At 49.0% G+C, this 139,164-nt stretch overlaps 8 protein-coding genes, 1 long non-coding RNA gene and 1 pseudogene across 12 annotated transcripts in view; 4 read left to right on the top strand and 6 right to left on the bottom strand.

Moving 5' to 3' along the window:
• Positions 1–27,057: 27,057 nt before the first annotated feature.
• On the top strand, positions 27,058–70,957 carry LOC142888920 (A-type voltage-gated potassium channel KCND2-like). Of its 2 annotated transcripts, XM_076027424.1 has the most exons (7): positions 27,058–27,497; positions 27,843–29,029; positions 63,975–64,137; positions 64,671–64,769; positions 66,212–66,310; positions 68,086–68,303; positions 70,455–70,957. In XM_076027424.1, exons 2-7 carry the CDS (start codon positions 27,918–27,920, stop codon positions 70,660–70,662), a joined length of 1,899 nt encoding a protein of 632 aa, XP_075883539.1. In that variant the 5' UTR covers positions 27,058–27,497; positions 27,843–27,917; the 3' UTR covers positions 70,663–70,957. The 2 variants fall into 2 exon arrangements, with proteins under 2 accessions (XP_075883539.1, XP_075883540.1); XM_076027425.1 differs by lacking the exon at positions 64,671–64,769 and having other exon boundaries at positions 27,059–27,497.
• A 2,046-nt stretch (positions 70,958–73,003) lies between these two features.
• LOC142888756 (uncharacterized) lies at positions 73,004–76,863 on the bottom strand. Its single transcript, XM_076027141.1, has 2 exons — positions 75,418–76,863; positions 73,004–73,835 (listed from the first exon to the last, which is right to left on the bottom strand). The coding sequence occupies exons 1-2, from the start codon at positions 76,861–76,863 to the stop codon at positions 73,680–73,682; spliced, it is 1,602 nt and encodes a 533-aa protein (XP_075883256.1). The 3' UTR covers positions 73,004–73,679.
• Positions 76,864–79,847: 2,984 nt separating this feature from the next.
• Positions 79,848–82,852, bottom strand: parietopsin. Its single transcript, XM_076027423.1, has 4 exons — positions 82,448–82,852; positions 81,009–81,337; positions 80,183–80,428; positions 79,848–80,096 (listed from the first exon to the last, which is right to left on the bottom strand). Exons 1-4 carry the CDS (start codon positions 82,821–82,823, stop codon positions 79,908–79,910), a joined length of 1,140 nt encoding a protein of 379 aa, XP_075883538.1. The 5' UTR covers positions 82,824–82,852; the 3' UTR covers positions 79,848–79,907.
• A 1,232-nt stretch (positions 82,853–84,084) lies between these two features.
• Positions 84,085–95,375, bottom strand: nt5dc3 (5'-nucleotidase domain containing 3). Its single transcript, XM_076027422.1, has 14 exons — positions 95,037–95,375; positions 93,717–93,901; positions 93,421–93,495; positions 92,701–92,756; positions 92,531–92,621; positions 92,306–92,443; positions 90,566–90,626; positions 90,187–90,289; positions 87,924–88,025; positions 87,750–87,831; positions 87,265–87,351; positions 86,238–86,378; positions 85,687–85,751; positions 84,085–85,579 (listed from the first exon to the last, which is right to left on the bottom strand). The coding sequence occupies exons 1-14, from the start codon at positions 95,290–95,292 to the stop codon at positions 85,333–85,335; spliced, it is 1,689 nt and encodes a 562-aa protein (XP_075883537.1). The 5' UTR covers positions 95,293–95,375; the 3' UTR covers positions 84,085–85,332.
• A 1,944-nt stretch (positions 95,376–97,319) lies between these two features.
• Positions 97,320–110,814, top strand: hsp90b1 (heat shock protein 90, beta (grp94), member 1). Its single transcript, XM_076027421.1, has 18 exons — positions 97,320–97,479; positions 97,996–98,098; positions 98,362–98,503; positions 106,259–106,375; positions 106,473–106,804; positions 106,903–107,014; positions 107,154–107,288; positions 107,509–107,625; positions 108,066–108,203; positions 108,313–108,390; positions 108,483–108,548; positions 108,996–109,265; positions 109,353–109,598; positions 109,691–109,827; positions 109,912–109,990; positions 110,075–110,230; positions 110,350–110,451; positions 110,553–110,814. The coding sequence occupies exons 1-18, from the start codon at positions 97,431–97,433 to the stop codon at positions 110,577–110,579; spliced, it is 2,406 nt and encodes an 801-aa protein (XP_075883536.1). The 5' UTR covers positions 97,320–97,430; the 3' UTR covers positions 110,580–110,814.
• On the bottom strand, positions 98,933–102,242 carry LOC142888751 (leucine-rich repeat and coiled-coil domain-containing protein 1 pseudogene; annotated as a pseudogene).
• On the bottom strand, positions 103,250–104,817 carry LOC142888922 (uncharacterized). The gene is made up of 2 exons (XM_076027431.1): positions 103,656–104,817; positions 103,250–103,264 (listed from the first exon to the last, which is right to left on the bottom strand). Exons 1-2 carry the CDS (start codon positions 104,790–104,792, stop codon positions 103,250–103,252), a joined length of 1,152 nt encoding a protein of 383 aa, XP_075883546.1. The 5' UTR covers positions 104,793–104,817.
• Positions 110,815–113,442: 2,628 nt separating the features above from the next.
• prkar2b (protein kinase cAMP-dependent type II regulatory subunit beta) lies at positions 113,443–120,069 on the top strand. The gene is made up of 11 exons (XM_076027420.1): positions 113,443–114,051; positions 115,222–115,257; positions 116,146–116,198; positions 116,331–116,414; positions 116,670–116,776; positions 116,867–117,020; positions 118,413–118,514; positions 118,624–118,698; positions 118,795–118,863; positions 118,963–119,098; positions 119,226–120,069. The coding sequence occupies exons 1-11, from the start codon at positions 113,766–113,768 to the stop codon at positions 119,357–119,359; spliced, it is 1,236 nt and encodes a 411-aa protein (XP_075883535.1). The 5' UTR covers positions 113,443–113,765; the 3' UTR covers positions 119,360–120,069.
• A 1,048-nt stretch (positions 120,070–121,117) lies between these two features.
• On the top strand, positions 121,118–128,077 carry hbp1 (HMG-box transcription factor 1). 3 transcript variants are annotated; one of them, XM_076027417.1, is made up of 11 exons: positions 121,118–121,206; positions 123,218–123,375; positions 123,459–123,639; positions 123,903–124,023; positions 124,171–124,285; positions 124,571–124,689; positions 125,065–125,221; positions 125,315–125,459; positions 125,761–126,048; positions 126,617–126,758; positions 126,846–128,077. In XM_076027417.1, exons 2-11 carry the CDS (start codon positions 123,303–123,305, stop codon positions 126,861–126,863), a joined length of 1,359 nt encoding a protein of 452 aa, XP_075883532.1. In that variant the 5' UTR covers positions 121,118–121,206; positions 123,218–123,302; the 3' UTR covers positions 126,864–128,077. The 3 variants fall into 3 exon arrangements, with proteins under 3 accessions (XP_075883532.1, XP_075883533.1, XP_075883534.1); XM_076027418.1 differs by having other exon boundaries at positions 126,617–126,770; positions 126,877–128,077; XM_076027419.1 differs by lacking the exon at positions 121,118–121,206 and adding an exon at positions 121,788–121,903.
• Positions 128,078–136,760: 8,683 nt separating this feature from the next.
• LOC142888766 (uncharacterized) overlaps positions 136,761–139,164 on the bottom strand; it is a 40,754-nt gene continuing 38,350 nt past the window's right edge. The window contains exon 3 of the long non-coding RNA XR_012926736.1: positions 136,761–136,871. This is a non-coding gene — a long non-coding RNA (uncharacterized LOC142888766). The remainder of the gene's footprint in view (positions 136,872–139,164) is intronic.

The following is a 139,164-nucleotide window of genomic DNA, read 5'->3' as shown; positions in this document are numbered from 1 at the left end:
GCGGGAGCTGGGACTCATGATGAAGGACATGCTAACAGTCACTTTGGAAGGGCTGTCATACGTCTGTGACAGTCACTACGGATTCACTCCCGCTTGTCAAGTGGCTGCACCTTTGCACCGCACAGGCTTGCCGGTGCAGCTCGGCCAACGATCTCCCGTCTCGGGAGTTGTAGCCTTCTTAAGACGTAAGATTCTGGATTTTCCGAGCAAGCCGAGACATTTGCCTGCGGAGCGGCCCTGTTTAATATGGGCGCTACGGAATGAGGCGGGACACTTCTTTCCACCTTTCCAATTTTTTTTTCACTCCTTGGGCTTTTGCGCCGCGAACCTGCTTAAATTCGCAAGCATCGCACACACACACACACACACACACACAGAAAGAGGCAGCATGCTGCAAAACGGTTTGGCTCCACGAGGTGAATGAGCAGCAACAGCCCCGAGGCGTGATGAATGATAGGGAGGTAAAAAGAAAAATCCACCTTTTATAGAAGAACGCGGCGCCTCCTTTTTGTGGAGCAGCAGGGACGTGTCAGGGGCAAAGTCCCCCCCCCACGTGTCCGTCTCTAATTGGAGCACATGCCTCAGCCCTTGCGCCGCCATGACGTTGTGCTCCGACCGTGGCGCTAATGGACCCCCTGCCATCACCCCACCCCTCTACCCCACCCCTCCACCCCACCCCCGACTCCTCCACCGGAGGGGGAGTGTCCTTGAAGTGGCGGTTGGAACGGAGGCCTACGCTGGGGCCAGACTGCAGATTAGAGGCAAATCACAAGATGTTTTTGTTTGTCCTCGCCGAGGCGGGGGCGGGACATCCAAGGAGAGCGAGAGAGAGCGAGCGGACGGGTGTGGCCCGCAATGATGGAGTGGGTTTGCGGGCAGCGACAGATGTGCGTTAGCGTGACGGATGCGTTCCGGGTGAGCGGAGCGCGACGGGTCGCCGACACCTGGAGGAGCGACATAAGCCCATCCAGGAGATGCAGCGGCACGTATTTTGTCTCAATCAACGTCCGGTCGACGACGCCACGTGCTGGGGAGGAAATAAAAAGGGGGAGGAAAAGAAAAGACGAGCAGAGGAGATAACAAAGTCGTGAGCTCGAGTGCGAGCGTTGCACGCTCGATGAGTCGTGAAGCAGGTTAGCGCCGCTACCCTTGGGGTAATTGTTGCCAGAGCCCCACAACAGGCCTGTACATACAGCCCTGGTGAAATTGCAGGGTAGTGGGGTGAGGGGGGGTGGAGGGGGGTAGCAAGGTTTGGGGGGCCTTGCTATCCTGTAATTTCTCGGCCCATCGAAGCGTGAGGGCTGGAGCTCGGGCAGATTTGATATGGAAGCATAACTTTTTGTCCCCTCCTCCAGCGGCAGCCAAAGTCATCGCTCTCAATCAGCTTTTTATCCCGCAGACGATGGAGGCCGTCGTCGGGGCTGGACGGGGGAGGCAGGGGGAGGGTTGGGTTAGGGAGGGGTCAGCGGGCACCCGCCTGCGCCGCTTTTACATTCGGCCGAGCGTGCCGAATTCCCCATGATGGAACATTTCTCGAGTCACAGGCGCGGCACCTGCGTGGAAGGAAGAGAAAGAGAGAAGGGGGAAAAAAAAAAATCCCCCGTCGCATCGGAGGAGCCTCGTGCGCAGGTGGTGAAGCGACTTCCGCGGGATGCAAACAATCAGCCGATCGCGGAGGGGGGAAAAAATGGAGGAGGAGAAAAAACAGAAAGTCGAAAAAAAAAATGCAAGCCATTCTGCAGCTCCTCGCAGATGGGCCGCCTGTCTTCCTGCATTACCATAATGGAATTCAGAGCACACTGGCAGAAATTCACTAATTCATCGCAGCATCCGGCCAGGATAAATAATGTCGAGGCCCTCGAGTGGCGACTGGCAAGACGTGTTTCCAAATATCAGAGCAGGTCGGCTGTTTGCAGCACCAAACAACGACGCCCTTTAATTGTGGAATCGTGGAAGAAGTTTGGCGGCCAAACAGCCACAACGGTGCTGGTGCTGGTGCTGGTGGTGGTGGTGTTTGGTGGGCGGAGGTGGGGAGGTGGGGCTGCTGGCTCTGATCTGGCCGGCCAACATCACACCAGGCGGCGTTGACATCACCGCGGCCGCTGCGACTCCCCCTCTGATTCTCTTTTGAGTCTGACAAGAAGTCGCTCGCTCGCCGTGGCGCCAGTTAGTTGAACCCAACTTTGATTATTACACAGTCACCCGCCGGGCGGCGCCGCCGCAGCCGCCCTCCCTAATTCCCTCCACCGTTACAGCGGGGCGAGCCGCTGCTGTCTCGACGGCGAGATGAGAGGAGTCAGAATTAAAAAAAAAAAAGGCCGCTGTCATCTCAGACTCGCCGCATATGGAAATATCCCAGAATGCATCAGTGCCTTGCGCAAAAGTCACAAGGTGTGCATAGGATTAAAAAGAAATACGCCCACGCTGATGCATGCATGCGGGCGTGCGGGCGCGCATGCACGCGCACGCTTGCCCACTCATCATCAGGCAGCGGCTGGAAATGCGTGCGTTGCAGGCACTTTGTCTTCCTGACGCGCCAGCGGCCATGATTGATAATGTGTTGCTTACATTACTTTTGAATCTTTAAAGGAGACGGCGCTTTATTGAGATGCATATTACATTATCATGTAGGTTCAGGCCACATTAGTGTCATGTAGGCCCACCCCCTACCCTGCCCCCCCCCCCCCCCCCCCCCCCCCCCCGGCATGTGAATTTAATTAAGCTCGCTTTATCTTCAGCGTGTGTCCTCCCCCCCCCGCCCCCTTTCTCCTTTCTCCCTTTTTTCCTTCTTTATTGATGCAGGCTGCTCACGTGCACGCACGCCCAGGAACCCAGAGCACCGTCATTAACATTTCTGGTACGTCGGATGTCTCCGCGCGTCAGCCGTCCGATACAAATAGTCCCGTCATTACTCAAGATAAAGGCGAAGAGATGGCAAGTTTGACTGGTCCAAACGGCTGGAGGACGAATCCGGCGACAGAAATCACCGCCGCTTGTCACCATCCCAGGGAATAAATCACACAATCGTCCCTGCAAAAGCAAACAAAGTTTTTTTTTTGTTTTTTTTTTAAAGCATTAAGCCGGTGCTGAAATGAGTTCCCTGTGTTGAAAGCAACCCAATCGGTGTCCATCAGATTTTGCAGAATCTGACGACTTTTTAAAAATGTTTATTCTTGTAATTAGAATCTTGCTCATCCATCTTGATAACCTCCAGGAGAAGACGTTTACAGCCAGAATGATTTGAATCAGGAGGAATGAGGCCAGTTTGAAGGACAAAATAGACAATTTCCCTTTAAAAAAAAAAAAAAGAAAGAAAATATCACATGAAAATGAGGTAGTGGGTGGAGTTTGAGGTCATGTGGATGGATCCACCATCGGCTCTCAGTGAAGGACATCAGGTGGAGAAGTCAACCAACATGTAGTGAACACAAATAATGCGCCACTTCATTCATTTGAATGTAATAGGTAAATTAATCCTTATGCTCATTTTACGGGTTGGGAGTGATTTCCCCGGAAATATGAGTGAGAATGCACATTTTGTTTCTTATATACTTTATGGGGACAAAAAAAGGGAAAAGAGTGAGTGGAACCTTTGAGGCCGGAACTGTTGCCATCCGGGTGGTCTAAGGTGTGGACTTCCGCCCACCTTTCGGACTCGACTTGGACAGTCTGTCACTTTGTCTGTTTCCACAGGTCAGTACCCGACAAAACTCGATTTATTTTTTGGTTGTTTGTTATTTTCTTTATGTGTACATATGCTCAGAGCAAATGTTGTGAATTCCATGCGTCCGTTGATGGTTAGGTGAAAAGTTACGTACCACGCCGTTGGCGGGATATATCGGTGCGCTTGGTGCCCCCGCTGTTGTCTGGCAGGCAGGTGAGTGAGCGCTGCCTTGCCCATAACCACGACTCTCACGGTGCACATGGTTTGGTTTGATTTGATTGATTTAATTGTATGAAAGTTGAAAGATGTTCCGGGTCATGTGTGCTGATGAAAAATGTTAAAGGTCACGTATTATACAAATTTTTGGGCTTTTGTATTTGATGTCTGGCCCCTCCAGAGCAGCAAGGCACGATTTTCCGCGCTGAAAGCTTTCTAGATTTGCGTATGTCGCGGCTCGCTTCCTCGTATTTACTGCATCCCGCGAAAACACTCTGTTTGACTTCACTCCACCCCCAGCCTTGCCGGTGTACGCCCCCGCCCGGCCCACTCCGCTGTGATTGGTCACACTCTTCGTCGCTGCTGAGCCTCATTTCCTCAGTTTGCCGGTGCGGGAGTGAAGAGGAAACGGCAAACGAAAAGCAAAAGGCGGACCCGAAGGTCCCTGGACGGTTTTTGTGCCTTCCGTGTCCCCGGAAATATATTTTACTTTGTGTACTGACAGTGTTTTTGTTTTGTATTTTAATATAAGAGACATTTTAATAGGGCTTAGAATGATTTGGTTTCATACTGTTGACTTGTATCAAAACACTGTCCGATCAGAGAAAATATGTACGCTGAAACGATCACTTCAGCCATAGAGTCGTTTATTATTAGACAAGAATATCTGCACAACTTACGTCCACACCAAGCACAAAGCAGGAAGAGCTCTATACAACCCATGTTACCATGCTGGCAGCGTGAACATCGCTATAAGGAGTGAAACTTGCGAGTCAAAATCGCTGCCTCTTCAGTTTGGCTGCCAGTGAACACAACACAAAGAACAAGCAGAGCACGGAGTTAGCGGTGGTGGCTAACACTTCATCAACACGATTCAGCGGTTGTACGTTGCAAGTAGTCTTAAAACTAATGTTGCTTGAGGTCACAATACACTCACAGTCCTCATACATGTTCTCAAATATTGCCGTGGCTGACTATTCTCTCGTCGTCCACCAGGGGGCCGAGTCGAGCCCGTCTCACTCCCGTTGCCCACCAGACCGGTGTTCCAAGGCATCCGCATTAGGCTGAACAAACCTCCAACATTTTAATTTTAATTTCCCTGACACCGAAAAAACATTTTCTTGGAGCAGCGCACTGCGACATCACTTCCGGGGCAGAGCGGGGTAGGGCGGAACTATGGGCGGAGCCAGTCCGAGAGGGTGCCAGAGCTTGGCCAAGAAAGGAGCTCCGGCACACAACTACGTAATTGCGTGCCCAGTGTTGAAAAGATCTCTGTGAACTGAGCGTCTAGAACCATGCCCAACAATTTGCAGGGCTCACGTCCAAACGCATGAGCCTCATTATTCGAGATCGTTTGACGATAGGGTTCAACATTGTAACAGTTTTTAAAGCTCAGAAAAGTGGAAAAGCATCATAGGTGCCCTTTAATGTTCCTCCGTTGGCCCTCTGGTGGCTTAAGTGTGTATTGCACCCATTAACAGCAGACACAAGCTGCATTGCAGACAATAAAGTTACCTGGTATTTGTGCTATTGCTTAATAGTATGTAATGTGATACTGTACAGTCAGATGGTAGATGATGTATTTTGTGAATTGATTTGTGATTGAATGAGTGTAATTGATAGACATGTATGCCACTGATTTGAAACGGATGAGAATGTTACATTTGAAGGTTATTGATATATTTTGAATATGTGAGAATTAAACAGACTCGACTTGGACAGCGTGTGCACCACTCCGTGTTCTCATTAGTCTGTCACTTTGTCTGACTTCCACAGACGCAATTGTACTTGTCGCGTGGTACCATATCCGGGACCCGTAACAAACACACACACTGGTAGTGAAATCCAGGAAGAGGAAGTTGTGCGGGAGGGAACTCACCGAGACTCAATGTCTGGGATTCTGAGTCTGTTTAAATCTTCTTCTTTTTTTTTTAGTTTACCTAAAGCAAATCTTTGAAATCTTTCTCACGGCTTCCTCTGCTCCTGTAAGCCACCTACAGGACAGAAGGGTTACAACAGGTAACTTCTGAATTGAACGAGATGCAGCTACTTGTTGTCAGTGAACTGATGATGCAGCCACTGCTAGTGTTTTTCAGAGAACTTAGCCTTAGCTTCTAGAAATGACAATAACTGGAAGGTTGTAGTGATCGTGAATGACGGGAACTCGCATGCAGGGAATGAACCACAACAAAATAAATTAAAAAATAATATTAATTGACCTGGGATGAGGTGCAGATGATTTTCATTGTACTTTCCAATCCAGCGGAAAAGACAAATTAATGGGGTTGCTGTTGAATTGGTGGGGGGGGGGGTAAAGTCTGTGTAACAGGCGAGTGAGTGATGGCTTGACTCTCGGCCTCCAGTCGTGCGTGTGTTTATTTGTGTGAGTGGTTTTTTTTTTGTTTTTTTTTTGGAGGGAGAAAAAAAAGGGGGAGAGCGGCTCGTGTGAGCCAGCGCTGACGCCGAGGCCCATGTGCTCCTGCGTTCGTCTGTTCATGTATTTATGGATTTGCCTCTCTGACGGGGGATGCGTGGCAGCGGCGGTGGCGGTGGGGTTGGTGGGGGGGGGGGGGGTGAGTGAGTGAGTGAGTGAGTGAGTAGATGAGGGGGAGGGGGGGTGTTGTTGGTGTGCGTTACAGTTCTGCCTGTTGTGATCCAGTCCCAGCTGTGTCTCATTAACCGCTGTCATTTTAATCCTCTTAGTCAAATCCCATAATTTTTGTCCATCAACAACAAACACGAGCAACAGGCCGGCGGCGGCGGCGGCGGGGGGTGAAGGGGAGGGGAGGGGTGAGGGGGGCGGGGGAGGGTGAAGTCCGTCGACCGGAGTCGCCCCTGCTGCTGGCAAGTAAAACAATCGCAGGGCCTCATTTCGCTCTCTTTCTTAAAAAAAAAAAAAAAAAAAAAAAAATATGAGAGAAAAAAACCCACGAGCAGCTCGGTGTGGAAGTGTGAGGAAGTTAATCTGGTTTTGGGCCAAGGCAGAATTCCGAGGAGTTGATTTGAGGATTTGCTGCTGCTGCTGCTGCTGCTGCTGCTGCTGCTGCTGCTGCCGCCGCCGCCGCCGTCGTTCGCTGCCGTAGATTCTCGTCGCCGCGTTCAATTTTATTTTCTTTCCCTCCCCGCGTGGATTTTTTTATTTATTTTTTTTTTGCTGAAAAAACACGACAGATTCAGTTTCTGTTTCCTGCCCCTGCTCCTCCCCGTTCCCCTCCCCTCCACCCCCTCCCCACCACCCCTCCACTGATGAAAGCTATTTTCTCCTCCTCTCCCCACACTGACAGCTGGTCTGCGCTCGTCTCTCCAACCAGCATCACTTCAGCTGCGACCGGCTCTATGTATAGATCGCCGTCACGAGGAAGTCTGTTTCTGTGGCCGCCCGGAATTTATGCGCAACGCCGGCCGCCGCCCGGCCCTTTATTTCCAGCCGCAATTACCTCTTCTTTTTTTTTCTTCTTCTTCTGTTTTTTTCCCCTTCCTTCTTCCCCGAGCACAAATGAATCCGATAATGCTGCAGTGCGCAATGCTCTTCGGGGTACATAAATTCCAACATCTCCTCCGTGATGAGAAACTCAACGCCACTGTCCAAATGTCAAGTTGTCCCCCGAGAGACATTGCAATGTACACACAGCTTGTGGTTGCTTTTAATTGTGACATTTATGGGATGCGGGGGAGAGCAGCGTTTGTGCTGCAGCTTTCCAGAGGATTCTTTCTTCTCCTACCCTTTCTTCCCCGCCCCGCCCCACCCCCTCCTCTTCCTCACACACACACACACACACACACACACACACACACACACACACACACAGACACACAGCCAATCGTCCATTAATTGTGACTACAACTGGTGAATCGATCTGTCAGGTAGTATTTTCCCCACGCCGCAAATTAGTTTCCCTGGCAGAGGCGTAAGGTAATACCACAGTGTGTTGCCACGGCTTCCCAAGACGCCCATAAAGTTCAAATCCACACGTTGCAATTACCATCCATCCCTGAGTGAGTGTGTGTGGCCGCCGCCGCTGCCGCTGCCGCCGCCGCCAGGAGAGTGAGGACGGGCTCCGGCGCTTTATTCTCCCCGCATGTCATCCCGGGTCTGAAAAACAAGATTAAATTGGGTTCTGCTCAACCATTTGCTGTCAGCTAAGAAGAAAAAAAAAGTCGACTGCTTGAGAGTACAGGAGGAGGAAGAGGAGGCGGAGGAGGAAGAGGAGGAGGCGGAGGAGGAAGAGGAGGAGGAGGAGGAATCGGCGGGAGGAGACTCGGACGCAGATGGGCAGGACGATGGAGGTGAAACAAACAAACTGAGGGGGAATTGAAATTCGGACTGAGAGGAGGAGGAGGAGGAGGAGGAGGAGGAGGAGGAGGAGGTACACGCCCTGTCCATGCTCGTGCACGCCCCGTTCACGCTCGTGCACGCCCGTGCACGGCCCTGTGCACACCTGTGCAGTGGCCGATCATTGGTATCGTTTCTTGTTTGCGGAGGTCAAACGTTTGACCTTTTGTTGCCTGACTGCCAGCTGCATTTTTTCCCTCTTTGGGCAGGAAGATGATTAATTTCTGTTATTTACATCGCCGCCCACCGCCCCCCTCCCTCGCCCGGAGGCTCCTCAACAGACCTCACACATTTGTCATTTCCACTGCGCTGTTTTTTTTTTTTTTTTCCAAATGGAAATGGAATGGAATGTACAGCCTCCTGGGTTCCACCAGCGCTCAAGACTCTTTAAAGCAGGGATGAAAAAAAAAGCAAAGCAAAAAAAAAAAAGAAACTCCACAGTATTTGCTCATAATAAAACAGGCGTGTCAACACGGCACAGCAGCAGCAGCAGCAGCAGCAGGCGGTGGCGGTGAGGGCGACGGCGACGCAGTCTTCTGGCTCTGGTAAACAGCCGAGTAATCTTAGGGGCGCCACTCCCCAAACTGCTCCTGCTTAATTAGAGCGCTGATTGGATGGCACAGTCCATAAAGCAGCCCTAACACCGGTTCTGTCCAGCTGCAAGTCTGCGCTGCGTTTCTCAGCGCTGCTTTACAGCCGGCAGTAAAGACTCCGTGACGTCCACAGATGTCACGGCGGAGCCGAGGCTCACACACGACCCCCCCCATCCCCTCCCCCACCCCCACCTCCACCCCTCCCCTCCCCGACCACCACCACCACCACCACCACCACCACCACCACTCCTTCCTTCTTTTTAGCGCTTTCACTTCCTCTCCATCGACAGTTCAGGGCCTGTTTTATTTGCCTCTTGGGAGCAGAGAGAGAGAAAAAGAGAGAGAGAGAGAGAGAGAGCGGAACAAACGGGGAGTTTGAAGGGGAAGCGAGACAAAGACCTGAAGGTGTCCTGAGAGCAATTTTTGGCTTTGAGGGAAAAAAATGCAGCTGCTAATCCCCTGTGTGTGTGTGTGTGTGTGTGTGTGTGTGTGTGTGTGTGTGTGTGTGTGTGTGTGTGTGTGTGTGTGTGTGTGTGTGTGTGTGTGTGTGTGTGTGTGTGTGTGTGTGTGTGTGTACTCGGCGCATCCTTATTTAGACTCTGTTTTTTTTTCTGTTTTTCATATTGGCAGAGAATTTCTAGTGCAGCGGGAGAATCAGCATCGCCATCGTAAAGCTTCCGGGTGCAGTTCACTCGGAGGACGCTCGCTTCCGAGTGCAGTGCGGAGTGGCAGGAGGTCTGTGGAGCTGTTTCACATTTCACCCACCCATCTATCCACCCATCCATCCACCCAACCACCCCCCCATCCATCCATCCACCAATCCACTCACCCATCCATCCATCCACTCACCCATCCATCCATCCACCAATCCACTCACCCATCCATCCATCCACCCATCCACCCATCCACCCATCCACCCACCCACCCATCCATCCACCCATCCATCCATCTACCCATCCATCCATCCACCCATCCATCCATCCATCCACTCACCCATCCACTCACCCATCCATCCATCCACCCATCCACCCACCCATCCACCCATCTATCATCCATCCACCCATCCATCCATCCACCCATCTATCATCTATCCATCCATCCATCCATCCATCCACCCATCTATCCATCCATCCACCCATCCACCCATCCATCCACCCATCCATCCATCCACCCATCCATCCACCCATCTATCCATCCACCCATCCACCCATCCATCCACCCATCTATCCATCCATCCACCCATCCAGCCATCCATCCATCCACTCACCCATCCTTCCATCCACCCATCCACCCATCTATCCATCCATCCACCCATCCATCCATCCATCCACTCACCCATCCACCCATCTATCCATCCATCCATCCATCCATCCATCCACTCACCCATCCACTCACCCATCCATCCATCCATCCATCCACTCACCCATCCATCCATCCACCCATCCAGCCATCTATCCATCCATCCACCCATCCACCCATCCAGCCATCCATCCATCCACTCACCCATCCACTCACCCATCCATCCATCCATCCACTCACCCATCCATCCATCCACTCATCCATCCATCCATCCACTCACCCATCCATCCATCCACCCATCCATCCATCCATCCACTCACCCATCCACCCATCCATCCATCTACCCATCCATCCATCCATCCATCTATCCATCCATACACTCACCCATCCACTCACCCATCCATCCATCCACCCACCCATCACTCTTCATCCGGTGCTCAGGATGGCAGGTGGTGTGGGATCCTCTCCCTGCTGTCCCGGGTTGAGGGCAGAGCTACACTCTGGACAAGATGCCATATCAAAGCAGGAAGATCAGACAAAGATCAGACAACAACCATCCACACTGGGGACAATTCTGACTTTCCAAATTGGCCTAATGTGCCTAACTGTTTAGCTTTGATTTAAAAGATGAAATTGAACACTATTTGAAACTGCTTTCCGTATAAGAAGAAAATACATTAGAATATATATTTCTTTGAGCTATGTCACATGTATTATAGCCTATAAATAGTGCAGGTGAAGCTAAGGTTAACGCTTCATTGACGTAAATCTCAACCAGTAGCTCTATTTTATTGTGGAACCCTTTTGACACTTTATGAATAATCTCAGTTTCACTCAATCAAACATAGGTTAAGTTTGCTTTTGGTTGGTGTTGGATGCAGGACCCTTTTAAATAGTTACAAATGTTACAATATGAAAGTCAGGAAGCCTTCAAAGTGTATCATATTAGGATGCCCTGGATTCAGTGAAAAAAAAATCCAAGCTTATTTTGAGATTAGAACACCAAACCCATCTGTGCTCTTCCCTCACCCTGAGTACTGTTAAAAGAATTGATCATGGAATCACAATCGCTAAGTTCTTATCAATTCCCCCCCCACCCCCCCAGGTGTACCAGGGGGCAGAAACATGAGTAGAATTTAGTTCCAAAGAGCTGAATTAATGTAGGTAAACTAAATAATTCAGCTCCAAAGAGTCTTGCTCGTCTCTCCCGTGATGGACTAATGAGGGGTGAACAGGCTCCGCTGTTCAACTCACTTTGAAATCGGTTAGTGGAGACATTTCAAACACGGCCGCATGAGCTCTTCCCCGTGATGACCGCCATTAGCCTCCCCTCCACCCCCAACACAATTAGCCCTTTTTATGTCACTGGATAAAAGGCCAACGTGCACCACGGCTGCTTCCATCATTAGGACCTACTGGATCCCACTGAAAGTGGGGAACAGCAGCGGCCGCCGACGCTGACGAGCCGTAAATGAGTTACGGCCATTTGCCGTAATCGAAGCTAGTGTAGCGCTTGCTCCGCTAAAACAAACACTTCATTACTATTATTTTTTTTTTCTCTCTCTCGCTCACTCTCACCAATGGGAAGGCTGCCTTACTCCCCGGGGTTGTATTACTATGCAGCTGGCTTACAGCTGCGATCATAACTTAACGTCTCCGTAATGGGCCCGGCCCTCCGCGCTGGCTGACCTGTTAGCCGGGGACGGCTTGACAGCGGTAATTACACATGTGAGCCATTTAAATAGGCATGATTAGCCGGTGAAAAGGCAAACGGGTGAAAGGAGGCGATTAGACAACTGTGTGCCGATGCGACAGCCAGCAACGCTAGCCGACGGTGGGGAGGGGGGAAAAAAAAACAGAAAACAAAACAAACAAAAAAACCCCCCTGATAACTGCGGGGGGGAATATTTTTGTGCTGCTTCATGCAGTAATAGTCGCTCTCACTGTTTATCCTGCCGTCGGTAAAGCCCCCTCCCTCGCTGTAATGAGAGCTTTGTGATGAAATGAGATGTTGCTGTCGTTGTTGTTGTTGGGGTTTTTTTTTTTTCTTTGTTTTTGGAATTTAGCCCAGGCACATATCACCGCGTATTGCATGGCTGCAGAGACAATTTGCAAAGCGAAACATTCCCCCCCCCCACCCCCAACCAAATACCGGCAGTTGGTTTTTCGGGTCACTCACCTCTTGTCTCCTTCCGTCTCTAGTATAATTTAACAAGCCGCTCGCGTTGTTAGCGCTGCCCCCTCAGCCAGATTCGGAAGCCCCGGCAGTGGCCCGCCGGCCTTTTTTTTTTTTCCTCCCCACGCAGAGAAAAAGAAAACCTCTGGCTACAGCGTGTCAAGATCCTGCGCTGGGAGACGGTGGGTTTATTTATAGACGCAGAGGATTTATAATCATTTCTGCATCAGAGAAACAGGCCAGATTGTACCATTTGAAAATCCTGTGCGTGCAATGGTAGACAAGCAGCTCGAGGAGGAGGGCGTTGCACTGTTTCAGCCTTCATTTGGATTTTTTAGTTGTTTTTTTTTGTTGGTCCAAATTACTGGAGAATCGAGCCAAATTTCCTTTTTTTTTTTTTTTTTTTTTGGCCGATCGTTATCTGTGTAGCGAACCGGGGGGAACGGAGGGCCGGTTTTCTGCTCTCAGCCGGCCAATCAGATGGTTAGAGGAATTGCTGACACGTCTGAAATGTTGGTCGTCAAGGCCAAGAGCAGCTTCGCCGACTTAACAGGGTCTCCTCATTGTGTTTCCCTTTTTTGCGCACTGCACCAGGTGACAAAGGCGGCGCTGACAACTGATGGATAGGGCACAGCAGGGAACCTTTGAAATCGGTAATGATCGCTAGCTATCATCGGCTAACGGTAAAGGTGGCTAGCATAGCATAGACTCCCTTCTCTCTGCAAAACCAGACCGGTCGGAGTGGTCTGTCGATGAAGACTTTGGCACCCAACTCACAACAACAGTTGGTGTTGAAATTAAACCAACACTTCTCCAAAACTGCACAACCCGCGTGCAACTGTGGCATTTCAATATTTTCCCCCGTCCAAACTTTATTTCCTCCGTTTAGGTATTTATGAGTTGGAACATACACCTTCACTGCAGCGGCAGCAGCAGAAGCAGAGGAGGCAGCAGCAGCAGCAGCAGCAGCAGCAGCAGCCACTCCTGCGGCCGCGCACACAAATCTTTAATCACACCATGAAACATACATTAAAAGTTTGGATGCATCAAGGTTTTAGCAGCGCTCCTCAGATCATTTTGTGATAAAGGGGGAGTGGCGGAGCGCATCCCGGCAGCAGAACAAAAGGGAAGAAAAAGAAGAAAAGAGGGATGATGGAGACAAAAACATCTTGAGCGCCTTGGGGTGAGGGAGCTGCCGAGCCGCCGCTCCGCCGCCACCGTGACTCTGCTGGATTTCTTTTTTTTTTGGGGGGGGAGGAGGAGGCTTTAATTTTTGAGCAAAGCAACACAACTAAACACGGCGTTAAGTAGAACATGACATCAGATTAGACTCGGCCGCCTCAGTGGCTTCAGGACAGGTCAGTGATAGAGCGAGATGCCCCGCCCACTTCTCCCCACCGCCCTCCCTCACCCCTCCCACTCCCTTTCCTCCGTCCCGCAAAGTGCTCAAAAATGCAAATATCCGTGGCCAAACACAAAGTTCGATAATGATCCTTCACTCAAGTTGAAAAACCTATAGAGGAGAGGGGCGCCGGCTGCGGCCCCCCCGCCCCCATGCCATTAATAACATATTAACCATGTGCGCCTGCTTTGAGAATTATAATATTTTTGCAGAGGCTCAATTTGAAATCCATCAAGGGTGTGAGGGGCTCATTACTGCTGTGTAGCTGAGGAATTATGGGAACAAGGGCCTCGGCAGCCTGCCTGTCCGTCATTACAACACTGTCAGATGTGCTTTGACTAGAGGGAGGCGTGGGGCGGGGGGGTGGGGGGGAGGGGCGGCGGTTAAAGGGAGCACGGGGACTTATCTGCTCAGCTGTAAAATGATTTTCTGTCTCTTCAAGAGATACCACAGGAGCGTGTGTGTGTGTGCGTGTGCATGTGTGTGTGTGTGTGTGTGTGTTGGGTATCAGTGATCTGAGAGTAATTAAGATATGGGCTCACATCACACAGGGGGCTTCTCTGCACGTGGGAGACGTGCAGATAAAAATTGAACGTGAAATAGTTGGGTTTGAGGGGAGGGGGGCTGTGGGGGAGGGGGGAGGGGCAAGACTTTGATTAATTACAAAACTCTCAGAGGACGGTGGGGGCCTCGCTCTCAAATTGAACTGCCATCCAATAGAGGCAGCCAAGGGGGCCCTGAGAACCCCCCCCACCCCCGGGTCTCTAATAGGCAGGTTATCTCGTTACTCGGTGCGGCTCGCTTGCTCCTTCGCCGTGCTGCCACTTCCTGCCGAAGATGGGAATACATCGTTATCTCGGCATCAAGCGCCGCCATGTAAAGATTTTCCTCTGAAGGGCGAAACAATCAGCCGCTCAACCACATATCAATTGAGTTGATGACGCACGCACACGCACGCACATTCACACGGTGGACACACACACACACACACACACACACACACACACACACACACACACACACACACGCACGCACGCCGCTTTCTATGGTGAAATGTTCCATTGCTTGTTAACGCGCACACACACGCAGACGCACGCAGACACACACACACACGCACATGCGTGCACACGGGGCTAAGCAGCCAATCACACGGCAGCGGCTCGACGCAGTCACATGTGTGGTGGACGTGGCGGAGACGACAGGCTGAAGTTGAGACTGAGCGTCAGAACGGGGGAGAACAGGGGCATTTAAAGCGACGCTGGCCGTTGGTCGCTGGTGGGAGACGGGCTGCTCTTGTTATCAGGGGTCAAAGGTCAGCGATGAGGAGGACAGAGTGGTTTGACGCTGTAGGAAGGCGAGTGGGGAAAAAAAAATCGGCTGGATGGAGGCACAGGGTCTGGGAAACAGTACATATATATATATATATATATATATATATATATATATATATATATATATATATATATATATATATATATATATATATATATATATATATATATATATACATATGTACTGTTTTTGTATACTGAGCAGCTACTGCACTGCTGCAGAAAGTGTCTGGCGAGTGTTTACTCCACTCTCCCGGTGCCGGAAATGTTCCCCCACCTCTTAATTATCGGGAGGCTGGCTGCTGATCTCCCTCTGAGAAATTTGAAAAATAAGTAAGAAAATGCGGTGACATTTTGACAAACACGCCGCAGTCCGAGATGAAAAGATTGATAGCGCCGCTATCAGCTGACTCGCTGCCTGCGAAGGGAAGAAGTTTATTTGCCAAAATGTCAAAAACAGGGACAAATAAATTTCTCTGCACCCAGCTCGGGTGGAAAGACCACACACACACACCACACACACACAGACACACACATATTCCTAAAGTGATACCGTGTGCATTCATTTGGTCAAATTCAGGATTTATTGGCCTCAAATCCCCACAGAAACATAATTGTTCATTTATAGTCTGCTGGGTTACACAACCAGAGCGGCTGTGGGAAGTGAATGTGAAAATAATGCAATATGCTTCTCCTCGCTCCGGCTTCTTTCTCTCCCCCCCCCCCCCCCCCCTCCTTCTTCTTTTTTTTTCTCCAATGGATTGATCACCGCGTGCCTTCTCTCCGTCCATACGCGACAGCGTGCGCCGTAATTACTTTTTTATTCTCGCGCGGGAAATTATTAGATAATGTTTTTTTTCCCCCCTCTGCGCGCAGGCGAAGGGAGTCGCTTTTGAAAGTGCAGACAGATTCCGGCCGCAGTTTACCGACACGGCGCCTTTTGGAGAAAGCCCTCCTTCATTTGCTCTTCCTCTGAAGCAACGCTTATGATTGATAAATCTTTCAGAGGAAGTAAATTGATTCTCCTTCCTCCGGGGGGGAGTTAATAGGCCCCATTCGTACACACACACAAACACGCAGCCAGCCGCACACAATCACACACACGGTGTCTGGCTCCCTTTCCAACCCTTTTCTATTGCTTTCTTTTCTTTTCTGTTCTTTTTTTTTTTTTTTTTTTTTTCTCCTATCCTCCCAGGTCCGCTTGATGACATCACAACATATCTGGGTCAATGAGGAACTCTGCGTTCGCTGCCTGCGCCCGTGATTGTACCGCCGCTGTTCACACACGACTGACAATCGGTTCAGATGGGACTGTGAGGCGTGCACGGAGGGGGGGGGGGGGACGAGGAGGGGAGGATGGGAGGAGGGGGAAGTAGAGAAAAATGAGACGTGAGATGAAGGGAAACAAATTTCCTCGTCCGGATCAAGAGTTTGGAGGGTGGGTTGGGGAGGTGTGGTGGGTGGGGGGGTGGTGCTGAGCTGTGCGCCGAGGCTCGATGATGATATTTCAGCCTGAACAAACAGGCCGAGGCTCACAGAGGAGGCCGGCGCATCGATCTGCCCAGCTCCAATCATAATACATCCACTTTTCCCTTAGTTTACTCTCTGGCATTCTATCAGGATTTTATAAATTACTTTGGGTGACAAATTGATCTGTTGCTCCGCTGTGTGTGTGTGTGTGTGTGTGTGTGTGTGTGTGTGTGTGTGTGTGTGCGCAGCACCGCCGGGAATCTTTCCGTGTGTATGTGTGTCCGTGCTCGCACTGCAGCGTGTGTGTGTGTGTGTGTGTGTGTGCGTGAGAGAGAGCTTAGGTTAATGCGTCTGCATGAAGAGATGTCGCTTCGCACGACTGTTTGTGTGTCGTCTGCTCTGAGAGGCATCATCCGCCATCTGTCCTGGGAGTGCAGGGGCCACATGGTGGGAAGGCAAATGTCACTGGTCAGGCCAGCCGATGCCAAGTGCCGCCCAGGTGACGTCAGGCCAAGAGTTCCCACCACCCCCGCCCCCGCAGCCGCAGCACAACCAAGTCCCGCCCCCGACCCCCCGACCCCTTTGAACCTTTCGGCCGCGGCGTCGCCCGGCGTCATTAAAAGCCGGTGTTCTAGGAATTAAGGCTTAGCGCTGCACTCAGTGACTGGCCCTCCGCAAAAGTGCTGAATGCCTAAAAAAACAAGTACAATTTATCTTCCCGGGATTAGCGGTAAGTTTTAAGGAAACAGCGGAGAAAGACGGCAGGGTGGCAGATTGAGATAAAAAAAAAATAAATAAATAAATAAATAAATAAATTTTTTTAGAGATTTGAGAGAAAATAAGTAAAAGATTTGTAGTGGTGATGTGGTTTTAGTTTGGTTTGGTTGTGATTTTGCCCTCTGAGCTTTTTTTTTTTTTTTTAAGTGTGGACGAAGCAGCTGCCAATTATAAAGAGCCTCAAACTGCCCCAGAAAAAATGCCCAGGAGCCGCAGGACTCTTTCAACTCCACAACACAAAACCTGACAAGTACCTTTTCAGTAGTTTGGTAGTTTGCATTTTAATCGGGAGTCGGGATGGACGGATGGAAGGATGGATGGACGGATGGAAGGATGGATGGAAGGATGGATGGATGGATGGATGGATGGATAGATGGATGGGGGGATGGATGGATGGAAGGAAAGATGGAAGGATGGATGGATGGTCTACGTGGCTTCCAGTCTCTATTAAGTCTGCTTGCGTTTTGTCTTGCGACAAGCAGAGATTGGAGAGATAAATTCTCAGGACAACCTCCCCCCAATCATGACCTCCGATCTGCAAAGCAGCGAGGAGGATGGATTCAATTCCACTTTTATTCCCCCTCTCCTCTCTTCTCCTCTCTCCTCCTCTCAGACACGATCCTGCCTTCGCTCTCTGAAATCACTCGACTCTATGCGCTGCAGCGGCGGGGGCAGTGGAGCGGCGCCGCTGTTTGATCTGGTCTAATTCTGAGCTGCGCCGCTAATTTCTGTCGGCTGAAGGCTTCGGCGCTCCGCCTCGGTCTGGGACCGCAGCCTCCGCTCGCGGCTCCGTGCCTCCACTCTGGTTGGTCGACCATCATCCCGCTCACAACCTTTCCTTTCTTTTTCTTTCTTTCTTTTTTTTTTTTTCGCAGGGAGGGGATCGCGTTCAAATTGGCCTTGAAACAGAATTACTGTTTGAGGGGTGTTTTTCTTTTTCCTTTTATTTGTGAGGGTGTCTGCTTTCTAATTGCGCACCATGAGAGTGAGGCGGGGAAAAAAAATAATAAAAAAAACACAAATCCGTATCACTCTGCACCGCTGCAAGGCCAGAGGGAACTCGGCAAGGTTGAACCGACAGGAGCAGCCGAGGAGTGGAAGTATGAGCCCTTTTATTTTCATGGCCGTGCTCTTTTTTTTCTTTTTTTTTTCTTTTTTCCTGCCACCCGATCCCTGTGTGCGCCGCCGCCGTTAAGGGGCCGATCTGGGCCGTGATGTAGTGCGCTGGAGGACGTCTCCAGGCTCCACTTGTGCAGCCCGGCCGGCCGCTTTGTGTGCTTTGGCTGCGCGGTGGCGGCACTCTGGCTGACAGACACCTCCGCCCCGCTAATCCCTCGCACACCTCTCCGCCGGATGACAAGAGCTGCTTCCTCCCCTTCTGTAGACGCTAGGGAGGGGGAGTCGGGGCTGAGAGTGTGGGGCGGAGGGGGAGAAAAACAATTAAAGAAGAAGCTGGTGGGTGGAAACACTTATCCCCATCTCATTGTTTTCTCTCATCCCGAGTGCAACGAGCGCGGGGAAGTGATCGAACGGTTTAACGGGGCAAAGCCGTTTGGAAAACGACAATTTCTCCGTGCCGTCCGCGGGGGTTTTAACATATCCTCTTATCTGCAGCGCTAACCTGGCACGCCTGAAGGGAAGGCTCCCTTAATCCTGCTGAGTTATCTGGCACATCCATCTGGTTAAGAGCCCGGAGAGAACATTTGTAAAGAGAATGCGCAAAAAAAAAAAAAAAAAAAACCCCAACGTTTGGATGAACCCTTCCTGAAGGTTACCGCTACAGACTGAGGCTTCCTGCTGCAGTGGAAACAGCCGATACTTCTGTCCGACTCTGGGAGGGGGGTCACCGAGGCCCCGGCTCGCATCCCAGCAATCACTGTTGTTTTGCTCTGTGCGACGCTAGGAGCCCAGCGTACCCAGGCATGGGGGCCCATTCATTACCGTGGAGTTGCTCAACTCACCCCCAGTTCACGCCAGAGGCATCTGCACGCAGAGCGTTCGCGAACACGTGTGGAAAAACGTTCCGTACCCTCTCACGCAGGGCGCGTTTCCGAGCGGCGGCGTCTTGCACAGCGGCTCGATTGTTTCACGTCAGGATTGCAAGATTGCGCGACGACCCAGGTGGCTTTGCACGGATTTAAAGAAAACGAGAGTGAGCCCGTCAGGCCGTCCTGTGTCGCGAAGTATTGCTGTGTGTGAAAAAGAAAAGTAACAATAAACTGAAATGCCGGTATCATACAAAATGCAGGTATTTGAAGTATACATGCATTTTGTTCATCATAGCTTCAGATTTAAAGTGAAATCTGCTGGATCGCTTGACAGCCGAACTGAACAACGTTGAAGCCGATAAAATACAGCACATAGAAAAACAAAATCCAGCACGTTGTATATTATTTTGAAAATCAACCGGATCAACTTCCTGCACAAAACGATCCTACTTGCTGCGATTGACGCAGTACGCTTCTAGGACGCTTCTGGACCTGGTGTGAACCTGCACACTGACTCTAATGGCTGCGCTCTGCTGCGGAGCCGCTAACGCTCTGCTAGCGCACGTCAGAAGCTTCTGGTGTGAATTGGGGGTAACGCATACGGTGAAAACCATTTTCAAATGGTTTCCAGGCTACAATCGTGCAGCCGCCGTAGAGAAGTAGTGCAGCACATGCAATGCTGTGATGTCACGCTGGGTATCAACCAGTTTCTGGGGATTATCTGGAATTTATGCGTTGATTTATTTTTTTTTAGGAAGATCAAAAGTCCAGGACTTGAAAAATATACAGCCACTTTATGGGTGTTTATTTATGTGTTGCCGTCGACTGGGAAAACGCTTTTCCACTGGGAAAAACATGGCCACACTGCCAAATTGGAAGCATGGTATCCAATTCTTATCAAACATCCATGGCCCAAACGTGCAAAATGTCCAACACCCCTTTTATCAGGATGGATGTTGGAGTTTTAAAGCCGTCCAGATGGTTGTTGCGGCTGCTGCTGCTGCTGCTGCTGCTGCTGCTGCTGCTGCTGCTGCTGCTGCTGCTGCTGGTTGCATACATGACAGAGAAGAGAATTCCGTGGTGCAATAACGCGGTGCTGAGAGCCACCCGACCTGTTTATGGAAATAGGTGATGCAACTGGCGTCTTCTTCTCCTTCCTCTTGATTAGTGGTTTGGAAACCAAGTCGTTGCGTGTCACTGTGTGGCATTACCAGTGTGAGCGCTGACCAGTGGGGGCGGGGCGACATCGTGCCTGTGAAAACCGTGACGCCCGGTGTGAAAGCAGCCTGGGTCCGCGTCTGGCAATTGTTGTTACTATGGTTACATCATGTTTACCGCACTTGCAAGTGCGTTCAGAGGCATTTATTGGCAACAGTCAAAAGGCATTTTTCACTTCATACAGTGGAGGCTGGACCTCAATTCACATTGACTCACTATCAATCTGGCCGCCAGAAATTGCAAGAATCAGCTGATGTTTTATTTAGGGGAGTTACTCAGCGGCCAATAGCAACCATTTGTAGCATTTTATTGGTTTGAAAAAAAAAAAAAAAAAAACAAAGGTCCTGGCAGTTGCGTTCAGTATGTAGCAGCCGTCCAGTGAAGAGCTCTGGTGCAGCGTTAGCAGTGGTGCTGCGCAAAGCCCTTTAATGTTGCTCTTTGTTCTTCTCCTCGCTGTGAAAACGCCTCAGAGTTCAGAAAACATTTCCTCCACTGCAGCGTCCATGCTAATTTCTTCGGCGATTGCTAGTATCCTGCGCTTCTTCTTTGTCTTTTAAGGCGCACCTAGCAACAGTAGTGTCCTGATTAGATTTTTTTTTTTTTTTTTGACATGCCAGAAAGAAGATTGGTTGTGGAATCATGAAATCAGCGGGAGGATTTCAATGTGGATGAGTGGCTTAAAAAGAAAAAAAACACCTCCTCAAAGAATTTTCACAGCGCAAAGTCGCTGCAGCGGTTGACAAACAACAACACAGCAACGTGTAATCTTGCCTAATGATTAACACACACACTCTCACACTTGTGCACGCGTGTGCACCACACACAGACACACACACAGACACACACGCACACAGAAAAACAAATCTGTTATGGCATACAAGGTGGGGGGAAGAAGACGTATCCATATCGCCTGTTTGCAGCTTGCTGACAACCAGCAGTTGTTAAATTACAGATTATTCCAACAATCCTGTCAGGGATAAACTAGTCATACAGTCCTCCAGCATAAACATGAGCCTGGGCTTCCTCTCCCCTGCAGCGACACACACACACACGCAGCAGCAGCTTCACGCACGAGCGCTTTCATGTGTGCGCACTCGCAGACGCTTGCGCGCACCAGCTGCCACACGCAATAAAGAAACAAGGAGGCCCTACTCTATTTTACACATCCGCGGGGGGTCAATAACTCATTAGCGGGCGAGGGGAGAGGCGGCGGCAGCTGTGGGCGGCGGCAGCGGCGGGGAAGATGGGCTGCTGCCGCATCTGCTCACCTGAGGATATCGGTGTGTCATTGTGCCCAGAGGTCACGAGGACGATTCACAGCTTCATTAGCCGCGTGTCATAAAACATGCCAGGGTGTTTCCAGGCCTGAAATAGGGTGGCGCTGCGTGCTTCTTTTTATTCTTCTCCAACTTTTTCCATTTTTTTAATATGGGATTTTTTTTTTTATTTATATTTTTTTTTAAACGTCCTGTCCTATTGCCTCTTAATTTATTGTCCTTTTCATCCCCCTCTCGTGAACTTTGTATTTCTTTGAAATGCTCCATAAAGTTGTAGTTTACGACGAGGTGAAGCCGGACCGCTGTCCGTCTGTCCGTCCGTCCGTCCGACCCGCCGCCGCGCCCGTGCAGAACACCGAACATATACGATTGTCTCTTCGAAAAAGCGCTCGAGCAAATATTTGCCGTGCGTGTGATTGCCTCTCGGCTTGCGCGCCGTCTCTGTCCCCGGATGCGGGGAAAGCAAATCGGCTTCTGGCTGGCTCAAATATTTAGAGATTCTTTATTGATCGGCTAAATTACACAGCAGCTTCATTTCTTCCTTAACAAGCCCCGCTGGCACGTCTCCAGTGAAGGGGACTCATCTGTTTAATCATCTCAATCACTGAGCTGGACCTGACTAAATATAGAAAGGCAGCAGCAGTGACGGCGGCGGCGGTGAAAGCTGCAGTGGTGCGTGGCAGCGGAGCCAGCCGAGCTCACGCTTTAGGGCGGATTTTTGCGAGGAAAAAAAAAGGGGGGGGGGGGGACGAGGGCCGTGAAACAAAAGAAAAAAAAAAAAGATGATGTTAGTTTGCGCCAGCGTGTAAAAGGACCGTCAGCGTATATAATGTGTGTTTGTTTTGGGTTCAGGCCTCCCGCGTTGCAGCGCTCAACACACTTAAGGACCTGTTTACAAAACGTATCCTGTTACACAACCCTAATCCCCGAGGCTTCGGCCTCACTTCTGTGGAAAAAAGTTCAAAACGGCTCCGTCTGGCACAGTGTGACATGAGCCTGATTATGTACTATTATGACTGCAAGTCACAGAACTGTAATCTGTAATGTCTGCCTGATTCTGTATTTATGTGTATATGTGTGCGATATATATATACACACACACACACATATATATATATATATATACACACATATACATATCTCGGAGGATCAGACATTTACGGTGGCGGTGAAAAGAAAACCCACGAAAATGCTGAATGAGTGACTCAACCTTGTTAAGGACGCATGCTAATTATTTGATCCACAGAGTAAATCCATGATCACACACACACGCAGGCACACACACACACACACACACACACACGCAGGCAGTGTAATTAAATCATCTCGGCGGCTGTGTGTAAACACCAATCATCTAAAGTGACCTTGGAACTTCTTTGGGCTGGCTTTGGTCCATAAATTGTGTCAGCACCTTGGATGATGTGGTTACAACTGTCCCGCCCCATCAGAGACCACCACTGTGCGGAATGACATCGCTCATCCTGAACAGCATCTGTCAGTACACAGGTTTTTTTCTTTTTCTTTTTAAAAAAAAAAAAAAAAGATACAGCAGTGATTTAATTTGCTGGAACGTCTTATTATGATTTCCGTAATTTGCAGAACCAGGGGGTAATGAATATGCAGGCCTGTAAAGGAAAAAAAGAGAAACCTGATTGTCTTTTCACACATCTACTTCTCTTTTGTAGAGCACATACCTCTGTCTGTGTGAATGATCATTAATTCAGGAACTTTAATATTATTATCATTCTTATTCTATCTTTTTTTTTAATTATTTTATTTTTTACAAATCCCACTTGCTTTTCTTGAAAAAAAATAAATAAAAAAAAGACAGGGTGATGCTATGAAAGGCAACCCCTTTGACTGCCTTTTTTTTTTTTTTTTTTTAATGAAAACACAGCGGCTATCTGTGCTCTGACAAGCTCCCAGCTAGTCTGGCATGCTATCTCAGCCGGGACGCCTGCGCTCGGTGCCATTTGGCAACCGCTGGAATATTTAAATGCCCTGATGAATACATAGCCCCCGGGCCTGACTGCTCAAACTGAACACTGAGTGCGCTCTTACATGCTCAGCATACACTAATGGGACTACTGACAGTCCTGTGTATTCATCTTACCAAAAGGAGGGGAAAAAAAGAAACGAAAAAGGAATCCCACAGTTCCGTGCCAGAGGGGGTGAGACGCTGCATGGATGCAGAGCTTGATGCAGCAGATACAGCCGTCTGTACACAAACGGCACGGAGGCTACAACTTTTGACCGGCCTTTATCAAATTCTGCTGCTTTTCCCCAAAGGTTGAATCTGCACAAATTGAACTGTAAGTGCACCTGGGGAACGTGGGAGCTGTGTCAATGAAATGCCAGAATAATGCAAGACAAAATCAGTTTTCACGCAAGATTTTTGAATGCTTAACTGCAATGACAGATTTGTTTGCATTTACAGGTCACATGACGTACACGAGGAGTCTGAGGACACGGCCCAGCGTGTGTGGATGGAGGAGGAGGAGAAGGAGGAGGAGGAGACGGCCACATTGGTGAGTACACACAGACACCGCCCACTTTGTTAGGTACGACGTTCGAGTCTTTCTCAAGACGAATGGATGTTTGGCCAATCACATGGCATAAACTCAGTGAAATTTAGGCCAGTAGACGGAGTGAAGATGATGATTCCCTGCAGTGCCAGGTGAGCAGCACACTGTGGAAGGAGGGTACGGTGGCCGGCAAGGGCCAAACACAAAACAACTGCCTAATGCGCCTTAGTTGGCGAAAACAGCTGCAGGTGTGGAAGCGATGCAAATTCACAAGCACAAGCACAAGTCTAAAGTAGGTACAAAAAGAGGATTGTGGTGCAAGACATAAAAACATAAGTTAATTAATCAAATAATAATAATCATCATATAATTAATCATCAATCAAATGCACTGCAAACAGAGAAGCGAACCAAATGCAAACAAAAAAGCGCTGCATAAAGCAGTCACTACGACAGAAGTACTCCAAACCTGCAGGGGGCGCTTTGGGCGGAACAGCTCAATGGAGAGACACACAGGTAGGCCGAGGACGACTGACTGACAGTGTTTGAAACAACAGCGGGAAGGTACGCCTTAGCACCCTAATGTGACTTTTATTTGAGTATTTTTTCCGCCGGTTTCTACGAGGAAGTCAGCCGAAGACTTTGACCGAGGTGGACATGGCTGTTGGAGCTGGACGGGCTGCCAGTCTGAGTGTTTCACAAACTGCTGCTGATCTACTGGGATTTTCACCACCTCAATACCATCTCCACAGAGACACATCTCAAATAGAGAAAACGTCTGGTGAGCGACAGTTTTGTGGAGAGAAATACTTTGATTACCATGGGTTGTACAAGAATGGACACACTGTGCAGAAACACTGACCAGCCACTTTGTTAGACACCTTGGGCCTAATAACATGACGTGTGTGTGTGTGTGTGTGTGTGTGTGTGTGTGTGTGTGTGTGTGTGTGTGTGTGTGTGTGTGTGTGTGTGTGTGTGTGTGTGTGTTTGAAATCAGAGTGATATTAGAAAACACAATGAAATGCAGCTTTTTCTCATGTCAGCTGGCATACATGCAGAAGAGCATCTTTAAGGGGTCGGTTTCAGGGTAATACTGTGAAGGAAAAAAAAAGTATCTATCCAAGAATCAAGAGAAAGTCTTGCAGCAAAGCGTGTGACGGTGCCATGGTAGCAAGTGAAACCACTGACGCTGGAAATAAATATGCAAGAATTTTAGATCATCAGGCAATCGTGGTGTCCATGCACAGCTGCAATTGTTTTATTGATTTTTTTTTTTTTTTTTTTTTATTTTAATTTTACACTCTGATGACATCCCGAAAGATTTTTGTGCACACACGACAAGGAAAACCGGTCGCGGGTCAAAGAGCAGCCCATCGAGTTCCTCACTTGTTGCAATGAGGCAGTTGCTGCACTTTTGATGAGAACAACAGCTGCACTCTTCATTTCTTTCTCCAGCGGGGGAAACCGATCTACCCGCACACACACACACATGCACACGCACGCACGCACGCACGTACACACACGCCTCCCCGGCTCCAGTGTGTTTGGGTCATGAGGACGTTTGGGAATGAGGAGCGTCCATTTTCCAGAAAAGCTCAGCAGCTGCGTGTACTTAAGCATGACTTTGAGCCCTGCAGTGTGTGTATGGCTGAGGCTGGTGAAGAGCTACAGCTGATTGAATGCAGGAGGAAGAGAAGGAGGAAGAGGAGGGGGAGGAGGAGGAGGGAGTGGAGAATAAATGAGGAGGAGGAGGAGGGGCAGAAGGAGGAGGATGGAAGGAAAAAGGGGGGGAAAGTGACGCCTGCAGAGTCGCTGAAAGCTCCGGAGCTGTCCGCGGTGCTGAAACGCGCAAGAAAAATGGCCAAAACGTGACCGACATTCCTTCCCAGGCTGAGCCGCGAACCTCCACCACCGCCCCGCCCCCCCCCCCCCCCCTCGCTCCCCCTGAACCGTGCCCGGCAAGCAGGGAACATTGCTCGCGCAGCCTGGACAGTGCGCGTCTCTCGCAGACGCCACGGTTGAGCGCTGGAGCGCGAGAGACGTTTTCATTGATTATGCTTATTTTGGAAAATGTCAGCGGAGCAGTCCAGCCCTGATGATGGTGACCTTTTACCGCCGTGTTACTGCGCCCGAGTGCAGAGCGCGGCGCAGAGCGCCATCCAGGAAACAGTATTGATCACGATTTGTTGCGGATTTAGGAAGAAAAAAGGGTTTTTGATTTATTTATTTATTTTTCTTTTATATTAATGGCGCCAAGCGAACTCGAATTGTGCAAATGAGGCAAAAAGCAAGTTGGGGGTGAAAAAAAAAACCCGAGTCGAACTCCCCAAAGTGAGGAATAATATCGGCTCTCTTTATAGCTAATGACGCCTCGATACTAAAGATTGGCAATGATTTGCGCGTAAAGTCCGTTGTTTTTTTTTTTAATGATCATTGTGGCGACCTCTGCGTAAAACGCTTCCTAGGTTATTGAGACATTTTAGTGCATTCATCGCCTGCGTATTATACACTTGGGGGTCGCTGTAGAATTACGAGCGAGTCGCGCGCGCACGCACACACACACACACAGAAGAAAAAAAAAAAAAGAAGGCGTCAAGTTCTTTTCTTTTTGGATCCCGCCTACTTGCACGAACATTACGCATTGATTAGTGTGCCCCCCTCCCCCTCTCTCACTCACCCTCCCTCCCTCCACCCACCCCCAGAGTGAAGCAGCAGCGGAGGAATTTCTGGGTGCAGAAGAGAGAGGACCACTCCTCTTCTATCCGCTGCCTGCATCTGATTTCCTCTCTCTCTCTCTTTTCCCCCACAGCGGTCGGGGCTCGGTGCCGAGGAGAAGAGGGGGAGGGTGGTCTTCCTTCCTTGCAGAGGAACAGGACTTTATTGAGTAGCTGCAACGGAGAGAGAGTATACAGCAGGGGAGAGAAGGGGGAAAATCCCATCACAGTCGACTCGTGGATGGTTAAAAAGGCAAAAGAGGAAGAGAAAAGATCAACACCGAGCTGGCAAACTACACCGCCTGGATTTTTTTTTTTGTTTTAGTAAACTTGTTGATGCAACGATATTCTTGCGCTTTATTTCTGTCCTCACCACCACCACCACCACCGCTCTGCACATCGTCTGGCCGCAGTGACGGATCAATGGGTGGCGGGATCGCGAGTCTTCTCCTCCGATGAAAGGTGTTGCGCTAAACTCGCCGTGGATGCAGTTTGAAGAGCAGTCTCACCTAATGGTATGTGGGCTTTCTTCCTCCTCCTCCTCCTCCTCTGCTCGCACCTATCGATTGTCACCCTTTCAAAAAGAAAAAAAAAACATAAACACTCTACATTTTGCCGCAAAGTGTGCCTCTATAAATGAACCATTGCACCGGGGGGAAGGAGCGCTCGTCAGCGGGGCTCAACAGTGTTAATGCGCAATGTGGCTCGAAGTAAACAGGTTCCTGTTATTTTAGTGTCTTTGATTTGTTCCCCTCCTTCCGTCCTTCCTTCCTTCCTTCCTTCCTTCCTTTCACCCATGGGTGCTCCGCAGCCGCGTGTAACCGCCGCTCGCTGTGCTCCTCTTTCCCCCCCTCTTGCAGATGCAATTCATCCCCGCGCCGTAGCCACTGTGATAAGCGGAGCAGCCTCGAACACGGAACACTGAGCAGGTCAGCATGGCAGCAGGTGTAGCGGCGTGGCTCCCGTTCGCCCGCGCGGCGGCCATAGGATGGATGCCCGTGGCCAGCACCCCGATGCCCGTGCCGCCCCAGCCCAAGAGCAAAGGCCAGGACGGACTCATCATCCTCAACGTGAGCGGCACCAAGTTCCAGACGTGGCGGACCACGCTGGAGCGCTACCCGGACACGCTGCTGGGCAGCACCGAGAGGGACTTCTTCTTCCACGAGGAGACCAACGAGTACTTCTTCGACCGCGACCCCGACATCTTCAGGCACATCCTCAATTTCTACCGCACGGGGAAGCTGCACTACCCGCGCCAGGAGTGCATATCGGCGTACGACGAGGAGCTCGCCTTCTTCGGCATCATCCCGGAGATCATCGGCGACTGCTGCTACGAGGAGTACAAGGACCGCCGGCGCGAGAACGCCGAGAGGCTCCAGGACGACGAGGAGGGGGAAATGAACAATGACGTCACGCCGGTGAACCTGACCCACCGGGAGTTCCTGTGGCGGGCGTTCGAGAACCCGCACACCAGCACGCTGGCGCTGGTCTTCTACTACGTCACGGGCTTCTTCATCGCCGTCTCGGTGATGGCCAACGTGGTGGAGACGGTGCCGTGCGGCACGCTGCCCAACAGGTCCAAGGAGGTCTCGTGCGGGGACCGCTACGCGCTCGCCTTCTTTTGCCTGGACACGGCGTGCGTCATGATCTTCACGGTCGAGTACCTCATGCGGCTGTTCGCCGCGCCCAGCAGGTACAAGTTCATGAAGAGCGTGATGAGCGTCATCGACGTGGTGGCCATCATGCCTTACTACATCGGCCTGGTGATGACCGACAACGACCAGGTGAGCGGCGCCTTCGTCACGCTCAGAGTCTTCCGGGTCTTTCGGATTTTCAAGTTCTCGCGCCACTCGGCGGGGCTGCGCATCCTGGGCTACACCCTGAAGAGCTGCGCCTCGGAGCTGGGCTTCCTGCTCTTCTCCCTCACCATGGCCATCATCATCTTCGCCACGGTCATGTTTTACGCGGAGAAGGGCTCCACCGCCAGCAAGTTCACCAGCATCCCCGCCGCGTTCTGGTACACCATTGTCACCATGACAACCCTTGGGTAGGTTTTTTTTTTTTTTTTTTTTTTTCTTTTACAAAAGAAACAACTGGGGGGGGGGGGACCCTGCTAACCTCTTTCAGTTATCCATAAATTATTGAATGAGTGGCTAAAGTTGGTGAGCTGTGAGGATTTCGTTTAAAAGTCGCGCCCAACTAGTAGCTCATTAGGCGTCAGCAAAAGCCGCATAAGCCAGCCTGCAAAATGCCCTCATTTGTGTGGAGTTGTTTGGATGGCGGACGCAGGTGCCTAACGAGCGTCGGCGTCCCGCTCCTGTTTGAACTAATTGTCGCTCGGTCACAGGTGTGTGCGTTTATCGGCCTTATTAACGGCCTGGAGCGCCGCTCAGCCAATACGAGGGCAGGGACGACGTGATTTATGGGGGCTCCTGCGCGCCATCCGCCGCCTGTAAATGAGGCTGCACCGCACAGCAGCCGCTCGCAGGCAAAGGTCAGGCCCACCACCGCCATCACCGCTCGGTTTCTGCTTCCAAAGGGCCCCTGGCTACGGTTAGCGCAGCACGTTGCGAGCTCTGGGGCCCCCCGTGGTTCCAGGCCTCGCTGGGGCCCCTGTCTTCCTCGCACTGGAGGGTAAGACGTAGGAGGCGGACAGCGAGAGTACGACAAAGTGGGGCTTCGCTGCAGCATGGGGAGTCAATAAAACCTATAGATTAGATTAGATTAGATTAGACTGGATTGGATGAGATGAGATTAGATTAGATTATATTAGATTATATTAGATTGGACTGGACAAACCTTGTCTTTCAGACGGACGGCGGCAGTGACAGTTTGGCTGCAGAGGTTTTGCGATGGCTTTCAACAAACAGTGGGGCTGCTGAACCCAGACACTGACATGAACAGAATGAAAAGGGTTAATGGAAGCTATCAGAGTGCACATGCACATGCACATGCACATGCACACGCACGCACGCACCCTCGCTTGCAGGAAGTACAGTAAATATTTTGATGATAATTTCATGCTCACGCACACCGTCGGCGGCGCCGCTACGTGCTGATGTAGCATAAAATAATTACACCGCTTAAGACGATTACGGCAAATTAATTTGTATTGACGTGCGCGCTCAACCACCTAGCCGCGCGCCGCGCGCCGTCATTATCGTCACGATTCTCGGTGTTATTATGGCTCTTTCGCACGCCTCGCGCCACCCCCCCCACGCTCCTCAGCTGTCGTCGTGATCTGCAGGAGGGTTTTTTTTTTTTTTAAAAAAAACCCTGTTGCCTTTTGACGGAGATGTACAGGTTTCTGAGGCCTTCGGACGGACGGACGCGAGAATTAGACCGTTCCTAATTAGCATGTAAAAATATCCCGAGCCGGCCGGCCAGTCGGCCGCATCAACCTCCGAGCTTGAGCAGAACGGCCTCGGCGCCATCACGGCCCCTCCAACGAGCTCCTGTTGAAAAGAGCCTCGTCTCTTTGTTTTAAAGTCACACCAGCGCTGATCAAACAGTGCAAAACAAACCGCCGCAGGCTGTGTGTGTGCGTGCGTGCAAGTGTGTGTGTGTGTGTGTGTCTACGCTGTCGGTTCATCGGCAGGGTATGTGTGTGGTGGTGTGTGTGTGTGTGTGTGTGTGGTTGGGATATGTGCTACAGTTTGGTGAATGCTGAGTCCGTGGAGTCAGTTTTGATGTAATGGTGCATTAGAGCAGATAAAGAAACCCACTTGCGTCCTCTGGCTTATCATGTGTTTGATATTGATCCTCCCTGTTCCTCATGCTCTTATATCTGCAGTGAAGCAGCCGCCGAGCACCTGTTCGCCCCCCCCCAGGCACTTGCAAACAAACCCACGATACAATCACCCACATTTCACCCCCGTTATGATGATTGCCATCATTGTATTATTACTACTATTTATTCTTTCCTTCCGCCCACCTTCACGGTGCCGCTGACGTGGAATTGGTGGATTTTCTGTCTTATTAACGGGCTGTAGAGGGTTTTCTTTTCTTTTTTTTTCCTTCCCCCTATCTCCGGGCGTCACTCAATACCGGTCGAACCGGCGCTCACCCTCGAAAATGACCACGAGTGCATAATTGGTGATGCGCAAGATACAACGATTAAGGCCCTCTCCAACCCCCACCCCCCCCACCGCCCACCGCTGCTGCTGCCGCCGCCTCAGTCCCGACGCTGCGTCGGCCACCGCTTTTTTCCATTCACATCCAGAGATGAAAGCCGCGTTGTGTAAGAGGGTTCATTATTTATCTTTGGGGAGCCACAAAGACGTTTGCCGCATTCGCCACGGAATCCCCTTTGTGTTGGAGGAGATGTTCTGCCTGCCTGAAAAACAACAACGCTCTCTCTCCACCCCCCCCCAGAAGAAAAAAAAACACACACAAAAAAAAAATAAAAGGCTCTTCTGAAATGAAACGTCCTTGATAATGGGGGACGTTTTTCTGTCACTCCATTGTGAGCCGTGACGGCGTGGCTGACAGACTCGCAAACCGCCGGCCAAACAACCATCGACTCTTTCTCACCGCCGGGGGGGGAGGGGGGAGAGAGAGGTTGTGCTTTTTTGGAAGCTGATCCATCCCCAGCTGAGGAGTTGAATGGCGCTTGTCGTGGAAGTGAAAGGGTAAAACAAAAAAAAAAAAAACGACAACAAACCAGATACATCAGTGGCGGCGCTCTCCTCCGCTAACCTTCAAACGCTTATCTGATCCGGGGGAATGAGGTGTTCTAGCGGTTGGTTACAGACCCCTGCGTGCAGCGAGAGGGAGGGAAAAAAAAAATCAATCCAGCCACCAACCAAATGGCTTTTCAGAGCCTTTTATGAATGTGGCCAACCTTTTCATTTGCACAGAAGGGAGGGAGGGAGGTTTTTTTTTTTTTTGGTGGTGGCGGGGGGGAGGGGGGGGGGGGGGCGAAAGCCTCCGTCTGAAGCAACACATTCCATCCTGGTAGTCGCTCGCAGCTCTACGCCGCCATACGCGTTTCCACTACATATATTTTCAATTTCCCCCTGCCTCACGCCACGGGGTGGAAGCCAAGACAGTGGTGTGCCCCCCCCCCCCCCCACACACATCCCCAATCACCCCCTCCACCCCTACCGCCGCCTCCCACTGCCTCCCCCACCAGCTGATGGCCCATTGATTGTGCTTAAGCAGACGTGCAGACATTGGGGTGGGCGATGGAGGGAGGAGGTGGAAGGGTGAGGAGGGTGGGGGGGAGGGGGTGGGCAGCAGGGCCTCCTTCCTGCTCGCAGCCACTTGGCAGGCGGCCTGAGCGAGAGGAGGAGAGGGAGCCTGGAGACCCGGCGGGGAATCAATAGCGCGACGCAGCTGCATGTCACACCTCTGCGTGTCTACAAGCAGGTGCCACCACAACACAGGACAAGACCCACTTACCCCCCCGCCAACCCCACTGTATTTATTGAGCATCATCTCTGCTGCCGCTCACCTCCTTCGCGGGGTTAGGCGCAGGCCTCCACAGCGCCCCCTGGGCGCCCACAACTGCACGACTCGCTGCTGCACAACGGCACTTTTTTTTTTTTTCAACTCATTTTTCTCCTCTGTCTTCTTACAATCCTTTGCCAAACCCCGGGTTTGTAATTGTCTAGAATCTTGATTCCGGTATTGTCCCCCTTCCTCCCCGTTCACGGCAGCGATATTCTGATACTCCAACAGGCAGTTAAAGGAAAAAAAAGTGCTTTCTTTTTTTTTTGTCCGGGGATGTGATGCGGTGGTCTTCTCTCTCTCTCTCTCCATCCATCGGCGTCGTGCCCGCCACGGTCAGGGCGAATTAGCTGCAGAGGGAGGGTTTTTTTTTTTTTTTTTTTGGGGGGCGCTTCAGATCTTTTAAGTGATTTAAGGTGTAATGGAGTGCAGTGCTGAGAGCAGCTGTGAAAACGGTGCAAGTCAAGCGCAACCCACAGGAGGGAAGAGGAGCGGCGGTGGCGGCGGCGGTGGCGGCGGCGGCGGCGGCGAGGACGGGACTTCATCCCGACGCTCGTTCACCTTCCACACGCAAAAAACCGGGGGGGGGTGAAAACGCTACTTCTTCTGCTTCCCTCCCTCACTTCCTCCCTCACTTCCTCCCTCCCTCCCTTTGCCAACGGACACTTTTCCCTCCCAGTCTTCGTGCCAGCTCGCTCCCCCCTCCCTCCTCCCCCCCCACCCCCCCACCTCTCCTCGGGACATGGCTCAGAGGAACGATCGTTCTAATTACTGATTTGTTGTGACATTTAGTTTGTGCATTGTGTCGTGAGTGGAACAATGGCGGCGCTCCGGCGCGCCCCCTCACCCGATGCACAATTCATCGGCTGGCGTGCGGCGCGCTGCGATGTGTGGCTCCGCCCACCCAGTGCGGCTGGAAATGCTCGGGCGATGGGGATTTATGAGCGGCGGAAGGCAAGGCTAACAGACAGCCGGGTCACTGTAGGGCTCATAAAGCACCAGGAGTGTAACCATTATCACGCTCCTCGCCTGTTTTGACACCCCTCACCCCCCTCCCCCCACCCCGCCCCCCCACCCCCACAAGCCCCCGCTGCCGCACAACGCCGGGTATTAACTTTGGGGGTTTGGGCGCCGAGCAGAGCGGCGGCTTTTTGAAGTCCGCCGCTCCGTCACTGCGTGTCGAATGTAATTTGAATGTACAGGAACAATCTGGAGGGCCTTTTCCCTCAGTATCTGCGCTCCAGAGATAACAAATGCATTCTTGATGATATAGAACTCAAGCAGCTGGATAAGTTACTGTGCCGCTGGCAGGCATTGCAGAGGATTTTCACTCTTCTGCACTCACCCCCCCCCCCCGCCCTCTCCCACTTCGACTCTCTCTTGCGCGACTGAGCGCGACAGACAGTGAGAACATTTGGCGTGTTTGATTATGCGCGCGCAAATGGGCGTCTTATTTATTTATTTATTTTTTTGCGTGTGTGTGTGTGTGTGTGAGCGTGAGTGTTCGACGGAATACATTACACCACTTGGCATTGTGTAGGTTCGGCACATTATGAAAATCAGCAATCCATTAGGAGCCGGCGTGATGTATTAGCGCGCGGAAAGCCGAGGCGGCCGGCGGAGTGGGGGGGAGGGGGGGGGGGGGATGTGCAGGTTGCCATTAGCCCGCCAGCTCACGCCGCCTCTCCAGGTGCTTTATTGGGCAGGAGAGGTGATGCTAATACGCGGCTGGTTATAATAGTCCTGAAGTGACAGGTGACTTAATGGGGGGGTGGTGGTGGTGGGGGTGGGGGTGGTGGTGGTGGTAGTGGTGGTGGTGGGGGGGGGAGGCTGGCACCGGAATGACTCCTCATTCCCTCCCGTCCATGCAAATGACTGTGAAGCGGCGGCCAGAGGATCTGGCAACTTCTTCCTCATCCTGCTGATCCTGATCAATGGCGAATACAGAATCCGTCTGGAGGGGAATTAACAACTCAGCCACAAAAAAAAACATAATCCGTGTTTTTTTTTTTTGTTTTTTTTTCCTTTGGTTTTCAAGCCTCTTGCTTCTGAAATGAAAATACGCAGCGTCCGCCTCTTCCTTTCCTTTCTTTCCTTTCCTTTCCTTTCCTTTCTTTCCCTTTTTTTTTTTTTTTATTTTGTAATTGTTTGGATGCGACTGAAACAGTTCCCCGCTGGCAGCCAGAGAGTCGTGCGGGGGCGTGAGGGGAATGATTGATCAGTGTATCGTGAGCCTCCACGTTTGTGCTGATTTACTGCGCTGCATTTATGCACTTTAATAGGTGGCAACGTGAAGGAAGCCGCGCGCGCTCTCCCGCATTAACGGCGGAACGAGATTTCTTTTTTTATGGAGTGAGACAATGTGAAAGGGGAAAATCTGCGGTCAGTCAACCCTGAACTGAAAAACAGATTGTGGCCAGCTGCCGGGTTTGATGCGAGCGCACTCTGTGTGTGTGTGTGTGTGTGTGTGTGTGTGTGTGTGTGTGTGTGTGTGTGTGTGTGTGTGTGTGTGTGTGAATGGACTGTAAGAGCAGGCATGCGTCACTGCGGATGGTCAGATTGATAAATAATCCATATGGCAAGGACAGAATGGCTGTCCTTCCATTTGATTCGATTTCTTTGACAGCCCGTCTTGGAGGCAATAACGCTCATTTCACGCGGTGGTGGCGGTGGGTGGGGTGGGGTGGGGGGGGACAGTGATTCATTAATGCACTTTGAATGTGCTGCATTAAACATGGAGATTGACTAACATGCTCTGCACTTGAGGCCCGGCCGCTGCGGCGCACGATATCAGCATCACCGTGTTTCTTTTCTTCTTCTCTTTCTTCCTTTTCCCCGCCGCTCAGCAATTTCCTTTTTTTTTTTTTCATTCGGGCCCTTTCTTCGTATTGCGAAGAGCGGCGTCAAAGATTAATGGAATTTGCCAGAACGAGATTAAAGTTAGGCGGCGGTGGGGGTGGGGTCGGGGAGGGAGTGGTGTGTGTGTGTGTGTGTGTGTGTGTGTGTGTGTGTGTGTGTGTGTCTGGTGGGGTGGGGGCGGGGCGAGGGGGGGGGGGGTATTGAATGCGGCGTTACGTTACGGGCCAATAAGGAAGATACGCGAGGAAAACGCGTCGCCTCAATTTCGCCGTTTGTTGGAAAGCATTTTGCGCCGCTCGGCTCCACTTGCATTCAATCAGATCACAGATCCGCGCGTGCGAGTGCCTGACCCGCAACTGCGGCTGAATATAGTGGAACAGACAGATACTCAGCCCCTCCCTCCCTCTCTCTCCCCCCTACCCCTCCTCCTCCTCCCTCCATTATGCGTCCGCTGTCATATCTCCGGCGCTGGGGTGTCGTTGATGATTGGTGGTTGTAGCCGAGCGCCACATCGCTGCACCAAACAGCACTTTCACGATAAAGTTGCGCCTCAACAGATATGTTCTGCTGCTGCCGCTGCCGCCGCTGTGCAGCTTATCTACATACTCAGCATTTACATACAGATGGAAATGACTTGTGTGGTCATGGAGATTGCCACGCGGGCGCACGTACTGCCTCCTCATCACTTTGTTGTTGCAGCGGTGCCACGTGCAAAGCGCGGCTCGTACACTCGTGTGATTTCCGTCTTGTCGCGTGTCGTAACGAGAAAACAGTCGCACTCGTACCATCGTTTCCGTTTGTACAGTCATTGTTTTGTTTTGTTTGTTTTTTTTTGTTGTTTTTTTTGGTAGATTCTACTACTTTTTCTTCTTACTACAGCCGCGGCTTCATTGAGGAAGGCGTCGTAGCGCTGCTGCCAAGAGTGATGAACGAGCGCTGTGGCAGAAATCTGATTCCCGACTCCTCGCATCTCTCGGCTCTTCCCGCCGCGAGTGCACTCGAAACAAATGGGCGGCTCATCTGCCTTCCCAAATTTACAATTCAAATCGTATCTCCCGCTAATAAAATAAATAAATAATTAATAAAAAATACTACAGCAGACAGGGGAGGGGAGGGGAGGGTGGGGGGTGGGGGGGAGATACGCTTGACTCTGAATGTATCCACGTTATTACGTGTTTGCACGTCGTCTCTGTTGTGTGCGATGCAGGCGCATACGTTTTCAGGCTTTCTGTCTCATTCTATGCATAGTTAAACATGCATTTCTTTTCTTTTTTTTGCAGCGTTTGTTCGCAAATAGTCAGTTGGTAAGAACTGAAAAAGACGTCGGTTCTACATTACATGGAAGTCCCTCTGTGAAATAAGATGACACGAGCAAAATATTCGTGTTACCATTCATCAGTTAAGCACAAATAAAAAAATAAAAAAAATACACACACACACACACACACACACACACACACACACACACACAAGCTCCTGAATGAGTTCTCTGCATTTTATTACGTTTTGGACAGGGACATTACTTTGTGCGGTAAAGTTGCTGCCTTGGTTGCATTTCACCGCCGGCGACGTTGCAGCAGAAACTGCGAGTGTTGCTGATGTTTGGAAACGCGATGTTGTCGACGTTGCAGACACGACAACATCTCACCGGTGTGAAGATGTCGGGGCTGGACGGAGAACATTAACGTCCTGCAGGTGATTTGCTGTTTTCCTCGCACTCGCTCTATTTTACGACTTCACTGACTGGCCTGCAAATGACTTTCTGATCATCTTTTTTTTTCTGTTTCTTTTCTTTTTTTTTTAAAAAAAAAAAGAAAAAGAAAACCCGCTAAATGTCAGCGGTTTGGCAGTGTTCTCTTCATCTTCCAGTAGCCCCGTTCTTCTGTCTCCTACTACGATGTTTGTTCTGCTCTGCTTTGAGGAGCAGATTGAAGTGGAGATCGACTGTCTCTGACAGCCTTGGGGGAAATATTATTGACTGCGCAGGATGTGATATTTGCTGTTCTTTTTCCTTTCTTTGCTTCCCGTCTTTCTGTACTGCGTGGATTTGAAACAGTTGGTTGGCCAGTCTGAGATCAGGTGCGACTGTTCAGGTGAGTGGATCTTAGTGGTGGTACGATTAGAGTGCTTTTACCCGTTGAGCCTCTGTCGTGTTCACGTCTTTGACGTATGGCTTGGTAGAGACAGTGGAATCTCAGTGGGAAGAAGTCATCCAGACTTCCTGTGTTAAAAAAAAAAAAGGAATTATTGATACTTAAAAGATTCTTGCAGGCGTGAACCAATCAGATGGATTGTGTTCATGATTTACAGCCGTCAGTACCCAGGGGAGAATTTGGGCTTCCAGCAAATCATGTAATCTTTTAATACAGACGTGTCGGAATCGTTTCTGACCAAGGGGATTGTGGGGATTGTATTTTCCCGATCGGCCTGCGCTGCGACGCAGATTAGACTTTTATTTTGACACAATCCAACACCTTTCCAGCGCTGGCGGACCCAGATTTGCCCCGCGGCCTTTTGGGTTTGAGACGTGCCAGCAATCCAGTACGTTTCTGTGTGGCAAAAAAAAAAAAAGGCATTCAGTACACCAGTGTCACACACTGCATGAGCAGCACCCTCAGAAAGTGAGCCAGTCAATGACTTGTTCAAACATTTCCTTTTGTTTTTTCTAACTCTCGGGTCATAATGCCTATTACGAGCCTTGATGAAACACGAGATGAGAGAAGTTTTTTCCTGACATTCTCCCGACTCTTGTGCAACACTTGTTTGGAAGCTGTTGTGCAACGGCTCCCAATGAGAGAGCTGTGTTTCGCTTGCACCTCGTCACGTCGATGAGCACTAGTTAAGGGGAACAGTTGCACTTTATTTTTAGACTGCCAGTGTCGCCATGGTAAACACAAGTCCCTCATACCCTTCAGCCTGTTGCACTGTCCAGAACCACAGGCAGGACTTTCTTCTGCCCCCCCCCCCCTACACACACACACACACACACACACACACCACACGCCACAGGAGGCCGAGAGGACCGCCGATAATTGTCCCACCTGTTCTGACGAGGTGTTGCAGACAGGTGACAGGCTCTTGGCACAGTCATTTAAAAAAATATTTATTTACGTATTATAATTCTTGGTTGCCCGAGGCTCCAAGAGACGGCCATTTGGGCCGCTGCCAGCTTCTCAAAATGCCAGAGATTCCGCCGCCACTATCTCTCCCTCCTGACGTTTGTCTCTCTATCACAAAAATGCCCCTCGGCCAACCAGCCGGCCAACATCTGTGATCAGCGGCGCCCCGGAGATTATGGCTAACGGCCATTGTCGGTCCGGGGTGCGTGAACAACAGCCCAAGTATTACAAAGTGTGTGACGCGATATCGCGATTTGCCAGATCGGCTGAGACTGAGACGGGACGGCGCTGGGAGAGATAAGCTGTGTCTGTCCCCCAGATATGGACTTCACATTATTTATTTCAGCACGAGCGTTGCCTTATCAATCAGCAAGGTGAATCTGCGATCGCAGTCCCGTACAGGGAAAGTGTTCCTGTAGAGTCATGACTTTGGCCTCAGCCTATTATTCTTTTTCCCTCTCTTGCACAAGAATCTCCAGATCCCCATAAAACAGCGTGTTTAGCCCTCTGTAGCGCAGTTGTGTTCATTATGTCTTTGCTTGTTTGTTTTTTTTAATGGATTTGTATCTGTATTTTATACAGACAGAGGTCAAAGGTAGGCGGGAATCCTACGTCTGTGACAAAGATATAAATCCATACTTAGCCCTCTGTTTACAGCCTCCTGTGGAAAAAAAAAAGACACTGAGGTTTTAGCTTCCAGCTTAAACCGATTAAAGCTTTTTTTGGACACTCCATATATTTGGAAGGCGCAGGTTCAGCGGGCGGAGCCAACACCTGGCTGAGAGGCGTCGTCACTAACCAGTCACTACTAACCTGTGACTTCTATGACATCACAAAGGGGTGATTTGTGGGCCGGAGACATACATTAGAAAACAACAGATTGCCCCCTGCCCTTTATAAAGTTTCCCTGTTCATCCTCTGCCCCTCTGTCAGCCAGGTGAACCCTGTGATTGCTGCCCTGCACGCGGGAAGCTTTACAGCGGAGTCATGAATTTGAGCTCAGTCCATTTGTCAGCTCAAAGCCCCGGCTGTTATAAACCGACTGCTGAGGTTTTTTTTTTTTTTTTTTTTTTGCTTGTTTTCTCCCCCACTCAGTCTCAGGCATGGCGGTTTACAAGCGGCCGGATACCGCAGTAAAAAGCAGCTCGTGATCGATACTGATCCGCCTTTAATGAAATCCACAGCGCGCAGCTGTAAAGGAAGGACGCGGCTGGCTGTAATAATAAAAAAAGAAAAAGAAAAAGCGAGAGAGAGAAAAAAATAAAAGAAGCGCACACAGAGTGCAGCCTGGAGTGGGAGCTGCCCATGCTAGCCACTGTTAACCCACTTTCATTGTTGAGGCTTTTTTTCTTTCTCTTTTTCTTTTCCTCGCCACAGGCCCCATAGATTATTACTCTGCGTATGCAGCATGAATGACGAGAGGCTCGGCCGCGTCCCATTTCAGTTTAAGGTATAAAGAGCTCCCCGCTCCGGCCTGCCCGCCCGCCTGCCCGCCCGCCTGCCTGCCTGCCTGCCTGGCAGGGAGGTCCTGCTGTGAGCAGAGATGTGGGCCTGTCGCCCTGATGCATGGCAGCTGTTTCCTGCCCGCTTCCCGCCGTCTAAAAATAGCGCGATATGTCACCTAATGTAGGCCGTTTGGTCAAACGGAGACTAAACAGGGCATGTGCTGGCCCAGCGTGCACGTCCCTCCCTCTCCCTCTCTCTCCCTCTCTCTCTCTCTCTCTGTTTCACCTTAAACTAATTTTCCGGAGCGTGCACGCGCCCGGCTGAGGTCGCCGCCGCGGCGAAGATCTCCGTCGTCTTCCAGGGAGACGAGTGGCGACTTCAGCGCTTTCATTTTGGTGCAGTTGTTGCGTTCCTTTGTTCTCTTCCGTCGGGCAAAAGAAAAGGCGGGCTAACAGCGGGTATTTTCAGGTGATCGCTCACACCTGATAAACACGGTGTAGCCGGATTAGCTCGGACTTCGGTCGGGGGCGAGAATCACCGTGCCGTTAAATCAGCACTCTTGTGGCGGCGGCGAGCGGGCGGCGGCGGGCGGGCGAGCGAGGGAAAGCGAGGGAGTGTAAATCCTCGCAAAAGGGAAACGGCAGCGACGCTTTTATTGTGCCGCCCACCCCGCAGCCTCGACCCCTTCCTAGCCACCCCCCCACCTCTCCCGCTGTAAATTCACACCGGTCACATGACAGGTTGAAGGCGGCCCGTATCTGTGTGTCTCTGTCTTTTGTCTGTTTGTGAGCTGGATTTACTGCCCCGCAGTGATAAAACCTCAGTGTTCCTCAGCTTTCTGCATAAACAGCCAGTCGCTGTTTCATTTATTTATTTATTTATTTTTTATCTATCTGTTTTCTTCTTTTAAGTCACACTGGCAACGTGGCGCTGTGAGGAAAATGTTCTTGCCCATCAAGCCCCGTCAGTTGCTTTGGTGCTGGCGGAAACACCCCCCACAATAATTGAATAGATCTCCATTAAATCAGCATTTATTTATTTTTATTTATATATTTTTTATTTGCGGCGAGGGGAGTGGGGGGGGGGGGGGGCGGTTGTTGGCAGCCCGAGGGGGATTTTTGGCGGTGGGGGGGCATGGAGGAGGGTGGTTATCACCGGGCGCCGCCGTGACGTCGACACCCCCGTGCACGGCTGTGTGTCTCACTCGACGTCGTGTGAGACACACAGCCGTGCACGTTTCTCTGCAGAGCAAAAATCCAGTCTCTCTGCTTCCTCGCTGTGCAGCTCATCGACAGGGAGTCTGGAGGGGGAGGGGGGGAGGGGGGGGGTTGGTCCTTCCGCCAGCCGTAGCCTCTCTTGGCAAACTGTAGCATCCCGAGCCAAGACGATGAGGAAGGCAAAGGAATGTCTAATTTATTTGTCTCAACGCCGCAGCAGCTTTCTGACGTTCTGAGGTTGTAGAAATAAAACGAGGAGGTAACAAACCCGCCTTAAAAACTTGGCTGTCAGATCCTCGTTTTTCATCTCTGACTGCAATAATAACAACGCCTTGCATCGATCATCATCCATAAAATAAAAAAAAACAAACAGGAAACTTAGCCCTCTGTTTGCAGCCTGCTGCACTAAAAGGCTTCCTCTTCCGACTAAAACTGCCACATTGCTGGACCGTCCACTTGTGTGAAAGGGAACAAAGAGAAAAAGGTCTCAGAGGGCGGCGCCAGAACCTGGCTGGGCGCGTGGGCACTGACCTTGGAGAGCTGTTGGTTCGTCTTTGGTGACTTCACAAAGGGCCGGTTTCTGCCAAAGAGAAGAAAGAAGTTGTTGGAAGACATTGTGAAAGTGAATTTTAAATGTCGTGTTTTTATTTGATGCGTGAAGCCACCTTTGGCCGCCTTTAGGACAACAATGTTTTGCCTCAAAGACAGAAAACTCCTGTCAGTCTGCTGGAAATCCCATTTAAAAAGCAGCACTTGAGCAGCTCAGACCTCAGAGACGGACCTTGCCGGTCCACAAAGCCGGTAGTCAAAGTTTTCTTTTATACTCTGCCCTCCTTTTTTCTATTTTCTTCTTTAAATGCGGCTTCGGCTGCCAACTGACGGATTTTCCCGCCTCTTTAGCCGCGTCCTCCACAGGACCATGTCAGCTGCTTCATGCTGGGATTTTCTCCTCTTTTTTTCAAGGTATTAGTCGAAGGAGAACAAGAAAAAGAAAAGGAAAAAAAAAAGAAAAAAGGGTTGATTATTATTTGTATTTTGCCCTTCCGGCCAATTATCCCGTAATCCTGGTGGAGAAGCTTAGGAATTACATTCTTGGCACGAATGGCCCCCAGGCTGCTTTACATAATGGCCACAAACAAGCTCACGTCTCCCTCTCACTGAGACGTCGGTTTGGACTGGAGAGGTGAAGACGTGCAGCAGACCATGTCCCGTCCGGCTGCACGTGCTGGTTCTCAGGATGATCCCATGATCACCGTTTGGAGGAACCTGCTTTCACTACTCTGGGAGAAAACAGGACGGTGCAGTTTGTAAAAGCAGCTCACTGGGGGGGGGGTCGATTTGTTATCGACTTCTACTTCTTCTTCTGAGTTGTCTAATTTGGTTACAACTCCAGCTAGCCTCCAGCCTCCACATTAACTGACCCTCCACTAAGCCCGGCCCCTGAACCCCCACCGTCCAATCGCAGGTCGGCACCCTCAGCTAGGCGGCAGAGGTCGCCTGCTGGGGTTGCGCCGGCCTCGTCCAGCGAGGACGTGGCCGCATATCTTGTTCCTGTTTTGGGATTTTGTCTCTCGTTTGTGTTGTTTTGCCACTCAGTCAAAGATCGGGACGTGTTTATTTTCTCCTGACAACTGGCTGTTCCAGGTGCTGTCGTCGCGTTAAGTGGAACATTGCGAAATTGTTTTGTTTCTCCAAATCCTCTCATCTTTGATAGTAAATTATTGAAATACTCCTTTTATGCAGATTCTTACTGCGTGTGTGTGTGTGTGAGCCGCAGTGTTTTCCCTGTTTCACGCCAGCTTCCTTCAAACCACAAGTGTAAATCTTCACGTCTTCAATCATGTTGACAGAATTTGCAAACCTCAAACAGCAAAACACCTGCTGCTGCATTCTCGTCACTCAGCATCTGCGTTTAGAGGAGAGTCGCACACAGAGGCTGTTTTTTATTTTTCCCGCTGGCTTCCTCGACATGCTTGACTTGTTTGGGATGAGGGGGTTCGGGAGGTGGGGGGGGAGGGGGGGGGCACACCGATGGGCACCAGGTGGCCCCCACCTCAGCAACCCCCTGCAGCCCCCACACCACCACCACCACCACCACCACCACACTCTCTCCATATAAATGCTCCTCTTTCTCCCAAAATGTCAGTGTAGCAACAGCGATATTCCCAGTGTGACAATAGTTCCCGCTTTTAACGGCCGTTTCCGCGATTCCGTCTGTGATTGCGCGCTCGCGGAAATCACACAGCCCTCTGAGTAAGCCTCAACGGCCTCATCATCATCAAAAAGCTGCAATCTGCGCTGTATGTTCATGTGGTGCACATATGTATTTTTAAAGAAACATCACAAGACTCTGCGAAAGCAAGACGCAGCGATCAGAAAGAGAGTTAATTATCGTGTGTGTGTGTGTGTGTGTGCGTGTGCGTGTGTGTATTTGTATCATCAAGGATTCTCTGTGAACTTCACCATATCACAAATATGATGAAAACTGGGACGGGGCAGGGGGTGGGGGGGGGGTCAATGTAGACCATGTAGACTCATTGGCACATGCATGGAACACGCACACGCACACACGTGCACGTGTCCGGATATTAACATTCACGCAGTGCTGTGCTGTGCTGCCGTCGAGCCCAGAGGTCCAGCTCCGTCCTCACATGGGATTCGTGCACGATCATCATGTGACATTCAATTACCTGCAAAGGTGAAGCGGGTCTCACTCCCGTCCCCTTCGCTGAAAGGCGGGCGGGGCGAGGGCGAGGGCGGGGCGGAGGGCGAGGGCGGGGCGTCACTGTGGCGCGGACGTCCCTGCGGTTTCACCCCTCGGGGGTCTTCAGTGCAGTTTTGTTTGCCCGTGTCGCCGAGGAAAAAGAAAGAGGAGAAGAAGAAAGAAAAAAAAAGAATGAATCTCGTTCGCGCTCCCCTTTCGTCTTTTGCACCAAACGACATCCATCAAAGTTAATGGGCCATAGTCATCAGCGCAAATACACCGCCGCACGCGTCCCAGCCGCCCCCCCGCCCCCCCGCCCGCTCCCGAGTCCTCAGCTCCCAGTCAATGGGATGTAAAGAGTGACAGACAAGCGTGAGGGACACAATTTCCCATGTCATTAGCGTCTCTAAGTGAGAGTCGTGGGAGGATCTAGAAAACACTGCCGCTTTTCAGGAGTGGGGGGAGGGGGGGGCAAGGGGAGGGGGGAGGAGGAGGAGGAGGAGGGGGCGGCGGTTGAAAACATTTGTCAGTCGTGCACGAGGCAGGCGGTCGATACCGCGGGCACGCCACTGCTCCAGCCACACATCAACTTTGTCATCTGGAGAAATAATTCTTATTAAAGTATGTCGCCGGGCCTCTGACAGATTCGCCGTGCGGCAGATAGATTATTCCCCCACCCCCCCCCCCCCCCCCGGGAATCGCCAGGGATATCTTTCTCCAGGCGAGCAGGACGTATGATTACACATCAGTGGGCACGGACGGCCGCAGTGCACATGGCAGCAACACACTCACTGCTGATGCACTGATGCATTTGTGTGTTGGATAGGATGTTTTGCCCCCCCCTCCCCAGCCCCCCCCCCCCACCCAGAAGACAATTTGTAGGCCTCAACAGATGGAGGAGCCCAATTAGAAGGCGGGCAAATGAATGAGAGGAGGGGGAGTCGGATGGATCCAAGTTCCTCCCCCCCCTCCCCCAGGACAGCCCGCTCATCCTTTTGCAGAAGGAATTGTAAGTCAGCAGCAGCTGATGTAGAAGATGAAGATGAAGATGAAGAAGAAGAAGAAGAAGAAGAAGAAGGGAAAAACACACCAGCCAGGTGCCTGTGATTTAATTCCTTAACACAGTCAAAGAAAAGGGGGAGCGCAACTCACTCGCACTCCACATCTAGCAGGTATAAATATCTCCTTCTGTTGTCTGAGTCTTCAAGGGCAGACAACGGCCCACAAAGCAATTGCCATCGCCATCAGCCAAGACCAAAAAAAAAATGGAAAAAGGTGAAAAAAAAAAAAAGTGGAAGAAATGAAAAAGTGCTTAAATATAGCAACCCCCCCGGGACAGTGAGAGGGAGGGCGGGCCACCGTGTGATTAAAATGAATAACCTTCATTCACTCGCAATTGTTAACGACACGTTCTGGCCTCTGTGTGTGTGTGTGTGTGTGTGTGTCGGGGGGGTAGGAGGGGCGTCCTCGCCTCTCCTTTCCCCACCTACCTCGGCGCTGTGAGCACCATCACTCACCAGCAAGCCATGAAACGATGGCAACTGTTGCTGTTGAGTTGGCTGAGGCGGAGGGGGCGGGGCTTTACGCACAGTCTCCGCCCCCTTTGCCACTGATGGATGTCGGTTCCCACCAGCCAAACGTGATCTTTGGGCTCGTGTGGGATTGGCTGTTGGCGAACAGAGTTGCTGTTGTCTCGTTTTTCTCTTTTTATATTACTTATACGCAAATATCGGGTCGGGGGGGGTGGGGCAAATAAAAAAAAAAAATGTAAACCAGCAACTCCCCCCACCCCCCTGCAAGTCCCGCACAGTCTGTGCTTAAAGAAAGACGGTGCAGGTGCTGGAGCTGCAGCTCTGCACCCGCAGGCCAGTCGGCAGCTGTTGGAGGAGATGCGGCTCCTCTGCGACACTTCCCCCCCCCCCCCGCAGGTTCCTCACTGGGTTCCTCGCGGCCGCTCACCGTTATCTGGGCTCACTGCTGTCGCCGCGCTGGCTGCGGTCCACGCACACTCCCAGAGAGCGCTCGCTACTTTTTTTTTTTTTTTTTTTTGTCTCAACGCTTCGTCACACTTTTTGGCTCCTCCCCGACCTCTGCTATTCCCTTCAGTTTCCCTGGCTTTGAACTCACAACTGTGAGCGTGCGTGTGTGTGTGTGTGTGTTTGTGTGTGTGTGTGTGTGTGTGTGCGTGCGTGCGAGCGCAGCACACCTTGATGTTTGTTTCAAAAATGATCCCAGAGGATTTCATTTTTGCAATTTTTTTTCTGGTTAGATTTCCGTCGCTGCGGTGAGAAATAATTTCAGGCCGTTCCAACAACTGAGTTCTCAAGTCTCCCCAGTGAGGTTTTACCCGGTAAATTCAGTACATTGCCCGTGTTGGTCCTCAGCTTCCACTTTGGGCTGGAACTTGAAGGTGCTGCAGCTGTTTGGTTAAAATAAAAGAAAGTTTGACAGGAAAGGCAGACAGGGACAATTGGGAGCTGCTCCTCAAACAGAATCCAGAAGTTTTGTTGAGACCGAGCGAGGGAAAAAAAAAACAAAAAAACAACTGAGCCTTCCTAACGTGCGCTGTCTTGAGAGTTCCTCCGACAAATGATGGGAAGATGATTGGCTGCCAGTTCTGTTTTCCCCCCCTGTCTTTTCAAGAGAGACAGCAGGATGAAGCCCAAACAACCTGCCAATGAAAGTTCACTCTTTCACTTGAAAGTTTGAGGTCTAAGTAAACAACTGCAGTAACGGAGGAGCACAAAATGTAGCGCGAAGCTCTGCCCCTGGCTGCCTCATCGAGTCAGCCTCACACGGCGGCAGGAATGCCGGGATTCCAAGTCTGACGTTTCGTCGATTCTGGGTTGTTTGTTTGTTTTCTTTTTTTCTTTTTTCTTTTTTTTTAGTCAGTTGGAAAATGACGAACTTCATCAGTGACGGGGAGGAAGATGGAGGCGGCCTGTGACAGTGCTTGATGTTTGCGGTGTTTGTGAGCGTGCGCAGTGTCTTCACACTGACCAAGTAGCAGCTAGCTAGTTGAGTTAACGTGCTCGTTTATTGTTGTAGGGCGACACGTGATGCGGTCTTTGCCTTGTCAAACCTGTTAGTTTGCATTGCGGAGCAGTAGGAGAAGAACTGTCACGCTAACTCGCTAGCGAACATCAGCGTCTGCTAGCTAGCAAGCGCGACCTTTGCTACAGCACTGCGTTTAATGTCAGCCAGTGTGTTTGGTTTTGTGTGCCACAGACTCTTTACACTCGAGTCTCGTAATTTGCGGTTTTTAAAAAACAAACAAAAAACAAATCGGAGGAAGCAGCAGCAGAAGTAGAGAAAATAAACCATGTCACTTCCTGTCTGTCAGTGAGTTCCCGTTTGAGAGAAAACGTCCTCAAATTGAACCGTAACCTCTGTGTCCGAGGTATTAAGGTGACGTGATGGATTGTTGTCTTTTCCCCCCTGCCGCCCCTCGGCTTTTATCAGGCAGTCATCAGCGCTGTCACCGCGACGGGCCTGACGAGGCGCCAAAGCTGCCGTTTGAATATTAAGACCCTGGCACGGCCGCCGCACCACAGACGCTTTAATCAGAGCTCCCTGAGTGTCGGCGGCCAAGTTCAAGTCCTGTCACTGTGATGGGCATTTTCAATTATTTCTCAATGTTTATGTTACATACCTCAATGGTGCATAATTGGATTTCCATACGGTGGCCGGAGACAAATTAAGAGAATTTGTCAAACTCGGAAACCAGCGGAGACAGACGCTTTGTTATCCTCGCTCGCACTGTGTGTGTGTGTGTGTGTGTGTGTGTGTGTGTGTGTGTGCGTGTGTGCGTGTGTGTGTGTGTGTGTGTGTGTGTGTGCATATATCTGTATACTGTATATAGTATGCATGTGTATGCACACACACATCAGAGACAGAAATCCAGAGCCACTTGTCGGTGCGTACTGGGTTCCACCTCCATCTATCAGCGCTGTCGGCACTCACGCTAGCAGTTTGCTCAACGGCGCCAAAGCCAGATAAATAGATAGTTGGACACAATCCTGATGGTTTTCTGATCAATACCGTGCAAAATCTCCACATTATCCCTTCACAAACCGGACGAGCCGTTGCTAAAACTGCAACATCGGCAGCCCTGCGATGTATTTTGTCGAGGCTCAGTCTTTGGAAGTCAGGGGCACCATGGTGGTGAAGGTGTGCAGGGAATGTGATGTGCATTTTACATCACATTTAAAAAAAAAAACCCACATAAAATCAATGGTCTAATATAAATTTGTACAGGATCATAATTTGCGTCGTTGACCCTGAAAGCTTGCGCAAGGCCGTCTTTGGAATCCACTCAGGGATCATCGGGGCCGTCCATGAAAACTCGGATCAATGGGCAGACTTGCTAATTGCATCGGTATCAATATGATCTTATTAATTCCCACCCCTTATTGAGCAGCCCCCCCAAAAAATCGCACAAGTGGCCAAAAAAGACAAAAACAAGGCAAAACTAAACCCTAGGCGTACACACACACACACACACACACACACACACACACACACATACAAGCACGCAGACACACAGACCATAGCTTCCCGCGCCCACAAAGCCTGCTCAGAGTTTAAAGGATGCGTTCAGGGGCCTCGCAGCCTGCGGTGGGGGGGGGGAAGAAAGGAAGCGGCTCCCCAGTCTGGCGATGCTGCAGCACAAACTTCTCTCCCTCTCTTGCCAGAAGGCAGTTAGGCGGGCGGGCGTGCAGGCTGCGGCTGGGATGATCCTCGGGGCTCTGCGCAGGAGTCTCACCTCAGTCAAATCACACAACAGCAGACAGTGGGAATCATATCTGCCGCGACAAAGCCAGCAGGAGCCACCGAGGGGAGATAATGCCGTGTGGTATGACACGCCGAGCGTTCGCTCCCTCCCGATAAGGAAACTTGATCTTTATGTTGAGCAAAAAGAAAAAAAAAAAAGGAAGGAGGGAGGTAGATAAAGGAAGAGGAAGAGGGGAATCAGTGGCAACGGGTTCTCGCAGCACAACATCCGTCGCAGGGTAAGAAAACTGAAGAGAAAAGAAAGGTGTCAGTGACCTTTTGCTCCGCCCTTTATGTTCTGCAAACACATCAAAAAAAAAAACAGCGAGGGAGAGCAGATTTTTGTTATAGATGCCGCAGCCGGGTGCAGACTGGGAGTTTTGGGGGCCACTCGGTGGAGGGGGGGAGAGGGGGGGGGCTGATATCCAGCGGCTGCTCCGCGTGGAATCGCACATCAAAAGTTAATCTGGCGCCGTCCGCTCTGGTGCCGCTAATCTGCTGTCAGTCAGTGTGATGGGGATGCCGGGGCCAAACCCCCCCCCCCCCCCGCCCCGCTGCACCCCCCCTACCGCCCCCACTTCCAACACAGAGCCTCTAATCCGCGAGACCTTTTCGCTCCCACCCCGCCTCCCCCATCACCTGTCCACGCTGCAAAGGTCACAGGGGTCACCGGTGTTTATGTACCGCCAATAAAAGCACCGGTTTGCTCCGTCGAGTCCCTGTGAGCGGCATCCTGATGCGGTGGTGGTGGTGGTGGTGTTGTTGGTGGTGTTGTTGTTCCTGTGTTTTTTTGTGTAAAGGTGATGAAACGTTGTCACCCTGCAGAACACGAGCGCAGCAATAAAGCTAATGCAGCTAACAGAGTTAGTGTTACTGCTGATGCTGCCGTTAGAGTCCTCACTGTTTATTATCTCTTGTCGAATGAGGAGGCGCAAAATAAACACCCCCCCACCCCCCCTCCAGGGTGCAATTTGGAGAAGCTAAGAGCCAAATTCAATCGTGAGACTGAGAAGTCAATGGCACAAATTAAAGGTCTAGCGTTTTGGAAAAAACACTCTGTCTGTGATTTCCAACACAAATCCAGAATGGGACCGAAGTCAAGGGCAAAGAAGTCACGCAGTCCTTTACTTCCTCTGCTTGCTAAAACATGCCGTTGCAGCCCCTTGTGATGTCACAAAAGGGCTCTTAAACTCACTGTCAGAATCTGATTGGGTAACGTCACTGCTTTCAGTTGCTTTGATTAGATTTCAGTTATTCCCCCAAAAAAACTGAAAGTTCATGGCATCACTCGCACCTGGGCTGCACGGGCAGTGAGGAAACCTGATTGGCCCATATCGAATGTGACGGACACGTGGGTGTGTCCAGTCGCTTTCCATCATGTTTTCTTCCTTTGTCCCAAATGTTTTGTCCATTGACACCGCAGTCAGTCCTCAGTTTGTTTTGTTTTTTTTGTGCTGGATGCTGCAAAAAAGCTCCATTTGGGTGTGTTTTCTTTTTTTTCTTCTTTTTTTGAGCTTTTTTTGTGGGGGGGGGGGGGGGGGGGGGCTGTTCCACACGGCTCCGGGTGTAGAAAAGACAAAGATGTGAACATGTTGGTGTAGTGCGGGAGCCTTTTGGTGCAGACATGCCTGCGTGAAAGATGAGCATCGTGCAAAGAAAAACAGGAAGGAAAACAAAGCAGCAGATCAGGCTGCAATAAGGACCCTCCGATCGATGGAAGTAGGCGGAGACAATAGACGATGAAACAGGCGCTCATGCACGCACACACACACACACACACACACACGCACACACACACACACACACACTTAGGAGTAGTCTGAGCAGCAGTAGTAGTCACAGGCGGTCGTCTCGTAGTGACTTCACCGTTTTTCTTCTCTTTTTTTTTTTCCGAGGGCTCGGTCGGTTTAGAGGACGCCGCCTCGGCAGAGAAGAAAACGCCCCCCCCCCACCGTCTCCCTCACATGCCGATTAACCTACGATGAATACAGAGCGGGCCCAATTAGCATAATCTCTTGAGTGTCTTATGATTTCATTTTTTTTATTATCGCCTTCTCCCATAATCCACGGCGGCAGCGGCCACGGAAGGGGCGGCGCCCCACCCCACCCCACCCTACTCCACTCAACCCCCCCTTCCACCCCCCTCCGCGCACGCGGACCCTTCTTTCATGTTGGTTCGACCCTCCCCGCTCAGCCACGAGGCAGTGTAATTGCATTATCAAAGTCTTATGTTGACGTTGACCGGGGATGTATTTTTAGCCGGCGGGCTGCGCTGGAGGAGAAAAAACAGAAAAGAATCATGTAATGGTCAGATATCCAGACGGGGAATGACGAATCGGGATTAGAGCGGAGAGTCGCTTCACCTCAGTTTCATCACGGACTGCGGCTGATCAAAGGCTTGCATCATGCACGCGCAAATTAGTTTCTCACATTTCTTTCTTTTTGCAGCCCGGTTGCCAGTTAGTTGCTTACAAAATCCAAAAGGTAAAAAAAAAAAATCAATCCAAAGTAGCAAATGGTCCAGTTGTTTAAGGTTTTAAGGTTTGGATGGAATTGTGATTGGCTGAGGTTGATGATACTTGGCATTGCATAGCAATACTATATACATAAATGTGTGTGTGTGTGTGTGAGTGTATGTATGCACACACGTATTGTATATATATATACGTTTGTATATATTCATATATATATATACATACACACACACATATATATATATATATATGTGTGTGAATGTGAGAGGGGTGCTTTTTCCCCTCTTTCTTTCTTTCTTTCTTTTTTTGCAAACGACAGCAATCGTTTCTCAAGTGTCAGCAGATGTAGACTCCGAAAAACAGCGGAGGAGCCGGAGAAAAGGGAGGAAAAATGTCAAGCGAAGGCTCTCGCTCGCGCCGCATGATAATGGAAGAGGAGGAGGAGGAGGAGGAGGAGGAGGAGAGAAGAAAAAATGGGGTTGGCGGGGAGGGAAGGGAAGGAAGAGAATGAAGCGTTTCATCTCCGGCTCCGTGGTTGCAGGCAGGCAGGTCCGGGCAGAGGAAGGGTGACTCAAAGTCAGCAGTGGCAGAGCGGCAGAGAGGAAAGCTTTTATCATCCCCGGCTCCTAAGAAGATCTCCCAAATGAGAGAGGGCGTGCATGCTAATGTCAGAGCCACGCTGATAACTAGCTGCTGCCTGGCTTTTCTCTCTCTCTCTTTCCTTTTTTTCCCCCTGGCAGGGCGAGGGTTAAGCTGGGATTTGGGGGGGCTGAGGGAATACATGTTTGATATGTGAGCGGAGCGGGAGAGGTGCCTTTGCCCGGGCTCTACGTGCGGCCCCATTATTCTATATGCTTTATCTGCGTCTTGCCGCGGATAAGAGGGCGGGATTTTCTCCGGCCTCGCCGACTCTCCGGGTCGAACGTTTGGGGGCCGGACGGATCAAAGACGCGTCGACACGGCCGCCGTCACGCAAGTCTTCATTTACGGCGCATTAGCTCCCCCGCTGGCAGGAGGCCAATCTGCGCATCTGCTTTGTTTGTTTTTTTTCCTACGTGTTTATTAAACGTTGCCGGCTAATCCCTGCAGCCGTCCCCTTCCACCTTCTAAACCCACTTCCTCCTGCACTCTTGGGGGGGGGGGGGGGGGGGTGTCTATCCTAACACAGGGCGAAGGCAGGGTGACACCTTGCAAAAGTCGCCAGTTCATCACAGGGCCACATACACAGACAGACAACCATTCACATTCACACACACACACCTGCAGACAATTTAGGGTTTCCAATTGACCTCACACACGTGTGTTTGGAGTGTGGGTTCTCTCCGGCGAACCCGGAGAGAACCCACGCAGACAGGGAGAACCTGGAGAGAACCCGCACAGTCACAGGGAGAACCCGGAGAGAACCCACGCAGCAGTCACAGGGAGAACCCGGAGAGAACCCACGCAGCCGTCACAGGGAGAACCTGGAGAGAACCCACGCAGCCGTCACAGGGAGAACCTGGAGAGAACCCGCGCAGCAGTCACAGGGAGAACCTGGAGAGAACCCACGCAGCAGACACAGGGAGAACACGCAAGCTCAACACAGAACGGCCCCAGGCTCGGGAATCAATCCCACAACCTTCTTGCTGTGAGGCGCCGGTGCTAACCACTGCGGCGCCGCGTCCTCCCCTTTTCTCCCCGGAAGTCTGCGGTGGAGGAGAGCAGAGCACAAACACAATCTCCCACATCTGCGCCACACTTTTCTTTGTCTTGCTGCAGTTGCCGTGCAGCTTTCGCTCACCGAGTCTTGCGGCGTTCTGCACGTATCTCAAACTCGTCCTTCCCTGCAGCTGTTGTTCACTGTTACTCATACTTGAGTGCTGGGGATTTTTCAACCGCCCCCCCCACCCACCAGCCCCCCCGCCACCACCATCACACGCATTACACCAGGCAGTGCTGCGGTCCTCCGGCTCCCCTCCTATCGCTGCTCCCCCATCTCCCCATTATGTTGTGTAGTTCTGCCAGCCTTCCTCTGCCGCTCCCTTATCACCTGCAGTGAAAATCTAACGGGCTAATCCCGCCGCCCGCGGGATTCCCCCGTCCATAATGATGTATATCTGAGCGATAGCATCGGAGCAAAGTCCTATCGGCCCACACACTCCTAATCCCATCAGTCTTTGGTGTCCAGGCCTTAGGGAGGGCGGGGGCAGAGGAAGGGGAGGGGCAAGAGAGAGCGCGAATGCTCCGGGGCTGCACACCGGAGAAGCGACGCAAGGGGGGGGGTCATCAGTGGCGATGATATGCAGAGTCGGGGGATCATGTTGAGGAGACGGCGAGCTGGGGTGTGTCTCTCCACAAGGGGTCCCACTAGTGCTCACCCATCTGCCACTTAAAAACAGTTCAGTTGCCTTGTTAGCACAAATAGCTAACCTGGCTAGCACGGCAAACACCTGGAATAACGCTGCGTTCCTCCTCCCGCTCTGCTCAAGAATCCAGGGGCAACTCTTTCAATGAGGAACTTAAACTCGCAAGGTGATTGGACGACCGTCCTCCTCTGTCATGTTGAAGGGGATCAGAGAAGATTTGCTGCTGTGAGTTTGGCAACACTTGCTCCACCTGCGGCTCGCCTCTGTGTTTATGTGAAGTCCTCCCAAAGAGAATCAGAAGGAAAACAAAGTCAGTGTTCGGTCTCTTCTGGTTTCGCTCTCTTCAACAGCTAATTAGAGCAAATTGGTTTTTAACACACGCAGCCAATCGCATGGCCACGACAATATGAGAGCAAGAGCACTTGCTGGTGGAATTCTCACTCATTATCACAACCGTCTCAAGGGTTTGCAGAGGACGGTGCTCTGATAAGGGAGAGAATATCCACCAGCGAGTGAGACAGTTGTGGGGGGGGGGTGCCTGGTTGATGTCAGGGGTCAGAGGTTAGAATGGACAGACTTGTCGGAGACCACAGGAAGGCAACAGGAAGTGGAATAACGACTGGTTGCAAGCAGGAGGACACCGTCTGTGGACGCCGGCAACCTCCCAGCAGTGTGCAGTGTGTAAACACTGCACATGGACTTCACCAGCAAGGTGGCCAGAGTGTGCTGGGCGGGAAAACACACGCATTCACACATTCAGTTTGTCAATACCATAAATAAGCGATGGGATTGCAAGTGAAGTTTGGACTCCTCCATCCAAGCTTCTCTCTCTCTCTCTCTCTCTCTCTCTCTCTCTCTCTCTCTCTCTCTCCCTCCATTTTCTCTCTCTCTCTCTCTCTCTCTCTCTCTCTCTCTCTGTCCGATTCATGGTGCCTATTGGCACAGTGGAGAGCAATCGGCCCTTGCTTTCTTGTTTTTACGAGCTAAATTTTTTATTAGGGCTCCGACAGAACCGCCCTCAAGACCTCCTGCCGCAGCACTCCATAAATCTTTTTTTACTTTTTTCTTTAAAAAAAAAAAAAAGGGAGAAAAATAAGAGAGTGAGAGATAATAAACCCCACACCCCCCACCCCCCAGAAAATGTATATCTCCTTGTCGCTCATTCTAGCGCGACTCCGTGACACGCCGGGCAGCGTAATCCATTTTCTCGGGCTTCTCGATTCATACTTGTGTGAGCATGATGGAGTTTTTGGTGGCTGGTGATGGAGGAGGGAGTGGGAGAGGGAGGTGGTGGGGGGAGGGGGAGATTGTATTTTTTTTTTCGGGGGGGTAACATCTATTATTTAACTGCCTGCAGTGTTGAATATTGCGCTCTTTTAGCCTGCTGGAGGAGCAGGAGGAGCAGGAGTTGGGGAAGGAGTAGGAGCAGCAGGAGGAGGTGAAGAGCGTCAGCGTCGCTCCATTGGCTCCTCTGGTCACATGGTCAGCGTGCGGCTCTCTGAGTCCCCGGAATAAGATTTGAATGTTGTGACACTCCACTCGTTGTCACATCACATCCGCTGGGGGGGGGGGGGGCGGCAACTGTGAGGACATCTGATACCTCCTAACCTTGCCTGCCGTCTCCGCCCCCCTCCCATTCCTCCCTTCCTCCCCCCCCCCCCCCACATCTTTTGATGGGCACAGTTAAAGGACGGCGTCGGAGAGTTTTGCCGGATAATTGGCAGGTTTCGGCCTCCCGGGTCTGGAAGGCCTGTCTTTGCTGTGTGAGAGAGAGAGAGAGAGGAGAGAGAGAGAGACAGAGAGAGAGAGAGGTATGAAACGGGGTGAGGGAATTACAGCAGGAAGCGGCGGTGGGGAGCTGGATGTGCGATGGGGCGGTCGGTGAAGGTCAAACAGGAAGCTGCTAACCTGGCACGGCACATTTAACATTTCCGGAGAATCCTTTGGATTTCTCTCAGTCCCCCCCCCCCCCCCACCTCTCTCTCTCTCATCCCCCTGTCCACCCCTCCCATCTGCCCCCCCCTCCCCCCACACCCTCCTTCCGCCCCACGTGAAGTGCCCAGAGGCATCTTCTGGAAAAAGGTGGTTAGACAAACTTTCTCCTCTGTCACGTTTCAGGCTGACAGTTTGGTTTTGGGTTCGAGGCAGGTTGGCAACGTTAGCCGTGCCCGCGGGCTGAGCCCTTGGCCTGTCGCTATTTCACTTTGGTGGTTTTTTTTTTTTAATTGTGCTGTTTCCATGAATCTTAAAATGTGTTTTTTCTTCTTAATGAACTTTTAAAGCTTTTTCTGAAGACTCACCATGAAAGTCTTCAGCTGTTTTTAGATCTCTTCTAGCAGCATCGATTGTGGAAGCTTCTTCTTCTTCTTCTTCTTCTTCTTCTTCTTCTTCTTCTTCTTCTTCTTCTTCTTCCTGTGGTTTTTCAGTCACTTTTAATTCGGAACCCCTTTCTGTAAAGGAAGCTGATTGATTATGGAATCCCTGGAAAATGTAGCCAACGAAAACGCTGTCTGATGAAAGTCAGCAAGACCGATGTGTGAGATTTTAGAGTCTGACGATCCCTGCGAGGATATGAAGCCGCCACAATCACACAGTCGTAAAAAAAAAAAAAAACACAACGAGGACGGGCATTTTTAGAATTCACCACTTTTCCTTTTTGTGCCAAGACATAAGCGGAAATTCATGCATGACTAAATGTGGTTAACCTTGACGGAAGTGGTGTTTTTCCTCATTTAGAGGTTCTTCACTTTCAAAAGAATGTTTGTTTATTCCTTTTATTTATTTATTTATTTATTTATTTTTCTGTCTTTGATTTCAAAAAAAAAAACAAAAAACAATGCAACATTTTAGCTCTGATGATGATTTCCCCTGCTGATGATGAAAATAGAGACAGCAAACAAACAAAGCTGCGGGACACAAAGTTAAAAAAATAAATAAATAAATAAGTGACTAAACCCCCAGTGTGGGGAAGGTGAGACTGAGGAAATTAATTTGAGTCCGGGATTATCAGATTGCGGGGCCCCTCACTAATTATTGGCATGAAACAACAGGGATAGATGGCAGCCTGAGATAGGAGGCGGGGCCGCTTGATTCATCTTGATTCCCATCAGCTGATGAATCAAAAACGCTTAACGTATTAATAATCAAATTAGTTTCATTCCGGTGCCTCTGACTGAAACGTGAAAGTGGAGAGGATCAAAGCGCCGTTTGAAGGGACCCGGCGTCCTTCGCCGTGACAAACATTCCAACAGGGGGGACTGCACTCAGACCCGTGCACGTCTCGCTTCATCACCGTGACCTTTTTCCTCCCCCCCCCCCAGCCCCTGCTCGCTTCCATCGGATCAACTGCTGGAAGGCCGCTGGAGACCCTTTAATTCTTTTATTACTGCAGCAAACCACGTCGCCTCTTCAGGGGGTAAATTAAGATGGATTTACGCCCAGCCTGGATTGTTTTTTGTTTGTTTTGTTTTTTCCTCCCTCAAGAGCCCCCAACTGATCGGAACCTCATCGAGAACGTGTCAGCGGAGCAACAAAAAACACAAAATATTTGGATGTTTTTTGGTTTTTTGGTTTTTTTTGGTTTTTTTTTCAATCACATCCACTTCCCCTTCATGAGTGGGAATAATCGTGTCTGAGCCCACAGAGTGGATATCTGCTGTGACAGAGCACATTATATTAGCGGAATTACTCACATTTGTCAGTATAATATTATGCTAACAAGCTAATGGGCTAACTTTTCTGCTTAGGTTATATTCTTCCCAGCGGCAGTGTTTGTCTCAGAAAGCTAAAACTTTACGTTTCTTCTTTGACTTCCATTTTGCACTGGAAGGTTGCAGTTTTGACGGAATCCTTTCAAGGCAAGCAACGAAATTCAAATGAGGGGCCCGATCATACTTCAAAAAAATCAGACACCGTTCAGTGTCGTTGGAACTATGGATGCTATTGCACAAGCTAACGCCTTTGGGTACCTGATAAATGCGAAACGAGCGTAGCTTGCGCAGAGACGTTCCGTATTCTTCTCTCTTTCTCTGTCATCAGTCGGAAAAGCGACGTGTGCACATGTGGCGGTTGAAACGACACGATTGGCCGACGCTTTTGCCCGTCGCGTCTTTGTGGGAGGAGTTTGCATGTTGCGAATGTGTCTGCCAGAGTTTCTCTCCAGTTCTCCAGCTTCCTCTCAAAGGCCGAAGGCATTCACATTAAGCTAATTGAGAACACCAATAAGCACATTAGGCTTAATTGGAAACTCCAATTAGCACATTAGGCTAGATTGAGACGTCCCACCTTAAGGACAGGTGTGAGTGTGAACGGTTGTTTGTCTCCCTGTGTGGGTGCGATGGTCTGACGGCTGCTCTGATTGGACGAACCCCCTCTGCAGCTTTGAGCTCAGCTTGAACTGTGACAGGAGGTGAAAGGAATGCCGATTGTTTGGGTTTTAAGCCACCGCGTCGGATTCTGGTTCTAAAATGACATGCAAATTGCAGATGGTGCGTCGCGGGGCAACAAACTGCAAAGGGGCATGGAGAACCTGCCGTTGTGTGTGTGTGTGTGCGTGCGTGTGTGTGAATCCGGCCACCTTCCGTCAACACCACGTGGCCCCAGCAGAGGTGCTGACAGAGGGGATGATTGGATTTCACCGGGCACTCTGTGAGCCCCCCCACACCCCCACCCCACTTCATCTACCCCCCCCCCCCCCCACACCCCCCACCCCACTACACCACAACTCAGACTGAAGGATCCACCGCAATCCTCCTCGGATCCTAATTGTCGGCGCCGCTAAGCTGCTGGCGTTGATCTCGACTGGCACGACTTAGTTCAGACCCCAGCGATTACATCACAAACCTGAGCCGCTTCTCGCACACAAGGGCGTTTTTTTTTTTTTTTTTTTTTATGTAAGGGATTTTCGGCCGCCCTTGTCAGCCCTCCAAACAGCCGAGCCGGGTGCTAAAGGTCAAGGCTGGTGTTTCTGTTTTGCCTTTGGGGCCCTTTGAGACTCTAAAGCGACGACCTCCAAAGAGGAACATCAACAAATGGTCCGAGTCATCCAGAGATCTTGTTTGCTTGTTTGTGTTTTTTTCCCCTTGCTTTTCATCGTCCAGATGGCGCTCAGATTTCAGGCACAGGCTTCTGGAAGACAATCAAGGAACAAGATTGCTTTTCATCCCCCCCCACCCCCGGCCCCCCCACCGTTTTTTTTGTTTTTGTTTTGTTTTTTTTAGGAAAGGGGGTTTGTCAAATGAAGGCCTTTTTTCACGCACACGAGCACGCAACACACACACACACAAGGGTTTATGCTCTTTGGGCTGCTGCTGCTCCTTGAGTGTGTGAATCTGTGTGTGTGTGTGTGTGTGTGTGCAAAGGCGCTCAGGGTTGCTTGCAGAGGTCACGGACAGAACTGTCTCCGAGCGCAGCGCAGCTTCTAAGGTCAAGAACACAGAATCTTCCTCCTCCGCTTGACGCAGAGACTCCTGAGCGTTTGATTGGTCGAGTGTCCGAGCCAGGTGGAGACCTTCTTCCCCGCTGCTTCGGAAATTCAAAGATTTCTTTTTTTCCCATCCGACGTGACCTTTCTCGCCGCGCCGTCCGAGCCTCCGCTTTATCTGCGGCCACCAGGGGGCGGTTCTACACAACGCTGTATTTTAAGACCCCGCCTCCAGCATTTGATGTAGATGTTTTTGGAGAACGTGACCGTTACTTCACGTCTCCAACCTGTGACGTCACGTGACATTCTTTTCCGCAAGCTTGACATGGTTGGTAGCAGTGAGTCTGATATCTGATCAAAACTCTTTTGTGTAATATAATAGATCTATATAACAGAGTCGCTCGTCCCAGAGACGGCGCAGTTTGGACCTCTACGAGCGACCGTGGAAGGCGCAAAATGACGTCGCTGGCATCCGAAGAAGGCGCCGCCCACGGAGTGAGACTGTGTTGGGTTGGGCGTCAGGCATCGATTGAAACAGGGATGGACATTTCCATTCTCCTTGAATTGTTCAAATCTTTACATCTCAATTTCTTAATTACGAGGACCAGTCTGTCGACCGCAAAGAAGAACCAATGAAGAAGAAGCCAACAAGCATTGTGGGCGTAGGAACAGAAAGCGTGTGGCGACTCACTTTGGACCCCGCCAAAATAAATGACACAAGTGCTCTGTGTGCAGAAAGGAAGGCGCACGACCAATATGATAAAAAAATAATAAAAACAACCTCCAGGAGACCTCCATGAGCTCGCTCGTTCAAAATGTCAACTCTGAAAAGAATCAGAATCGAGACCTGTTGGCAAATGGAATCAAAATGAGGAATCGGAATCGGAACCAGAGTCGTTCACAAGCGGAGCCTCGTGCAGTCAGTTTCAGGTGGGCGGAGCCGTCGGAGGGGGAATTGATACTCAGTCATCCCGACACTCCTCCGCTCCTCCTCTGCAGGGCCGATAAGGATCGGGAGGGGGGGCGGGGGGAGGGCCATCCATCTTTTGTGGCGCTGCGGCGCCCCTCGCTGGCCCGGGCTAGCGCGTGGCGGCGGCGGCAGGAGGAGACAACAGGAACAAAGCGGGAACATTACTTTAATCTGGAGAAGCTGTTAATTCCTGCCGCCGCCGCCGCCATCCAGGAGCTGCAGCTTTGTGCGTCTCCCACCCCCGCCCCCCCCCCCCCCCCCTCCCCTCATGAAGCATCCATCACTGTTAGTGCTGCTCTCCAGAGCCGGCCCGGCTCCCTCTGCCTGCTTTCTTCTCCTCTCTCTCTCTCTCTCTTTTTCTCTTTCTCTTCCCCCACCCCCCCTCCCCCCCCCTCCTCTCCACCATGCTTTGCTTTCAGAAGACCACGCCGGCTGCACGCGCTGCAAACACAATGTGCTCGGCAGCTGGAGCGTTGCCGTTGATTTTCCTCTCCAGCGGCGTCGCTCGACACGCCTCCCTCTGGAGTCAACGCACACGCGAGCTGGCGAGCTGGCGAGCGGCTTCGCCCAGTACCGCCCTGCGTTCCTCCTGCGGGATCTCTTAATAGGCCTTCAGCGGGGCACGTCCCGGAAATCTATAAGTGACACCTGCTGTCAGGCTTTGTCGGTCATTAGGTGGGAAAATGACTTGACCTGTAATGAACTGTAAAACGAGCGGCGGCGGCGGACGATTGGTCAACTTGAAAGCAAACTGTTGTACACGAGGAGCCGCCAGGCGTGATATTGAAATGTCCACTTTTTACGTCTTTGCCCCCCCCCTAGCCCTGCCCCTCCTCCTCCTCCTCCTCCTCCTCCTGTCTCTGCACCAGGCTCGCGCAAAAAAAAAGGGCGGGGCTAATGACTCAGGCAGACGGCCGTGGACGCTAGACAACTTCATTTATGAGCGAGCCAACCTCCCGTGTAGCGACACGTTCACATTAGGAGACGAGGCGGCCGCCACAGCCGCTGAGCAGCGCTGATGTCCCTTCCCCACCTGCATTCATCTTACTCTCCGCAAGCTAATGGTCTTCTCAGGTCATTTGCGCGCTTTTTTTCTGCCGGCTCTCCATCATCCGTCTCGCCCACCTGCGAGTCGCGGGCGGGCGGGCGGGCGGGCAGCGGCGGCATGCGGAGGAAAGGTTTAGCGAGACGCAACATTTAGACGTTGAATTATTTATCGGCCTGCCTTTTTTTACTTTTTCTTAGTTTGTGTGTGTGTGTGTGTGTGTGTTTGTGTGTGTGTGTGTGTGTGTGTGTGTGTGTGTGCGTGTCCTTAATTCAACAGACAGAAATAGAAATAGTAGAAGCAGACTGGATGAGCATCGACTAAATCTAGACAATGAGAAGAGCGGTCGATTTCCAATGCAAGTCGTGAAGATTCTAAGAGATTATTTACAATATGAAAAACGTATAAAATGGCCTTTTTACCACAGTGAGCTCTATCAAGTAAAGGAAGTGGTGGCAAACCCAGAGTCCACTCTGTGTGATGCCTTTCCCCCCCCTAGATCACTTCAATTTGTGTGTGTGTGTGTGTGTGTTGTTGGCCTTAAGTGTCTGCAGAGGACTGTTTATAAACACACAGGTTATGTTCAATTGATTTGCGGGGATGATTTGCAGGTTGGCCTCTGCTAATTGCCTGTGAGAAATCCCCAGTTGTGACGCTGGATGATAATTGGCCGCTTTTGTGTGGCGCCCGAATGCGACTGAGATTGCAGCTAAATGTGCAGTTTGGGTTCCCTTTCCTTTCCCCCCCCACCCCGCCCCCTTTCTGCGTCGCCTGCTAAGTGGTTGACGCCGCTTCGTGCTGCGGGGGAAAAAAAAATAAATAAAAAATAACGTCATGACCAAAAAGCAAACTCGCTTCCAATCAAACGCTTGTTAAAAGATCAGATAGTTGCAGAAATAGTCCCGACGCGCCGCGCACGCCGCAGACTTCTGAGCGGAACCCAGAGCGGGAGCTCCAATCGGCGCCTGGCTGACATCATTACTGCTCGACAGCCAGTCTGTCAGTCCGCCAGGCCCGTTGCACGAGTACCGCCTCATTTTTCAGCTGCCAGGCGGCGCCATTGATCGCTACAGCCGGCGGCGTCACGCGGTAATGACGGTGGCTGCGGCGGGGCCGGTGCAGCGATGGAGAGCTCCGCTCGCCCGGGGCGGGGAGGGGGGGGCGGGGAGGTCACCGCGGCCGTAGATGCGGCAGAAAAGTATGAAAATTGGCTGTGAGATTAAACCGGGAGAGATTAAGGCGCGTACCTGCGGGTGCTGAAATGACAACTTTATTAGAGCGAGGAAAATCCCTCAGCGACCTGCCGCTGCAGCAGGCAGCTTCCTGAAAGCGCACTTAGGAACCACATCCAGGCGTCTCTGTTCAGGCCTTGCTTTTTAATCAACCGCGCCGCGCCGCCCCTCGCGCATCGTTCACACTTTTTACTTTTTGAATGTCGCTCTTTCGTCTCGCTCACTGCCAACATTGAGCCTGTCTTGTGCCACAGTGAGTCCACTGTCTTTACAGGGAAAAGGTAGAGGCAGAGGTTGTGCGCTTTCCCTGAACAGACCACAGAAGAAGAAGAAGAAAAAAAAAAAGCATCCGGGCGGATTGTAGACAACGGCTGCCGCTAACAAGGTTAGCGTGGTTGTTGCTAGAGCTCTTCATTTCTCACTGAACCAAGTCTTACGTATCACTGCGACTAACGGTCACTCACCCCCCCCCCCACCCTCTTCCCTCTTCCCCACCCTCCTCTGAATATTGACGGGTATTGCACCCACTGGCGCTGAGGTATTTTCTCATTAGAAGTACGGCAACAAAATGTCCCTGGAGGCGCTTCTGGATGGCTGAAGAGTTTCTGATTCACTCCTGAGTGTTTCTGGTTGGCTCTGTGAAGCACTGCGGCTCTTTAACAGCTAGCCACAAGCGGCGACGCGAAGCTAATGTTCTCCATCGCACCATTAGGAGGCCTTAAGCCGGCAGTAACAAGTCCGATTGGCCCCCTTTAAATGCAACAGACAAATGGCCGATCGGCTCCTGTGTATCGTCTCCCGTCGGCACACGCAACACTTTTTTTCTCCTCCCCCCCCCCGCCCCCTTCCAGATCAATATGCAAATTAAATCCAAAAAGGCATTTGGAAAATTTCAAGATGCGGCCCTTCAGAACAGATCTGATCTGACATGTTCCATGACAACCTGTTGCATAGATGCACCCGATGCACAAGCGCCAACTGCTAGCTAGCTGCTAGCTAGCTGCTAGCTGAGTCCCAGCCAACAGCGTGAGTCCAACAGGTCAGCAACATGCTGAGCCGTCACCGTCAGGCCGGCACGCGGGCCAGCCGGGTTTGTTGTTCACTGCATTTGTTATCGTTACGGCCGAACTGAATCTTCTGCGATGGAATCGAATCAGACTGCAACAACGCACAAACACATTCCACCCCGTGTTTTGCCCACCAGTGCAATTTTATTAACGTGTCAAGATGTCTCGAAGCTTTTCTCTTTCCTTTTTTTTTTCCTGACTCTTTTTCCTCTTTTCCTCTGTAAGAAATGCTGCCTTTGAAACAAATCACCCGCCCGAACCTCAAACTATTTCTCCAGGGCATTGTCCCCCCCCCCCCACCCCGTCTGCTTCCCCCTCGCCTCCTCCCAACCGGCCTCCCCCACCCTCCCCTCCTGCCCCGACTGAATGCGATGGCTGCTCGCTGTATCTTTCACAAGCTGTTTGGCTAACAGAGGTCACGGGGGGATATGTAGCGCATTTGGTCACGACGTGAAAGCATTAGCTCGTGCCAGCAGGTGCGTAATTATATATGAAACACGGCATCAGAAGCAGGAGCGTCGCGGTGGCGCGTCAAAAAGTAGGCCAGCGAGCGAGTGCCACTTCAGAACAAAAAAAAAAAAAAAAAAAAAAAAACCTCTCTATTTATTCTTCACCCGCTTCAGAACCGGCGCCGCTCCTTTGTCTGAAGTCTGGAGACGTTCCAGGGTCACCGTTGCTATTTCAAGACCGCTTAAAAATAGCGTTAAACGTGCGGGGGGGAAAAAAAAAGAAAAAGTGGAAAGAAAAAAAAAAAACAAGGCAACCATCAAACAGGATGTTGTTTTGGTTTTGGTTTTTGTTTTTCCCTCCACCCCTCCTTGTTTTTCTACCCCCCGTGTTGACTGTCGTCTGTTTCTCTGTGTTTCAGGTACGGCGACATGGTGCCAAAAACAATCGTGGGGAAGGTGTTTGGGTCCATCTGCTCTCTGAGCGGGGTGCTGGTCATCGCCCTGCCCGTGCCTGTGATCGTGTCCAACTTCAGCCGCATCTACCACCAAAGCCAGCGCGCCGAGAAGCGGCGAGCCCAAAGGGTAGCGACCACGCGCTTCCTTACCCGCCTCCCCCCCTCCCCAACCCACCCCCCCCCTCCTCTGTCTTAAACTGAATCCACATGCGACAGGACGGCGGGGCCAAACGCTATCTGCTAGACTGTTAAATCTTTTGTGTGTAGTTTTCTGTTAGAGCGGATAAACTTGCATGAGTGTATTTCAAGTGGAGAGACAAGGAAAATTATATTTAAAAAATAGAGAAAAAGAAGAGGAGGAGGAGGAGGAGGAGGAGGAGTGAGGCTACGACAATGACTGAACTAATGATCTTCAGTTTGTGCTGTCAGCAGCTTCTCAGTTGCAACATGTGCATATTTCCTTTTCTATCTTCCCCGAGTCCCTCTTAGATGTGTGTGCCAGTGGGGCGGAATCCTCTAATTGTACATTTAAGCGTGGCCTCTCCCGTCCTAAACACTGTGGCTGTTGGGGGGTTTGGGGTGGGGGTGGGGGCGGGGGAGACGGAGGAGCCAATTAGTGTGACAGACGAGGCTAAAACCGAGGTCTGTTTGTTCAAACAGAAAACTCGGCTTGCTAGAATCCGCGCGGCGAAGATTCGAGGCACTAACGCGTATATGCGCTACAAACAAAACGGGCTCCTGATCGACTCACTGGAGGAGGTAACGGGAACCAAGGCGGCGGCCCGGGGATTGGGGCGGGGGCTGCAGGCGGGGGGGGGGGGGGCTGTCGGCAACGCTTGCATGCCGCTCTGCTACAGTGGGAGTTTTGGGGGCGGGGCCATGCCACCACACACAAGCGGGGAGGGTGGGGGGGGCTAAGGCGGGGTGGGGGGGGCTGGGGTGGGCGGGGTCAGGGAGGGTCTCTGCTGTCCATTCTGGTGCTTCAGTGTGGTCGTCCTCTCTCCTGCATCACACCACTCCGCTGCAGCATCGACATGCTTGGTCAGACTCTCACTCTCTCACTCTCTCTCTATCTCACTCTCTCTCTCTCTCTATCTCTCTCTGTCTCTCTCTCTGTCTCACTCTCTCTCTCTCTCTCTCACTCACTCTCTCTATCTCGCTCTGTCTCTCTCTCTATCTCACTCTGTCTCTCTCTCTGTCTCACTCTCTCTCTCCCTCTCTCTCTCTCTCTCTCTCTCTATCTCGCTCTGTCTCTCTCTCGATCTATCTGTCTCACTCTCTCTCTCTCTCTCTCCCTCTCTCTCTCTCTCTCTCTCTCTCTCTCCTCTCTCTCTCTCTCTCTCTCTCTCTCTCTCTCTCTCTCTATCTCGCTCTGTCTCTCCCTCTCCCTCCCTCTCTCTCTCTCTCTCTCTCTCTCTCTCTCTCTCTCTCTCTCTCTACGTACACGCAGCAGGAGAGGGCGCCGCTCGCCCGCCCGCCAGGCCGGCCGACCCACCTGCCATCCCAGTCGCACACTGACTCATGACTCAGGCTCTTGCATGTGTTGTCCGGCAGGGTTTGGAGGGGACAGAGGCATCGGGGACGGCTTCTCCTCTAAACTCTGCTTTACTTTTATTTTTATTTTTGGTTGTTGTTGTTGTTGTTGTTGATATTTGGGTTGGTTTTGTTGTGTTTGTGTGTGCGTGTGCTATTTTCTCGAGCATTCAGGTGGTAGTGCAGACTAACACGACATGCCTTCCATTCCAAAGCCGTGCCAGAGCTTCATAAAAAGGAACAACAACAAAAAAAAAAGTGTGTGGTGTCGTCGTCGTGGTCGCAGATTCTTGTGTTCTAGTGTGCAACTCTGTTTTGGTCTTTGTTTTGTTTTTGTTTCGATCTGTGTCCCGAGGTGTGCCACTGCTATTACACTGAAAATGAGTTCAAGTCCTAATTGGAACTGGAGCGAATGGAAGCTACCAAAAACACCATCTCACCAGCTTCTCAGTGGACCGGCTGCCGTGCTACAGATCAGCATCTCAAAAACCCCGTGTGCTTGTGCGTTGTCATCGCCGAGCTAGCCGTGTGCCTGAACCTCTGTCCTCCTCCTCGCCGAGACCGAAGACCTGCTGCCCCCTGCCACCTGCTTCTCATGCCTTTTTTCTTTCTTTCTTTCTTTCTTTCTTTCTTTCTTTCTTTCTTTCTCTCGCTTTGTCTGTTCAAAGGCGGCCAAGGAGGCAGGACAAGCGCTGGTGGGGAAGCCCCCCAACCCTCCGTTTGAGAGCCAGCATCACCACCTGCTGCACTGCCTGGAGAAGACCACGGTAACACACTCACACACTCACACACACTCACACACACTCTGCCGGCGGGGCTAGTGGAGCCGATCAGAGCTATTACACACTGGACGGGTCTCCACTTTAACTCAGGGCCACAGAGAGACAGCAGCTTTTAATGCACAATCTGGGTGTGTTGATCCATATTACACATTAAATGCAACATCTATCAGTTTGGAGGAGGAACTGAATGAGACCCTGAAGTCAAGCACACGCACAAAAGAGCCTGTGTGTGTGTGTGTGTGTGTGTGTGTGTGTGTGTGTGTGTGTGTGTGTGTGTGTGTGTGTGTGTGTGTGTGTGTGTGTGTCACTGATGCAGTTTTTCCACAGCTGAAGTCAGCATCATTTCAGTCAAATAATTTAAAGAAAAACATTTTTTTCCCATTTTTGGTGCAATGGCTGGCTGGAAATGTGCTGTTCTGTGTTTAAAAAATAAATTGGATTTGGACGACATTTGCCTCTGGACGGTGGGTGGAGCCAGAGTAGCTGGAGAGAGAGAGCCCACGCAGAAGCAAACCTGCGTCGGAATCCAACCCACCACCTTCTGTGCCCCGAAGCGTAGGCTCCCAGCCGCCGCGCTAGTGGTTAGCACCGTGGCTAATCCAAATGAAAACACCAGATGTTTCCATTTGGATCAAACCCAAGACACACAATCGCCTCGTTAGCGTTGGACTTCACTCGTCTGGCAACACGTTCTTACAGTTCCAACGAGGCTCTCTTCCACTGCGCCACGCTGCGCCACATCGCGCTTCAATAGCTGCGGAAACAAAGTGAGGCTTTTATATAGACACGCTGTCTATGTACACACACACACACACACACACACACACACACCATAAGCAAACTGTAGGGTCTCTCTCCGATATGCGGCGGGGATAAGAATAGCTCTAAATGGGTTTGGGAAACGTTGGCCCGCCGCTCCGGCAACACGCTAAAGATAACATGACCACGCCAGCCGGCGGTTGCATTATTCCTTTCAAACAAACCAGCATACTTAATTCCACTCCATGTATAATTCAGAGACGTAAGAGCCTCTTTAATGCTCGGCTGCGACATGAGTTTTACACTCGCGGCTCTCAACCCGGCATCGGCGGAGACGCGGGCAGGCAGTAAATCACTGTTCTTCCTGGAGGATGAAGGCTTTGCCCGCTTGTGTGAGGAAAAGCTCCATCAAGGGGGCGTCTGACGCAAAGACGTGCGGCGGTGCGCGTCAAATACACACGACAAAGTGTGCAGCGCCGAGGCCCGCAAGACAGGCATCGGATCACTGCTGGGGGTGGGGGTGAGGGGAGGGGGAGAGGGGGAGGGGGGCAGGGGGGGGTCGTGAATGGCATTAGATCCTGCGCGATGTCACCCTGCCCCCTGCTGGCAGACGAGGAGAGACGTCCCGGAGGAGAACTGACCTTCATCAGCCACGCTCATTTGTCACAGGGATAACAGTTGTGAATATTTTCCACAGATGGCCCTTAATACAGACATCTGGGCCCATATATTTTCTACTCCCTTGATGATTCATTTTCCCAATATTAAACAATTTTTTTTTACGCTGGGTTCTCTGTCCGGACCGTTTGGTTCTTCAGCGTCGGAAAAAAAAAAAAGAAGAAGAAGGAGAAAAAAAAAAAAAAAAAAAAAAAAGTGTCTTCGCTCACTGCTCAGCCGAGCCGGTCGGCGCAGTAATAGAGTGATTCATGAGCAACATGTCGTTTCTCCCTCCCTCCCCTCCGCCCTCCCCCCCTCCCCGTCCCTCCTCCCACCTGGTGCAGAACCACGAGTTTGTGGACGAGCAGACCTTCCAGACAAACTGCATGGAGATCTCCATGATTAAGACGGGCTCGCGGGCCTCCTCCGTCTCATCGTCCCCGCACGGCCTGGGCTCGTGCTGCTCCCGGCGCCACCGGAAGAAGAGCAGCTTCAGCCTCCCCAGCACAAACAACCAGGAGCTGAGCACCATCCAGATTAGGGAGAGGCCAGTGGCCAACAGGTGAGCTGCCAGTCCGCCTCCTCTCACCGGATCTTTTCCACATCCAGGCTTTTCCAGTTTTGGACAAAATGTATTTTTTGGGGTTCATGTTCGGAGGAAGTCGCAGGCCACTTTTCTTTGGTCGTGTCCCTTTTGAAAAATAGGTTTCAGAGTCGTGAGGAAAAGGGGAAAAGGGGGACCATTATTTTCTTGTCACATTCAACGACCAAAAAAAAAAAAAAATAGGATTTTTGACGGGCACACAGTCTCCAGTGCGTGCGAGGACAAATCAAACAATGCCGGTGACACGTGAGGTGAATTCACAGCGATGTTTTACTTTGGATTAGATCAGCCTCTCACTTTGACACCGTTCTAAATGCACAAACTTCTATTTTCGTTGCAGTCTGAAGACTCTTTTAAAGGTCCCACATTATGCAAAGTTCACCAGTTCCAGTGTTTTCTACAGACTAGTGTGCGTCTCTCTCTCTCTCTCTCTCTCTCTCTCTCTCTCTCTCTCTCTCAACTCTCTCAACTCTCTGTGTCTCTCTCTCTGTGTGTGTCTCTCTCTCTCTCTCTCCCTCTCTCTCTCTCTCTGTGTCTGTGTCTCTCTCTTTCTCTCTCTCCTCTCTCTCTCTCTCTGTGTGTGTCTCTCTCTCTCTGTCTCTCTCTCTTTCTCTCTCTCCCTCTCTCTCTCTCTCTCTCTTTCTCTGTCTCTCTCTCTCTCTCTCTCGCTCTCTCTCTCTCTCTGTCTCTCTCTCTCTCTCTCTCTCTCTTTCTCTCTCTTTCTCTCCTTCTCCACAAACTCTGACAGAAACAACAACATAACTGCTCCTTGCTACATTTCTCACTTCTTGTGATGTCACAGAGGGCAGGATACTCGCTGACAGAGTCTCGTCGAACTCAACACTGGATTTGGTTGTTTAAGACAAAAAAAAAACCAGATGGAACTTCTGAGTGGTACTGCTTTGTTTTCAACTGGCTCCACAGGGAGTGACTGAATGTGATTGGCTCACAGTGAATGTGACAGAGAACGGATTCGGGCCAATTGTTTTTCTGTGTGAAGCGTCTCCTAAATCTTGACTTATTTGGCTTTCTCCACTTTTCAGACAACACATATCTAAATAATTGAGTGTGAAAATAAAGACAGAGTCTTGGCTTTGTCTCGGCATCGATTCCTCAATATATCCCTGGAAATCCTTAGTGGTGAATCATTCATGCATAAATCGTTAATATAATAAATAAATTGTCAAAGCTGTCAGATTGACGCACACATTTCCCCCTCAAGCCCCCCCACCGCTCCCCCGGTTGCTGGTAGTGAAGCCAGAGCGCTGTCCAAATTTCAGATCGATGAGAAGAAGTGGGAGGAGCCAGTGCAGGAGTCCGAAACAGAATGTGAGGCTGGTGGTTGGAGAATGTCAAAATTGACTTCTGCAATAAATGTAGGGCTCGTTCTGGTGGCCAAGGTCAATGGGCCTCCTTTTGGTTTCTTTCAAAGCTGTGAAAAGGCCCAACAAAGCATCAGAACCCAGCGCCTCCTGTTTTTAGACAAATCTAACTGAGCATTTTTCTTTCTTTTTTTTTTTGCCATCATATTTGATGTGCGCCAGCTTTGCCGGAGTCAAGGAAGGAAAATAAAGCTCCAAAAAATATGTCATTTTGTGTGACCTTTTAAAGCCTTGTGTGTTTTCAAACCTTTCAGACGGAGGGGCTGAACTTTCAATACAGCGTCAACGACACAAGTAGAATTTTACTCACCTCTGTTTCTGCCTCTCGCACTGAAAACGAGACCAACGAAATGGAGAAACAAGAAAAAAAAAAACCCATTATGAAACCCTGGCTTTAAACTTTATCTCCTAATGTGAGCCTGCAGTTTTAATGTGTTGCAGCATTCGGCTCGGCTGTGGGCTGAAAGTCTGCACGCAGCAGCAGCAACAACGACAATGATAACGACAACGACAACGACAACAACACACTCCTCGCTGTTCAACCCTCAACGGGAGATTGTGTGTTTGTTATTTTTGCGGGGAAAAAAATCCAAAAGATCCCATAGTTTACGCAGCCGCGTCGGTGGAGGACGTTCTGCCGCAGGTTTTGTCTGATTCAAGGTCATTCGTCTCCCCCCCCCTCCCCCCTCCCTCCCACCACCTTTCATCCCGTCTCTTCCTCTTGCAGCCGCTCGAGCCTGAATGCCAAGCTGGATGAGACGGTGCCCTTGAAATGTGACGAACCCTACATCACTCCCTCCATGGTCAGCCTGTCTGCCCCGGTGGTGACCTCATCAGACGGGCACAGTGCCGCAGCGGCCGCCGCCGCCGCTGCCGCCGCCGCCGCCGCCGCCGCCTACTCTCAGAGCAACATCGTGCGAGTATCCGCCTTGTAGACGTGGCGCCCACCCGATCAGTCGCCTGGTCAGCGAGCTAAAGCACCAGATGCCGAAGAGGAGAGAGGAGGAGAAGGTGGAGGAGAGGAGAGGGGAGGAGAGGGGAGGAGAGGAGAGGGACCACCGAGCATCAACCTGCCATACTCCAGGAGGGGATTACAAGACTGGGAGAGCGTTTTTCTTTGGAGGGAGGGGTTCTTTTCGTTAAGTAGTGATCTCATCTGATGTCAAACTCTGCATGGTATTAGCGTGATGAATGGACGGCTGCCTTCGGAAGGAGGGAGGGAAGGAGGGGGTGAGGGGGCGGGCGGGGGGGGGGAAGCGAGCGCCAAACCAGCAGATCTTGCTCCTTCATTAAGCACAGCAGAGCAAGGAAGTGTCAGGGTGGGGCGGGGGAGTGCCGCGTGATAAATGATGTTGCCTAAAAATACTGAGGAGGGGTAAAAAAAAAAAAAAGAAGAAAAAAAGAAAAAAGGAAATACTTTATTTTATTTTTTTGAATAGGTAATGTGGTTGTGCTCGTCGTGTTGGGATTTGAAGGAGGGTAAAAGGGCCACTGTGGATGGCCTCTGGTGACAAAGCACACATATACTCATTTAAACTGCAGGGCCATCCTTGTGAATAGCCAATCAGACGCTCCCTGCACATTTAGGGGGATATTTTCCGACGGAACGGGAAAGGCAATGCAACTACTTTCTAAACGCCCCCCCCCCCCCTCCCCCTCACTCTTGTAAATTCAGAAGAAAGAAAATAATACGAGTAAAGAAATGATAAATAACATGCATCTGCTTGAAACGAATAGCCGCCGTGGAAAACCTCAACATCACCCGGCTCCACGGCGGGTCGGTGTCACCGCTTGATGAGTCACGTGTGCTGCTGCGTCTTCCCCAACGTGTTGTTTTTTTTTTTTTTTCTGTTTCTGTTTCTGTGCGAGTGAAAAGTTGGAGCGACCAAATGCATTTCGACGTGGCCCTACCGTTGGTCACATGCACACGAGTATTCCAAACAGTGTTCCCGCTGAGCCGTTTCTATGCACGGCCATTTGAGAAATGATTGTCCTATTTTTTTTTATTTATTTTTTTTCCACTTTACCGTGTTGTCGTCAAATGACTGCGACCCGAAAGCAGGTTTTTGTTTTTGTGTTTTTGTGGGGTTTTTTGTTGTTTTTTTTTTAAATGGACAAACCTCTCTGCTTTTCCTCTCACTCCTCTGCAAGACTGCAGCCTGCAGTCTCTCTCTCTCTCTCACTCTCTCTCTTTTGCCTTTGCATAATAATGTTTTTTCCGGGCCGTTGTGTTTTGAGAAGAGACTCTGCAATTGCATGCTAGTCAGAACTGCTTCCGACCACCACCCCCCCTCGTCCCCCTCCCCCATCCCCGCCCAAATCCTTTCAGTCATTCTTCCAGTTTGAATTTATTATCATTGTTATTATTATTATTATTATCATGCGCTCCACTGTTTGTACCCAGTTTGCAGCCGTCTGACTGATGCTGGCATATCCCACTGAAAATGTGGAAAATTCTTAATTGGAGGTGGGGGGGGGGAGGAGGGTTAACAGCGTTCCGGCGTGCGCCGTGTTGCTTATTCAGAGAGGAATACTGTTGTATTTAAAATCACAGGGGAATATTGTTGTGCATGTCGACGCACCGAGTGATGACTGGCGGAGAACAATACAGGGTACATGTTGTTAGATAAACCACAAGTGTACAACCTACAATTCTTGTCGAAGAATATGTCCTCCACAGCACTGAACTGAAATGAACCCTCGAGTGAACACACACACACACACACACACACACACAAAGACACACACACACACACACACACACACACACACACACACACAGAACTGATCTGGGGAGGGGAGGGGGGGGGAAAAATGACACGGTGCAGCGTAGAACCTGGGTTTGCCACCACTTCCTCTTGAAACATGTTTATTAACAAGGAGACTTGGTAGATTTCACTGTGTAAAAGGCCATTTTGTACATTTTTCATATTGTAAATAGCCTCTCAGAATCTTTATGACCTGCATTGGAAACTGACTTCTCTTATTTCTAGATTTAGTTGACAGTCGTCCAGTCGGCCTACTATTTCTGTCTGTTAACATGGTTGAATTAAGGATTTGCATGCTGTCATTGCAAAAATCTTGATTTATATTAAAAAAAGAAAAAAAAAAGAAAAGAGAAGAAAAACAACGACGAAAAAAAAAAAAAGTATGTCTCTGCTTCTCGATGGAAGTTTGTGAAAAAAAAATGTTTTGTTTGCTGGAAGGTGACACAAAGAAAGGCTGGTATGTTATGATGTAAATTATGATTATTATATTTTATTTTATTTTCCTCCCCCCCTTTTGCAGCACTTTTGCTTTTGAAATGAAATTACAAATTATTGTCATGGAGTGCATATATCAGAGTTGAGGAGTTGGGACAAATAACCACATTGTGCATTTTGGTGCAGTGGATAGAATAAATACTGTAGCTCTACTGTAACATCCACCTCACGAGCCATGTCTTTCCTTCCTCACGACCTTGTTGTGTTGACTGGGTCAGGGGCGGGGGCGGGGCCGGGGGGGGTCTAATGACGTGATGAGATAATAAACAGGTGCTGCTGACGGACGGACGTGTGAGGACTCGACCTGCCCAGCGGTGCTTCCTAAACACTCCATCCCCGGAGACGGACAGACAAGCCGGGCTGATTGTTCGACAGAATCCCCCGCTGAGCCTCGAGCTGCCTCTCGCGGTGAGCTGCGTGCGCGAGACCTCATCCATCATTAAGAGAGAAAAAAAAATGGGGGGGGGGCTAACACGCTGCGACACATAAAATAATAGCCCCCCCCCCCCATCCAAACAGATCATTCACACCTTGATGTCTGATTTAACGCAGTTCATATTTGAACAAGGGCCTTGGACAAATGTTAACCGCTTTATTATTCAGGGCACACAGTGAATATTGAATACGCTCATTTGTCCGCGAGCGCGGCGGCAAGGCAAACACGGAAGCGCGGAAGACTTGACACGTGGTCACTTCTCGCCGAACACCGACTCGACCTTTCTCCTCAGCCGGTCGAACTCCGTCCGAAACTGGGGGTTGACCGCCGCGTAGATGATGGGGTCGCTCAGCGACGTGACGCAGGCCACGGACACCGTCAGAATCTCCAGGTCTTGGATGAGGGCTGTCTGGGGGGGGGGGAGAGAGAGAGAGAGAGAGAGAGAGAGAGAGAGAGAGAGAGAGAGAGAGAGAGAGAATTAAAGGAAACGTCAGAGCGGAGTGTGACGAGTGGAGTTTCCGTTAGCGGGCGGTTTACATCTTCAAGTTGATGATGTCAATACCATCACTTTTCCTCTTGTACACGTACTGATCCATCTGGAGCCGCATCGCGCGTGGGCAAAAGTCGTGATGGCTCCCGTATCGTAGCAGACTCTTTACTAATCCACACGCGGAGCCCCAGTGGTGCAGCTGTATGTCGCTAATTGGCTCAAAGAGCTCTCTCGCTCTCTCTCTCTCTCTCTCTCTCTCTCTCTCTCTCTCCCTCTCTCTCTCTCTCTCTCTCTCTCTCTCTCTCTCTCTCTCTCCCTCCTTGGAGTAGTCAACCTTTATCTTCTTTGGACTTCTGTTTAACCTTAAACTTGCTTAAATCTTCACACCTGTCTTCTACTTTTGTGTGCTGACAGCATACGTTTTTAAACAAACGTGTCAAAAGTAATTACACAACAAAGCAATTTAATTGATCTGTGATGTCGTTGTAATATTTTTTTTTTATATTTTTCAAAGTAAAAGAGCAAAGGCATATTCATTCATGATTTAACGGTTATATGCAATGTTTATTACAGTTAGATACTTTCAACAAACTTCTTACAACTTAAATATGGAATTGATATGCCCTAAATCACACAGTTGAGAAGTGAAGGAGTGTTACTACCTACTTACTGCCTTAAAGTACGCATTTAACTCAGACAATCGTTCCCTAAGCCAGCTTTGTTCCATGATTTCCCAAAATGCGGAGAGAAAAAAAAGCGTTTTACAGTATGTACTTACGTCATAGGCTGATGATAAATGAACAAATGAGCATGTCATTTAAAACATAACTACGAAGCATCAATCCTCTGTGTTATTTGCGAACTCCTCTCTGCGGTGCGTGACAATACAGCGACTCTGGGATGTCGGCGGTTAAGGTGTTTACGTATCGCCAGAGCGCTACCACGGAGTGATAGGTGAGCTTCACAGAGTTTGGTGTTTCGCCGCTTCATTTTTTTCATGACAGATGTCGAAACTCAAGAAACTTTGGGTCGGAATTTTCGAGCCTTTTCAGAGAAGAAGACGTTCAGCAGCAATTTACAATAACAGGAACACGACGCGTTGACGCTTCATTTTTCATAAATACATACTGAATGTGCGTGTGTATATTTAGTCCTCTGTTTACCGCCCCCTTCAAAAGAAGCACTGGGTTTTTAGCTGCTTGCTAAAAGTGATGCTCTGCTTTACCTTGAGGGCAGAACATGGAGGTAGTCTTTTGTGATGTCACAGAGGGGCTCATACCCAGAACTGTGTGTTTTAGCACGTACTTCCTGGAGGGTAGCGGTAGCCAGGGGAGTAAAGGATTGAGGACTTGTCTGATTTCTGAGCAAATTCTGACAAAAACATTGCAAAAGTGAATTTGTTTGCATGAGACCTTCGCAAATATCACCAGAAGCATTTTGCAGCGTTCATTTCACCAAGAGAAAGAAAAGAGGCCTCGACATCTCGAGGTAAGCCGCTCACCTGCATGTTCCTGTTTTTGTAAGCAATGAAATTGACGAGGATGCTGGAGACCAGTGGCAGCCAGAAGAGGAGGAAGGTGATGATAATGTAGCCTGCTCGCTTGGCCATCTTGCTCTCCTTGCTCTTGCTGGCTCTCTCCTTCCTCTCCTTTGTGGGCATCATGCACACGGGACCTTGCACCTCAATTCTCTGCATGGTGGCCGCAGCCGGAGGTAGCGAGGAGCCCCCGTCTCCTGAGGCGGCGGGCGGCGTCTCTCCCGAGCGGCCGCTCTTTGCCGGCTCGGCAGCGGCTCCTGTTCTCTCTGGCAGTGCCGACGGTGGAACACGTGGGCCGCTGCCTTTCATTTCCGAGGGCGCTTTGTCAATTTCCGCTCCCTCTTCAGAGCTCTTCGGATCCGAGGCGGAGCCGTGCAGCACCTTCTGTGGCTTTGCTCTCTGCCTCTTGACTCGAGCGTTTGATGGCTGCTGCTCCTCCGCTGTCTTGGCAGTGGGATCCAAACGCAGCGGCGCCGCCGCTCCGTCTTCGGAGGAGCGAGTCTGCTCCGCTTCCAAGTCGGTGATCCGAAGCGCTTTCCCGACCTCTGCTCCATTTTCAGAGCCGTCAGGGACACCAGGGGTCGCCGGAGCAGCCGGAGCAGCCGGAGAGTCTTTTTTAGCATCGTTAGTGGAATCCGCTGGAGCTACGCCCGCGCTCCAGGCCCGGGGTTCCTCAGTTTTCCCTGCCACGAGGTCTTCCTCCCTCCGCTTGTCCGCGGCCTCGTCCGTCTTGGTGAAGAAGGTGCCGTTATCCAGAATCTTGCGGTTGTGCGCTCTGACCAGTGCGAAGATGCGAGTGTAGAATCCAGTGATGACGGCGAAGCAGGCCGCCCACAGGGGGAGCAGCACGTAGAGTCCGAAGGTGTCGTAGGAGGAGGTGGCGTCCCAGGACTGGGCCCCCCGGCACCTCACGTACACAGGCGAGTCCTTCAGGTAGAGCAGGCAGACAGCGGCCACGGTGGCGGCCACGGCCCAGGTGGCGGGGATGAGCACCAGGAGGCGCCGCTTCCTCTGGGCCTTCTTGAAGGGCTGCGCCACAGCCTGGTGCCGCTCGGCGCTGATGCAGGCCAGCGTCAGCAGCTGCACGCAGCAGCTGAAGGAGAAGGCGGCGAACTGGGCGTCGCAGAGCAGCGGGGGGGCCTGGCCCCGGTGCTGGACGGCCACCACCACGGCCAGCAGCAGCGGGCAGTCCACGATGCAGCGCAGCACGTCGCCCGCCGCCAGGTTGACCAGCAGCGCGTTGTTGCACGTCTGCAGCGACTTCTGCCGCCACACGGCCAGCAGCACGAAGGCGTTGGCGGCCAGGCCCACGGCCGAGGTGGGCAGCAGGAGGAGGCTGTTGGCCAGCAGCGAGGCCACGCCCCCGTACTCCTCCCAGCCCGTCCAGTTGGCCGCGAGGCCGACGCTCATTTCCCAGAGGCTTCAGGGAGTCGCCATCTCCGGCGTCCGCGTGTCCTCCTCCGTCCTGCTTGGGACAGCGTGAAATTCAGGAGTGAATGTGAAGCCTGGGGGGGTTTCAGGGGGGTGAGGTTGCAGAGCCCAGAGTATCCGCCCTTTTCATTATCACCTCGCAGCAGCAGCAGCAGCAGCAGCAGCAGCAGCAGCAGCAGCAGCAGGAGCAGCAGGAGCAGCAGGTCACCTGGGAGCCCGGGCGCCGCTCGTAATTCATTAAAAACTGTGCTGCGTATTCACATCCCGGTGGGTGGGGGGGGGAGAAAAAAGACAAAGATATTTTTTTTCATTTTTACAAGCGTTCTTTATTTACAAAACTACTTGTAAATTATGCACATTTTCACAAAGGAAAAAAAAGTAAATAATAAATAGTTGCATAATAAACAAAAACGATCAAACAAAAGAAACCCAAAAGAAACATTCAATCCTTCAGTGCTTCAGAAGAAGAAGAAGAAGAAGAAGAAGAAGAAGAAGAAGAAGAAGAAGAAGAAGAAGAAGAAGAAGAAGAAGAAGAAGAAGAAGAAGAAGAAGAAGAAGAAGTGAAGTCAAGTGAAGTGGCCGTTAATTGAAGAGTGTTTATTTACTCCTGTTCGCTGTTCTGACGTCAGGGAGCGAACCCAAAACGTAACGATGGCTCATTAAAACAAAGCGGCTCCAGACACACACCCGCGCATGCACACACACTGTCTGTGCGTGCGAAGGGAACAGCTGTCCACTTCATTTAACGCAGAACCTCGGCGAGGTTAAAAGCGCCCACAATAAGCACGCCAGATGGATGACTCGGGAGTTCTTGAGTTGGCTCAGGAAAATAGGAGGGAGCCGCCGCCGCCGCCGCCGCCGCCGCTGGATTATAGCATGACATTGTGTAATCCTGTTTTGGAGATAAAAGTGTGAAATGCTCTTTGCCGCCGATGCGCAAAAGCTTATGGACTATATACCAAATCTGGGATTAGATCGGTACAATACGTTTTTGTTGTGTTTTTTTTTTGTTTTTTTTTTTCATGGAATGACCGGCGTCGCATATGAGAGTGATCAAGCGTTCTGTTTTTTCCGCCCTCAGAGTTCTGGGAAAGACAGGAGAATGCCCTGAAAATGAGAGAAGAATGCCTCGGATGAGTTGCACTGGAAGAGGCAGGAGGCACTGATTCTCGCGTGCACTCTCGCAGCAATGTACAGTGAAATTTTGGATGGTCAGAAAAAGTAGGAGGAGACAAGAACACCAGTATACCAGAGCCCCAAAATAGCATTTTCTTTGAAGACGTTCCGCAGAGCAAGTGTTACCAGCTGCAAGTGCTGCTACTGCAGTCATCGTGGTGAGTACAGTAAGTGGTGTTGATGATTTATCCCCGATTAAACACGTTTTCTTTTTCGGGAGAAAACTCTCTGTTTACAACCTGCAGGGTTTTTTGTTTTTTTTTTTGCTGACTGCTAAAAAAAATAAATAAGGGGAGAGTCTCAGGGCAGAGCAAATACCCTGTGAGTGGTGTCTGATCCACCCTTTGTGACATCACGAAAAGGCCGCCATCCAGAATGACTAATCTTCTAGATTTTTGTCTTCTCACTGCAACTCTTTCCAGGGACTCCCGCTAATCTCCACTTCTGGTTACGCTGCGTTGTCCTCGGAATGCGTGTCATGCAACGTCCCCAGTTTGAACCCTGGAGCTTTGGAAGCTCCGTCGTTGCGTCATCTTCTGTGAATCATCTAATCCTCCTCTGCGGCTCCAAAAAATAATCGTAAACAATAACAATTACAGAAATAAATAACGTACGTTACGATGCAAAGACGAGTGCGACCTCTCCCGAGGAGGACGCCGTCCGCAGCGTTGTCTCTCAGCAGCCACGAGACCACATCCAGCGGGATTCAGGCCCTAAAGTCGATCTGAGAGAGGAGCCTGTTTATGGCGCATTGCAATTTCCTCTGCAACTGATAAATAACCGTAACGCGCAAACCCCAAATCCACAAAGGTGCTTATGTGAAAAATGACGGCGGTAAACGCTGCGGCGCCGTAATATATGACTGGTGCAGCCCGGCGAGTGCGAGTCGCGGCGCCGCTGAAGGATTCCCACAATCTGCAATCAATCAGATTACTTGCCGCGGGCCGTCAGCAAGCCGCTGCTAATGATGGCGACATTGATTTCATTTATTTACATAAGAGCATTGCGAGCGGCGAGGGAGGGGAGCCGGAGTGCCCGCAAAATCACGGCGTTTGTCCTCGGAAAAAAAAGGGGGGGGGAGTGGGGGGGCAAGAAAAAGCCTTGTGATGGGGAATTTCTAGCGTCTAACTGTGTGTGTGAATCAATATTTCATGGTGCACAACCTGCACTGGCGAGAAGCCTGCAGATGTTAAACATCCAAGTGACTTCCAGAAAGAAGGAAGTCTCTTCCCGGGTACAAGCAAATTTTACTGCAGACAATATATAGAAGTATATATACCCACACACACACTTTATATATATATGTGTGTGTGCGTGTGTCACGTGTGTGGGTATATATACATATATACCCCCCCCACACACACACACACACAGTATATATATGTACTCCATTTGTGTTTAACCCTGCCTGGAGCCTTTAATGCAGACAGAAATACACAAAAAGAGAAGATGGAATGTGAAAAACGAGTCATTCAGCTTTTCTCTGTTTGTTCTGTGGCAGCATTCCAAACATTCAGAGAGAACACAGAGGTGCGCGCACGTGAAAGAGGAAGCACTTTGTTTATTCCAAATGATTCACTCTAAATCAGACGTTAAATTAATTTATTGTTGTAGAGAGAGGAATAAAAAAAAAAAAAACGAGAGGGACAACATAATGCAATCTGATAATATCCAGCTTCAGATTTAAAAAAAAAAAAAAGTGAATAAAATCAGAACATTTATTGGTACTTGTACTGTACACCAGCCTGGAGCTTTGTGCTTTTCTTCACTTTTTCCATCCTTCTTTTCTCCGGAGCCACTGTGAGAAATGTGGACCTGCAGGTTTCATCTCGTGCACTGGTGAAGAGTCACAGAGGCAGCACCTTGCTGTGCATGCTCCGGCTCAGGGACACCAGCCGACCGCCGCCGCCGCCGCCGCCGCCGCTGCCACTACCGCCGCTGTTGCTGCTGAAGGAGCGCATCTTGAAGGTGACACCGGAGTGAGCGTGGGGGATGTAGCGGCCGCAGGACAGCAGCTCCAGGGTGGCGTCACGGAACTGGGGAGAGCGAGAGCAGGAGAGCGCACCGTGAGGTAAAAACGACGCACGTGTGCGCGAGTGACATGGCCGTGTCGCACACTCACCTGCTTGTTGGTAAGGAAGTAGATGATGGGGTTGTAGACGGGACTGGTCTTAGCAAAGTACATGGGCATGGTGGCGAGCAGCGGAGGGATGTACAGCTGCGGGTCCACCACCACCACCACCGATAAGGCAGTGTAGGGCAGCCAGCAGACGAAGAACGCTATGATCATGGTCAGCACCATGTTGATGGCGTGATGGTTCTCCTCCTGGCTGGAGCGGCCTCCCTGCAGCTCCACGCTGCGGTTCAGCTGACAGACAGACAGGCAGACAGACAGACAGACAGACAGTTTGGCTCGGGTAGAAAAGGAAGCATGTGACTGATGTTGCGTGTGTTGAGCTAGCTGCAAATCACAAAAAGTCCTCATAGTAGAGCTGAACGTATTAATCTGAATATGGATAGTATAGATATTTAGGTGAGTGTTGCTATCGGATCGAAACACACACACACACACACACACACACACACACCCTTGGTCGTGAAGGACCCACAACCCGACTTTATTTTTCACACATATTCCCAGTGTAATGGAAAGTTATATTTGTTGTGATAGGTTTGTATTTTGTTAGATTTTTCCTTTTTTTAAATTTTTTTTTATTTTGTGTGTTTAAACCATTGCATGTAGTAAAAGGAGACATTTTGTCTTTATACCGTTAAATTGTTTTGTATTTAGATCCAAAAAACAGCTTTATTTCCCTAAAATCTTTGTCTGGTGTTTGACTATGATCACAATGATCATGACACTGTCAGTAGATCTATGGGTATCTGCGATAGTAGCCTTGCATTTGCTTGGCTTCAGGTCGACATGGTTGGATGTGCAGACCCCCCACCTTGCCCATGGACGTGAGCACCCTGGAGTAGCAGTATATGATGACTGAAACGGGGAAGATGAAGCAGACCAGCGTGTAGAGGATGAGATAGCTGTAGTTGCTCCACGACCTCTCCTCCCAGGCCAGAGAGCAGGAGGTCTGCACGCCTTCCGGCCCGTAGGAGCTCCAGCCCAACAGAGGGGCCACGGCCCAGAAGAGGCAGAAGGTCCAGACAAAGATCAGGCCCGCGGCGCTCCTCCGCATGCTCAGCTTGAGGCCGGCTTTCGGCTTGCAGACCACGTTGTAGCGCTCGTAGGCGAGCAGGGTGAGAGTGCAGAGAGACACCAGGCCTGCGAGATGGGACAAAAATCACAATGAGAGGAAGGTGAGGAGGAGGAGGAGGAGGAAGAGGAGGGATTTTACAGTCCTGGAAGAAAATTCTCGTGCCAGAAAAAAAAGAGCCTGCGCGGCACGACAACAGGACAGTAAAACAAAAGTCTGGACTCTCGAAACCGTCGGAACTGATCATCATTTAAAATACGATCTCAAGAGTTTCCAAGAGACTCTTTAAAGGATTAATCAGCCAAACTTTTAAAAAGGCTCTGGGGAGATTTTTTTAATCCACTCCAAGCATCCTGGACTTTAAGCACTGATGCGACTGTATCCTCTTTTTTTCTCTCTGTTTCTTGAATGTGTTGCCTACTGAGACAAATTATAAAGGACGACACTGTCAAATACACTTTTTGAGTCTTGAGTTTCTTAAAAAGACAAAAGTCTGAGCGAGGGCCAACATGAAAACCAACGGAAGAAAACCACAACATGCGACCGGACTGCTGTGATTATCTCCACTGGATGGAACTCCTTGAAACTCCTGAATGGTTCATCAGGATTGGAAAAATCTCACTTTTAAAAAAAAAAAAAATGTTTTTTTTTTTTTGAGTGGACTCTCTTTTTAAATGTTTTCTGGAAAACCTTGAGATTTAATCAGTCCTGACAGCTTCTCCATTCTAGCATTGTCTGTTTTTCAACTCAAGTTCTCATTTCACTTTTCCTCCAACTTCCTCTTTTTCTGCTAACCTGCCTCAACCTCCACTGACATTGGGGTAGTACACAAAGGTAATTGGGCAAAATTTCAATTTTGGCTGAGCCATCCGTTTAACCTAATTTTCTAGCGAGGAGCTTCGCTCGCTCCCTCCAAGGAAACTGGCCGAGGGAACTGAGCACACTTACTGCTCTGAGAATTGAAAGAGATTTGCTCTGCTCTGCTCTGAACTGTTTCTCCTCATTAGGAAAGCGCCAGACCACTGCAGCAAACAAAACGCCGACGACGGCTCAGTAAAAAGTACATTTTTTCTTTTTTTTTAATGCACGATGGCAGAAATGCAGCAGGGTGGCGGACACAACAGCAGCAGCAGCAGCAGCAGCAGCAGCAGCAGCAGCAGAGACACCTTTGCACTTACCAAAATAATTGACCGCGAAGCCCTGGAACACACAGGCAGCATCGCCGATGAAGAAGGAACCATGGTAGTTGGTGATGGTGACCACCAGGGAGCCGCACAGGCCGATCATGAGGTCGGACACGGCCAGGCTGAGGAGGAAGGCGTTCATGGGATGGAGGAGAGACGGGTTCCGCAGCATCACCGTGATGACCAGGCCGTTGTTGAAGACCGACAGCAGCGTGTTGATGAACATGAGGAAGGACAGCACGCTGTAGCCCACCCGCGGGAAGATGGTGGGCGCCGCTGTCGCCAGCTCGGCCGCCGCCGCCGCTGCCGACGAGAGAAGAGGAGGAGGAGGGGAAGCGGCGGAGCTCCACAGCCTGCTGTTGCTGTCCATGGTGCTGATCAGGTCCAGCTTCTGGTGCAACAAAGCGAGGCTCCGCTGGGCACAAGCCGGCGGGGGCGTCGCCGCCGATCTTATCGCTCCTGATCCCTGTTAAACCACCCGGCGGATCATCTTCATCTCATCTTCCGGGATGTCAAACTGAGCACCTGTCTGACGGAGGAGGCTGCAGATGCGATATGGAATTGTTCCGTAACACGATTTGGGAGGATTAATCCTAATAAACCCGATGCTGGTAATTGGAAAGTTGGAAGTATGCTTGGGATGCAATGGGCCGACTCCATGTTGATCCTATTTCTTTGATCTCTATTTTTTTTTTTTTTTTTTTAAATCTTGGACACTGTTGTATTGTTGTATATGAAACTGGAAACTTATTTGGCCCTTTGTTTACAGCCTGCTGGCAATGGGGTGGTCTCAGAGGGTGGAACAAACCCCCTGGATGGAAATCTTGTAACTTCGGAGAGGTATCAGTGTCATGTGTCAGCGCCCTTTGTGACATCACAAAGTGATTATTTTCAATGATACCACGCAAAAGAAGAAAATCACCGAATCTGCTCGCGTTATTTTGCAAAAATATTTGAGCTTAATAAATACTTTGAGATGCCAATGCTCCTATCAGGGCCTTTTGCCACTTACCTTTGTGACATCACAAACACGCTCGTGCCAGAAAAAGTCTCGGAAATGTTCAATAATATGGGACCTGTAACATTTGCCGGCATCGCTCACCCCCAAACCAGCGGAGAGGCTCTGCGCTAAATAAACACGTACTTACTTGGAATAGAGCGGAGAAAACTATCTTGAAGCTTGGACAAAATAGACACAACAGAGCACTTCCACTCCCTCCACCTCGCCCGTGGGCTCCCACTTTCATGAGCAATGAAATCCGCTGGAACAGTTGTGATCAATGGCAGCCAGAGTGAGAGGCGAGCTGTAATAGCCCGGCCATTTCTCTCCCCTTGTTTCTTTTTTTCCACCTGCTTATTTGGCTTTGCCTTCTGCTTTCTCACAGCACAGGCAGCAGCAGGACGGATGCTTTATTCTGGAGACTTAACAGGCTGCATACACATATTATTAATGAGGTTTGCATAATAGCAGGGTCTTTAACCCCCGCCCCCCCGCCCCCAAAAAGGCCTTATTAACAGCTTCCCAAGTTCTAGTTATGATATATACATATATATACAAAAGCAATTTTTTTTGTGTGCAATCAAGCTGTTTTGAATTACTCACATAAACACGACTGACACCCACGCACCACTGAGTCCGTTCCACTTTAATAAATAGTGACATAAAAATACATTGTCAGTATACATATTTTAAAATAAAGAAACACACCCAAAAAAAAAAAAAAAAAAAAATTCCAGAATGTCTTGTTTGTGGCCACTAGTATTTAAACATTCCCTTCTTTTTTTTCCCTCAAGTAATTAAAACTCCAGCCCAATATATTAAGAATTATTTCTCTTCTCGATCGCTCTTTTCATTCCAGCATGTGTGAAAGCTTTTCACACGTTTCACGTATAAAAAAAAAAGAGGGAGAGAGAGAGAGAGAGTGAGAGAGAGAGAGAGAGTGTCAAAAGCTGCCGCTGCTCGCACAGATCACACGGCGACACTCCTCCTGCTAAATATAGCAGTAAAGCTCTATTTTCTGCCCGACAAATATTCACATATCAAGCCGCTAAAAGTGAGAAACAGACTGCGCGGCGCTGCGTGCAAACAGCACCGAGCTCTGAGCGTAAATACGCAGCCTGCGTGTTTACAACGTGGGAAAAAAAATATATACTACATTAATAGATAGGCCTGCCGGCTGGGAACGTGTGCAAACTAACCAGCAGACTTTTACATTACAGGCTCCGTGCGACGCACTGCGGTGACGCGAACGAGACATTAAGGCAACAAAGTCCACGATGCAGCGCGTCGGTTATGAATATTCCGACTCGGCGGTGACAGACGGCCAGGCAACAGTTTGTTTCCCACGTGCGACGGACGAGAAAAAAAACAAAACAAACAAAACAACACTTTTTGGACTGCAGGATCCGATCCGTCGTTGTGGTTGGAGTGTGGCTGCCCCCTATTGTGTATTCCGGGGAACTGCAGCAGATCTGCTCTCTTCTAGCGCAAACGCGCGCACGCGCACACACACACACACACACACACACACACACACACACACACACACACACAGAGACGTGCAAACCTACGATTATCAGAGCAGTGCCATGTATCAGATGTGTGTCAGAAAGATGTAAAGACAAGCTGCTGATCAGCTCACGTGTGCACTAAAGTTTAGTTTCTTTCTGGAGGAGATGATTAACCAGTTTAAAGCTTCTTCTTTTTTTCCTTTTTTTCCAAGTAAACGCAGCATGAGGCCTCTTAAATGAGACGTCTGAAAATATGGAGGTACAATAATAATAATAATAATAATAACTATAAAGATAATAGTAACTAAATGGAGTCCCTCCATCGCTGCCTTCAATTCTGAACCTGTGTCTTTCATGTTTCGCTGCTTTCAGGTCCTGTCCAGCTGCGAGGCGGCGGCGGCGGCCTGGCCGGGCTCGGGCCACACGGAGGACTCGTGCTGCAGCGGCGTGCGTCGCGGGAAGAAGGTGTGCTGCAGGTCGTAGTTGAGCAGGCAGCTGATGGAGGCCATGTAGATGTCGGCAAAGCGCGAGAGGCGGCGCGAGAAGTAGGTGGGGTTGTGGTACGTCCTGAAGAGGCTCCCGAACTGGCCGTTGAAGATGTCCTTGGTCTGAGCTCTGTCGGGGGGGGGGGGGGGTTCGGAGGGACGGCGTCAGCACGAGCATCGACGCGGGAGCCCCGTGAAGCCTTTTCAACAACGGCCAGAGCTGACGCTGTCACTCACCTCATGTCTTCCCTTTCGCTGATCCACTCCTCCACCACGGCCTGAGACGCCGGATCCCTGTGGACCTGTTGGATGGTAAGTGACATAAAGAGGTAACATTAAAAAAAACAAGCACCCAAAAAAAAGCAATATTATGACAAACGCAGATAGCCACTGATGCTAGCTGCCCCGGGGGAAAGGCAAAGAGAAAAACAGGAAGTGGCAGCAAGCCTAGCTAATGCTAAAGAGATTAGCGTCTTACAGCCGGAGCGTTGCAAGCTAAACCAAGGTGTGTTCTATTAGTTACACAGTTGAATGTAATGCTAGCTGGGGGCACCATGTCAGCGCTAATGGCCTTTCATGTTACAAGCCAACAAATCATAATAATGGTATAATAATGGTAAGAAATCTAAAAAAAACTGCAGTCTCTGATGGCAGGCCTCTGACGGCGGTCTCTGCCTGGGCCAACTGACGAGTCAACAAAGCAACGTCGCTCACAAACTCTTCCTGCAGGCTCGTCACCGGGGGCCGAGAGGGCCGAGGTGAATCTCAAAGGGCTCCACTGGCCTCACCTGCATCTGCTCAATGAGCCCCGTCAGCGCCTGCAGCCAGGCCATCATGTGCATGTACTGCTCCGTGTTCATGATCTTGATCTCCTTCCTCAGCTCAGGGATGATGGCACCCGTCCTCCAGCCGTGCTTCAGCGTCAGGTCCTGCACAGAACATGAGGGTGGGGAGGGCGGGGGGGGGGGTGAACAGCCTGGGAGCCAAATGGTGCGTGATGTGATTCAGCACCAGGCTGCAGCCCGGCTGCGAGTTCTTGTTGCTGTTGCTGCTGTTGTTGTTGTTGTTGTTGTTGCTGCTGTACCGCAGCGTCACGCTCATATTTATGAGACACTGTTGATTTATGTTGCCTGTACATGCTTCTCCCTCCGAGCCCTTCTGGAAGTCTTCTTCCACAAAAACCCAAAAACTTTTTTAAGAAACCGGCTGAGTCTTCGTCGTCTCCCTGTCCGTCCTCCTGGCTCGCCGGAGACGCTGCAGCGGCAGGTCGGCTCCGCACGTGCGGCCATGATTTAATGGCGCGGGCCGACTGCGAGCCGCACCTCGCGCCAAGCTCAATCATCGTAAATAAGCGGGAGAGTCGCGTTTGACAGTCGCTCGGCCGCCTGCCGCCGGGCGAAGGCGTCACGCCAGCGGCATAAAACTCTGCTCTTTCATCATCGCCGCTCGCATCCGATCACACCGCGCCTCGTGTTTGACAGCGGCGGAGGCTGACGCCCGCTGGTTTGTTTAACGATGGTTACAGTTCCGAGGAAGGTCGCTGTGCTCCGGTCTGACACTGCGGGGCTCCTAACAGGGAATTAAAAATCCGAGTCGACTCAAGCTGTCGCTATTTGAACGGAAAAAGCACTTCCCGCACCTGGAGCCCGTCCTAAAAGCTGCTCGATCAAAGTCCACCCCGCTTCTTCTTTTTTTTTTTTCCCTTTCTGTTCGTCATCTCATTATCTTTGCTGCAGTGCTTGGTGTAGACATAATGACCCCTGTGTTTGTTAATGTGCTGCCGCTGCTGCTGCTGCTGCTGCTGCTGCTACTTACTGCCAAGTCGCTGTAGATGTGATCGCCAAAGTAGAGCACTTTGGATCCCCTCCAGCCGGTGAGTCTCAGGAACTCGTACAGGTTTCCCTGCGAGGATGAAACACACAGCAGGCATCAAAACAACGTTTAAAGGTCACAAAGGTGAGTATCGGATTTGAGGCTGTTGTCACGTAAAAATGTCCCATGATGTGCAGGAAAAAAAAGAACAGTAAAGTTCATCCTTTCCTTCCGTTCTTCTCTCGCCTACTTCACTTTTCCAGAAAGACAGTGTGAGCCACAGAGCGCCGCCTAGGGCACGACAAGGCTATCTGTCAGAGGTTAGTAGCAATACGTCTTCCCACACTTTGGCTCCGCCTTGCTAAAGCAGTGATGACTGCAGCCCACCAGCAGGTGGCAATCCATTTGTTTTTCTGGGGTTGTTGTTTTTTTGTTTGTTTTTTTTTACAATTAATCATGCATACTGTAGTGCCACTTCTCAACAACACCTGTTTGTAAATCTTTCCCTTCTCCAGCCGATGAATCCTGTCCCACAGCAGGGCACCTTTATCCGTCACCCGCCGGAAAGGTCTGGGAAACACAAAAACGCACACAAAGTCTTGGATGACTCTTTGGACATGTGAGGAAAAAAAGCCTCCTAGTGGCTGAAAGGAGGCACTTACTTCCTCCTGTCGTTGAAGAAACCGGGCTTGTCCGCCTGGACGATGACGATGTCAAACAGGTCCCTCCAGTCCTTCCCCACGATGTAGTTCATTCCTCGATCGCTGAGCAGGTGGGGAGGGACAAAAAAATCTGAGTCGGCAACATGTTGACCCTCATCGCGTTGGTAAACAAACAGCCGCGGTCGGAAGAAAGTGACGACGTGTACAAAGCTTGTTTACAGTTGCCAGGACATTGCTGCGCGATATGGGTGCAAATGCAGGGATTAAAATGCAAAAAGGTTTGCCAACGCAAAAGTTCAACTGCTTCATAATAATAGGCGTTCTATAATAAGTTATTTTACGGATATAAAAACTAGGAGCTACCGAACAACGAAAGTGTAATAAGAAAAAGTTACGGCTCCGGCTTGTAGTTTTATGTCTCCTCGCATCAGTGTTGCCGTATTCTGGGGTCCTGAGGCGCAATAAATAACGATCACCTGGAGATTTAAATCCTTTTGATTCAGGGCGATGCCCTGGTCTAAAATCCAGCCAAAATCCGATTGTCAGTCCATCCAGATTGAACCCGGATGGCTCTTTTGCAGTCTGAACAGCAAACACAAATCACATGAAATCCAATTTTTGCAAAGGGGTTGAAAGCACCTTGGGGAGGTCGTTTCAAATGGCATTTGGACAGCTGCGTCTCAGTGTGAACAGCTCCAAACACACCAGTGGGTTTTGACTGTCTGTGACGTCACTCTACACAAACACGAGAGCCAATGCCCCACCAGAGAGCCCCGTTCCAGGTGCAGAGCTGTAACGTAATGGAGCAGACAGAAGCAGTAGGAACCAGCAGTCCCTGGACAGAGGAGGAACCTCACTGGCTCATCAGTGTGTGGGGAGACACTGTAGCTCCGTTCAAGCCAAGCTCCAGGCCGTGTAGCGCAACAAGTGGCGCTGTCGCAGTGATATGACGTCACACACTACACGCTCCGCTGGACCACGCCTCCACTCTGACGTCGTTGCTACAGCAGCCTGTCAGATGGGTCAATAATGTGGCCCAGTCTGAGCAGAGCCACATCCCAATTGGACACTTGTTGCTAAAACAACAGTGTGGACAGTCAGCTCCAAAAATCAGATATGAGAAGGAATCTGATTTGAATCAGATTCGCCTGCAGTCTGAACGCAGCCTAAAGTGTCACACCGACCCTGATGTCTACATGTATGGTGGGACGCAAGGTGACCTTATGTATATGTTCGGGACAAAAATAGCCAGTCGGTCGCGGCTCTATTCTGGATGTGGGTCGGAAAGGTCACCGGGACAGAGAACCCTTGCCCCAAACTGCCCCTCCCCCCTGTGAGGAGACACAGAAGACTCCTCCCAGCTGACAGTAGGGGACAGTAGCTTTGTGCTTTTCGCTGTCATATGGAAATTTGTCCTTCATTGAAAACACTTTGTTCAAATCTCTGAAAGAAAAGCATACTCTTGGAACACTGTCTGGGTGCTTCCAGGCCTCACGTCCACTTGTTTGACCTCCTCTGGTTGGTTTTGAGTTGCCTCTGTTCAGAGAATCACTGTTCATGTCCTGACGAGAGGTTTCCGCTCTACTCGACTGTCACCCCTCTGTCTTCGTTGATATTTTCCGAACTCAATAATAATGACTGTCCTCAGACTTTAAATGTAGTTATGTTGGTCATATTATTGCTGCCGCTGACATGTCAGGATCTCCCTGGTGTGGGGATGATAAGGGTGGCTTAGTGTGGGAGGAACAGGATTACGCATCTAACGTGCACTTTGAATTGTGGTGTTGTGGAATCTGAATAAACAATTTACTGAAAAAAATGAAAGGATTTCTAGGAGCAAAAAAAAAACAAAAAAAACGATAGCTGTTTCAAGCTGTTTTCTCATGCATTTGGATTTTGTGATTAAGGCACGGCAGCTGTAGAGAGCAGCTTATGTCAGTTTGTGGGCTACTTCTTCTTTGATCTATCATTGACAGATGGAGGGATGACGCTTGAGAAATGCAGAAGGCATTTCTGGCCGTTTTTTGTGGAATCAAAGCACACTTTAAAAGTCAAAAACTCATCATCTCTGACTTTAGATGAAAAACAAACGCAAAAGCCTCATGTGGTGCAAGTATCAAGACTCAGATAAAGGGCTGGAGGGGTTTGTTTTTTTTCCCGCCCCCCCCATTTTTTCTGTAGTGGTGCCAATTAAGCATTAATAGCCCAACGCGCCATGTTTTTAATCAATCAGCGGCGTGCGCGCCGCCTTGCTCACACTCACACAAAGTCAAAGGGGCTGTTGGTAATGAGGAACATCTTTTTTCCGTGCTCCGACAGCTTCTTCAGCACAGCGTGGCTCTGCTCGCCGTAACAAATGTATTTCCCTGGAAAATGGCACAGAAAAGAAAACAGAGGGGAGGAGTGGAGGGGAGCAGAGGAGGGGAGGAGAGGGGAGGGGAGGAGAAGCGGAGAGGCGGGTGAAATAATTAGCCGCCCAACAAAGCGCCGGACCTTTTATTGGTTTATCACAGTCATGCATGACTAATTGCATACAACAAAGACGTGGCCTTGTCGTCTTTTTTTTTTTCTTTCTTTCCTTTTTTTCCCCCGATGACAGGCAGAGAGAAGAAAGCAACAGCGGAATGAATAGCAGAACATACCGATATCTGCCTCCACGGCTCGGTACATGATGCCCTTGACGTGAACATCTCGAATGGCTTCCTGAGGAGGAGAAGGAGTGGGAAGAGGAGGAGGAGGAGGAGGAGGAGGAGGAGGTGGGGGAGGAGAGGCGGGGGAAAGTAAACAGCCGTCACCCGCCTGGAAGTCGTGCCTTCAGTGACAGCCTGTTAGCATTCAGCTGTGGCTGCCGCGCTACACACTGTGTATAAATGGCTGCACAAAGACGAGCATCCCCGCATACAAATCAAACGTGAAGAAAGCCAGCCCTGAAGTTGAGGCGGGGGTGGGGGGGGTTTGGGGGGGGGGGATTGCGGGGGGAGTTCCCGCAGGATTTCCTGCAGTCAATCTTATCTTTCTTAATCGGAGGAGAGAAAGAGGAAACAAACCCCTCTCTTGTTTTTTTTTTCTTTTCTTTTCTTTTCTTTTTTTTCCGGGATGAGTTTTTGAAGTTGCACATATTGTCTGAAGTGCACAAAAAGTGGGCAAAGGAAGCAAGTGCAGTGACAGGGTGACGGATTAATGCTGGCAGGGGATGGAGGAGAGGAAGGACGTCCTTGCAGCAGGAGGAGAGCCACTTGTAGGACGGAGTGGAGCCTGTGTGCAGGCTTTTAATGACAGCCATCCGTCAAAAGCGCAGAGGTGCCACACTGGATGGCTGAGGAGGGGCGTGGCAGCCAGCCTGCAGGGGGGGACGTAGAGCCGCTCCCCGCAGCTCTCAGGCAGCAGATGCATGGAGGCGGGCGGCTCGGTCTAATTATAGATATTTTTTTTTGCAGAGCTAAAATTAAGGTGGTGTTGGATGGCTGACGAATGGCCGGGCACGCTCACTCATTGGGACATTTTTTTTTTTTACACCTATTAAAAGCCATTACACACTCGAGGAAAGGCTCCGACTCTCCAGCTCGCAAGATATATACATATATATTTAGATATTCTTTAGATTCTGACTTGGTTTTTAAAGTAACTAGACATTTGGAAGGTTTCATAAATGCATTCAAAGGGGGGAAAAATTAGATGTTTATCAGGAGCATCTTTTCAACTTCAGTGCTGCTCTTTTTTTCTTATATTCTTGGGGGGGGGAAAGCCGCCCTGCTCTGATTAAACATTCGCTACTGCAGCAGCCATTACCGCGCTAGCAGCCATTATCTACAAGCCGCCGATGGCTTTTTTTCTGGTCTCCTCCTGCGGTTTTAAAGGCAGCTCGCAGCAGTTATACCTGGGTAGTAAACAACAGCTGCTGCGAGAGAGATTAGCATGGACACTGCAACAGTTTTATCACCACTGAACTGTTTTGTTTTGGGGGGTTTTTTCACAGTAAAACGAGTTTTAGCTTCGCTGGCTTCGGTAATACTCTTGTTAAACACAACGTTGAAGCCTAAACTTAGCAGCAGTCAGTCTGATTGGTCAGCCTAAATGTGACTGAAGGTTCGTCCAACCACCTTCCAAGCGTGCGTCGATAAACTAAAGAGTATTTTCCTCTCCCGCTGCATCGCCTGCTGCTTCTCTATGGCTCTCAGCCAGACGGATCGCTTTCGTCTCAACTTGAGCTCCCACAACATGAGTCTCCTTGTCACTGCGGGAACACTGATTGGTTCATCGATACAGGCGTCAGCTAAAACAGGCCTCACGCCGGAGCCGAGTTCAGAGAAGCCGTTGGAGGTCCTGCGCTGGATGTGTCAGCGAGCGGCTTCCTTCCGAGGCCGGTCGAGTTGCAGACTGACCTTCACGTCTTTGTACAGATGCACCGGCTCGTAGTCGATGTTGTGCTTCATGAAGAAGTCGTTGACACAGCACAGGAGGGTCATCTCTGGCAGGGAGAAGATGTCCATGAACTGCTTCATGGTGTGGCCGTGTGAGCTCTGCGGGAGAGATCGCGCTCAGCCTCGTTTGCCTCGTTTCCCCGTGCGCCGCAGAAGGAAAAAAAAGGACAAGGCAGTGGGCGTCACCTTTCCGTAGAAGTCGCTCATGATCTCCAGGGGCACGTGGCTGCCTTCGTACATGGCGATGACCTCCTCGTCGCTGACCGGGTGGAGACCCCTGCAGGCCGAACGCGACAGCAACGTCTTTACGGCATCAGTGAGAGTGCGTCAGAAGCGGTTTCAAAATAGAATCACACCTGTAGACGGTTCCCAGCTGGATGTAGTGAAAGGCGTCTATCTTCATCAGCAGCGCCTTGCAAGAGAGGAGAGGACGCCACAAAATATGAACTTTGCACGGAGCCTCTTGTAACTGACGCACCATACTAAAGTCCGCCTTTAGATTAGAGCGGACGCCGGTGTTGTTGGGATTACTCCACAAAAGTAATCCAACTACTGATTACTCCTATAAAATGTAATCTAATTACTTATTTAACTACTTTGTTTCATAATTAAAACAGTATGAAGCAACAGTTGAGAACGTCTTGTTTCCTGCACATAACGTTCAACGAACCGCAATATTCTTTCGTTGAGACGAGATGAACTCAAAATAATGTTTATATTTCCAGCTGTCAGCTTTCTTTTCCTTTTTGCCACCACCACGCTTGCTTTGGTGCGTCGTCGCATATCAATACGACCTTGCATGCACGGCTGCAGCATCAATCTGCGACATCGTCGTTTTCGGTCGTTTTTTCTAAATTTCAGACATTTTGTGGATAATAAGACGTTTTTAGCTTGCAAAATATTTCAGAGAAGTAATGGAATTGTTACTTGATAAAGTAATCATGATATAAGTAAGTCATCCAGTTACATTACTCTGTTACTAAAGAAGTAGTTTGATTACACCGGTGGATTATTTAGTAATAGATTACTGGCCAACACTGGGAGCAGAGAGATTAGATCCGATAAGATCTGCTTACCTTCTGCACGTCATAGTGAAGCCCTCGGACAGCAAAGTTTGGGATGTACTCGTACTGCCGCAAACCTTCCGGGTACTGAAATGAAAAGAGGGCAACAAATGTCGGCGTCTTTCTAGGTTTCCTCACACAGAAGGCGGTCAAGCCAAACCAATGTGACCTTAACCGTGAACTAACAAGTTTCAGACACGTTAGCGCGTCATTATCTCCAGTATCTCCAGCGTTGACTGTTTCCTGTATTTAAACAATCATTTGAGGCAACGACAAGAAGCAAGGCTGTGGTGCTGCAGCGGTCGCACCCTGTGGTTGGAGATGAGGAGGTCCCGGGCGATGTTGAAGATGAGCGTGTGCAGGTGCCTGGAGTAGAAGGCCAGCGTGTAGTCATAGTCGAATCCGTAGATCTCGGTGTCACGCAGGCTCATCTCGTTGTTGGCGAAGATGGTGTCCGGGTCCACCGAGCTGGCGGAGATGGGTGGGGTCAGAGCTGAGGCGGAAGACAATGGCATCAGCAATCAGCACGCATCCCTGCACAGGGACACCCCGACTGTGTCCGACTGCACTATAATTAAAGGAATAAGGCCTGTTCCGGGCTTCAATCAGCACCAGCAGCGGGTGCATGCAGGGGGCAAACCTTTGTCCACCTGATTTAATTTGCTCCTTACAATATTAATTGCTAACATTTCCTCTGAAATGTAACCTCTTCTTTCAATCTGCGCAAGGGGCCTGTTACACATATTAAAGCCTATTCGGCTCCTCTTGAAACTGGCAGGGAGTGCAAAGTATAACGCTACTCTGAACCACCAGGTTCATTCACTCCACATTTCAACAATTACCAGACTTCATTATTCTTCACGAGGCAATTTGTGGCCATGAATTGCCTTATAATACTACTTATTAATGTTTTATTACAGAGTTCTATTCTGCCAAAAAAAAAAAATCAAGACACTATCTATTCCAATTTTCAGAAAGTGTGGGCTAAAACATTCAAACAGTCACACAACTCAGCCCTTTGTGGTTCCATTATCACAGCTGGCTCTACAGGTGGTGAGACGGTCTGATTGTCCCATTGTGACTCTGACAGAAACATTTGGCCACTCACTCTAGTGACAACACCTCCGGCCAGTCGTCCCCCACTGAGACTGGCTGGGTTTGTTTTTTTTTCTTCCAAACAAGCATCAATTTTAGCAGGAGGCTAAAACTCAGTTACAGGTGAAGGTTTTAAACAGAGGGCTAATACATACTGCGTCCTGGATAGACTTTAACTTTTTATTTTTATTTTAATGATATTTAATCAAGTCAGTCAGCTCTAACTGTAATGGGGGGTATAACCCAAAGTTGTGAAAGAAAAAAAAAGCGTGTGCTGACTGCCACAGTTGAACTTTAAATGGTTGGGAAAACAAAACGGAACACTCCCCTAAGGAGCCTGGATCAACACACGGCGTCTACGTTGGCACGAGGTAACTGTACGTTTCAGTTTGTGTTTTCATTTGGTTGTTGCTGTTTTTAACAACAAACTAAAAACAGCAACGTGGCCATTAATGGCTGTAAACAAGACATGGCCAAGACAGGAAATGCGACGAGGCTGCGGTAGTAAGGACTTATTACGGAGTCGCGAGCACCTTCAGTCCGCCTCTTGGCCTGCCGGTACGCGGACCACAGCTCCTCCGTCAAGTCGCGTCCGCCCGACGAGCTGCTACGAACAGATGCTGCGTAGCTCGCGGCTCCGGGATGATGTGAGAGGAGTTGACCGACTCCGTCGACGACGGCGCCGTAATTCCGTCTCCAGCAGTGGAGGGTCTTCCTGAAGCCACACGCCCTCTGCACGCCGTCCCTCAGCCGCAGGAGGGTCGCCGCCGGGCAGGACAAGGGCGCCATGTCTCCGTGGCAGCCCGTCGAGGTCGGACAATCGCGAGCAGATGCAGGGATCCCACCGTAAATACCGAAAGACTATGGATGGTCGCGCTTGACGTCACTTCCGGGTTGGCCAACAGCCCCGGACAGGATGGCCAATCAGAGGCCAGTGCGTTCGCAAGTTGGCTTCCACCCGTTAAAAGTTGTAATTGAATAGTAATAATCCAGAAGTATTCATGTTGATGTAATATGATAGTTTAATTCTTACAGTTGGAGCAGCGTGTTAATGTAGTTACTTGTGAGGAAGTGCATTCATGAAAACGACTATCAAAGAAAAATATCGATTTGCAATCATGCAGTTACATATTAAGAGCGATAGTTTTACATTACCAGATTTAAAAAAAAAAAAAAAGAAAGAAAGAAAGAAAGAAAAGAAAATGTATTTTTGTTTTTCACCGTGGAGCAACACTGTCGTCAGCTCGGTAAAAACAGACAGTGACAACAAAAGAACCGAACATACGGAACACAGAAAACACAGGACATTTACAAAAAAAGTACTTCCATTCACCATGTATTCAATTTTGTAAATCAACAGTGACTAAACGTTGAAATGTTCCAAATGTTTACTGCACTGAAAACACTTTGTTCTCTGATTGCAAGGGAAGCTCTCGAGCGCCTCTCAGAGGTCAGGAGCTCAAATTGTCCAAATAAAGGACTGACGTTTGAATGAAAGTTTTCAACCTTTGTCATCGACAAGGCGCTGCATTACTGCCACACTTAATGTTTCCCTCCCACGCCTGCATATTACGTTATATTTCTTTTGCGATTTCCTTTTTTCCATTTTCCATATTGGGTTTTTCCAATGGGATGTTATCTTAACTGGCACGTAATGACTATGGTGATGCCGAGTCAAAAATACACTGAAGAAAGCGATATTGTTATTATTACTTCCTATCTGACTCATAATGTATTACTCTCTCTCTCTCTCTCTCTCTCTCTCTCTCTCTCTCTCTCTCTCTCTCTGTCACACACACACACACACACACACACACACACACACACACACACACACACACACAGGTAAGTAGACAGTACTAGAGCCGTGTGTCCATATCAGAGGTCAGAGTTCAGGATCGAGGGGTAGTGACATCATCGACCTACCGCTGTAGGAGGGGCAGAGAAAAAACACATGAGTTGTACTTTTACGTTGTGCAGAAGTTGGTGACAGTTTGCCTGATGTAAAACTACTGAACCCAAGAGCTGAGCAAAATGAAAAAGGTTGCCCAATGAAAGAGATGGAGCCATACTGCTGACGGGTGCAACAGACACAAGCACCTGCTTGTACATGAGGGGATTGCATTGTTTCGTGGTGCAGACAACATCGCACCAGCAACTCCAATTCTAGTCGAGCAATATCAACTTGGATCCCTTGTTCACTGAATGGGCGACAGCTGAAAAATAACACAGGTTACAGTCACGGTGGGCGAGTTGCATTTCATTCCCCGGCTGACTGAACAGCACCACCTGTTGGACAACTTCAGGTAGTGTATACGAGGTGTAGTAACAACAAGACATCGAGACAGAGCTTCTATGGCAATATAAGTGATGCAATAAAGCAACATCCTCGCTAATTATAAAAATCCCTAATCTAACGTATTTCAGTTTGATTAGCGCACGACGAAAATGTAACATTTTGATCCTTCCTTAAACATACCACTGATTTAACACGCTTCAAATGACAGTGATCTATACATCCTGGTGTGACGGTTAGAGTAAATTTACACTGTTCTGGCAGATCAAAGACCCAACCATGAACTTGACAGAGTAACTTTTTTTTTTTTTTTTTTCCTTAAAGGGTCAATATCAGGGAAGTGATGTGCTGATTATTCATTCTTGGCCAATGGTGTCTAGCCACGAGTTGAGCGTAGTGGCCTATGTTGAAGAATCTGATTGGGCAACATCTGCCAGAGGCTGCGCTCCGATTGGCCCGGGGTTGTGCGTGGTGCGCTGCCATTGGTCGCCCGTCACGGGCTCATTTGGTGGGAGCGGTTGCTTGTCAGTCTCCGTCGTAAAGGCAGCGCACTGTGCACAGCTCAGTCCCGGCTTTTGTCTGAAGAGCTGAAGAGTCGCGTTGTGTGTGTCAGCTGCGCTCAATAATCAAGATGAAGCGAGTGTGGGCGATAGGTCTCCTGTTTGCACTGTTAGCCTTTGGTGAGTAGCTACAGATAAAAACTTATCTCGGTTATCAGCCGCTAGCGTTAAATGCAATGTTAGCCCAGTAAGCTAGCGATAACGTGCTTCCTAGCGTCTTCTGCCATTCATACTTGGCGGCTTATGAAACTTGCCGTTTTCACGCTCCACCTTTTGTCATTCATTGCCTGGAATATGGTGTGTTTGCCGTAGATAGTTTTCCCTTCTATCCACCCTTGTCAGTACAGCCGGTTTCTAGCGGAAAAGTCACTGTAATACAATCACTGCTTCGGCGTCCGCTAGCATTTTCTGGGTAAACCGCTGCCGCTACGTCGATGCGAATCTATCTTGATTTAAAAAAAAATAAAAAATAAAAAATAAAGCCCAGGTGTGGTTGGTTAATTTCTATTGCACGCCACTTGTTTGCTGACAATGCGACGCTATGGAGAGAATGTTTTAAGATTTCTGAGCATGTCGCCCTGCAGGTTCCCAGTCGTTTACCTTTAATACTTAAAAAGTCAACTTTGTGTTTTTCAGCCGCTGTTAGGGCAGAGGATGAGGTGGATGTCGATGGCACCGTCGAGGACGACCTCGGGAAAAGCAGAGATGGATCCAGGACAGATGACGAGGTGGTGCAGAGGTGGGTGGCACTTTGCAAGTCAGATCTCTCCCTCGTGACTGAACTCTGGTCATCCCCGTCAGGGCAGGTTGGCTGGACCTTAAGTTTGCTCCACAAGGTCAACATGCCCAATGCTTGTGCACACAAATGCTCTCAGCGCGCCCCGAGTCTCGGCAGAGGCAAAGTGTGTGACGTGTTGCGCGGCGACGCGGGGAGAGCTTGCATCTCGCCTTCATCCGGTGCACTGGTCTCACCTGGGCCTTGTTGTGTCTGTGAACTTTCAGAGAGGAGGAGGCCATCCAGCTGGATGGACTGAACGCGGCGCAGGTCAAGGAACTCAGAGAAAAGTCGGAAAAGCATGTCTTCCAGGCCGAAGTGAACCGCATGATGAAGCTGATTATCAACTCGCTCTACAAGAACAAGGAGGTAAGCAGGAGTGAAACTGAGAATGCTTGCACCCCGCTGTCCTCCCAGGGGAAGCAAGTGCCGAAAGAAATAGCAGCGCCACTGCTAAAAACAAGTCTATTTTGTTATTATCCTCCTCCTCCTGGCTTGAGAGGAGGAGGATATTCACAAAGTGAATGTCCAGGACTGCCTTGGAAAAGAGGTTTCTAATCTCACCGGGATAAATAAAGGTTAAATAAAATACAAATATTGGTTATGTCCCAACAATGGTTAAAGTAAACTCCAGGGCTCTTTCACTAATGGTGAAGAGACACTAACTGGTTTACTGGCTAAAAGCGCGACTATTTCCCTGTGAAATGTCGGGCTTTGCTCTTGGTGAATTGTTGAGTTTCAGTTCGACGCGCCCAAGCGTGCTTGTGATAAACAATAATTCTGGAGGATGCGGCGATCCACTGTTCAGATTGTTTATTTGTAATCCAAAAACAAAAAACAAAAAACAAAAACGGTCTTACCGCGACAGCGGACAATGCGGCACAGGTTGTTTGCAAACTCACAGATCGACAAAGTAATCCAACAATCGTCAAAAAATGAGAAATCCAAAGAGTGCTTGAAAAGCGGTCTAAAACTGTTTGGCTGCATTCAACTCAAGAGACCTGCCGGCCCCGTTAACCACCCTAATATAGTGCAGGTGCTGCAGTCACCTGCCTATGGTGATGTGGGGGCGTGGTCCTTAGCGCAACCAATACTAAGAAAATACTAAATAAATAAAACAATTACTTTTGTGTCCATAATTAACACATTAAGCCACAGTACCAATAAATCAGAAATAAGGAAAGAAAATAACTATTTTGGCTCCAACATTCCGGCCCCTAATTGGCATGCAGGAAACAAATGTCAATTATCAAAACAAAACAGAGGAGCCAAAGTTCTTTCACATCTTGTACAATATTATCGTCTTTTTTTTTCTTTTTTCTCTCTTTTTTTTTCACAATATTGCAAACTTTTCAGTCTCTTTTGAAGATCTGCAACAGTTGATGAGTCCAAGATGTGTGCATATGTGTGAGTGAATCTTCAGGTGCTGCTTGTAGGTGTGTGTGGTGGGAAAGGGAAGTGTGTGTGCGTGAATTTGTGCGGGGACGGGTGTGAGTGTGTGTTTGGCATGTATATGCGTTAGTCTCTGTCTGATGCCTCCAGAAGAAGCACGAGTTTGGTGATAGGCCGGCAAAGAGTGCTGGTCTTGGTCCGAACTTGTACTTGTCTTACGGCTCCCTTGGAATCAGGCACGGGTTGAGTCACTTGGCCCATAAGCCATGATCCTCTTGGTGCCATTTCGTCCACAATTAAAACGATGTCTCCTTTTTTGAAGTTTCGTGTCTTCCTTGTCCATTTTTGTCTTTGTTGCAGTTCTGGCAGATATTCTTTTATCCATCTTCTTCAAACTACATCTGCCATGTACTGAACTTGACGCCACCTCCTTTTGCTGTAACAGTCGTCCAGTATTGTGCAACTTCGCTACTGCAGCCCTTTGTGCATCGGTTGCTTTATTCCTTTCTTCCAGCAACACAAGTTCCTTGGCTTCAAACTTCTCCTTCATGCGCTTCACCTGGCTCTCCAGTTGAGTCAAGAAGTCTGTCTTCTCCTGCCACTTCTTGATTGTCTCACCGTGAACTCTTTTGGCCTCTTCCAACTCGACATCCTTGTCCACCAGCTGCTGTTTGAGCTCCTCCTTGTGGAGGCTCAAGTGCTCCAACTGCTCTCTGGCTTCTGCCTGCTGAGCGCGGGCCACCTCCCGCTGCTGCTGGAACCTCTTCTGGGCCTGCGTTGCCTCTTCACGCATCCTCCGTAGCTGGTCGTCACGCTCCTGCAAGGCCTCTTTAAGTTTGCGGATGGATTCAGTCTGGTCATCGACTATTTTGGCTTTAATTTTGAGGGCATTGCCGTCCCTCTCACTCTGCTTCTTCCGACTCTCCAGCTCAGCACCCAACACCTCTATCCTGGCTTCCAAACGTCCTCGATCCTGAGCCAAGGACACTCCTTGATGAGCGAGTTCCTGGCCCCAGATCTTCCTCTCTGCCCTGAGGCCGTCTATCACAGACTCGTGGGCTGTGAGCTGAGACATCAGTTGTGCCTTCTCTTTCTTCAGCAGCTCCAGCTGCAGACTCGCACGTCTGTCCTGCTGCAATTCTTCTTCCAAGGAACGGAAGCGGCTCTTCAGATCTGTCACAGTGTCATTTTTGGCTTTGTTCAACTGAGAGATGCGGCTGTTCTGTTCTTTGACCATTGCTGTCAGCTGCTGCACCAGAGAGGCAGATTTCTTCTCCTTCTCCTGGAACTGAGTAAATGCCGCCTTGTGACCCACAAGCTCCTCGGTCATCTGGTCACAAACGTCTTTGACCTCAGAGAAGCGAGCAGCCTCAATGGTGAGCGCCATGCGGAACTCGTCCTCCAGGGCAGCGTACTGTTTCTTGCCCTCTGCCAGTTTCTCCTGCAGCTCAGACTCCCTTTGGCCGTGTTTCTGCTCCATGAATGCAACTTCTTTGGCAACTGCTTGGCGGAAATCTGACCCATCAGGCTGCAGCCGCAAGTCCAGTTGTTTCCTGTGCTCCTGTTCCCTGGAAACCAAGAGCTCGTGCAGCTTTTGAAGTTTGTCTTTCTGCTGGCGCACCGCTGCTCTCTGGATGTCCAGCTCTCTCCTCAGAACTGCTGCTTTGTTCCCCAGCTCCCGCTGTCGCTTCTCCTCCTCGGCTTGCTGTTGCGCCCTCAGTGACTCCCCCTGGGAGATGTTTTCCTCCAGCCTGTGCAATGCAGCCTTGTGTTGCTCTTCGCTGGTGCGGGCTTGCTCCACCTGGTGGGTGAGGGATCGACACCTCACCTCCAGCTCCTCAACACGATTTTTCAGTTCACAGCGCCCTGACCGCTCCCTCAGCAACAGTTCTTTCAATCTGTCGGTGGTGTGAAGGGCCAAACTCTGAAGATCTTTTTCTTCGCCGGCCTTGGTCTGCCAGCACTTGAGTTCGTCTGTGAGCTTCCTAACGGCCTGCTCTGCCTTCCAGCGTCGCTCTCTCTCCTGGTCACGCTCTTCCAAGATAGTCCTGTAGGTTTCTGCCTCATCTTTGGGTTTACTTGTCACGTCAACAGAGGCTCCAATGGCTCTTTGCAGGAACTTTCTCACTGGCTCGACTGCTTTCGCGCCGCGTGCAATGTTTACTTTTTTCCGGGTTCTCACTGTGGCCTCTGAACTCGTCTCGATGCGACACTGTGGATCACTGTCTGATTTCCTGCTTCTGATCTCCTTGGCAGGCCCCTTCTTCGTAAGGCTGTTGCGATGTCTGGGGATCCTGGACCGCCTCCGGTTTTCCTTCCCACTGTCACACTCGCTCTCTGACGTGTGATCCGTGTCCCTCTTGAAGATTTGTTGTGTCACGACAGCAGAGGAGCTACTGGTTGTTTTATCAGCAGGGGTCAACTTGATGAGCTGGTAAACTTGTTCCTCCAGTTTTTTGATGCGTTCTTCATTGACAGAGTCCACTGTTTCAGCTACACAACGATTGTTTGGAAATTGTGTGTCCTTTTTCTTTAATGGCAAAGCAATGCTGTAATGTCCATCTACCATTTTGACGGATGCAGGAACACTTTCCATGAACAATTTATCCTCCTGCGACATTTCAAGACGCTCTTCTTTCTCACGCTCCGGGAAGTCTTGCTTGGTTTGCTGTCGTATCAAGTTCTCCAGCTTGACAACAGAGATCCTGTGAGCCATGACAACCCGTTTACCATTTTTGGAGACACTTGTTTTTCGAAAGGGACCATTTACAGTCCATCCTAAGGCTGTCTTAATGGCATAAGGTCCATTTTGCCTGCTGTTAATTACCTTCCAAGGTTCCAGTGCCATTGGAACGTTGCTGCCGATAAGCAAGCCGATATCAGAATTGATTGGATTGAGTTTTACCTCCTTTAGATATGGCCATTGCTTCAGATCCTCATGCGTGGGAATATTTTCCTTCTTAACAGGGATTTCATCTTGCATGTATGTAGTCGGAAGATCAAAGTAATCGTTACTGTCGACACTGCACATCTCTAGATCACATACAGATGCTGTCTTGACAACTTGAACTTGAACCATTGTTCGTAAAAGTATATCTGTGGTCCTTCCAGTGAGTTGAAGCTGCTGGAGAAGTGCCTTGCTGCAAAAACAATCAGTGCTGCCTGGATCTAAAAAGGCATATGTGGTGACTGTTTTGTTGTTTTTCTTGTTTCTTACCTTTACAGGCACTATAGCTAAGACCGGTTCCACTTCTCCAGTGTTGTTATCACTTGATCCAGTTTCTTTGTCAACTTCAACTAGACCACTTGTGATAGACTTTTCTTGGTCTTTATAAGTTTTGGCTCCTCCTTTATTGGTGATGTGCAAAACAGTAGGGTGCTTGAGAGAACAAACTTGACATGTCAGCCTTTGTGAGCATCCTTTGCTCATGTGCCCTGACTCCAAACATCCAAAGCACACTCCTTTCCTTTTCAAAAAATCAAGTTTTTCATTGTGAGCTTTCCTGTTAAATTGAGAGCAGGTATCAAGCGTATGAGCGCCACTGCAAAATAAACAAGGCTTTCTATTATCTTTAATAGATTGGACATGGGAAACACTACCCCCTGCTGGTCTTGTCAATGGGGACACGCTGGTAACTAAACCACTCTTGCTCCTTCTCACCATGCTGCCTTTTGGCAGCTGTGGTACCTGGAAGTTTCCTTTTAAAATTGGTGCAACGTCTTTTAAGCTGCCGAATACTGGGTGGGATAAGACTTTAGCTTGATTATCCACAAAATTCACCAAATCTGCAAACCTGGCTCTTCTTCCACTCTGCTCTTGCAGGTCACAAGCTTTGAACCTCCATTTTTCTTTCAATTTATAAGGAAGCTTGGAAATGATGGCTTTCATATTCGTTGGATGATCCAGTTCCTCCAGATAATCCACCGTGTTCATTGCGTTGAGGCAGCTGTTTAAAAACAATGAGAAGCTCTTCAAAGATTCAGCATCCTCCACTTTTATAGATGGCCAACAGATTGCCTTATCCAAGTAAGCTGTGGCAATTGTGTAGTCATCTCCAAAATGTTTTTTCAGCAGTCTTTTTGCCTCCAGATATCCTCTGTCTGCTGGCATATACTGGCAGCTGCGCACAAGCTCCTGTGGCTGGCCGGCTGTAAACTGCTCCAAAAAGTGAAGTCTGTCCCTGCTGTTGTCCGTTCTCTTCTCAATTCCATATTCAAACGCTCTGATGAAAAACAGATAGTCCAATGGTTCGCCTTTGAAAACTGGTATGGAAAGTGAAGGTAATGATGACATATTGTGCTGCTTTACCAGAGCTTCTGTAATTTTGTTTTGCTTTTCCATTATTTCCGCTAACTTGTCAACGCTGGTATGCTCTTGCCTTGGTGCAGAGTTGAACCTCTGCATGGTGGTTGATTTGTGGTCATGCTGCTGAGCGCTCACGTGAGTTTGCATGCTTTGTTTCACTGTGTGCGGCAGGTCATAACCTTTGACAGAGGTTTCTCTAGTTTTTGGTCTCACCACTTGTGGATGTTGTACCTTTTCAGTGGAAACTTCCTCGTGTGGATTTTGAGCAGCGCCCTTTCTGTCGTACGAGCTCATTCCATCAGATTGAAGAGATTTTTTGGAGCTGTCTCTGGCTTGCATAGACTCCAACACACTGATTTTTGCATTTGCTGCGGCGAGTTCAGTTTCCAGCTCCAATTGTTCCTGTCTCCTCTTCAATAGCTCCTGTTGCGCTTCAAGCTCGTGTTTTTTATCCAAGGCCGCAACTCTCTCCATGATGGCTGCTCTTTCGGCACGAATACGAATATGCGATGATGTTCCGGATGAACCTGACCATGACGTAGCCTTTGATTTTGGGGCATTAGAAACGCTGTCATCTGGTCCAATGTCATCCCAGTTTACATCACCTGGTTGCTTGTCGTTATCCACCATAGTGAATGAAGTCATCTGCTGTCCATCTCCAATACTTGACTGTTTGACTTCACACAACCATAGTTGCACATCCTGTCCAAAAGCACTCAATTCAGCAATCTTATATTTAAGCCACTGCACTTGTTTAGCATATTCATTGTCAGGTAGCAAACCTTCAAGTGAATTCTGACATGCATTTGCTTCGTCACAAAGTCTGTTCAGTTCATGCAAATGGCCTTTTACTTTATTAGCATTTTCATTTGATTGCATGAGCTCTTTCATTATTTCCATTGTTTTTTTTGCCTGTTTGCACTTCAAGTTTCTTGTTTTTTGGGTGTTGAATAAAAACATCTCCCAACCCTTGGCAGTTAGTTTGATAACCCTTTTTTCCTTTACAGGGCCCGTCACATTTTCCATTGCGACATTTTGCTTTTCAGCATCACCATCTTGTCGCTGAACAACAGGATCAATGTTAGACGTGACGTTTTCATCCATTGCTTATATTCAACTTTGGCGTTACATTTACAGACTTCAATCCTTCGGATGTGCAAGTGCGACATTCCCAATGAATGACGCTTCATTGAGTGGGCGTGACAGATTAATGTTCATTGACGCTGCGTGCGTTCCATTTGTTTGCACAACAGCGTTCGAACGATCGTCATGCGCCAGTTTTAGACAATAAAAGCGCGACTATTTCCCTGTGAAATGTCGGGCTTTGCTCTTGGTGAATTGTTGAGTTTCAGTTCGACGCGCCCAAGCGTGCTTGTGATAAACAATAATTCTGGAGGATGCGGCGATCCACTGTTCAGATTGTTTATTTGTAATCCAAAAACAAAAAACAAAAAACAAAAACGGTCTTACCGCGACAGCGGACAATGCGGCACAGGTTGTTTGCAAACTCACAGATCGACAAAGTAATCCAACAATCGTCAAAAAATGAGAAATCCAAAGAGTGCTTGAAAAGCGGTCTAAAACTGTTTGGCTGCATTCAACTCAAGAGACCTGCCGGCCCCGTTAACCACCCTAATATAGTGCAGGTGCTGCAGTCACCTGCCTATGGTGATGTGGGGGCGTGGTCCTTAGCGCAACCAATACTAAGAAAATACTAAATAAATAAAACAATTACTTTTGTGTCCATAATTAACACATTAAGCCACAGTACCAATAAATCAGAAATAAGGAAAGAAAATAACTATTTTGGCTCCAACACTGGCTAAACTAGTCTCATAAAAAAACTTCCTGGGTTGTAGAGATAGACAATGTAATACATTTACCAATAATAGTTAATCACTGGTAAATGGTTTAACATATAACATATGATGTTTCAACATTGAATTGCATTTCTTCCTCTTTATGAGTACCAGGCCGATGCTGAGCAGCAAACTTTGCTTGCCACACGTTTTAATGGATCCCTTGTAAGCTGGGCCATTAGAACTGGAGCCAATGCAGAGCATACTGACCCGCCTATAGAAGTGAATGTGACTAAAGATTATGAATAACAGAAATTACACTTTGAGGAGCAATTTCTTTTTTTTAATGTAACACCTTATAGTAAGAAGCAGGGGCACCAGCGGGCAATTCAAAATTAAAAAATTAACTTTATCTATGACTTACAGCAGTTAGTTATCAGCCGGTGTTGCCTAAATGTTTTTTTTTATTATTTTTCAGAAAAGCTCTCTGTGGCTGTTTGCAATTTTTCCACCACTTAAAAAAAGTCAAATGATCCTGAAGTAAAGCTGAAGCTTTTCGTCCCCGTTTGACTTTGTCAGACGTCTGAAAGAAATGCTGGCATCTGACGTCTTCTTTGTGCGTCTCAGATCTTCCTCAGGGAGCTGATCTCCAACGCCTCCGACGCTCTGGATAAGATCCGCCTCCTGTCTCTGACCAGTGACGAAGCACTGGCTGCCAATGAAGAGCTGACAATCAAAATTAAGGTCTGCACAGCCGAGGGAGTGGCACATTTTAGTCGCATGCCTAATTCATTCTCAATTGTGAAAGTTTGTAATTTACCCGTGTTGGTGCACCCACCAGTCTGACAAGGAGAAGAACATGCTCCACATCACCGACACCGGCATTGGAATGACCAAAGACGAGCTGGTGAGGAATCTGGGCACCATCGCCAAGTCTGGCACCAGCGAGTTCCTCAACAAGATGACGGAGATGCAGACGGAGGGTCAGTCCACCTCCGAGCTCATTGGCCAGTTTGGCGTGGGCTTCTACTCGGCTTTCCTCGTCGCCGACAAGGTCATCGTGACGTCCAAGCACAACAACGGCACTCAGCACATCTGGGAGTCTGACTCCAACCAGTTCTCCGTCATCGAGGACCCCCGCGGGGACACGCTGGGCAGGGGCAGCACCGTCACGTAAGTTTGATGGTCAACGTGGCCGAGAGCTCGCTTCAGCCTCGCAACGCGTTCCCATGTAGCAGCTAAGAGCTAATTATTTGTGTGTTAATCTTCAGACTGGTCCTGAAGGAGGAGGCGTCAGACTATCTGGAGCTGGAGACCATCAAGAACCTGGTCAGGAAATACTCTCAGTTCATCAACTTCCCCATTTACGTCTGGGCCAGCAAGGTGATTAGCGAGGAGCTCTCCTCCTCACCCTGAACGCCGCCGCCGACACACACACACACACACACACACACACACACACCTTGTTTAAACAGTTCAGCAAATGGAAATGAGCGTTGCAACATCTGCTTCCCTCCGCCAGACTGAGACTGTTGAGGAGCCGATTGAGGAAGACGCCGAGGCGGCGGAGGAGCCGGAGAAGGAAGCTGACGAGGACGAGGTGGAGGTGGAGGAGGAGGAAGAGGACAAGGACAAGGACAAGCCAAAGACAAAGAAGGTAGGAGGTTCTAAAGTGGGTGTGGCTAGAACTCATGACCGAATGCACTATTTTGCTGCATTTATAAAGGAATATAGTTATTATTCAGGATTTTTTTATTCCCCCACTCCCCTGTAAATATTTGTTTATGCTTCGAGGCGTCAGGCTCTTAATAAATCCTTCTGACGTTTGGAAACGACATCAACATCTTATTTACAAGAGTCCCTGTGTTTTGCTGAAGGTGGAGAAGACGGTGTGGGACTGGGAACTGATGAACGACATCAAGCCCATCTGGCAGCGACCAGCCAAGGAGGTGGAGGAGGACGAGTACACGGCCTTCTACAAGACCTTCTCCAAGGTGAGCAGCGTGCACTGAGCACAGTTGAGTCTCATCTCGGTGCACTTTCACTGCTGGCTTCTGCAAATGGTTTCATGCTTTGATGTTTTGCCAGTGGGAGTTCTATATTCTCCCCATTTTTTGGACTCTATTGGAACAACCTCACATTATTATTTAAACAAAAGAAGAAACAAAAACTCCTCTGAACCTCTTCACATTTAGCTCTCTGTTTGCAGCCACCTGTAACAGTGCTGGGCTTTACTTTCCTGGTATGTTGCGACATTGCACAAAGAAAATCAAAGCGGCAGTCGCGTGGGTGGCGGCACAAACCGGTTAGCAGTGTCTGTGCCCTCTGTGACATCACAATGGGCTGGTTTGCAGAACCGTGAAAGACGAACTGCATTGCACGTGGAACCACTTGTAGTTGAATTGATTGCGACCACCGCGTGGCCCTCCAACAGGACAGCGACGACCCGCTGGCCCACATCCACTTCACCGCTGAGGGGGAGGTCACCTTCAAGTCCATCCTGTTTGTGCCAAAGTCGGCTCCCCGCGGCCTGTTTGACGAGTACGGCTCCAAGAAGAACGACTTCATCAAGGTTTGTCCCTCACTGGCCTCCGTATCGACGGCACCGTCTGATGCAGCGGTGTTCTCTGGCGCCCGGGCCGTGTTTTGTAACGCCGCAATTTTGCCCCTGTGTCTGGCAGCTGTTTGTCAGGAGAGTTTTCATCACCGACGACTTCAACGACATGATGCCCAAGTACCTGAACTTCGTCAAAGGAGTGGTGCGTGTCTTTTGTTGTAGCCCTGTGCTGAAACCATTTGTCTTGGAAAAGCACCTGCGTCGTGATTGATTGATGTGAATTTCTGTTGCCAGGTTGACTCGGATGACCTGCCCCTGAACGTGTCCCGAGAGACTCTGCAGCAGCACAAACTGCTCAAGGTGAGCGGCGCCTCCAGAAAAGACAAATTGAACTGAGCCGTCTAAACACGCTTGTAGTCTCAATAGGAGAGCAAAAGGTTTCAAGGCGCCCTTTCAATTTTACACCGTCTCAAATATTATTATGAAATGTTGTAGAAAAAAATCTTTTTTTGTTCCGGGTTTCCTTTTTTTTTTTTGTTTATTTGTTTGTTAATGAGAAAAACTAAAACCAAATTCTTGTACTTGCATGTGTGGCGCGGGGGCGGGTTCTTGCTAAAGCATCCAGTTTTGACCTTGACAGATCGGCAGGAAGGAGCTTGTTGTTTCTGAAAACAAGAGTTGCCCCGAAATGTCACAGATGCATGACCTACCGTATCTCTCCTCATTTAGATATTGTAACATCTAAAAAAAACAATCACTTCAGTTGGGCGAGAAAAATGAAAGGTTTGTTCGATCCGCGTGGTTCAGGTGATCCGCAAGAAGCTGGTGCGCAAGACTCTGGACATGATCAAGAAGATTGCCGAGGAGGAGTACGACGAGAAGTTCTGGAAGGAGTTTGGAACCAACATCAAGCTGGGCGTCATCGAGGACCACTCCAACAGGACCCGTCTGGCCAAGCTGCTGCGCTTCCAGACCTCCAACAGCGGCACCGTGTTGGCCAGTCTGGAGCAGTACGTGGAGCGCATGAAGGAGAAGCAGGACAAGATCTACTTCATGGCTGGCACCAGCAGGAAGGAGGTCAGTGTTGGACGGGAAGTTGACCTGCGATACCGGAGGTCCCCCGAGTGTTTGCGTTGACGCCCGGTCTGGCACGTTTGCCCGCAGGCTGAGTCTTCTCCCTTCGTGGAGAGGCTGCTGAAGAAGGGCTACGAGGTCATCTACCTGACGGAGCCGGTGGACGAGTACTGCGTCCAGGCGCTGCCCGAGTTCGATGGGAAGCGCTTCCAGAACGTGGCCAAGGAGGGCATCAAGTTCGACGAGAGCGAGAAGGCCAAGGAGAAGAGGGAGAACCTGGAGAAGGAGTTTGAGCCCCTCACCACTTGGCTGAAGGAGAAGGCCCTGAAGGACAAGGTGAGGGGAGGAGGAGCCACGATGCGATTTCTCCAAACCGCGTTTTCTCCGTCCGTCGCCTCGTCTCATCCAACGCCGTCTTTCTCTAACAGATCGAGAAGGCCGTCGTCTCGCAGAGACTGACCGACTCGCCCTGCGCTCTGGTGGCCAGTCAGTACGGCTGGTCCGGAAACATGGAGAGGATCATGAAGGCTCAGGCTTACCAGACGGGCAAAGACATCTCCACAAAGTGAGCACCAAAATCCTCCCCTGCTTTGCCAGCAACGCTGTGCACAACTTCTGTTTCTTTTCTCAACACGGTCTGTTTTTGCAGTTACTACGCCAGCCAGAAGAAGACGTTGGAAATCAACCCCAGGCACGGCATCATCAAGAAGATGCTGCAACAAGTCAACGTACGTCCCCGCCCCCACTCAGTTTTTGCTCAGTTGTTAGACGGCCTCAAGGCTGACCACTTTTCATTCCCCACGACTCCACAGGCTGACGGCGAGGACAAAGCCGCCTCAAACACGGCTGAGCTGCTGTTCGATACGGCCACGCTGCGCTCTGGCTACCAGCTCCTCGACACCAAGGCGTTCGGTGAGAAGATCGAGTTCATGCTGCGAGCGAGCATGGACATCGACCTGGATGAACAGGCAAGTCTGCAGCCTTCTGTTCTATGCGTCCAGACGTCCTCTTGCGTTCACTACGAACCTCAGTCGCGCTGGAAGGTTGTGGGTCTGGGCGGAGCTAACACAAGTGCTCACCCGTGCAGATTGAAGAAGAGCCAGAGGAGGAACCGGCCGACGATGATGCTGAAGATAAAGAAGACGACTCCGAGGACAAGGAAGAAGTTGTAGATGAGGATGAAGATGAGGTGAGTTTTACTGACGCTCTACTGTGTTGCATAAGAAGTAGTTCACTTAATATACTTAAAAAAAACAAAAAACAATGGCTAATTCCTCGCTTCCCTTACAGGCAAAAACAGACAAAGATGAACTGTGAAGCACTGAAGAGAATGAGACGACAGTGCTGCGTGTGAGCTCTGTTGTGGTCAATGTCATCGTGGGTGGGTTTCCCTGGGTTGGGTTTTTTCTAAGGCGAGCATCGTTTGTTTGGTTTTGTTTTGTTTTTTTACATTCCTCATGACTGTAAATTTGTTAATATTTAACTGACCGGTTTATGGAAAGATGCGATCCTGTCTCTTGATCGAATAAATGTTTCCTGGAAAAAACAACAACATGTTCCTCTGTGTTTTTACTGTTCTGCTACATGTCGTAGGAATCAAAGTCAATGGCGGCTGATTTAACCCGCTGTCATGTGGCGAACAGGCCCCTCTCGTGGCCAAAGAGTGGTATTACACTTCGGTAAACACTCCATAATGTATAGTTTGTGGAATCAATATTTGTCATAAAACTAACAAAGTTGTGATTCATTTTGGTTTTGTATATTACAGGTGACTTTACATTTGACAAAACGACCAATATTATACAAACTAACCACAAAAACGTCTTTGGATATTATTAGAATAGAACGACTGCGTAAACAATAGGGTCATTTGTTTAGATTTTTTTTTTTTTTTTTTTTTTAGTTCAATTGGTGATGGACAATCCACTTGCACTACATCTACTGTGTGCCAGAAAGCAACTTTTTACAGCAGGAAGCTGGGTTAGGGTTAGGGTTAGCGTTGGGTTTTGGGACCGGAGATCGACATCAACAGCGGCAACGCGCCTCAATGGCACGATTGCGTGGACGTCTTGCGCGTCATGACGTCACAAGCCATGACCGCTATCTGCCAAATGTAGCTTGTTGTTATGATGAATATGTTGATTGGCACGCATACGCGAATTTTCCCGTAGCTACAGAGAGCATAAGCACTTCGGTGACGATTGTAGAAGGAGAGCATGGACTTTACTGTGAGTTTTCTGTGCATGTAAACGGTCACCAAAGGGGTTTTGCTGGAATATGTAAGATTACACTCTGCCAAAAGATTCCACATATTACCCATTTAGATTTGAGTGTAAAGTGGATAATTATTTGTTAAAAAAAAAAAAACAACCACATACATTTAGAGAAAATAGAATGCTCGCCCTTTCTCTGCAGCCTTGCTTGTTTATTTGTTTAAAAAAAAAAAAAAAAATCCTACAAAAACTCATTTGCATTGAGGCACCTTCCGCATTTGGAATGGTGGCGAGAGACCGGTGCCCTCTGTGACCTCGCAAAGTGCTTCTGGCACAGACCGGGGTGGGGGGGGGAAACAACACGAAGCACGCAAAAGAAGTAAAGGATGAACACGGGCTCAGTCACGCGTTATTGTGAGAAAGCGTTAGCGAGCCGGATTCCAATAATACGGGACCTTCAAACTTGGCTGCTGCTTCCATCGTCTCTCAGTCACGGCTCATACTCATTTGCCGCAATCGCACTGGAATTCCTTGGGTGAATTTGATTCCACAGTGTTCACACGGTTGCTGGCTGATGTTTGCGCTTCCCCAATACCCCATCCCTGCTCGCCCCAGGCAACGCAGCCAGGCTGAACTTTGCGCGGCAGTACAGGAGGAAAACTCTGTCGTTGTGGGTGGCGAGTGTGAGATACGGCACGTGTGAGCCTCCACATGTTTCACATGCCGCCTTAACGGTAAGTGACAGATATGGGCCGCAGCAGTGGGGGTGGGGGGGACATCTACACAAGACACACACACACGGCAGACTGAAGCGCTCCCATATTGTAGAATCATTTCTGAACCAAGCTCTATCGCTGCATGACAAGATATTGGACATTTGCTGTTAATTATTTAAGCACACATTGCCTGCGTCAGTGTGTTTCTCTTTCATAACTCTGCATGTCCAGGTTTGCATTTCTTCTGTTAAATCTCAACTCTTCATCCCTCAGGGCTGCGGCAGCAGAGAGGCGCCGAGTGACCGTTGTCGTAAAATAGAATAGTTGCAATTGAAGCTTCCCACAAATGTGAGTAGTGGATACTTCATGTCATCCAGCCACCCAAATAACCTGTCACAGTCTCCTAAATGAAGCCTCACCAATGAGTGAACAAGCGAATGTATACTTATGTTGTTGTTGTTGTTGTTGTTGTTTTCTTTTTTTTTCTGGGCTGAGAATATTTTTGTCGTTCCCAGGTCCGAGAATGTCTCCGGCTGCAACAGAAAGCCTGGAAGTGACACACAGGTGCCATGATGTGGAAAGTGTGCATCAGATTCTGTTTGCTCCTCCCCTTGGAACAGAAAATAGGAGCTACGCATGATGTGGTGCATGAGGTGCGAGCTCCTCTGAAGAGCCAGAATGAGATATTTTCTTTCTTTTTTCTTTCTTTCTTTCTTTATTTTACCTCTCATGAATCATGTGTAGGGTTGGGATTGAAAATGTGATTCTTACTTGTTTGCTTTAGTGCTTATTCCACTCTGTCCTATATGTCACAGCCTGTCATCCATAGAATGTTTTTATTATAGCGCTTGTACCAGAGCTAGTTTAGATTAGATATGATTCAACCACACACACACACACACACACACACACACACACACACACACACACACACACACACACACACACACACACACTGGTAAGAAAATACTGATAAATCCCAAAATGAATCCGATGTTTCGGTATTTCATTTGTTCCTTCCTGATCTTAATCCTGCTCCTCTCTGTCTGCCGGCAAATTAACAGGGAGAAAAAACAAAAAAACAAAAAACAAAGAATCGATCTGCTTCTGCCGAGCCTCTTTCGGCCTCTTTCAAATAATTTGTGTCTTTGCGAGCGACTGCGCCGCCGCCGCACGCACGCAATCCCTGGATAGGTGGTTGTCATGGTTACTGGGTCACATGCGTGGGTTTCCTGCAGCCAGAAGAAGCAGAAGATGCTCGGACCAAAAAAATCCACAGCCATTTTTCATTGAGGAAAAAAAACGAGAGAGAGAGAGGAAAAAAAACCAACACAAAACCCGAGGCTCTCCGCCGTGGATGGCTCGCCGGCCGGCTGCCTTTGACTGCTCCCGCCTCCTGATCTGAGCCTTATTATTTATTATCCTTATTATTACCGGTATTATTCCTTTCCCCCGTCCCGCCCCTCTCCTCCCCCTCCCTCCGCTTCCTGCCCCTGCATGCTTGTGACTGTTCCCGACGCGCAGCAGCAGCACCACCGCCGCTTTTTGCCCACCACCGTAGACTGACAACAGGAATGAGTATAGAAATCCCTCAAGGACTGACGGAGCTGTTACAGAGCTTTACCGTGGAAGTGCTGAGGAACCAGCCCAGGGACCTGCTCGAGTTCGCCCTGCAGTACTTCACCCGGCTGAAGGAGCGCGAGACCACAGAGGCCCCGTTCGGCCAGCATGAGCGGCAGAACTCGGCGCCGCGGGCCGCCAAGGCGGTCAACTTCATCGACGAGGCCATGCAGATCGACTCGGAGAACGGCGAGGAGGACGACGACGACGACGACGACGAAGACGACGACGAGTTCATGGGTATGGCGGCGTGTGTGTGTGTGTGTGTGTGCGTGCGTGCCTTCCCGGCGCGCGTTTACGTGTGCATGCACGGGTGGATGGATGGATGGATGGATGGATGCTCGTCACCTTGCATCCATCGCGCCGTCGTCCTTTTTTACCCCCCCACCCCCGTATAAGGTTACGGCGGGATTAAAATGATATTCGCCGACCGAGTCGGGGCATTGTCTGTGTATGTGTGTGTGTGTGTGTGTGTGCGTGCGTGCGTGCGTGCGACTGTGTAAGACCGACTGTGCGCGTGCGCTTTTTTTTCCTCTCCTCCCCCCTGACAGAATCCTGCGCCTTAAGGTCATTAAAATATGCTCATGCCTCGCCAGGCCCTTTACATCCCTTTAAAATGGCCACGTGCATGTGCTCACTATGGCAAGCCACGCTGAGGATGGATGGGAGCGCGTGTGTGCGTGCGTGCGTGCGCGTGTGTAGTGCCAGGCAATTGCACCACCGCCCCAGATTGATGTGTCCTTCCCAGACTGTGGCCATATTCAACACCGTGGCCCTTGCAGCATAGTAGCATAGCAACCCCCCCTCTTTCCCCACCCACCTCCAGCAGCTCTGACACAGCATCCCAATGAGAGTGAGTGGTGCTGGGGGGGGGGGGCAGGCCAGGCAGCATTGCTTACATAAGGCCAGGTATGGTCAATAAACTTACTATTGTAGTCATTGTGGGGGTCAAACACACACACACACACACAGTAGTGCAGTGATCCTCCCCAGCACTGGACATCATGAATAACAACTATATGTCACCCTCCACCATTGTGTTTCCTCCTCTATGTGTGTGTGTGTGTGTGTGTGTTTGCATTTGAATACATTTATTTTTTTCACTCTCATTTAAATAACCATTCAAGGCGGCACTTGAAAGCTGCCGCTGTCCTTATTCAGGACTTCTTTTCCTTTTTTTTTTCCCTTCTTTTTTTACCCCTCAAGCCTGATGAAAATGGCTCCTTAATGAGCGCAGGGCTGGGTCTGCTCCCAGCGTGGACGCCCAGGCCCACTGATGCTGCTGCTGCTGCTGCTGCAGCTGCTGTAGCAACACACAGAGGGTGGTTTATTTTCTTTGAATTTCTTTTTTTTTTTTAAGAAAAAAGGGAAATATAACACCCTGACGTGTGTGGTCTTCTTCTCCCACAGCTCCGGTAATAAACAGGTTCATCCGAAGGGCGTCAGGTGAGTTGGCAGAAACACTCTGGACACTGGATGCTCCGTTAGTGTCGATGCACAAAGAGGGACAGTGTCAGTTGCCCCCCCCCCCGAGCGAGGGATTCTGTTCCGCTTGTCTCTCCTCTGGCTCATCATAAGAGCGTTGATTGATGAGGGTTTGCGTAAGTCTGAGCCGGTTATTGACGCCAGCTAAAGTGACATGTGCAGATAGGGTGGGTTGAGCACCGCTACAGGTGAAAACCTGCTGTTCATAATAATAAAAAGGTTGAAGCTTTGGAGCTGCTGTTTCAGTACCGACATCTGCACGTTTATCTGTCTGGACAAGAAAGAAGAAGCACTGATGAAAAAGGAGTGAAGATGCACTCGGTGCAGTTACAGTACCTGGCTGAATTCAATAAAACACGGTTTGGTTCATGAAGCCAAAATGGATTTTAACCAAACAAATCTCACTGAATTTGAGAAACTACGGGCTGCGTCATGCAGAATCATGTGACCTGTATTCTGTGACATCCCCGTGGCTCTGTCTGCTCAGCCAACCACCGTCCTTAATTTCCTCCACCTGCTTGGCCTTTCAGAAAGCGTGCCCTCTAATTGCACAGTTCACTTTGTGACGTCACAAAGGGATGAGACCTCTCAGGTGATGAGCTGCAAACAGAGGGCTCAGTATGCTGCTTTTTGGATAATTACTTCTGCAGGTTATGCTTTTATTGAAGTCTGTGATAAAAGAAAAAAGATTTAAAAGTTGGTTTGATCTGAGACCTTTAAAGACAGGAATATAACACAGAAATACAGAATACCTCCAACATCATTATATCATAATGATAAATAAACATTTCCGAATGGATCTGCTGCCTGACCGGAGGTCTTATTCACCGATGAATCTCTCACATGCAGTTTGCGCTGAAGCCTTCAATCCTGATGAAGACGAAGAGGACAAAGAACCACTGGTGAGGTTTACTTTAAACCGCCGCCACCGTCATGCCTGAGAACTCTGATGAAAAGAACCACACAATATGATTCAGCACGTAATGCTCAGGACCGTTTTCCTTTAATGACTCTGCGTGTGTTTTCGTTTGCAGGTCACCCACCCAAAAACTGACGAGCAGAGACAGAGACTACAGGAGGCGTGTTGGGACATTCTGCTGTTCAAGAACCTGGATCCAGTAAGTGCACTGTTAAAGAAGAGCTGCACCGTGGTTTTCTTTGTGTGTGTGCTTTTTTTTTTTTTTTTTTTAATTGTGCTTCCGGCTCTAAAGACTTGTCTGCAGCTTGTAGCCTTGTAATCACCAACTCTCTGCACAGTTTTTTTAGGAATGTTGTGTTTAGGGAACTGAGAGCAGGTGCGGATTTAAAAAAAAAAAAAAGAAGAAGAAGAAAAACGAGCTCATGCTGAACCGACATTTGACCCAACATCACAGGAGGAGATGTCGCAGGTGCTGGATGCCATGTTTGAGAAGTTCTGCGTGGATGGCGACCACATCATTGACCAAGACGATGATGGCGACAACTTCTACGTCATTGAAAGGTAGTCAGTGTGACAACACACTCGAGACGCAATCTGTCGAAACAAAGGAACTTTGCCTCCCTGACTGAGAACTCTTCTTTTCTCCTTCAGCGGGACCTTCAACATCTTCGTGCGAGCCGACGGCGCCGAGAAGAAGGTGAGCTGCTACGATAACCGTGGCAGCTTTGGAGAGCTGGCGCTGATGTACAACACCCCCAGGGCGGCCACCATCATCGCCACCTCCACCGGAGCCCTTTGGTGCCTAGTGAGTGATCTCAAGTTCCCTGAGCTTTTTTTTTTTTTTTTTTTTTTTTTTACTTGTGCTGTCGGGTTTTTGGCATATTCAAACACAAAAGCGTTGTTGTTACCTGTAGCAGTGCTGTAGCTGTCAATGCTCAGGTGTCGATACTTTTCATACCAGATGTGTCCTGTGTGTAGCTATAGTTGTAAACAGACTATTACTTTTCTCTTAACATATTAAGCTTTTGCATGAAAAGTTCCTTTGGTGTTACTTGGTATCCGATGGGACTGGATATCAGTGATATCTCACATCACTAAGTGAGTGGGAAGCCTGGCAGAGGACGACTAATTCACAATTCAAAACCGAGAATTGCTCTTGTGCCTTTGTGTAGGCGGTTCATTTCGGGGGAAGCTGCCTCTGTGCACAATTGGATGGACCGACAACCAATCGGAGGACTTTGGGTGCTCCGATTGGTCGGCTCTATGGCTGCCGGTACAGACCACGCATGTACTGGGGGTGATTTTTGTCCTGAGAAAGGATCGGTAAAGTAGTTTGATATCTGCCTATCAGCTGCGTTGGTGTTCATGCACAGCTTCAGTTGTCGGTGTTCAAGGGGTTGTGGGTCATCAAAAAGAGTCCTTTTGTGGCTGCACAGCAGACAGTTGCCACACACACACACACACACACACACACACACACGCACACACGCACACCCTAATTTCTTTTTTTCACATGTTGACAATTTATTTAAACTTTTGCCCCCAAATGCTGTTGTTAGTATTCAACCTTGGCTCTCCCTGTGGAGCCGTTAGCTTATCAGTCAAGGTAGGGCTGTGTCCTCGTCGCCGGGCAGCTCACAGGCAGCCATGTCCTCTGGTGAACCGCTGTGCTCGCTGCCTGGCCTTGGCCTGTGAACAACCATCATCCCAGCCTGGAGAGAAACAATGCTGCCGAGCTGAGTCCTGCAGTCGGAGCTATAATTAGCGATTTGGGATGACAGTTCCACTCTGGCTGGGCATGAAGTTACAGCTACTGCGTACGAGCTTGGGAAGTGTGAGTGTGCTATTGCGCTGGAGCTGCGTTTGCTTGTTCATTTAGGATTTTATCCTCTGGAGGAAGGACAGCGCATCCCTAGTATTGTTGTAACTATTATTAGCCACGATGCAGCGAAGTGAGAACATGAGACACACGGACAGAAGCTTGTCATTGTCGTTCTTTATTGCGCTTTTAATTTGAAAAATCCAGTTTGGAAAAAAGCGTCGCCACAGCAGCATCTCTGCGAGACTTGCTGTTGTTTTTAAGGGCAGCGTGCAACAGTGGGAACCTAAGGGAAAGTATGCGGATTGATTCAATGAAACCTCTGAGTGCATCTCCTGAGTGCATCTCCTCTATCTTCTCTCTGTTTTTTTTTTTTAGGATCGTTTGACATTCAGGAGGATCATCGTCAAGAACAATGCCAAGAAGAGGAGGCTGTACGAGGCATTCATCGAGACGCTGCCATTGCTCACGTCATTAGAGGTTTTTTTCTTTTTCCCTTCCCTTCTGTTTGTTTTTTGTCCAGTGACATTAAAATGCGGTTTAACTTGACAGTGGACACCGAGTATAGCGAATGTTCCCCTGTCTGCAGCTCTCTGAGAGGATGAAGGTAGTGGACGTCATATCTTCCAGGACCTACAGTGATTCGCAGCAGATCATCGCTCAGGTGATGAATCTCCTCGTGCGGTGGCTGCTCTCAAACACTCCAGCGTTTATTGGCTCACTTTAGCACAGTCACATCTCAATGGCTGTTTGTTTGCAGGGGGATCTGGCCGACTGCTTCTACATCGTGGAGTCTGGTCAAGTTAGAATCACCATGAAGAGAAGCAGGGTAGGCTGTAAAAATGACTTTTTTTTTTTTTTTTTTTCAAGATAAAAGCTTTTCTGGCGTGTCACACGCGATTCTCTTTTCTTTTTCTTTCCTGAACAGACGAAAAAAGAGCAGGAAGAAGAGGAGGTAGATATTGCAATGTGCTCTCGGGGCCAGTACTTTGGGGAGCTGGCGCTCGTCACCAACAAGCCTCGAGCTGCGTCTGCCTATGCTGTTGGAAGCGTCAAATGCTTGGGTACGTGTCCTGCTATTTCGGGCTCTTTCGTACATGCGGCATGTTAATGTGGGAGCTCTCTGTGCAGACACAGTGCTTGACTTTTCGCTTTGCTTTCTTCTTTTTTCTGGTTGTTTTTTGTTTCAAGTCATGGACGTGAAAGCCTTCGAGAGGTTGCTGGGCCCCTGCATGGACATCATGAAGCGAAACATAGCAAATTACGAGGAGCAGCTCAAGAGCCTGTTTGGGAGTAGCACCGAGATTGAGCAGCAGAGTTCGTGAGACGCAGTGGCGGTGAATTGCTGCATTTAAAGGGGAAGGCTTTCCTTTTCTACCCCAGAAACCACTGAAACAGCCTTTTCCACACCCCTGGCGTAAACCGAGACAGAAGTCAGATTCTTGTAGAAGACCAAAATTTGTGGGAGTGTTTTGAATGAAAATTAAAGGCAAAAAACAAAACAAAAGCAAGTGTCGCTTAAGTACAGGGTTGAATTAGACCACTCTCATCTCCTACCTTAAAGAAAAAGAAAGTGTCCACTTTACACGTCAGTATTCAGTGCATTATTTGTCAGTCCTCTATTCCCCAGTGTTATATTTGCGCCCATACTTCGGCATACATTTGTGAATTCCTATTCCTTGTGTGTTCCAATCAGATGCCAAAGCTCATTTCTGGCTGGGTGATAGTCGCTCGCTCCTCTCGAGCGGATGCGTGTGTGAAGGAGGGCAAAGAAGGCTTTTTTTTTTTGCTATGTTTTAGGGATGGGTGGGAATGTTGACCAGGTGTTGTCATTTTTACAAAACACATTTCTCTCCATTGCCATTCGGAGACTCAATCCCAGGAGCACATTTTTCATACGACATCATATCATCGTCGGTGTGTTTGTGGTCGTCGGGCTTTTATGGCCTGATACGATGCTTTTGCAAAAAAAAAAAATAAACAAAACAAAAACAAACTTCAGAGGGATAGCTGATAGTTTTGTAAGAATATACAACACATTGCTGTACACTTTTCAATCTGAGTATTTGCTGTTAATTAATAGAGGGCCGCCTGTTATTTATTGAGTCCCCCTCCCCCCCCTCTAGACCGTAGTCATAGGTGGCGTCTTTGGGCGGATGCTCTCCCTGTGTTCAGACATGACATTTGAGTTGTACTGTTTGTGTGTCAGTGATACCAATATCTTTATGATTATGACATCCATGATTGCTGTCTACCTCAGCCAACAACGTAAACACAATGTGATCTCGCGGCGGAATCTGAGGAGCCCACGGACGAGGTTGCCTCCCTCCCCATTTCACCGCTCTCATTTTAAGATTTAATAATTGAATTCTTCTGCATTTGGTCTGTGGTTCACTGCAGCTTATCAGGTTTGGCACTGATTTCTTTTTGAAAGTCAACATCATCATCATTATTATTATTATTATTATTATTATTATTATTATTATTATTATTATTATTATTATTATTATTATTATTATTATTATTATTATTGCTTCTCCCCTTCAGTGCAGATCGTAACCTGCTAACAATTTATTTTGAAGGCGAACCCACACATCTGGCTGAAATTGCTGTATGTCTCACTTTTAATGTCAATAAAAACGTTCTTTTTAAAAAAAAACAAACAAAAAAAGTGTGCAAGACTATTTTATTCATAAATGGGCCACGCGTTTTCATTCATTACATTGACCTTCGATTCATTCATTCATTCATTCATTTATTCATTCACTCATTCACGAAGATAACCATTCATTCGGTCATTCTTTTGCATAACAGCAGCGAGCCGGTCAAATATGTTTGTCAAATGGGGTTTTAATCTAGAAAACGACGCTCGTTGTTTAGTTTTTTTTTTTTTTTGCTGTCGTTGCAACAGTGGCGATGAAAAAAAAAATAGCCGTGTATTGTGTCTATTATTGCCAATCAGCTGTTACTGCCTCGTAACAGGCATGTACTTTCATCCAATGATGTAATGATCAACAAACTAGGCCACGCCCCCTCCGCGAGATCGACCAATCGGACCGCGACATTCTTGTCCCTGACGTTGACATCCGCCAATAGGAGGCCGTCTCGACAAAAACATCTCGATCCGCCCCTCGAGCGAACGCCAGAGAGTTTGTCGATGGCGTCAGGCTCGGTAAGTGAGACGAAAACTAGTTTTTCCCTCAATAAATGAACTGCTCAAACAGCGTTTAACCCTGTATGTTTCCAACCACCGTCTTTTCAGGTCTCAACGTAGCCTTTGGCGAGGTTGTCATCCGTTAAATTCCTGTGAAAATCCACGGTTGCGCTCGGTCCTTGTTTTTGTCCCCCTCTCTTCTTCTTGTTCTTCGCTCTGACTCTTGTTGTTTTCGAGATTTTAAAACCTCCCCATCCGGTTAAAGTCTCCGTTAACAGCAGCACAACCGTTATCCGGTCGAATTGGCTCGGCGCGACGTGTCAATGTCACCGAAAGGCTCGCAGGGCTTTTTGTGCCATTCATTTTTAAAACGGGGGCGCAGAGGTTGCGTCATGCCTCAACTTGTTGACATTCTTTTGTTTACAGTGCTCTCGCGCAGCACACAGTCGCTGGCTTGTGGGCAGAAAGCACCGCGCGGCGCTCTCGGGTCGCTGAAAAACATTCGACGTTATCACCCAGAAGGTTCCGCTGAACGCGATGGTACTTTCTGGACGTTTTTTTTTTATTTATTTATTATTGCCGTTGTTGTTGTTGTCGTCCGTCCAGCTCTTACATGTCCGCGTTTGCGAAATCGTAGGTAGGCAGCGACCGTTTGGTTTCAGTCCCTCTGCAAGACAGAGATCCACCGTTGCTCGTGCGAATCTGGAATGGCCAGGTATTTATTTATTTATAATCAGTAAGTTGCACTTTCCTCGCTTAAATCCGAGTTCATTTCACACCATCCGTTTCTTTCTTTTCTTTTTCTTTTTTTTTTTTTTTTTTTAAAGCGCTAGTCAGAAACAAAACCAGCATGTAAACTCGTGCGCAGACCCGTTTGTTCCGGAATGAAGCTTTTTTTTTTTTTTTTTTTTGCTGCTGCTGCTGCTGCTGTTGTTGACAGCCGACTTTATTCGCGTATTTTTAAAATATATTTTACACTCGGGCTGCGCAGTTTTGAATGAATGAGCGCTGGTGCGCATGCGTGAAACCCTGCCGAAACGTATAAACAAGGCCTCCACGCAGTAGGTCACATGACCAGAACAGAGGCATTCTGTGTCAGTGCTCAGACAAAGGATTTCCGAAACACAGGCTTCTGAACAGTTTGATGCAGTGTCTGTCTTGGGAGGACTTTCACTCTCTCTGTCTGTCTGTCTGTCTTTTTTTTTTTTAAGTGCCCCCATTTCTTAGAACTTCCGTTGGAGGAATGACACGACTCAGACATTTGACCATTTCACACGCCAATAGGTTTGCTTTAGCCTTGTTTGTCTCAGCTTCCTACGTTATGTGACTTAAAATGTAGCCTTTGACTATTAAGGTTTAAGCAGCAGTTACAGTTTACGCCTCTTGTAACAACTTACAATAGTTGGGTGGATGAAACCTTGCGACGCCTTTTTTATTATTTTTTATTGTATTTTATTTTTTAGGTTTTTCTCCTATTGTACCGAGAGAGAGAAACGGGTTCGAAGCCTCGAAGACCGCCCCCGACAGTGACATCTAGTGGGCAGCTTCAATTGAGGCCATCATGAACTTCACGTCTTGTTGATTGATTCCTATCCCTACACTAAAAAGCAATAAAGTCAGACTTAAGCGGCTCCATCTTTCATCTGAGAATTGTTGTGGTGGATGGTTATGTTCACTCTTCACACGGAGCGGTTTTACTGCATATCTTACAGTTAACGAGATAAAGTGAATATGGCCGCACTAAGGTCAAAGTGCACCAGGGTCGATTTCTTCCATTCAAATCCTCCACTGTTAACGTTCTCTTGCAACTTGGCAAAGATGTTGCAAAGACAAACATCTAGCGTTCCTCATCTCTTCACAACAAAAACACAGCAGAGTCACTGATTTGAATCAGTCTCCTTTCGTGCCGTTTGAAGCCTCAAATATCATTTGATCAGATAATTTGTCCCCAGGTCTAATTTTTGTAATAGACAGAAACTCAAAAAAAGGCCGGCGATTTTAATTCCCACCGTTTTGTCTCTGTTTGCAGCCGCTAACTAGAATATGGTGAAGGAAGTTGATTAAACGCGTAAAGAGTCTGTTTTGAGGACAAGGAAAAGCAGAAAGCTGTGAGAATGGACGAGTCCTTTGACCCCCTCAAGTGCAACGAGGACCTGCCCTCCTCGCCCGGGTGTCACATGGATTACGGTAAAATTCTCAGACGTCATGTTTTTTTTTTTCATCTCAAAAACCTGCCTGATGGTAATCACCTCTCATCGTCCCTCCCTTAGATGACATGCCAGACTTACAGGAGGTGGAGGAGGACCAGAGGTCGCCGGGAGTGTTTCAGGTGGCAGCAGGAGTCTCTCACCAGGAGTTCAGCTGCTCCCCAAGCACCAACTGGCTCGCTGAACTCGCCGACATCGCCACAAGTCCCGAGAGTCCCCTGCTGAAAACTGCCCCCCACAAGAGGTTCGTGCCCATGACCTTTGACACGTGCGGGTGAACGGACGTGAAGCGTTTTGGAAGTCATTCAGCATGTGACATGAATTATGCACACGTGTCAAACGAGCACACACTTATGAATCTAATTGTGAGCTAAGTGACTGCTGCATCTCTATACTTAATTATGACAAATTTCATGATGTATTTATTAAAAGGATGTATGAAATAATGCAAGTGATAATTGATCACAGTCATCATCAATAGTTTGCACTGCGTCTTTCTTTCTTTAGATCCTCTCCAGTCCACATCTTTGGCAACAGCAACAGTTTACATTCCTACGCCCGCCCTCCATTAGCCAGTAGCGCCCCCAACCCGTCCAGAGGCCACCTCAGGGAACGCAGGCGTGTCAGGGTAATAACCTCTCACTCTTGCGAAACATAACCAACATCTGTGTGTTTTGCATTTGTCTTTGTTTCGTTTTTTGGTTCAGTGTTTCATCTTAGCTTCTTCATTCCTTCAGAAAGCTCACTGGCTTTGTTGGGTTGTCTTGTCTCACAGGCCAGCAGTGAATCAGAGTCTGGGGTTTTCTCCATGTCCTCTTCCTTTTCTGATGATGAGGACATGGCCTGGTCTCACTCCTGGCCCTCCACTGCCTGGCATTGCTTCCTCAAAGGTACTCAAAGTCAAGCAAGTGTTGAGCATGAGTTGTCCTGAGCCTGATCGTGATTTGATGTGAATGTTAAAAACATACCAATGTGATCAAAAGAGTGATTTGCTTGTCGATAAGAAGTGTTGAAACAACACGTCAGTGCATTTCACTGTGCACTACCCTTTTACCTTCAAAACACAAGCTCGCATTACATCCACTTGTGAATCTATACTGACCCCCTTTGTCCAAGACCAGTACTGCACCAGTATTCATGTGTCGTTGTTCATATGTGTTTTGCTTTGCAATTAGGAACACGCCTCCGCTTTCACCGGGGTCCTAATGTGGAGTGGCAGGAAGCTGATGAACTCAGGGACTCTGATGATGACTCAGACGACGACAGCATGATGCTGTCCTCCTCATCAATCAAGGTTCAAATCATTTATTAGGCTTCATTTCCATAGAAATATTCTAGTGACACTCCCCCCCTCCCCCAGCCCCCATGCACACACACACACACACACACACACATACACACACACATATATATAGCATGTTCAATACACAATTTCGTGACTAAATTTCTGAACTTTGAAGTGCAGGTGAAACTGTCATATTTTGTAATGGCCACAAGATGGCACTCAAGAAATCAGTGGGGTTACAAGAAAAGGCTGCGTGCCTCATATTGCATCACGTGCTTGATGAATCTCTGTGAATGATCTAATGGCCGTTGTTCCAGCACTGGTTTTATTTTCTGGGTGTTCCTCGAGTGAAAACTCTCTCCGCCTTGTCTTCCATGCACACAGAGGTACGGTTCAGATGGGCTGAAGCTGGTGAACCACGAAGAGACCGTATCCTTCGGCCAAGCGGTTCTCAAGCTGAACTTTGACCCCGGCTCGCCCGACGACGGCATGCTAACGGCCGAGTGCAGACTGGATCATCCGTTTTTCGTCAAAAACAAAGGTGCGAAACAGGGGGAAAAAAACCCACTGTTTTTCCAGTTGACATAAACAACTTTCTGCGGCTTCTAACTCCCGCGGTCTTCATTGCTTCCAGGTTGGTCTTCATTCTATCCAAGCCTTACGGTGGTGCACCATGGGATCCCATGCTATGAGATGCAGTTGGGGGACGTTTGCTTGCCCCCGACCCACCCTGATGCCATTAACTGTGACGACTCTGTTGTCTTTGACACATTCAGAAGGTAAGACCTCACGATGCCGCGTCTGCCTTTTCTTCACTTTCGCGCTTCATAAATCCACCCAAACATATTTCTCATCAGTAGCTTTCCTGGTTTATAAACAATGTTCTTCCTGATATTGTTCCAGGTGAAATTAAGAATCCTTATGCATGTTTTTGCTGATTCAAGTAGCAAAGAGCAGAAACTGAGTACAGAATGAACTAAATGATTTCTGCTGCTGTTTTATGATGACTTTACCTTAAGCGACATTATTTAATCAAAACAAAGCGTGACATTGTCTTCACTGTCTGTCGTCATTCCACAGCTATGACTTCACCCCACTAGACTCCTCAGCGGTCTACCTTCTCAGCAGCATGGCCCGTCAGCGCCGGACCTCTCTGTCTAGTGGGGGCGCTGTGAGTCCAGACTGTGACAAACTGGAGCGCTCGGGCTCCCCACACTTGTCTGTGGGCAAATCCAACAGGGGCCACACCTCAGGGACAGCCAGCAGTGCCACACCTACCAAATGCAAGCGGCCAATGAATGCCTTCATGCTCTTTGCCAAGAAGTACAGAGTGGAGTACACGCAGATGTACCCTGGGAAGGACAACAGGTAAGAAAGATGCCATCACACCCACTGGTCTGAGTTAAGGTCACAGTAGTGGCTGGGAAAGGTGTTGGGGTTGGAGGTTGGGTTGGGTTAGTGTTCACCTCCCCTCCCCCTTTTGTTCAAGCACCAAGGACTCGGCGTGTTTCATTATCAATTTCTAAACCAAGTATTTCAGCATAAACTTTCAGTGTTTTTATTGTTTCACTCTCATCACCTTTCTTATCGTTATTAATTCTTTTAATGTCCTTGATCACCTGTGCCTGTGCTGGTGGGTGCCCACCAGAACCCATAAGGATGCGTTAACCTTTCCTGTCCCCTAACCCAACCTAAACCCCAACCCCAACCCCAAATCCTGCATTAACAGTGTCAGTGTTGGAAAGACCACAGCCTTACAAAGCAGCTGTTAGTCTTTGTAGAGACCAAACACAACAGCATGAATCTAGTATTACATCTGTTCTTTACCTGAAGTGTGTGTCCATATGTCTATATATATATGAAACATTGTTTTTTTTTCTTTTCCAAAATATGGGACCTTCTGAATCTTTATTTCTACACTGTTTACCTGCTCCAGAGCCATCAGCGTCATTCTGGGCGACAAGTGGAAGAAGATGAAGAACGAGGAGAGGAGGATGTACACCATGGAGGCCAAGGCTCTGGCCGAGGAGCAGAAGCGACTCAATCCAGATTGCTGGAAACGCAAAAGAACCAACTCGGTAAGAAGTTGTGTGCGTGTGTGTGTGTATATATATATATATCTTTTATCTATCTTGACTTTAACCTCCTCTGCCGTGCTGTCCCAGGGTTCCCAGCAGACCTAGACAGACCAGACAGACCTAGATGAAAGTCTGCAGGAGTTGTAGCCGCTGCTGACGGTGACCGCGGCGCCTCGCTCCTCTCCTCCGTTCTTGAGACCCGACTGTGACACTGCATTCACCCGCGCTTTGTATTACACAAGAGAAGAAGAATAATTATGAACTGTAAACGAACCATCTAACCCTGTTACTAATGGCACGTATATTTTCTTATATCCTGTCGTTTTACGTGTCTTACTTCCCTGATTTGAGAACTAAACGGCTCGTTGAGTTCCACTCGTATCAAGTTTAAAGGTTTTAGAAATGAAAGCCTGCGGTGCTAAATGGGTGGTGGGGGGAGGGGGGAATTTATTTTTTCTTTTAGATAATTTGTTTATCCAACTGTCAATATGAATTATATTTGTAAGGTTCAATATATTGCACAGAATGATAGCCTCTTTTCATACAGATAGTTGTACAGTTTTTAACGCTGCCACCTGGACACATAACAACAGGGCTTTCAACACACGGTGGTGGGTCTACACTCAGCAGCAGAGCACCTCAGCGCTCGTCCCTTTGTTTGCACTTTATATAAATATGTAATCGTACACGGCAATTTGTATACTGCTGGAACTGTTTGTATTATACAGCTTGTATCTCTCTAGTTTTAGACCAGTGACACGATCACGGCAGATGGCCTGGTTCTGCTTTCAGGTTGCCACTGTATTTTTCTGCGCTTTGTTCATAATGTACAGATTTTACAGACCCGATAACAACATCTTGCACAAAAAAGTATACTTGTATCATATTTTAAATATTTTTTTTTTTTTTTTTAAAAAAGGAAAAGAAATTACATCTAAAGGCGTTTTTTTTTTGTTGTTAAATGTCAGATGTGATCTCAAGTTGTGTGGATGGTCGGCTTTGTGTCTTGTATACGCAATTATGCTTTTGCCTATTTCACATGTTTTGATTCATTTTGACTGTGCTGTTGTCCTTAAAAAAAAAAAAAAAGGATGGTTTTGTGCAGAATGAATTTAACATGGCTGAGACACAACAGCAGACCAAGACACTTCAGCTTTTTTTTTTTCTTTTTTTGCTGTCACAAGTTTATTTTGCTCTGCAAATATGACTAGCTCAATATCAATTGCTTTTAAGTTTTGTTTAATAAAAGCTCATATTCACAAAAAAAAATCTGATTTACAACCAAAAGTATCAAGTAAAAGTTGCCTGTGAAAGTTGAATGTCTTCTAGTGGTATTAATGCAAAGGCTTGCAAATCTCTTGGCTGCCTTCAGGTGGCGCCAGAGTGTTTTAGTGGAAGTCGGATGTTCTTGCAAATACCACAGCAGATAAAACGATAGTTGTTCATCAGAGATAAGTACCTAAAGAGCGCGTCTGTGGTTGAATAAATTGCATTTTTAAGTGCAAAGGCACTTAAAAATGTTTGAAGTGTTTTAAGTTATACATTTTAATTTCTCTTTCATATATTTTTCTTTTCCGCATCTTTAAAGTATCCCAAATGATCACTTCACAGTGAATCTGTAAGTGAATAAACACACTCAAAAGCTGCCAATTATAAAAGTATCATTCTTAAAAAAAGAATCAATAACTGGGTTGAGCTTAGTGTTACAAAGCGGTGATTCTTTTGTTTGATTCATTTTGAATTTTGGTTTTGCCTCTTACGCATTTCAGTTAGTTTTGACTGCGTTGTTTTGTTTATATCATGGTTACAGACTGCGGCATTTTTAAGCGTTTTGTTTTTCCTACATAAGGTGTCAGCACAACATCTTTTCTGAAAGTTTTTTGCAGTCCTGTTTTAATGTGGGATGATTGGAAAGGCATGTGAAGAGCAGTGGTTTGTGTTCTGACATTTGAGTCATGTAACGCTGCCTCCATCATCAGCGCATAAGATGAAAATATAAGAAACATAAAAAAAAACCCAATTCACCTAAATGGTCAATTAGAAGTAGATTAAAACACTTGCGAATGACAAAAAGGAAGAAAAAAAAAATAATTGTGAGATTCAACCCGAGGTCATTCGGTGTAAATGTGCAGAGAGGCATAAATGTGAACCATCTTATGACTCAGGTATTTTGCAGGAAACAATTAAAGTGGAGCAGAAGAGCAAAATGAACAATTAGAGCAAAACTCAGACAGTGATCATCACTGCTGGCTTCAAATTAATCAGGCACTGCACCTTAATCAGGGCTTCCAAATTAAGGACAATTACTTTTACTAGTTTACTGCGAGGTAGCAGTCTCTGGGTCTTTTCTGAGCATCTTCTGGCCCCGCCCCCAGCTCCCCTGCTCTGCCTCCTCAGCGATCTCCCCGATGGTCCTCTTCAGCTTCACACCTCTGATGCCCAGGGTTTTGATGAGGCGCTGGGCTGAAGGTCCTGTGTAGCCTCTGCTCCCAACTTCCACTGGGAATATGAATGCCCTCCATCCAGCTTGTGAACAGGTCTTCGTCTCCCTGTCTGATAAAGTGGATGTGTCTCTGACGGCACTGAGTTGGACTTATTCACCTCAAGCCTGCGTGTTTCCAGGATGTCAACGATGTTTAACACAGGACCTGGTCATGAACGCAATCTGTGCCAGCCCTGTGTTAAAGCTGACTTACAGCTGGACAGGATGTGCTGCAGACTTTGGTTCTGGGAGTCGTACTCTGTACCGTACCAGAGGTTGATGTTCTGGGGGGGCCGGGCAAGGTGCAATAAATCGCCTGATCATGAAGCTGGGGCTGCTTGTGGTATCCTCCACATCCTCTGTGTGGTACCTAGCTAAGACACATGCTTAGGACAGTTGCTTGAACGAGGGGAGTGATAAAGAGTGAATGGGCGGTGAGGTCATGTTCTGGGAATTGGACCTCCATGCAAGCACAAACCCGATACAAATGCCCAGCACAATTGCCTGAGACTGGTTTAGGGGTTAGGGTGCTGTTGGTTACCTTCCTGGAAACCACCAGCACCACAAGATCATATTTTTTATTTGTATTTTATTTTCAGTTGTTTTTTTTTTTTTGCACAAACTTTATTTTTAATTGTGTTTACATGTAAGTGCTTTTTACATGGGAGAGTACTTGATGAAACAACAACAACTTGTGATTTGTCCAACGTGCCGCACTTTTGGCGCCTTAACCTGCGGTGTCTTTGGGGACTTGCATCTTCCACAATCTTGTTGAAGGTTTCTGGCTCTGACTTCCGACCATGGCAAACGATGCAGTATGTGACGGAAGCGATGATCCCAATGGTGGCGATGCTGCTCGCCACAGCTGCTGCAATCATTTCCACAGATAGAGTGGACAGCAGTTTCCCATGTGGTTCTCTGGTCCAGGATTACCAGGTCGGTGCAGCACCTTTCCCAGATTGACACTTTAGCACTTGGGTTGTTCCAACCTTTCCAGCCCCCTCAGTGTGATAACACCTGGACTTTGATAAAGGTTCAAGCACTCGGAGGACGGCCTTGTTGCTATAGTCACCAGGTGTGACTATAGCTCACACTTGGTTGGTGTTGGGTTTCGTGGTCGTGTTAGGGGTTACGGATGAGGTTAGTGTTAGAGTTGTGGTTAGAGTTAGGTTTGGGGTTGGGGCTACGATTGAGCTTGGGGTTAGGGTTGGGGTTGGGGTTACGATTGAGCTTGGGGTTAGGGTTGGGGCTACGATTGAGCTTGGGGTTAGGGTTGGGGTTGGGGTTACGATTGAGCTTGGGGTTAGGGTTGGGGCTACGATTGAGCTTGGGGTTAGGGTTGGGGCTTCGATTGAGCTTGGGGTTAGGGTTGGGGCTACGATTGAGCTTGGGGTTAGGGTTAGGGTTGGGGTTACGATTGAGCTTGGGGTTATGGTTGGGGCTTCGATTGAGCTTGGGGTTAGGGTTGGGGTTGGGGTTACGATTGAGCTTGGGGTTAGGGTTGGGGCTACGATTGAGCTTGGGGTTAGGGTTGGGGCTACGATTGAGCTTGGGGTTAGGGTTGGGGTTGGGGTTACGATTGAGCTTGGGGTTAGGGTTGGGGTTGGGGTTACGATTGAGCTTGGGGTTAGGGTTGGGGTTACGATTGAGCTTGGGGTTAGGGTTGGGGTTACGATTGAGCTTGGGGTTATGGTTGGGGCTTCGATTGAGCTTGGGGTTAGGGTTGGGGTTGGGGTTACGATTGAGCTTGGGGTTAGGGTTGGGGCTACGATTGAGCTTGGGGTTAGGGTTGGGGCTACGATTGAGCTTGGGGTTAGGGTTGGGGTTGGGGTTACGATTGAGCTTGGGGTTAGGGTTGGGGTTGGGGTTACGATTGAGCTTGGGGTTAGGGTTGGGGTTACGATTGAGCTTGGGGTTAGGGTTGGGGTTACGATTGAGCTTGGGGTTAGGGTTGGGGTTGGGGCTACGATTGAGCTTGGGGTTAGGGTTGGGGTTACGATTGAGCTTGGGGTTAGGGTTGGGGTTACGATTGAGCTTGGGGTTAGGGTTGGGGTTGGGGTTACGATTGAGCTTGGGGTTAGGGTTGGGGTTGGGGCTACGATTGAGCTTGGGGTTAGGGTTGGGGTTGGGGTTACGATTGAGCTTGGGGTTAGGGTTGGGGCTACGATTGAGCTTGGGGTTAGGGTTGGGGTTGGGGTTACGATTGAGCTTGGGGTTAGGGTTGGGGCTACGATTGAGCTTGGGGTTAGGGTTGGGGTTGGGGTTACGATTGAGCTTGGGGTTAGGGTTGGGGTTGGGGCTACGATTGAGCTTGGTGTTAGGGTTGGGGCTTCGATTGAGCTTGGGGTTGGGGTTGGGGCTACGATTGAGCTTGGTGTTAGGGTTGGGGCTACGATTGAGCTTGGGGTTAGGGTTGGGGTTGGGGCTACGATTGAGCTTGGGGTTGGGGTTGGGGCTACGATTGAGCTTGGGGTTGGGGTTGAGGTTTTGGCTTTTAGGGTTAGGGCTATCCCACGACTATGCCCTGGTTACAGGTCAAGCCTTTTTATTGGTTTGTTTGTAATGTCAAACAATAAAACTATCCTAAAGCAGAGGGCCGAGGCACTGGTGAGCTTTGGGATAAGGATGACAGAACGCACAACGATCACGTCGTGTCTCTATTGGATGTCACTTGGAATCAATCAATTTCTGCTGGAGCACGAGGTGGTCTTTATTTCTCCACCACTAAAGGAAGTGCTCGTGAGCAACATTTGCAACAGAATGATTTGAACCTTCATTCACATGAAGAGTGCGGCTGTTGATACAAAGTGACAGGATGTTGGTGGGAATCTTTCTGATGATAAAGAGCAGATCACTCAGGTGAAGCTCAAGCCCAGATTCAGATACTTCCTGTTTGGACTGGGGCTAGCTTTTATGTTCTGCCTGAGCCAATAACTCACTCGCACACCTCTTCTTCTGCTGAACACTCTGAGATGAGAAGGAAACACAAACAGAAATGTCGTTTTTATGTCGATCAAATATAGAAAAACAAGTTGATCTATGGATTTAACAATAGATGCTTGGGTGCTTTAAATGTTAATTTACAGAAATAACGACGAGACCATCATGGAACCATCGACATTTCACAGAAAAAAATGCCAAGTGATGAAGTCAGTATTGTGCTAATCCACAGTGTATACTCTGAACAGACTTTCCCATTCTTCCCATTCATCATCAAATACAAGAAAGCTGTGCAGAAATATTTTTCAGTCTCATAATGGGATGGAGGATTCTGGACTACAATTCTGTCCGTCAATCATCTGACACCGATTTGATTGCTGCATTCAAAAGTTCTGACATGTAAAGAAAGCTCTAATAGTGAAAACAATGTTCTGTTCCATTATTAATTTTGAGTTTTAATTGGGTTGAAATAACAATATAATGCGTTCCCTGTTTAGTTGTGGCCCAATTGGAAGACACTTTGCATGGTGACTGCGAATTAGTTGAAAATCTGATTTTCATACATTTATTTATTCTTACCAAAAAAAATCTTCCTCATTTGATTCAAACAGAGTTAATGACCTTTTTTTAGATGGTTTTAAAGGAGTTTTGATTAAAAATAGCCTATTGCGTTCATGGCATCTTGAAAAATAATTCATAAAGCATTGAAAGCAATAAGCAAAATCAGTGGGTGACACAAACAAACAGAAAAAAAATGGTTTCTAATAGCAGAGTATCAAAAAGTGAGGACGGCGCCACCCAAAGGCTCCCATCATCTAAAGCCAATCAAGAGTCACGCAGCTGTGTCTCCACCTTGAAAGCCCCCCCCCCCGTCACTGATTCTGAGGCCTAATCGGACGGTGTGTTTTAACAGTGTGAACCAGCACGGTGGGTGTGGAGGTGAATTCTAAAGAATCTTTCACTCCTGGCGTGACGGCCAAGCGACAGAGGAGCTGCCAGGACAGAAGTCAGGGTGGCGTCAGACAAAAAGCATCGGAGGAGTCGGCAGTGCCGGAGCCGCCAGGGAAGCTAAGCCGCGCTAATGCCCGACGTGGATTACACAGCCGTCTGCGCCGAAACACACACACACACACACACAAAAAGCCAGACTTTCCAGGCGACTGCCTTCACGTATCGACATCGAGTGTCACAACTGTGCGATGAGATCATCTAATGCCACCCTGATCGGCGGGGGGATACGTTCATGACAAAGTCTTCTCATCAAAGGAAAATGAATGGGACGACAATTCTGATCAGGGAAGTTCTTCCCCCCAAAAAAACTGCAAATCAAATATATGTAATGATTATTCAAACTGAGGAATTAGCAGGTATTATTATTTAGTACGATTCAAATCCTAAATTGTGTTGTGAAAATATATAATCACATCTATGAAAACATTTTAGAGCTATATCATTTTGAAAGGGGAAACACTCTACTGCCTTTATGAAGTGTATTGTAAACTCTGCCAGCCACCGACAAGCATTTCCCGTGTTTACGACTATTACAGACTCAAATAAAGGTTGTCTGAGTACATAATGTAGCACGGCGATCAATAACCCGAGGAAGCAACCCAACGGAGAGAGCAGCAGGAGACAAGCGCCAGTCCCACTGACCTACTGGGAACGCACACGACACACACGATACCATCCCGACAGGAAGCCACCCATCGATTGATGACGTGCCCAAGGGCAAATTAAAGGGACATTATGGCCGAGGAATCGAAATGGAGTAGAAAGTAAAGCAGTTGACAAAGTTATCTGATGGCCCGGCGAGGGCAAGAGGAGGCCATTTCACTTAAAGGACCAGGCCATTGTTGCACACACCAATTTGTGTTTTACCGTTAAAATAAAGCTTGCCGTTGGAAAAATAAGATTTGGCTGTCTGAATGCCTAAATTCATTGATGGATCTGTGAATACATGCGGATACATACATGATGTGGCAGGAACAAGCTCTTTAAAGATATACATATTTATATATTTTTAAGTTTCCTTCATTTTTTTTGAGATTGTTTAACACTTTTTTTTTTTTATATATTTTCTTTACATTTTCAAAAGTTTTTTCCCTCGTCTTAAGTTTTTTTTTGTTTTAAATGTTTTTTTTTTTTTTTTTTTTTTTTTAAAGAAATCACACACTTTTTCCCTCTCACCTTTAAAAATTGTGCAATTCAAACTTTTCTCACGCCGGATGATGATGATGAAGGCAGGAAGAGACTCTTTCTTGCATTCTCACAACCATTGCAACCATAACAACACACAGCGGCTGTGAGTCCTGATCTGGCCATATACATACATACATATATATACACCATCAACATTAGCCTGTGCCAAGGGCACAGAAGGTAACCGTGCAGCTGCATCGCATCACGGGCACCTTATCTCTTATTGAATCTTTGGAGACATCAATGAAAAGCTAATGGGCTGCTGTGCTAAGCCTGCCTGTGGGACGACCAAATCCCTGATATCTTGTCTGCCCATCACGTGTGGCCATCACATCAAACGCTGCTCATCATTCTCTTCTAGTTAACGTTTCTGTTTGTTCCCCTCTGTGATTCCCCACTGATCTTACACAAGGCAAGCTTTGATTGTCTCAAGTGATTTACTGAGACTCGCATGGAAGTGGAGTGGTCATTTTCTTTATAGCCTCTTTCTTACCCCGTTTAAAAAAAATCTAATCATCATCACATTATAAGCGGACCATAGAGATTTTTTTTCAATTGTCGCTGAGGCGTTTGCTGTCATTGCGAGGTTTCCCACTGGTGCGAGGGAAGACACTCGACGTGGACAGAGGATTTGTTGACCGCGGCTTCTTCCACCGACATTCATTTAATGGAAATGTGGCACTTGCATTTGAACTTTTTCAATTTTTTCTCCAAAATGAGTTTGCCCTTTTATTGAAACTCAACAACTGACTCTTATCAGGCCGAGCCTCTAACATTCAATTGGGCCTCGGTGCCGTTTTTGGAATAATAGCCAAGAGCTCTAATTTTTCAATTTTGTTTTGTTGTCTTTGGCGCGTTGCCAGAAACAGGCCTGGACCTTTCAAAACACATTTTTTAAATTGTATAAAATGATGTCACAAAAAAAAAAAAAGATTGTTGACTCGTGTCACCTAATCACCATCCAATCCTATGTTTGCATCCTTAATTGTGCAGGGGAAGCCAGCCGCTCCTTCTCTAATAGCTAGCTTTGGCTAGCAGATATTCTACCCAGCGTGGTGCTAACACAAAAAAAAAAAGGTTTATGCCACATTAGCACATTTCAGCGCTAGGAACAACCTGAGGGTTCTTTCTTTCTTTTAGGGTAAGTGGAATATCAATCACCTGCTCTCAGCCGGCTGATGGACAATTCCAAGCCGATGACAGGACCAGAGCCCGGGAAGTGACATATTTACGGAGACGTGTTAATACCGCCGTGTCTGCTCTGCTCCGCGTCTCGCAGGAGAGTCGGCGGCGGCAGCAAAGGAGCTTTCGCAGACGGCGAGATATCATCGCTCAAAACCTCTTCTACCTCTTAAAGCGTCGCTCGCCCCGCGATCGTATCGCACTCTCAAACGATAACACTCGCCATCGTGGTTATTAAATATATCACCGCAGGCGGGCCGCGTGGTTTTATTACTCCATTTTTCAAAGAGGAGAAGGAGGCGGAGGCGGCAGCGGCAGGCTATACTGTTGCCGTTCTAACGCGAGCATTGTTCCGGCCCGCAGCCACAGGGAGGAGTCGTCTTGTTGCTGTGGGTGAGACAACACGGCTTCGGCGTAAAGGAGCGGCCTGCGACTTATAGTTTTATTTCTGCCTCTTTCCGCAGTCAACCTACCAAATGTTTTCTACACTGCGCCGAGCTATCAAAGTAGTGAAAGTGTGTTGATGAACGAAATGAGTGGTTTAGACATTCCACTTTGACAGAAAAGAAAAAGGAGGAAGCGCAGAAGAGCCGAATCGCGGCGGTGTTTTTGTTTTTGGTTTCTTTGGCAACTAAAAGCACAGGTTGAACATTCATTCACTCACTCACTCCCACTCTGGAAGTCTATAATTCCGACACGACGGCCCACAGAAACAGCGCCAGGCTGCCAGACGGACTGAATTACTACTCTCCTCCTCCGGGGAGGGTTCGTGCCCAGACGCAGGCAGAACCTGCACATCGCAGGCCATGTGTTCTGAGGGGAAGGAGGCTCAAACTCTGGACACGGAGAACAGCCGTTTTGTTAAACACATTAAAACTGAGAGTTTTCCCTTTATTTGTGCAGTGAATATTTATACATTTATAAAAACATACCCACCAGTGATTCCCCAATTCCTATTTTCCACATGATTTTACGAAGTGAAGTGGTGCCCTGGTGATTTGACACGTTGATTAATATGCTGATGGATTTGATTAAAAGGTCAACAAATGCAAATGATGCAGGTTCGACTGTTGCAAGCGGAGGAAAGAATGGCAATCTTTTGTCATGGCAAAGCACTCACGCGGAGAAAAGCTGCATAAATAATTCAGCCTCAACAACAACGATCATTTCTTTTACATGTAAGATGTGTCCTGACCCTACCCTTGGTGATGTCACAGAGGGCGCTCCTCATACCTCACTGGTTCCTCCCCCAGGTTAGTGGCAACTTGTCCAGCCAGGTGTTGGCTCCGCCCTCTCGGGTTGCCTGGTGTCTGTAGACATCCAAACAACAAATTCCGATGGTCAAGGTCAATGTTTAAGCAGGAGGCTGTAAACAAAAGGCTAAATGTGCTTTTTTTTTTTTTTTTTTTTTTTTTTTTTAATAGAATCAATTATACGAGACCTCAGGAGTCTGGGCTGATAACTACACATATGAGAGTTTATATAACTTAGGATCCTATCATAAAAAAATCAATATGATAAAAAAATAATCAAACCTTCTTCCCATTTTGATTGCGACACAATTGATTATCGCAGAAACTCTGTTTTAACTCACTGCCAATTCTGACACTCTGATGGATCTTCAACTTGTCAAGACAGACAAAAGGGAAAAACTACTTTCTTAAAGGGTGGAGCTAACAGCCTGGTGGACGTACTGCTTTGTGAAATGACAGAGGACGAAAACACAAGTTCTGAAAAGTGGAGCAGGCAAAAAAAGAAGTCAACAATGCACTTGTTTGTGCACGTGCTCCTGTGTGGGAAGTTCTCCGACGTGCTGGACACAGCACTGTTAGAAAACATCGCCAAAGTGAATTTTACCCTGAAAGTGTGGAACCTTCAATTTACAGGAGCTGACTGAGGGAAAAAAAAAAATCTCAAGGAGGTTAAATACAGCGATAAAAAAACTGATGAGACAACGATGGCTGACAAGGCTTTAAATCACCAGCCACAGAGCTGGAAGCCAGCATCGGCCAGGCTGAAAAACAAGCCTTTTATCTGCAGGGCTGGAGGCACTCGGAGACGTTGATGGCGTCCACGCTGCGCCCACTTTCACGCCGCCTGTCGCTCCGACATTCTGCAGATGGATGACGCTGAGCTACAGTGCCACGGCCACGGCCACGGCCACCTGCGGGCCGCAACCCACAGGGCGGGGCCTCTTGACCTGAGCCCACCGTGATGGATGGCCCTGTCAGCACTTGGCACACGTGCACACACACACACACGCACGCACACACGCACGCACACGCTCGGTTCGACTGGACTGACGACCGTCTGTCTGTTGCATTCACAGCAAACCAATGAATTCCTCTGGGGCTGGAAGACCCGCTTTTGATTGGATGAGAAGGGCCACGCGACGTCCAACTCCGTCTGTGGAGAAAAGCTTCTCTCTGTTCGCACCGCCAGGGAGTCTTTCACGCTGCCTGAACACCAAGACAAACCGACTCCCTGCAGGCAACCGCCTGCAGCAGCAGCCCCTCACCTTCAAAAGCAAACTTGTCACTGAAACATGGAATCATAAGAAATGCTAAGAATTAAAAGTCAATAGTGAACCAGCCGGCACTGAAATAAAGGATCGTTCGCACTGTGAGTCAGGCCTTGATCCCTGTCAGGTTTGGATGGTGATGATGTTTAGCACTGGGGTGTTTCTGGTAGGACGATTGACAGAGCCAGTCGACGAGGAGCAACGAACACAGGGGGGCGCTGGGGCGCTCCATTCTAGTCCAGACGTGGAAAAGCCACCACTGGCTCGCGCAAAGCGTCGCTTGTTTTTGCTAGAGGTGCAAAAAGCAAATTCTTCCGGTTTGAGTGACAGTGTAGAAAAATCAGCTGCTGCAGCGCCGGGCTAAAGGACGACAGTAAGAGGAGCAGAAAAAAAAGAAGACTGTTAGTTGGGAGAGGAAAGCAGCAGCAGCAGCAAAAGAAAAAACAGAAACACTGTAAGTGACACTTTTCTGCAAAAAATAAAGGTGAGAAGAGGCACGCAGAGAGCGCTGCCATGGTGACGGGCTAAAAATGGCCAAGCAACAGTTAATTAGCACCTCCACCCACAGGTATGATGTATGCATAACGGCGGAGGTGACAAGGACACCTGCCAGAAAGCCTCAGCTAGTTATCACCTCCAGGTATTTCTGGAACGGCCGGGGGGCTCGGAGGACTGCCCCCTCCCCCCAACTCCGCCCCCTTAACAGATTCCCTCCAAAGGGGGGAGGGATGTGAAAGTGTGCGGGGAAAATACCTGGAGACGTGCCGCTGCATCTGCCAGCAGCTCGGCTTGACATGTGGTCTCTGCGGCGCTATTTTTTTGGGGGGGTTCCTGGAGGATGTTGACCGAGCGGTCCTCCCTGTCTGGGCAGTTTTGTCGGCACGGATGATTCATGAGTACCGAACGTCCTCACGGGCCTAATAGAGTGATAACGCTGGGAAGCCCAGATAGATTTAAATAAATGGTGATACTATTTACGACGTTGACGCTATGCTGCCAAGATTTATTTATATCCCCCCCCCGACCAGGTTTACTGTAGTCAGATGGACTATTTAAATTCAGCTAAACTGCTTTGTTGTTTT

The sequence above is a fragment of the Nelusetta ayraudi genome, unplaced genomic scaffold, assembly GCF_046127955.1.
Source record: "Nelusetta ayraudi isolate G7.1 ecotype Tasmania unplaced genomic scaffold, CSIRO-AGI_Nayr_v1 ptg000020l, whole genome shotgun sequence".
Classification (NCBI taxonomy): Eukaryota; Metazoa; Chordata; class Actinopteri; order Tetraodontiformes; family Monacanthidae; genus Nelusetta; species Nelusetta ayraudi.
The sequence above is the reverse complement of the archived record's forward strand: the minus strand, read 5'-3'. Positions and strand labels throughout refer to the sequence as shown.

Bases quoted from the DNA above. Each gene is read 5' to 3' on its own strand.
- LOC142888920 (XM_076027424.1), top strand. From the start codon at position 27,918: ATGGCAGCAGGTGTAGCGGCGTGGCTCCCGTTCGCCCGCGCGGCGGCC. The intron at 66,311-68,085 runs GTAACACACTCA...CACCTGGTGCAG, and splicing joins ACTGCCTGGAGAAGACCACG to AACCACGAGTTTGTGGACGA. The intron at 68,304-70,454 runs GTGAGCTGCCAG...TTCCTCTTGCAG, and splicing joins GAGAGGCCAGTGGCCAACAG to CCGCTCGAGCCTGAATGCCA.
- LOC142888756 (XM_076027141.1), bottom strand. From the start codon at position 76,863: ATGAGCGTCGGCCTCGCGGCCAACTGGACGGGCTGGGAGGAGTACGGG. The intron at 73,836-75,417 runs GTGAGCGGCTTA...CCCCCCCCCCAG, and splicing joins ACAAAAACAGGAACATGCAG to ACAGCCCTCATCCAAGACCT.
- parietopsin (XM_076027423.1), bottom strand. From the start codon at position 82,823: ATGGACAGCAACAGCAGGCTGTGGAGCTCCGCCGCTTCCCCTCCTCCT. The intron at 81,338-82,447 runs GTAAGTGCAAAG...CCCATCTCGCAG, and splicing joins CTTCGCGGTCAATTATTTTG to GCCTGGTGTCTCTCTGCACT. The intron at 80,097-80,182 runs GTGAGTGTGCGA...CGCTCTCCCCAG, and splicing joins ACTTCCTTACCAACAAGCAG to TTCCGTGACGCCACCCTGGA.
- nt5dc3 (XM_076027422.1), bottom strand. From the start codon at position 95,292: ATGGCGCCCTTGTCCTGCCCGGCGGCGACCCTCCTGCGGCTGAGGGAC. The intron at 93,902-95,036 runs GTGCTCGCGACT...CTTCCGCCTCAG, and splicing joins GGCCAAGAGGCGGACTGAAG to CTCTGACCCCACCCATCTCC. The intron at 85,580-85,686 runs GTGAGTGACAGC...CCCCCCCGACAG, and splicing joins AGCGAAAGGGAAGACATGAG to AGCTCAGACCAAGGACATCT.
- hsp90b1 (XM_076027421.1), top strand. From the start codon at position 97,431: ATGAAGCGAGTGTGGGCGATAGGTCTCCTGTTTGCACTGTTAGCCTTT. The intron at 109,991-110,074 runs GTACGTCCCCGC...ACGACTCCACAG, and splicing joins AGATGCTGCAACAAGTCAAC to GCTGACGGCGAGGACAAAGC. The intron at 110,452-110,552 runs GTGAGTTTTACT...CTTCCCTTACAG, and splicing joins TAGATGAGGATGAAGATGAG to GCAAAAACAGACAAAGATGA.
- LOC142888922 (XM_076027431.1), bottom strand. From the start codon at position 104,792: ATGTTTTTATTCAACACCCAAAAAACAAGAAACTTGAAGTGCAAACAG.
- prkar2b (XM_076027420.1), top strand. From the start codon at position 113,766: ATGAGTATAGAAATCCCTCAAGGACTGACGGAGCTGTTACAGAGCTTT. The intron at 116,199-116,330 runs GTGAGGTTTACT...TTTCGTTTGCAG, and splicing joins AAGAGGACAAAGAACCACTG to GTCACCCACCCAAAAACTGA. The intron at 117,021-118,412 runs GTGAGTGATCTC...TTTTTTTTTTAG, and splicing joins CCGGAGCCCTTTGGTGCCTA to GATCGTTTGACATTCAGGAG.
- hbp1 (XM_076027417.1), top strand. From the start codon at position 123,303: ATGGACGAGTCCTTTGACCCCCTCAAGTGCAACGAGGACCTGCCCTCC. The intron at 124,286-124,570 runs GTACTCAAAGTC...CTTTGCAATTAG, and splicing joins CTGGCATTGCTTCCTCAAAG to GAACACGCCTCCGCTTTCAC. The intron at 125,222-125,314 runs GTGCGAAACAGG...CATTGCTTCCAG, and splicing joins GTTTTTCGTCAAAAACAAAG to GTTGGTCTTCATTCTATCCA.